Raw genomic sequence first — 144,179 nt, forward strand, 5'->3', positions numbered from 1 at the left:
CTAAAATGAAGTCCATACGTAGGAGAATCCAACAAAGCCTGGAAGGATTGTTCAGGGATGATATTTGGTTGTGCCATTATTGGAGATGCATATAACATGTGATGAAAGATGCCACCTATAGACAAAGATAAACCAAATATTAGAATACGATGGAAATGACTAAGTAAAAATAAATGACATTGATTACAACAGGTAAATTGCACAACACTTAATTAGGATTACTAAAAACTAAAAAAAAAATAGAAAATGACAAAGAACAAAAATTTTAACGAAAATTTAGAAAATTTAATTTGGGTCATAGACTAGGTAACGGCGAGGATCCTTCGGTGGGAGAAATCCATTTATAAGATTCTCAATGAAATCAATCCGTGCAATAGGGCATTCTGTGTCTGGTACATCTCGGATTGATTCTCCATTATGAGATTGTGATTTGCCAAGAACTGGTTGTGGCTGCGCAAGAATTGTGCTTGTTCCTCGTCTTGTATTGTCCGAAGGTCGTGAAATTCAAGAAAACTAGTGATGATGATGTTCTGACGTGTGTATACTATCATTAGTCCTTGGTGAATTAAATGAAGGCCTTCCATAGGATTAAATACGTTGTGTATTGCATTTTCAGTGAAGATGTTGACAGAGGAACAAGCTTCGCCAGTTTCTGCACCGGCATAGTTCTTTGCAACATCGGGAGTCCAAAAACAGTTCATGCAAGCGGAGTGAATGGTAAGAATGTTAGCTATTCTGAAGTAGGTAGTAGGAGCAGTAATAGGAAAACCCCAACGCACCATGATAAGTGTTACAATGGCTGGCAAAGGAGCTAACTTTTTCCTGGCACGTGCGATTGCGTTCCAAAGAAATTGAATTATGCAAAAATCATTGCTTTTAGTCTCTAGTACCCAGAGTAGATGGAGGAGGGGTTTTGTTATTTCGAAAGTTTTAGATGTGTTGAGCACATTATGGGCTAGCCATTGGATCACAGATAATTGGTTCCTTTGCAAGGATTGCTGATAAACAATGCGGTTTTTCCGGTTGTATTCGCCGTAAATGATAGTTGCAAACATTGGATGCCTTATATTGTCGAATGGTGAATCCTGAAGGTGTACCCACCCCAGGGTTCGTTATGGGAATTTGAAAGACCTCGGAGATGATTTCTGGAGTCAATTCGCGCTCGCATAAGTTTGCACGAACAAAGAATTGCCCGTTTTGAAAATAACCATGTTTATAGAAATGCATAACCAATTCTCTGGAATAAAGTGCATCCTTATGATGTAATAGAGGGAACCATCCTCGACATAAAATTTCAGTATCAAAATATGGTTGAAATAGACCGCTCTGAAAATTTTCCATAAAGTTTTGCTCGGGCACGAAAATTTGAATGAGGGCCATTAAAGATGGAAGGAATGGAGTGGTGAAGATAATTTAGTAAAAAAAGGAAGACTGGATTTGAGAGGTGTCTAGCCTTGCTATAAATAGGCACTGATAAGAGCCCAAAACTGTAGTTTTAACCCTGTAACAGACATACTTTTAGACCAATTATGTGAGTAATAATTAAGAGTTAGCACTGATTACGTGTTTTTATGCATTTCAGGTTACAAAGTCCGTTATGTGCAGAATTGTGCCACTTTAGCGAGGTAAAGGAGCAATGGTTGGTTGCTAAGGAGTTCTATGATTAAAGGCCAAGATTCAAGAAGACAAAGCCTTTCTAGAGCCCGGTCAAAGTTGAAAAGTCAAAGTCAACGCGGGCAGAAACATCACACATAGTCAGCAGAACTTCTGAAGGCAGTATCTTTGGACTCAGACCTCAGAATGGGGCCTACCTTATGTCAAAACGACCGGCTCGGAAAGAGCTTTCCAATGGTCTAAGCTTTGACCAAATCAGAGGAGCAGAAGTGGACAAAAAGTCTATGGAAGCCAACTGCAGCTGAAGAGGCCTTTTTGGACTGAAAGAATTGGGTTTTGGGCCTGATTCTCTGGCCCAAACCATGGCTCCAAGCCCATGCACGATTTTTGGATCTGGATGTATAAAAACAAAAGCTTAGCTCTTTGTTAATGGTAGATTTTTTAGTAGAGAATGGTAGTTAGTTAATAGTAGATAATTAGACCTAGAAATAGATTAGATTAGTAGCCTCCATTAATGGATTCTAGATCTAGTTTTTTTTCATATAGATTAATTAAGTTTAGTTCCATTTCAATTATTGTATTAAATTAAACCTTTGAATCTTGTTCTTCATTTTTGATTAGATCAATAAAGTAGTATTCTATCAACTTCGATTTTTGTCATTTCCATTTCTAGATCTAATTTCAATTCATGTCCTTATTTTAATTTAGTCATTAAATTAGATTTCATTATTGTTTAATTAAGTAAATTTCAATTCTTTATATCATGTTTAGTTTAAATTTAATCGGAAATGATTGCGTAATGATTCTCGGCTAAACCTCCATTAGAGGGGGTTGAGAAGCCTTGATGAAAGCTTGATTCCAATTATCGTAGATTTGTCGTAATTTCCTTTCCACTCTAGAAACGTTTAGCTCACCATGAGAATGGGTTTAATCGTTCACATGCTAGTTATGAATTGGTAGAAATGCCATGTGTAATTAGGGATTAGGAAGAACCAATTGTTCTCATGAAGCAGATTCAAGTCGGATTTGACGATTAAATGCCGCTAATAGGATTAAGTCGAGTTAAGGTGGAATCAATCCCCCTCTAACTCCTTATCATAGAATCAACGTAGCATTCCCTTAGTTATTCCCATAGTCGACTAGTTGCATTTTTTGGTGGGTAGTTGCATCGTAGTCCAGTTGCCTTTTTCGTAAACCTCTCATTGACTTTAACTAGAGTAATTAGACTAGAAAACAAGCATACGGAAGGACTAAGAGTGGAACAAATCACTCTACTCCACTATATCTCATAGGATTGAGAGTAGAAAAATCTTTGATAACATAGGAATATAAGATAGTTTTAATTTTACTTGCGTTTGGAGATTAATCGCTTTATTTCGTAGGTAAAACTATTCAATTTTATCATTTTATCAAATGGCACCGCTGCCATCTTAGATTCACTTTCGTATTGTTTTCGTAGTGTTAGTACTGTTCTTAAAGTCCCATTTCACCCACCCACCCTTGTTTGATTCATACTGTGGTTGTCCATTTCAGAGTTGAAAAATTCCGGGTAAAATTACCTTGGCATCTCCCTTGAGCTGGCGAATGCGACCCTACCCTCTCGGACATAGAAGAAGCGACCAGCTTATAAACACTGTAATTTGAAAATTACTCGGGCCTTGGCCTATTCTATTCTGCCTAGATACGTCGCGGTTAAAATTTTTCGATTTCGGCGGTTTGGACTCGAACTTTGCTCTTTCATATTTTTCAGTGTTCTAACCTACTATATACAACTGAACAAAGCGTAAACAAGACGCTATTCATAAAGCGAAGCAAGGGCCTAATCAGGTATTCCTTCCTTCCACACTTCGCGATCTCTGTTAGAGGTTTATACTAGTATATCGAATTGTTTGGAGTGTTAACGCGTTTAGCTAAGTTGGTCTTAGCCTTGTATGAGGTTAAGGTGCGGCGAACAAAACACCGAGCGTAAATACACAACAACATCAACAATCAAGTCTATCTAGTATACCACACACTACACCTCTAGCTACTATTTCACATACACCACGATATAATGGTGAAGAAAAGAGACTCCTCTCTCGACTTCTACAAAGCCTTGGCGATAGCCCCAAATCTTGCATCGTTCTAGCAGACCAGGGATTTCGAATCCCTCCAAATATTTTAATTTGTTACCCGTTTTTCATGGATTAGACCATGAAAAACCTTATCGGCTACATCGTAGGATTGAACAAGTCCTAACAACATTCCACCATCCTACGGTTGAGTGCGGAACAAATTAAATTAAGGGTATTCCCTTTCACCTTAGCCGATAAGGTGGCGTCTTGGTTAAGCGCCCAAACGCCTAATCTCGTGGACTCGTGGGCTAAACTTGTTCAACTGTTTATGGAACATTTTACCCACCCCTAAAACGGATGAGATGCTTTACAAGATTCATTTCTTTTCGACAAAATCCTCATGAAACATTTTCAGAGGCTTGGAATCGTTTCACCGATCTCCTTATAGAGTGTCCACATCATAACTTAGCGAAAGACACGTTAGTTCGGTTGCCTTTTCAAAGGACTTCTACACCACTATAAAGAAGTCCTAGACATAATGAATGGGGTAGTTTCTTAAGTAAAGGAGCCTCGGAGGCATATAAATTTTTGGAAGATCATACTAAAGCGTAATAATAATTGGGGTAGTGACGATTACTCCGCTCGCTAGTTCTTCTTGGCGATTAAGGCTACCAAGTATGTTTGAGGTTAAATCAGATCCCGAGCTTAAAACTCTAATTGAATCCCTCACAAAAAGGTAGAGGCCATTTACGTACAACAAAAGCCAATCCCGTCATGAATGTAAATTCAAATCCATGTAGTTTACATTTGGCCCCGAGCATCCCGACTTCCACTGTCCTATTGCCTATGAATAGGCTTGTTCCATTAATAGTGAACCTAACGCCCCTTGGAAACAAAATCCTAACTTCGGTTGGAGAAATAACCAACACGTCACACCTCCAGGGTACAATAATCAATATGTTAGGCCAACACAAAATTTTAACCAAGCCCCACTACGACAAGGATAGGGTCAGGGGAATTTTAATAATTATAACAACCAAGTGCAACCTCGACAAGGTCAGGCACAAGGTCAAAGTAGTTATAATAATTATAATGCTAATAGAGGTATCGTTCAGGTAAATAATAACTACCAAAATCCACCCATAAATAATTCACGTGAAATAGTTCCAGTCACACCACCCGTGACCACTACACCCACACAACCGGATCGTCTTGACACCTTCATACAAGTGAGCCAAAAACTTTTCCAAACCATGGCTCAATCCAACCAACAACTTCTACAATCCGTTAATAATTTAACCCAACAGTTGCCTCAAGATAAAGCTCAACCCAAAGGTGTGTTTCCAGGTAACGCAATACCTAATCTTAAAACACCAAATACAGCCTTTGAGGTAACCGATAATACTAGTAATGAATATGAAAATCAAGGTGAGCTAAAGGCCATCACCACTCTCCGTTCTGGTAGAATGGTTGATAACAAAGTAACTATGCCTATAGTTACCCCACCAGTAGCCCCTACACCTGCTATATTACTAGATACCGAAATAGAAACTGAAGAGCCTACCACTGTAGAGGTACCAGTTACAACACAACCTAAGAAACAGAAAGCCACGGTTAAATATCCAGGTGATACTATGGCTACATATAGACAGAAACCACCGTTTCCACAAAAATTAGCCATGTTAACTAGGGATACAAATTATGAGGAGATTAGGGATGTTTTCAAGAATCTAACTATAAACCTTCCCTTCCTCGAAGCTATAAAAAAACTACCACACCATGCTAAGTTTCTTAAGGAATTGTGTACTACTAGGCGTAAGACCAATATACCAAAAGACGCCTTCTTAACAGAACAATTCCCAACTCTATCTGAACATAATGGAATTGTTAAGTACAAGGACCACGGTCGCCCCATTGTCTGATGCACCTTAGGAGATTCCTATCTGACGACCGCATTATTAGACTTGGGGGCTAGTGTCAACTTACTCCCCGTTTTATTTGTATAGACACATAGGTCTAGGCGAGATGCAACCCACTAAAATGACGTTGCAATTAGCTGATCGATCTATTAAGTATCCTAAGGGTGTCGTCGAAAATGTCTTTGGTAAAATTCAGGATTTCTACTATCCCGGCTGATTTTGTCATCCTCGACCACGAAGTCGATTAGCGACTCTGTCCGATCATCTTAGGGCGTCTTTTTCGGCAACTGCCAACGCGCTCATTAATTGCCGCGATGGTTCAATGTCCATGTCTTTTGGCCATCTTCTTTGTTGAAGTCAATGTTTTTAAAACAAAGACCGCGATTACCCGATTCGTCTATGGATGGAGAGGTTAGCATGATCGAGAGCTTTGCTCGAGATTATTTCAACAACACGTTCCCTGATAATCATATGCCCAAATTTCTTTCCTTTGGAAGTTCAGACTCCAACATTTCCATCCCTACACTAGTCGATACACATATTACGGATGAGGATGAGATAGATGACTTTCTCAAAGATGTAGAGGACTATCATAGTAACGAGGATATGACCAATCTAGATGAGCAATTCGATGAGTTTCTTAGAGCAGGTGATAATTCACCCTATCAAGAACTACTTTGCACAACTTCCACCTCGACTCCCCTCCTTCCACCCTTTCAAAGGAATCCCGAGTTTGCACTCGACCCTGTTGTTTCTTCTGTGCTTTATAATTTTTTAAATCCACCTAGTAAACAAATACTTCAGAAGGACAAACCATTTGACACCTTCATTTTCAGACTTGAGACAGTCCCTACACACACAATGAACGAGTTTCGTGCTAAAACCACATCCTCATTGTTTACAGGCTGTCTTTCTACAACTTATCCATATCCACCATATTCTCAACAACCATTCACTTTTCCATACTTATTTACTAGAACACCCACTCATTCAAAAATGAAAAAGAAGGTGCATGCTAGGTTAAGTAATAGGGTTATCCGACCTCGCTTTCCGTTCACTAGGTTCCGTCATAAGAAATCTTGGTGCTTGATTATGTTTGGATATGTTTTCTATGATATTTATTTATGGAATGATCCACAACTATTTCGGTTGTTGATATATGACAAATTGCATGTTCACACATATGTTTAGATAAAGTCTCAAGTATCTGACTATAAACGACTCAACTTTTGTGTTTGGTGCATTTCCTGTCATTTCCACATATTGGTGAGTACACCATTAAGGTAACCGGGCCCTCCCTATGGAGTGTGTGGCTGTAAGTACCGGATCCGAAGTCCACGTTAGACATAATTCACGTTTTCCACTCTTGCATGTTTTCTCGGATTTTTGAGTCATGTTTCTCTATGGGGTAAATTATGTCTTTATTGTTTATTGTTTTTCTATTTAAAACTAAAAATAAATATATTTATATTAAAGATAAACATAGTAATATAAGAAGTCTAGGGAATCTGACTTTAAAAGACCCACTACTAAAAACAAATTTTCTAAGCTTCGTTGTAAAAAATTTGTTTGAGGGTGGGGTGTTCGTGTTTCCGTACTAAATATTTATGTCCCATTACAGTGCTTAGGCCGTTTTATTGTATTATGATTTGGGTTGACATAATCCATGAATTTGGATTTCTATTGTTCGCATAACGAACGTCATGCACGCACTTCGAGGCATTTTCCACTATCTTATATGTCATCCATGGTCGGAATGGAGTGTTTTATGGATCATTGGATTGGAAATTCCCTCCTGATCATTTCCATATCTCATTCGCAAAAATCGGACCGGTAACGAAGCGGGAATTTTGTTTTGAAGTTTCGCAAAAAATCGGAAAAAAAATCACAAATTTCGATTTTGGGCTTGGGCCCAACTCGTGCCCACCGACAGCGCGACCGCGCCCTTCACCTTTAGCAGCACTCGCGATCTTCTTCTCCATCCGCCATTAACGACCAAGCTCCAAAAACCTAAAAAACAAAATCAAAATAAAAAGAAAACTAAAATTAACCCACGCCCCAAATCAAATCCCAACCCAAATCGATTCCAAACACCACCGACCACCACCACTACCGATTCCATCACTAAAAACCACCGAAAATTCTAAATTTTTGTGCTGCCGCGCCACCACTCCACCACCACCACGGTTTGCATCAACCGGTCTATTAAAATCCGACCACCACATCACATTTAAACCCCCACTACATTCCAAACTTCCAATGGCTCAACAACGCAGAATTTTGCTGGAGCAAGCTTTTACCGCCGACCACTTCGCGCCGTTCTACGGTGACGAGATGATCAGTCGAGACTGGAATAGCTTGTGGTACTCGACTGAAGCCTATTACCATGAGGACTTAGTCCGACGGTTCTACGATACGAGGGAGTTGGAAGGGACTAGGATTTTTGTCGTTGTGGCGAAGAAGAGGAAGGAAGTGACGACTGGGTTGTTGGCTGAGATTCTAGGCATTCCGCCTAGAATCCATCTGGATGTCACCCTGCAGGAGTCCCAACATAATGGGGTAGAGCCATTGATGCACGAGACAGTTATTGGAGGGGACTACAATGCGAGATCGCATTGTGTTCGACAGGCTTCCCTTAGGACCAACCACCGGGCGGCTTTCGATGGATTGGTCGGAACGATCGAGGGAAGGGAAGGTCAGCGACATCGGCCTGACCTGCCTCCATATCTTATGGATACTCCAGGAGCGGAAGTATGACTTCTGCATCTTAGAGTTTTTACTGAGCATGATTAGGGGAGTAGGGAGAACTGTTGCCCCTCTCCCTGTGTTGATAACAAAGATCATGCTCAAGTTGAGAGCGGCTCAGGCGACTGATCGGACATACATCACTCTCCACCGTAACCCTCGCATCTATAAGGAGTGTGTCCAACGGGTTTGGAGATTGGCTGAGGATAGAGAAGAAGAAGAAGAAGAGGATGGAGGAGCTGAGAATGCCGAGGAGGCTGGGGGACATCAGGATGCCTCCGAGGATGAGGAGGACTTGACCTGTTTTGACGCGGATGCCTTGGAGAGGTGCTGGTCAGATGCAGAACGCATGGCTGTGATCCATCGAGGCATGCGTTCGCTTAACACTATCTATGAAGACCTCCGGACTCGACATGCAACGATGCATCATAATTTCGAGCTCCGTACCCAGAGAGAGGACGAGAGGTGGGAACTGATGAGGGCCGAGCTAGAAGCTCAGCGCCAGTTCCGGGACGAGATGCTTACTCGATTCCCACCTCACGGGGACTCTCCTTCTGAGGACACACCATCCAGGCACGAGCGTCGTCGCCGAAGGACAAATGGTGCTGGCTCTTCAGGAGTTCAGGAGCAGTCTCCGGAGCATGTTCCCTCCGCCACCAGTTCCGGAGTAGCTAGGGATAGTATAGTTTGATGTTTTATGTTTTATTCGTAATTTCTTTATTGTTATTTATTTTAATGCAAGTTTATTTCCGTAATTTGAATTTTGTAGTGTAATGTACTCCGAATGAAAATTTTAATATAAGGGTTTATTTTCAGTATGCGTGGTTATTTCATATTCATCCCACCTTCCCAACTTGTTTGGGGGTGGTTTTATCAATTCAAGCATTATTTTTATATAACCCTCGTATTAGAATTTATTGCGGAGTCAAGGTGAAAATATGGTTGTTTAGGCATATATATGATTAAGTATCATTGTAGGATGAAATCTAGAGTAAATAGGTACATTCTATCATAAAATCAACCTAAAAGATACTGGGTTTGAATTAGAATCAAGGATATGAGTTGTTTCCGTTTTCGGGTTTGGAAATTTTAGGATTTCCTGAAACTGTCGTAATTAGTTTTGGCAACTTCCCGATCCATTTTAGCAACTTTAAATCTATATAAACTTGATCCAATCTATCCTCACAACTCACACTACACCTAAACTTCATTACTCACCTTTCACTCCCGCGATTCCCTCGTTTCGGCTCATTTTCCGAGTTTCTGCAACTCCGAGCGCGCTCACGCCCTACAAGAGCGCACTCGCGCTCTGTATATATATATATATATTTTTTTTGAGTTTTTGTCGAGGCTTTCAGCGCCCTCTGAAGCGACGACCAGCTCAAACACGGAATTTCAATTTCTTGAGGCCGCCGCTATTCAGAGCGCTTTCACCGACTTCCGTGGACCAGAAATTTCCAGTTTTTCGCGCGTAGTATCCGGATCATTCGTAGCTATTCCAAAGCGTAATTTTGATATGACATCTCCAACATTGATACCAGAACAGTCTTTCGAAGATTTGTTCCAAAGCACTACTTATGGTGCTTGGTTTCGCGAGGCGATCACATTCGTTGGTTGGGAGCCGCTTATGGTAAGACCGGATACACTTTATTCTCCAACGCTAGCATCTTATTTTTACGATAACTGCATTTTCTTCGAAATACCAAATGGAGAACAAGTGTTCTCCATCAACATTGATAATGAACCAATGGAAATTACCAGGTTCTTGCTAGCATTTGTTCTTGGACTGGCTATGCCTGCTGAAATACAAGACCCATGGTGCTATTGGGTCGATAATATGTATGTCTACACTTACGAGTTTTTGCATGAGTCGTATGGCGCGGGCATTTTTTGTATTGAGGACCAAGGGGAATATAACGTCGCCTTTGGTAGCCTGTCCATGAACATAGGAACTGTTATGTTTTGGATTATGCTAAACATTTTAGGGGAATGGCGTTTTCTTCTATGAATGATGCCACCTTGCAGCGTCTTCCTTGCTTTAGCCACGGGACGTATGTGTCATGACCTTCCCCGAACCTTGATGTCTAGTTTAACCCGATCCCATAGCATGAGGCATAAGTACCTTCTTATGCCCGTTCTAGTTTCCCGTATTATGCTATGTTTCTTCCCTATTTTTTGTACACGCTTCACGGATTGGATTACGGTCGATTAATCGCACGACCCACCAATAGTATTATTCGATCTTTCCGTGCGTAATGACTTGGCAAGGGTGGAGGATACAACCTCATCGGGTTGCACCCTACACCCCGCCGCAACCAAGTGGCTCTTAATAGGTTAGCAATAATAGATGATAAATGGCGGGAAGCCGGTGGCAAATTATCATGGCATGGCGGATCTAAAGGAACCTCACTTCTTTATGGAAGAAGAGGATGAGTAAGATGATGAGTAATGCGGGAGATAAGGTAAGTTTTCATTCTAGTTAGTGTCTGCTTATGTCCCAAGCAATTTCATTCTTGTTAACCCCGTAATGGGTAGAACTCGTATAGAGTTGTGTCAGTTTATATTTCCTATATTAGTACGTTCTAACTTTGTTTTGCAGATATCCCTGAATTTCACGTGTTTCAATGGTATTTTTCCTACCCTCTTTATTTAAATGCTTTGAGGACAACGCATGCTTCTTGTTTGGGAGGAGCATAGAAACACGTGTTATTAAGGCATCTGTTAGGATATAGATAGATATAATATGCATTTGTTTTCTAGTTAAAATTTAAAAAAAAAAAAAATCAAAAATATAAATAAATAAGTTATGCTATACACTTAGGAATATGGGTATTGTTTTCTTTCTCCATGCTCTTAACAATCTAGAAGTCTCACGTAGTTTTTTCCATCAGAATAATTGTTAGAAACTTAGGTTAATATGTAGGTAATAATCTTTGCATCTATCTATAAATATATTACATGAGTATCTATGATTGTTAGCGATAAGTTTTGAAATCTAGGCTAGAGTACTTATTCTACAAATCCTGTGAGAATATAGCCTAAAGCCTTATATGAATAAAACATTTGAGAAATGACACAAGGGAGAAGTAAAATCCGGATAGAGATATCACACGTCCACTTGCTTGATCACTATGCCATATCCTAAGCGAGAATTTAGGCCCTCTTTGGATCGATATAGCCAGAAATTCAAACCTATGAATTATGTTCCGCTAGTCGCCCCTCTGAGCCTTTCTTTAGCCTTCCATAAACCACAATTCCTTTACCCTGTTACCAAAACAAAAACAAAATCAATAAAAAAAATAAAAAAAATAAAAATCAACCTACCCAATTTAGATAAGTCTGAGAATAGAATGAGGAAGAAAGAAGAAGAGAAAAACATTGCGGTAAACAAAAAGTTAGTTGATTGCTTGTAGAAAATAAAGAAAAGAAGTTTCCATCCAAAGAAAAGAAAAATAAAATAGAAATAAATAAAACTCCAAAAATAGAATAAAAGGAGTCAAAAGCCAAGGAAAAAAGAAAAGAAAAATATGGCTAAGGATGGAAACAAAGTATAGAAGCAAAAAGAAAATAACAAGGTTTTTCTAAGTTACATAATATAAAGACTCTATTATCTCGGACTTGTCCTTTTGAATATCCATTTCCTTCTTTCTTAAACCAGCTCCTAATCCCCGCAACACCTAATAAAGACCTCTAGCTCAATTAGGAATAGGTTAGTGTGATAGTAAGTGGCAGATGTGTTTGATCGACTCCGGCTTTCCTTGTTTGTCATTGAGATTGTAAGGTAAAGTGTGCCCACAAGACTAGAGTAATAAAACTTGAGTGGAAAAATCAGAGTGTTGTATCTTGACTATTATTGTGAGAACCTACTTAAGGACGCTATTCCGAGTTTCAGAAACGGACCTGCTAAACATTTCACAGTTTTACTCATTGTATATATATTTATTGTAGATGATTGATTATTATGCATATATTAGCTTAGGTTTTGACTTGTTTATTCTTGTTCATAGCTAGTGAGATGTATAGATAGTTTGGAGTATGAATAAGGAGACAATAGTTTTATTTCTCAGTCGTTGTAGTATAGATGAAGTTTGTGAGTACCTTCACTGGAAAACTCCCACGAGGCTATAACTCGTCCACTAGGGAATTCCTAGTGGTTTAAGGCCTTGTTGCATATGGTCAATGCAATCGCACTCAGCGAAACGAGAGTAGTTAGAACTCCATTTTTGGTCACTTATTCTAATTTCTCATCTTTGCTTGAGGACAAGCAAAATGCTGTTTGGGGGTGGTTTGATAAGAGCCCAAAACTGTAGTTTTAACCCCAGAATGACATACTTTTAGACCAATTATGTGAGTAATAATTAAGAGTTAGCAGACGATTACGTGTTTTATGCATTTCAAAGTTACAAAGTCCGTTTATGCGAGAATTGTGCCACTTTAGCGAGATAAAGGAGCAATGGTTGGTTGCTAAGGAGTTCTATGATTAAAGGCCAAGATTCAAGAAGACAAAGCCTTTCTAGAGCCCGGTCAAAGTTGAAAAGTCAAAGTCAACGCGCGGCGTAAAGACACATAGTAGTGTGAGAACTTCGAAGGCAATATCTTTGGACTCAGACCTCGGAATGGGGCCTACCTTATGTCAAAACGACCGGCTCGGAAAGAGCTTTCCAATGGTCCAAGATTTGACTAAATCAGAGGAGCAGAAGTGGACAAAAAGTCTATGGAAGCCAACTGCAGCTGAAGAGGCCTTTTTGGACTGAAAGAATTGGGTTTTGGGCCTGATTCTCTGGCCCAAACCATGGCTCCAAGCCCATGCACGATTTTTGGATCTGGATGTATAAAAACAAAATCTTAGATCTTTGTTAATGGTAGATTTTTTAGTAGAGAATGGTAGTTAGTTAATAGTAGATAATTAGACCTAGAAATAGATTAGATTAGTAGCCTCCATTAATGGATTCTAGATCTAGTTTTTTTTTCATATAGATTAATTAATTTTAGTTCCATTTCAATTATTGTATTAGATTAAACCTTTGAATCTTGTTCTTCATTTTTTATTAGATCAATAAAGTAGTATTCTATCAACTTCGATTTTTGTCATTTCCATTTCTAGATCTAATTTCAATTCATGTCCTTATTTTAATTTAGTCATTAAATTAGATTTCATTATTATTTAATTAAGTAAATTTTAATTCTTTATATCATGTTTAGTTTAAATTTAATCGGAAATGATTGCGTAATGATTCTCGGCTAAACCTCCATTAGAGGGGGTTGAGAAGCCTTGATGAAAGATTGATTCCAATTATCGTAGATTTGTCGTAATTTCCTTTCCACTCTAGAAACGTTTAGTTCACCATGAGAATGGGTTTAATCGTTCACATGCTAGTTATTAATTGGTAGAAATGCCATGTGTAATTAGGGATTAGGAAGAACCAATTGTTCTGCGAAGCAGTTCAAGTCGGATTACGACGATTCGTCGCTAATAGGATTAAGTCGAGTTAAGGTGGAATCAATCCCCCTCTAACTCCTTATCATAGAATCAACGTAGCATTCCCTTAGTTATTCCCATAGTCGACTAGTTGTATTTTTTGGTGGGTAGTTGCATCGTAGTCTAGTTGCCTTTTTCGTAAACCTCTCATTGACTTTAAGTAGAGTAATTAGACTAGAAAACAAGCATACGGAAGGACTAAGAGTGGAACGAATCACTCTACTCCACTATATCTCATAGGATTGAGAGTAGAAAAATCTTTGATAACATAGGAATATAAGATAGTTTTAGTTTTACTTGCGTTTGGAGATTAATCGCTTTATTTCATAGGTAAAACTAATCATATTTTCACTTTATCAGGCACCAATTCAAAAGTTAAGAAAATACGGATCGAGGTGTCACAGGGTAGTTAGACCACGTGTATCTTCTAAAATAATTCTATTGAGGTGCTTGCCCAAAAGATCATTTAAAGGCAAATCCCTGAGACTGTGAATCAAACGTGGGAAGAAATAGAATATACGAGAGAAGGTTTCACAGGGTAGTTTGACCAACTTGTATATTCATAAATCAATTTAACAAGGCGCAAAAGTGGATGTAGTGTGGAGGGAAAAGAATAGGGCATGCGACTACAAGGAGTGGCACACTCTTCCTAATATATATATTTATATATTCGAGCGCAAGTAGAAGAACCAGGAATACATAAACGTAATCTCACAATAAGTTGTAACAACATACAGGGATGTGAAAACACACCATAATGACAACGGGAAAACAAAATACAAATCTAGATATTAGATAGGACTATATGTCACATCAACAACATTACGATAATAAAACTAACGAGCATGAAGACTTGAGTAGCATATTCAATTTGTTGCTGCTTGAACTTTTATAGTGCATCCATGAAGCTGAAGAGTGGTAGGAACTTTAAAAAAAATGTTATTAGAATTAAAGAAAAAGTGTAGAGGGAAGAAGATGAAAGGAGTGAATATGAAGAATGTGGTGAACTTTCTATTTATAGAAAGGAAATGGAGCCATTTTCTGACCGTTGTGATGGCGGTTTTATGACCGTTTTCTGACCATTTTGGTGGCGGGTCTATGACCGTTTTCTGACCATTGCATATTGTTAGTTAACGGTAAAATTTGATGTTATGTGTAACGTCAACTGTTTTATATATATAACATAGATATTGGAGATATATAATACCAGGAAATATAAGACATACTTAGGTAGAAAATTAAAATGAAAATACGTAAATAAAATATCCGACATAAATAAAATACAAGGCCAGGAAAATAAAACGTCTATTGGGAATCCTTAGGGGCTGCTGAAGAAGAACTAGGAGTCCTGCGATGGCATGCAGTAGGAGCTCCCATGGAGGCTAACTGCTCCGGGATATCGCCTAGAGTATGCATCACCTTATCTTGAAAGTGGTGATGGTTCACCATGAGCATTCGCTAGAACTGATTCTAGCGAGTAGTCATATAATCCTGAAATGCATTCATGGAAGTGCACATTTCTTGCTTAAATTTTCCCATGCTGTCCATCAGTGAATCGTGGCGAGTGGTCATATCCTCCCTAAATTCGCCCATGTAACGTTCCATCAATACATGGCGAGTATACATGTCTTGCATGCCACTATTCATAGTACGGAGGGCATTTATAGGATGGCTCATCTGGCTCATAGCAGCTTCGTCAAAGAAGGGTGGAGGTTGTGGGGGAGGTGGAGCCACGTACGTTATCGTGTTCAGCTGACATGGTGCTGTGGGTTCCCATGGGGACAGTATGCACTTCTTGAAAACATTCATATTCTCATATGGCAGCATAGGAACTAATGGTATGGCAAACAGGAAACGTAAATTTATTATAACTTGTGTGACAAGAACGGCAAGAGGGGCTGACCTGAGTGTGGCATGAGTAATAGTGTCGAATAGAAATGTCGCTATGCAGAAGTTTCCCTTTGCTACTGGAGGACCCATAGTAGGTGGAGAAATGTCTTGTTAATGTCTGATGGCTTAGAGGTGCCAATGACATTCTGACCTAACAATTGAGTCACGGGCAGCTGGTTCCGGCGCAGAGAATGTTGATACGCGCATTTCCCATCCAGATTATAATCACCCTCGATTAGCTTGCCAAGCATGAGGTTGTAAGTCTGTGGATACATAGACACTACTGCTGAGTCAGCACATGGTCGACCAAAGGTATGCCCGTGATCCTGGATATCAAGGTGGGTGTGACTTAGCGGGGCACATCGTCGATAGTGACCCAATAATGGTCGTCATTAAAGCCACAATTGTTGTAGAACTTCAACACCAAATCTGACGAATAAAGACTCCCATCCTCTAGATTGAATTTCCATATCAAAAAATGGGGCAAACATCCCACTTTCAAATAGGGATCCAAAATTTCGTTATACTGAGATTCGCCTGTTTCCAGCCATTTGGTGATCCCAGGAAGAGGACGGGTATTGTTTTGAGATAAGGGGAAGAATTTGAAGTTGGTGGTGGAACAGAATTTGAATCGGAGCTGTGGTGGTCGCGCCGCGAGACTCGATTTTAATTAAGGGCTGTCTCGTGCGAGATTGGATTAGGAGGGGGCGAGATCTGGTTTTGTGGGAGAAGAAAGAGGGAATGGTGACACGTGATGAGGTGTGTCTCGAGTTATAAATGTGCCAAGAATCACGAGATTTGGTCGGGCCCAATTTTTTTCCCAAGCCCAAATCAAGCCTAAAGCCCAAATCAAACCTAAAAAATGTAAACGCACACACATGACTCATTTGGACTCCAAATTGGATAAATGAGCTACCGAAATGATCGGCACGAAAAATTCCATCCACTTATATGTGGAATGCTCAAAGGCCAAAAGAGTTTTTGAAAGGATGTTTTATTTATAAACAATGTTTTTTTTTTAATACAAGGGATATTAATGTGAACAACACTGGATGTCCAGAAGACTCACCATCTAAACGCTTAGGTAACTGTTATGTTGGCTATGGAGCGAACCCAATCTAGCCAGATTGTGGCTTCACCTTTATGTATTATGGGTCTAGGGGTAGATTATGGCTTCACCTTTATGTTTTATTATTAGACGCGCTACGGTCTAATAATATTACCCTTATTACATACGGCTATCCTCAAACCGCCCCAAAGGGAACTCAAAGTAACCAATTCTAGGGGTTGGCCTGGTGGAATCCATTGCACGTAAGTGTCCCAAGTAGGCAACATCCGAGGTTGAACACGAATCTCTTTGTGCACAACTTAATGCAAGGGGAATTTTAAAAGACAACAATATATACATATATACAAGGTGAGTCTTTTAACGTCAGATCCTCAAGACGAATCCCAACCTATGGGAGGAATGACCTGGCAAAGTTTATCTCGAGTTGCTGGTGTCAAACAAGTGTATACGTTATAATAAACACCTTCACCAAGCGGTTGAAGACCAGGATAGTTAGGGGTTTGACAATGCATACACCACCCCATTATGCGTGCACGTCATCGACGAGCAAAAGTACTGCGACCTTGTCCAATTCGAGAGGGGTGAGACTTTGCCCAAATGACGATTTGAATGTGGGCAGGAAGAGAGTAGAAAAGAGTGGAGAAAGAAGGAGGAGAAATATTTGGAACCCATCGTTTACCAGCAGTTCTGAAGTAGAGTTTTTGTGGACTATAGCTCCGGTGCTTGCAACCACACACTTCAAAGTACTTTTGAGATTATAAAATAGAAGATGGCTCGGCTACCAAGATGATGTACCCTTTACAGAGAAACAAGATTGAGTACGTCAAATGAAACATCTAGTCTATGTAGACCGGATCCTGAAAAAGAGTTTGTTCAATAGTTAGGGAGTGTTACTCGTGGTAATGTTTGAGGCGTTGGCTATTTACTTGAAATTCACTGTTATCTTGTAGATTAAGCAAAGAGATTGCCCCATAATGGGTCACAGCTGACACAGTGAAAGGACCAAACCATCTTGTTTTCAATTTACTAAGAAAAATGTGTAATCTGGAGTTGTAAAGTAAAACGTTTTGGCCAATTTTGAAATCTTTACGCAAAATGTGCTTGTTGTGCACTCTTTTCATATTAGCTTTGTAGGATTTCGAGAGATCATAAGCATCACTCCGAATCTCCTCAAGCTCATTTAATTGCAGTTTTCACTTCTCGCCTGTCGCATTGATATTATAATTGAGGCTTTTGATGGCCTGATATCCACTTTTACTATGTTAGAGATTGTCTCTCTAATTTGACAAAAGTGCAAATTCAAAGTTTCCTTACTCACAAAATTTTGTATTCATATAGTTGGAGTAAAGATTCGATCTAACCTAAAGTCTATGACAACTACAACTTGGTTTTTACTCTTAGGGAACTAGTGAGTAAGTTTAAATACTAATACTAGGTTTCTTATCTACACAAACATAAAAAAATTAAGTTTCAAGTGAATGCAACTAAAACACAATACGATTTACTAAAAGAAAATATGGAGAGTTAATCCTCCTCATGTGAAGTTAACTTTTGTTGTTGATTTTAATAAGTTTATTTTATTCTTCCTAGAACTCATAGATAAGTCTAATAGAAGAAAACTTGATCCCTAACATGTATGGCTCATCTCTAAGCTTATACATGCGAGCAGGTGGAACCAAAGCAATGACTTATCTCTAAGCTCATCACTTTGATCCCTAACTAGACACTACACCAACTATCATTTTGGGATAGGGTGTAGATCTAGTTGTTCTTCCTAAACAACCCACCAAACCAACAACAAAGATTTTTCCCTCACATTAGTTTGATTAACTCCCCAAGGGGAAGTTAGCTCATGATCCTTGGGATGAAAGATTACAAGTTAGAAAGTACAAAAAGAGAGAGAGAAAAAGAAAAAAGAAGACTAATTATCTAACTCACTTGCTTTTGATTTATTTTCAACTAGAAGAAAACCAAAGTTTCCTCCATTAAAACTATTACAAGCTTTTCTTACAAAACTAAAAACTAAATAATAAAAATGACTAAGGAACTAAAATAATACAAGGTAAGGAAAATAAGTCAAGGGAGTAAATGGAGTGTCCCCCCTTTGTTTTGTTTTCTTCTCCATTTGAGAGAAATCTCATTTTCTCCCATGTGAAACATCAAACCACATTTACTTTATTTTTATCCACCACATTAAAACAAAGTGACACCTTGCCTTTTTTTCACTATTAACACCTAATCTAATTAATTACATGCAAGGTGTCAACTTTGCACCAATAATTTGTCATTTTTGTCTTGACATGCTCCATGATTGATGACTCATCCAATCTTGCGGGCCTGCATAGTGGGTCCTATGTGCAGTCCAGTGGCGGTCTGGTCTTTGGGCAATTTTACAACTTCCCGCCTATGTGTAGAGTTCATCGCCCTGATTGTCTAAGCAGCTCACTTATCGCATTCAGAGTCCTGGTTCAAGAGGTAGGAGCTTCAGAAGTTTGATGCTTCTGTGCAGATTTGGAAGAATTCATATATATGTCGTTCCTCGTGCTTTATCGCAGGTTTAAATAATATTTCCATGTTTACTGCGAATACCTGCAAAAGTATGAAAACATATTTATTTCATGATTATTAAACACATAATTAACCAAATTTATATGTCTCAATGGGGTTTCATAATACATTTTTGGGTGCTTATCATGGCCCATAGGGCACGATGCTCAAGTTCAACCGGCAGATGACAAGGTTTTCCAAAAACGATGTGGTAAGGAGACAACCCTATAGGTGTCTTAAAGGTCGTTCAGTATGCCCACAAGGCATCCGATAAGCGGGGAGACCAGTCTTTCCTTGAGGGATTCACAGTTTTCTCCATAATGGACTTTATCTCTCTGTTGGAGACTTCCACTTGGCCACTCGTCTATGGGTGATATGGAGTAGCAACTTTGTGAGTAACTCCATATTTCTTCATTAAAAACCCAAAAATATTATTACAAAAATGTGTGCCGCCCATCACTGATGATACCTTTAGGAACACCAAATCGAGAGAAAATGTTTTCTTTTACAAATTTCACTACAGTCTTATGGTCATTTAAGCGACATGCGAGTGCCTCAATCCATTTGGACACATAGTCCACAACGACTAGAATGTTGAGAAAACCTTGAGAAATAGGGAAGGGTCCCATAAAATCAGTGTCCCAAACATAAAAAACTTCCACAATTAAAATGGGATTTAGGGGCATCATATTATGTTAGGTAATGTGACCCAGGTGCTGACAACGAATGCAAGCTTTGCAATGTTCGTATGCATTGCGAAAAAGGGTAGGCCAGTAAAAACCACATTGTGAAACCTTGGCTACAGTTTTCTTCCTACTGAAATGACTACCGCAAGATTGTTCATGAAAAAAAGATAACACGTCGGTGTGTTCCCAGTCGGGAATGCATCGACGAATGAGTTAGTCAGAACAATTCTTAAAGAGGTAGGGGTCATCCCAGAAATAATATTTTACAGTGGATAAGAACTTTTTACGATCAGGACGTGACCAAGAGAAAGGAACTTCCTCAGTAACTAGGTAATTAACGATATCCGCGTACCATGGAGAGGAGAAAATGGAGTACAAATGCTCGTCTGGGAAGGAATCACAGATGGCGTCAGAATCACTATCAGTGTCACCAATAAATGTCGACCACCACATTTTCAGTTCCTTTCTTGTCTTTGATTTCCAGGGTGAATTCATGCAAGAGAAGGATCCAGTGGAACAATCTCTGTTTTGCATCCTTTTTCGCGAGTAGGTACCGATCGAAGTGCGGCATGGTCAGTATATACGATGGTTGAAGATCCGACCAGGTAAAAGCAAAACTTATCCAAAACATAGACACTAGCTAGGAACTCTTTCTTAGTTGTCATGTAATTACGTTGAACGTCATTAATAGTTTTACTAGCGGAGTAAATGACAACGGGTTTGTCATCACATCGTTGGCCTAGTACAGTGCCAATAGCAAAATTGCTAGCGTCACACATCAGTTCGAATGGTTGAGACCAATAAGGGGGTTGAATGACAGGAACGGTAGTCAGGGTGATTTTTAGAGTTTCAAAAGCTTTTTTGCAATTGAAATTGAAGTCGAAGACTGCATCCTTAAGCACGAAGATTGGTTAAGGGTCGAGTAACTTTAAAGAAATCCTGAATAAATCGCCTGTAAAACCTAGCATGGCCTAAAAAGGCACAGATATCGCGAACTATTCGGGGGATAGGTAGAGAAGCAATTTTAACAATTTTAGCTTTATCAACCTCTATCCCGTCTTTTGAAACAACATAACCTAGAACAATTTCTTTGGTAACCATGAAATGACACTTCTCCCAATTAAGTACCATATTTTTCTCTTCACAAAGCGTTAACACTTTAGAAATGTTGGATTGGCAGTCATTAAAGGAGTTTCCATAAATGGAAAAGTCATCCATGAAGACTTCCATATAATGTTCCACCATATCACTGAAAATGTGAAGCATGCAGTGTTGGAAAATACCAGGGGCATTGCAAAGACCAAAAGACATTCGTTTGTATGCAAAGGTACCAAAGGGACATGTGAAAGTTGTCTTTTCTTGATCAGTGGGATCGAGGACAATTTGGAAGTAGCAGGAATAGCCGTCAAGAAAACAGTAGTAAGCATGACCAGCTAAACGTTCTAGCATCTGGTCAACGAATGGAAGAGGGAAGTGATATTTACTTGTTATGGCATTAAGTTTGCGATAGTCAATGCAAATTCTCCATTTTACCGGGACGCGAGTAGAGATGCATTCATCATTTTCATTTCACACAACTATAATGCTAGACTTCTTTGAAACAACGTGGATAAGACTAATCCAAACACTATCAGAGATAGGGTATATGATGCCCGCATCAAGTAAACGTAAAACTTCCTCCCTCACCACCTCCTTTATGGCAGGGTTAAGCCAACGTTGTAGTTCTTGCGATGTCTTTGTGCCGTCATCTAGATGTATGTGATGCGTGCATACAGTAGGGTGTATTCCTTTGAGATCATCTAAGGACCAACCGATAGCGGAGTAGTGTTCGCGAATGACATGAAGCAAACGCACTTTTTCGTCAGTAGTCAAGTGGGAAGAAATTATTATAAGGTGACTACCATCGGGATCAAGTGATAGGATTATATACTAAAAGCATTACTTTTGTATTAACTCTAATTCTTTATATTTTGAATGAGAATAATATGGGCAAATGTTATGCATATTATATATGTTATTAGTTATATGCATGCGTCTAATACTTTATGTTGTAGATGATATGGTGTGTGGTGACACACAAAAGATCATATCATCAGTACCTTCAAAAGTATAAGTAAGCGTTCACAACCTAGATGGATTTGGACAAACCATTGGTATGGTTGTAGTATAATCTGGTATTAGTATATCTTGACTACAGGATTACACTAGTACACTTTGTGTGTATTGAACAGGACCAAGTGAGGTTGTTTCTTTTTATACTGACTATATAAGAGAACAAACACCTATGTTATTATGGATGTTTGTCCGCTTAATTCGGATATAATAACGGACACTTACGTGTATTGTACATTGCTTTAAATTATCAATGAGTGAGATCCATTTGTGAATCAACAAACTCGATGGATTGGGTAATAACATTGTATATAAGCTGTGTTGTTGATTATAGAAGGAATCCGTGACCCGCAGGAAGTCGGGTTGATGATGTCCCCTTGAGGAGCTCATAAGGATTGTCATGTAAACCCTGCAGGTGGATTTAATCCGACATGACAATGAGGTTGAGTGGTACTACTCAAGGACATAAGAAGTTGATTAATGTAGTTGTCAGTAACTTGACTTAATCAATGGGCATTCAATATCTTAACACGGGGAGATCAACGAGCATATAATATGGAGCCCTTAACCGTAATACACATAATTTGGGATTAGGGTTGTAGTGCAACAATGGCCTTTAGTGGAATAAGTCATTTGTTGACGGACTTGGGCTGGGTGTTCTGGGCGAACATGGGAAGCCCAAGCCTGTCAGGAGACCTAACCTTAATTTCTCCTCATGGTCCCTATTGTAGCCTATATAAAGAAACCTTTTTTTCTCTTGACCAAAATATTCAATGATTGCTCAAGAGAGGCAAAGAGAAAAAGAAAGGGCTGGTAGATCGTTGCCCACACAACGTCCATTCCAAGGATAGGAATACAACAGAAGATCAAGAGGTTGCTGATTCGTAGAGCTTGGATTCTCAGAGATATCACAGTTGTTCAAAGGTATGATTCCTAACCAAAATCGTGAACACCCTTATTCCGCTGCGTATGGGTTTTCACGATTTGTAGTCGATGACATGCAACCATAACGGTTCCTACATTAAGATGCACGTACTTCAAATCAGAGGGTAGAGGTTTTAAATCCGGAGTTGGAGGATTAGGGATCAAGGATTCGTGAGGGGGCATCTCTTCAATGGAAAAGAGTGAGTCCGGTTTTTCTGAATCAGTAGGTAACGCAGCAGTAGGGTCAATTAGTGGTACTGACTCTAATAATGCGTGGACATCCTTAATGTACGAGTCATCGTCAAACTCAGGAGTATCAAAAGAAAGAAATTGGTGCACCTCATATGCGGGAAAAGAGTTTGTGAAATATTCCTATGCTAGACTATCAACCATGCTAATCTCACCCTCAATGTTAGGATCGAGAAGTTGTTTCATTAAGTTGAACACATTGACTTCTACATAAAGGTTCCTGAAAGACATATACATTGAACCATCTGATAGGGTTATATACTAAAAGCATTACTTTTGTATTAACTCTAATTCTTTATATTTTGAATGAGAATCATATGGGCAAATGTTATGCATATTATATATGTTATTAGTTATATGCATACGTCTAATACTTTATGTTGTAGATGATATGGTGTGTGGTGACACACAAAAGATCATATCATCAGTACCTTATAAGTATAAATAAACGTTCACAACCTAGATGGATTTGGAAAAATCATTGGTACGGTTGTAGTATAATCTGGTATTAGTCTATCTTGACTACATGATTACACTAGAATACTTTGTGTGTATTGAACAGGACCAAGTGAGGTTGTTTCTCTTTATACTAACTATACACGAGAACAAACACCTCTGTTATTATGGATGCTTGTCTTCTTAATCCGGATATAATAACGGGCACTTATGTGCATTGTACATTGCTTTAAATCATCAATGAGTGAGATTCATTTGTGAATCAACAAACTCGATGGATTTGGTAATGACATTGTATGTAAGGTGTGTTGTTGATTATAGAAGGAATCTGTGACCTGCAAGAAGTCGGCCTGATGATGTCCCCTTGAGGAGCTTATAAGGATTGTCATGTAAACCCTACAGGTGGATTTAATCCATCATGACAATGAGGTTGAGTGGTACTACTCAAGGTAATAAGAAGTTGATGTCAGTAACTTGACTTAATCATCGGGCATTTGATATCTTAAACACGGGGAGATCAACAAGCATATAATATGGAGCCCATAAACGTAACACGTAATTTGGGATTAGGGCAGTAGTGCAACAATGGCCTTTAGTGGAATAAGCCATTTGTTGATGGACTTGGGTCGTGTGTTATAGGCGAACATGGGAAGCCCAAGCTCGTCAGGAGGCCCAACCCTAATTTCTCCTCATGGTCCCTGTTGTAGCCTATAAATAGAAACCTTTCTTCTTGGCCGAAATTCACTATTCACTTGATTGGAAAAAGAGAGGCAAAGAGATCGAGCAATGGTTGGTAGATCGTTTCCCACACAACGTCCATTCTAAGGATAAGAATACAACAGAAGATCAAGAGGTTGCTGATTCATAGATCTTGGATAATCAGAGTTATCTTAGCCGATCTAAAGGTATGAATTCCTAAACCAAACTGTGAGAACCCTTTATTCCGCTGCGCATGGGTTTTCGCGGTTCGTAGTAAATCATTCGATGCAACCATAACGGTTCCTACACCATCCCGACAATTTATGAAAGCATTAGCAGTTGTAAGAAATGGACGTCCTAAAATGATAGGAATGGAGTCACATGCAACTTCGATATCTAGAATGACAAAATCAACAAGGTAGTAAAATCTTGGACCTTAACTAAGACGTTTTCTATTATGCCCTTTGGGTATTTGAAGGAGAGATCTGCGAGTTGCAAGGTCATGCCGGTAGGTTTTAATTCATGAAGACATAACTGCTTAAATAAGCAGTAGGGAAGTAAGCTAACACTCGTGCCTAGATCTAAAAGTACGGTAGCGGTATACTTGTCGCCTAATGTGCATGACACAGTTGGACAACCTGGGTCTTTGTATTTAACCACACCATTGGTAGCAGTAATGTAGGGAAACTGCTCAGTAAGGAACGCTTGTTGAGGAACATTCATTCGTCATTTGTTGGTGCACATGTGCTTCAAAACTTGGCATGGTAGGGCAAATACTTAAGTGCATCGAGAAAATGTAGGTTTATCGTTAAATTTTTGAAGGTTTCTCGGGTCTCATTGAAATGTTCGTCAAGTTTGTTCTTTGCCAAACGAGCAGGGAACGGAGCTTTTGGGCGAAATCACGCATATGGATCAGTGGCGTCTTTCCCCAAAGACGTGGCTACAAATTTGGAAGCAACAACTTCATCCGCTATAGGTTGCGAGGTAGGAGTTTGAAGGATGTCAACCGCGGCTTCCGTCGGTTGAATGTCTGATATACGTATGTGATTGTCGACAGTTTGGCCAGAACGAAGGGTGGTGATGGCATTCACCTCACCCTGGCAGGGATTACTAGATCCTAGTGGATTGGTGAGTTCAAAAGCAGTGTTTGTGGGCTTCGGGTTGGGAACTGCTTGGCTAGGAAACACGCCCTTTTGACTTTTATCCTGTGTTAATGATAAGAGCCCAAAACTATAGTTTTAACCCCTTTAATAATATCGCTTTTGACCAATTATGTGATTAATAAGTAAGAGTTAGTACTGCTATTGTATTCTTATATATTTCAGGCATTGGAGTCGAATATGTGCAGAAATGCGCCCCTTTTGCAAGATAAAGGAGCAAGGGTTGGTTGCTAAGAAGTTCTATAATTAAAGGCCAAGATTCAAGGAGAAAAAGCCTTTTTAAAGCTCGGTCAAAGCTGAAAAGTCAAAGTCAACGCGGGCAGAAACAGCACACAAAAGTCAACAGAACTTCCGAAGGTCGTATATTTGGACTCAGACCTCGGAATTGGGCCTACCTTATGTCAAAATGACCGGATCGGAAAGAGATTTCCAATGTTCTAAGTCTTGACCTAATCAGAGGAGCAGAAGTGGGCGAAAAGTCCATAGAAGTTAAATCCAACTGAGAAGGCCTTTGTGGACTGAAGAAATTGGGTTTTGGGCTCGATTTTCTGGCCCAAAACATGGCTCCTCAGCCCATGCACAAAAAAGTAGATTTGGTCTCCTACATTTGTATGGAGAAGACTTAGCTCTTAAGGATAGTTAGATCTAGATTAGAAAATTAATTTGACTCTATTAATTAGTTCCAATAGCTTGTTTTAGATCTAGTTTTTACCTTCAATTAATTAGGGTTAGAACAAAGTAGATTATTATTTAGAATCACAATTAGTTTTAGAATTGAAGTAATTAGTTCTATTACCTTGTTTTAATTTAGATTTAGCTTTGTAGCATCCATTAGAACCATTTAATAAAAGCTTAATTATTATTCAATTCAATTGTTTCTCTTTTTATTATGTATTATTTTCATTATTTTGTTCATGATAGTCCCATGAATCAAAGCTAAACTTCCATTAGAGGGTGCTGAATAAAGCTTTGAGACTTGATTTGTTAGTATAGATTTGTTGTTTAGGATTTTAAGTTTATGTTTTTCTTGACTTAAAGATAAGAAGAGTTTAACCTAAACTAGAGAATAGTGAGTTTGCAATGAGAATGGGAACAAGCTTTCTCTCATGCTAATTATTTTATGACTAGAGATAGTATAAAGTAATTAAAGATCATTAAAGGTCTAGTTTTTATATTTCAATCTTGTGTGAGAATATCTAGACTAGGGTTTTCTATACAAATCTATGCTAGCATGTGAAGAACTTAAAAAGTGGATTTCAATCTCTCTCTAGCTTTCTCCATATTTGATTCATCTATATTTTTATTAGTTTAGTTAATTTAGAGTTATTTGAATCCATAGTATAATCGTAGAATAGAAATTTCACAGCACACATTACTCTCACCATTGTTTCTTGTGTTTGTTCAATTGAATTTGTTTAAGTCTTGAGAGTTAAGAGTGGAACGAATCTGTACTCTATATATATTGCATGAATCTATATGTGAGAGTAGGAAATAAATAGTTGATACCGTAAGAATAAGGTTAGAGTAATCTAAGTGAGTTTTTACGGGTTATCAGCTAACAACTGAAGAAACTGTTGGATAGATGCTAGGATTTGAGACTGTTGATTCATGTAAGTCAGTAAAGTTTTAGCCGTTTTATCAGGAGAGGATTGTACCAGTGGGGTAGCAGGAACAAGTTCATGGTTATTGTTTATGGTTGATTTTGGTAGCCATAACCTGGATTAGCGGGGACAAGGCTGCGGTTGTTTTGGTACCCTATATTGGTAGTGTTAGGAAACTGACTTTTCCCTTGCGAGAATTATGGAGGATTCCCTTGACAGTAGGAATTGTAGTTCGTGGATGGCCGTACAGTAGGGTTATTGAAACCCAGAGGAGCTGGCTGTTAGGCAGGGGTACGCCAAGCCAAATTCAGATGTTGTCGCCAAGGTGCGTTAGAGATGTTGAAAGCACAAGCCTCTTCAGATGGTTGGGGAGGGCACTCGTATGCCAAAGGACAATAAGAATCGGAGTGTTCAGGACTTAAGCAAATAAGACATGGGGAAGCATTGGCGGCCATGACTTGTTTGGGTTTTTGATCATTCACTTGAACCGAAAGAGCATCGACCTTTTTGGTTAGTGACTCGATCAGAGTTTTTAATTTAGGATCGGGTTTGACCTCGAACATAGACGTAACTTTGGTAGGAGTGTCTTTAGAAGATTTGGTTGAATCAGTGTTACCCCAATGGTTGTTTTGTGAAGCATGTTTCTCGAGAAAAATGTATGCTTCAATAGCACCTTTGTCCATGAAATAGCCGCCGTTCATGATATCTAATGTTTTCTTTTGATAGTCAGAGAGACCATTAAAGAATGACCGGACTAAGACAGCAGTGTCTAGTTGATGATGGGGACATTTGGGAAGCAAATCAGTAAATCTGCTCTTTGCTTCCGTAAAGGATTCATGGGGTTGCTGGAGAAAGAACTGAATCTTCTGAAGCATCTCTGTAGTTTTCTTGGCCCATGTGTCAAGAGATTGCGGTGCTTCGCCCGTGAGCCAAACTGAAGCTTTATCAGCTAAGGTGAAGGGAAACAACCTAAGCAAGACTTGTTCATTGGTAACGGTTGGATGGTGGAAAGTGGTGGCCACTTGCTGAATCCGACGAAGGTGATTGTACGGTTTTTCATGGTCTAGACCATGGTAAACAGGTAACAAACTGAAAACGTTTGGTGGAATGCGAAAAATCACATGCAATCTCATCTAGTTTAATGCAGGAAGCAGGTCCTTCATGTAAGGCAGTATAGATGTCCATAAGGGGTTTCTCTACTGTGAGATTTTCGTGGGCCATAACTATAGGAGCTAATGGCAACTGAGATACTTGACGAGGTTGGTTTATGGAGGAAGAACTATGTTTAGTGGATAACTTATGCAGTTGTTTATCGTATTTTTTACGACGATATGTATGTTCTGATTCCTTATTAGTACCAGACCGTAGTCTCATGCAAGCACAAATTTCAATTCTAGGCTCATAAGGAATGAATTATGACATGAGGATTAGTAATTACGGAAGGAGTTAGGTGAACCACGTCCTCCTGAACTGTTGCTAACATGAGCAGGTAAGCTAAGATAATGTGTGAATATTCCAGCAGCCAGGTCACATTAGAGAATTGAGGGAAGTTGTTCATGCTAGTACGTTCCTTAATTAGGTAACCTCATTATTTCAAGTTTGCTAGACACTGATGGAATAAGATGATGATTGATGATGGTATATTATGTGATTATTATTAATATGATTATTAGGATTTATTATTATTATTATTATTATTAAGTTTATGTAATTAATGTATTATAGAGAAGTTGAAAAAACACAGGTAATATATTCACGCAACCGTATATGTAGCCTAAACATGTGATTATGAAACATGCAAATAAAGACTAGAGATGCCAAAATAGATGACTAATCATGCAATTAGCACATGCTAGTTTTATACAGGAAGTCTACACATGCAACTTTATATTACTTATACGTGAATAGAAACACATCCTACGCATGCAATAATATATAGCTATGCATACATAAAATAAAACCTACACGTGCAATTATATTCGAGCTAGAGGAATATCGAGAACGAACTCATGCAAAGTAATGTCGTGTACATGAATGGATGTAACATACACATACAAAAATAATCTAAGCATGTGGTTTGAAATCACGCAGACATCCAAATATATTCGAATCATATTAATCGTTTTAACGTCAATATGTAATGACAAACCACACATACTCAGAAAAAAAATTTTATATGCAATGAATTCTCATGCCAACATACAAATATGCGATGTAAAACAAGTTATAGCAATCAACCAAATAATTTGCTCGACAAAGTTTGAGGAGTTGAAGAATGCAAAACCTGGTGTCCCGCAACTTCACCTATTAGAATTAAACGATCGAATTAACTCCTGAGCTCGTGAATGTACTGTAAGTTAGTTGAACATGTCCAGAGATTCCAAAACAATACTGAGAATATAACTTATTTGGGCCTGAAAAATGGAGTGTTGATACTCCAGGTAAATCTCGCGCGCTACTCTGAAAAGTCTCGTCTGAGACTAGTTGAATAGTGCATTACTTCAACTTCTTACATCATTCTTAGAATGTGCTAAGGATGAGAATTCCGATCTGGTTCAAAAGTTCCTATAAGTAAAAAAATAAAAGTTGGGATGAACAGTTAAGAGAAATGTTAGAATCGCAAAATAAATGAAAATTGAAAAGATGAAGGGGTAGAAGAGGGGGGGGGGGGGGTTTGTCCAATGATGTATTCTAGTTGTTATGTTTAATGTTTGGAGTCCTTAGGCGTGCAGCGGTGTCATTTGATAAATAGTCCTTTAGGGTTTTGTCCTTTAAAGTCCGTAGTCCAAAGTCCAAAGTCCGTAAACGTCCAATTAGTCAAGTTACCTTACTCACGTGGGTTGGTAGCATAGGTTAAGTAAGGGATCATCCATACCTTAGGACTGGGCAAGGTTCACAACTGGATTTACAGCCTTTAGTGGAAGAATTTTAGTTTGTTGCTTAATTAAAACATGGAATGCAAGTAACGTAAAATAACAATGATTGATTTCTACGTAAACTAAATAGGGATAGAGATACAGGAAAAGGGTTAATCATAATCATGAAAAGTCAATTTCAAAAATTAAAGTACTATATCACTACAGCTCTAATCCGTCTTGAGTTTATAGATAAACCCGAAACGGCATCGAGTATCGATCCCTAGTAAAGATGCACTCATCTCTGAGATCATCTTACTAGCATGAGAAGTTGACTTAACAGTCCATCTCTGGAATATTACTTCAGCTCCTGGTTTGATTTTACATCAGCTGGACAAACCACAGGGCTAACGGCCACCATTGGGTCTCGCACGAGACTAGACCTAGTGTTAACTAGGTCTCGCGCGAGGCTGGTCTGGAGCATCAACACTCTAACTTTGGTCAGACTTAGTCATTTTGGGGTCGGATGCATAATCTAAACCTAATTCCTAAATAGTGATTATGGAACACTAAATTACAGCCTGATCCTCACATGAGCATCATTAACCCTCCTCTTATGAGGACTTTAGCTCATGATCCTTGGATGAATTGATTGTTCTTGCTGTATGCAATGAATAAGTAAAAAGAAGTGAATGAAAAATAGGAATTTAACTTGAAAAAAATATATTTTATTGAAGTGAATACTTACTGTACTAACCTAATACAAGCTTCAAAATAAAGGAAACTACTACTGTATGAAATGTAAGTACTGGAATGGAAAATGCAAAAATTAAGTCTCCCTTTTTTCCCCTTCTTTCATCTATCCCTCCTTGGAATCTCACGTGAAGCCTCCATATTTATTTGTTTTGTCCTTTTGCATTTCTAAAAATCCAAACTTTTTATTAATGAAGTTTGTCTTTTCCTTTTCTAAAAATCCAAACTTTTATTAACAAAGTTTGTCCTTTCTTTTTCACCAATCTAGTCATGTATTTATTGTTTTGTCTTTTCTTCATTTGCAAGGTGTCCAACAAGTGTCCATCACTTGCCACTTATCTATGCATGATGACTCATCATTTCTTATGGGCCCGTAGAGTGGGTCCACGTGATGTGTCCAATGGCGGCCCGGATTTTGGCGTTTTTACAACTTTTTGTCTTTGTGTAGAGCGCGTTGCCCTGATCATTCTGGCAGTTCACTTGTCGAAATCGGCGTCCAAGTTTGAAAGATGTGAACTTTGAAAGTTTGCTGCTTTTTTACACGTGGACCCGTTTTGCACTAGCTTTGTCCTTTCAGAATCTTCGGCTCTAGCCAGGCTTTGTTGGGCTTCACTGGGGCTAAGTGGGAAGACTTCAAGTATGTACAATATTCCCTTACTTTGATGCAAGTTTTATTATCATATTCAGGTTAACTGCAAAAACCTGCACAAGTATGAAAATATAATTATTTCATGATTATTAAACACATAATTAACCAAAATGTTATGTATCTACGGGGTTTAGTATTATAGTTTTGGGTGCTTATCATAGGTTAAGGGAGAAAAGTCTTCATAATTTGAGATAAGGGCCTCCATCTTTGGTCTTCTGATTTGAGGACTTTGACTGTTGACTTTGACTTTTTCAGCACTTTTCCATAGCAGCTATTGGTCTTCATAATAAGCGTGATTAAGGCTCCTTTTGGTGCTAAGACGCAACTTTTATGATAAGTGGTCTGAAATACTCCTTAACATAAAAAAAGCAATAAAAGCTATTAGTTGTCTTTTCGTTAAACGTAAGAGAGACTGTAATGCAGCAATATACGAGTAATAAAACGCACATTTGGGAGCTAACCAATAGCACGTAATGAACGGACTATAGCATTGGTCGTGTGCATTGTGTCAACCTTAACCCAATCAGTGAAACGTGTACAGAATTCCGGTAAAAAGAATCGCACTATGCGGCAAACCATAATAGGCATAAGAAGGTACTCATGCCTTATTGTATGGGATCGTGATAAACTAGACACTATGGTCTTGGGAATATCAAAATGCATACATCCCTTAGCTAAAACAAGAAAGACCTTACAAGTGGCGCTATTCACAGTTGAAAAACGTCATTCCCCTAATATATTGAGCATAATGAAAAACATAGTAGAGCATATATGTTAAAGGACATGCTTTTAAGGGATATGTTATGTTGGCCTTGGTCTTCTAAATGGAAAATGCCCACCCCATAAGTCTCATGGAAGTATGCTTAGTTGTAATAGAAGGCATTTTCCGACATGTAATCCCATGTGTCTTGGCCAAGAGGCATAGAAAGTCCTAGCGCCAATGCTAACAAATATTTGCTTAAATCCATTATTTCATTGTTCTTGGTGACAGAGAACACTTGTTCTCGATCTTTGTTATTAAAAAAATTACAATTATCATAAAAATAAGTAGTAAGTTGATATGAATAAGTATCACATGGACATACCAATAGAGGGTGCCAACCTAATTGGTTAATCATGTCGTCAAAGAAAAAGCCATAAGTGTCACTATCAAGCAAGTCATAAAAAGATTGTTCCGTTATAATTTTTAGAGTAGTCATAACAACCGAATAATGAATTAAAGTACTGGAAGTTAGAAAAGAAGACCTGGAAGTTCGAGCCTGCTATACGTGTTGCGGTGAGGGTGCGCGCGCTTGAGCTAGATATCCCTTCAGAGAGCGCGGTACGTGAGTAAGGATGTTGTTATCAAATTTAGACGAGAGCGGTATGCGCTTAGTTCGCTCTTGTAGAAGGCGTGTGCGCGCTCTGAGATGCAGCGATGTGTTTAGGGTTTTCAGTTATGAAACTACATGCTTAGAGATTGTTTTTATAGTGTTTGGTTGCTAAGTCTAATTAAAGCCGAATGGTTACTAAAATAAAAGATGTAAAAAAACATATTTTTAGAATAGTTTCCTACACATGAATTCTATTTCAGTTTTTGGAATTTCTATATATGATTAGCTTCTGAAATTTCCTGAAATTTTGACATTCCACGAAAGTTTTGGTTCCTAATTACATTATGGATCCTAATTGATGTAAACAAGGCCCATGGGTTGCATAAAATGGGTTTTATCTATTAGATTAGCTTCTGAAATTCCGCAAAACTTTGAAATTCCTTGAAATATCAGGTACCTAATTACATTGTGGATCCCAATTAAATTAAACAATGCCCAAGGGTTCGTATATTTTGGCCCAAAACTTATATAAATGTGATTAAGGCATGCAATTTCATACGTTCACATATATTAAAATATACCACCCCCAAACAATTTGAGAGGGGGGGGTGGGTCATGACATTGATCAATTAAATTTCCTAAACATGCTGAATATCAACAGAAAAACTATATGGTAAAATAAAAATATGCAATTAATCATGTATTAAATTTATCAATACGTACATGGACGAATAATCACATAAACAATGAAATAGTAACTACTTAACTAAAGAAAATACAATAAACAAATAATTAAACTAAAGTTACTGAAATTGAAACAAATACGAAAATTAGATTACAAAACAAAAATAAATTCAAATCAAATTCATCACAACAAATAAAAAAGAAAGCAGCTATCCCTAGGAAGAAGATGGTCCATAACCATCAGCAGGACGACAACAACGACGCTCACATCATCTAGAGTCAGAAGAAGAAGGCAAACCTCCTGGCTAGGGCAAACGTCTCAAGACCTCAGCTTGAAAAGCTGCCTGCGCCTCTTCCATATTCTCTATTGTGTTAAGCATGTCAGCATGATTGTCAACTATGGTTCGAATGTTCTACTCTAAGATGCGGTGATCACGTTGAATGGAACCCTGAGGCTTCTGTATAGATTCACAGAGCGTAGATAGGGTTTGCTAATGATCATAAAGCGTACGCATCCCGCTATGGAGTAGTGAAAAACGTGCAAAATCAGAAGAAGTACGATCTATAGCATTCTCAGCAAAAGAAATAGGATATTCATCCTCCTCCTCATCCTGATCTATCCCATCAGCTCTCTTTTCAGGCAATGTCCAATGCCTTTGAACACTGTCACTATACACCTTTGCATTTGAGTGAAGCTTAATATGAGTCCTAGGTAACTCAGGCACGTAACCCCAAGATAACATAATCTTAGTAACTAAAACAGGCAGGGGTGCAGTGCTCAGGCCTACAACCATAAGCTCTTCACGCAGAAAATCAATGAGGCAAAAGCCATACCTCCTATTTTGCAAAACCCAAAGGACGTGCAAGAATGACAAGCTAATGTCACTCGGCTTTAAAGGGCTACAGAGGCTCTTTCCTAGCCACTGTGTCACAGCCAGCTGGTTAACCCTAAGTGATTGATGCCTGGCACAATGAGAACGTTCATTGTATCAACCCTCGAGCAGCGTCTCTAGCATCAACTGATGCACACCCTCGAACTGGGATCTCTGTAAGGTCAGGGTGACCTATTTAGCGGGTATCCCAGTGATGGTAGCGAGCAAATCATGAGTCATATCCATGTGAACTCCATCAAAATCTACAAACATCCTCCCTTGAGGGAGTATCCTCTTATTCTGATAAATTTGCAACACCAAATCCTCATGGTAGTACTCCTCAGTAGAGTACCACATTCTATCCCACCCTCTAGCACGCATCTCCATACCGTAGAATGGCTAGAAAAGATCCGCATTAAATGCAAATTCTGACATGATTTTTGCTGGTCAGGCCATTGTATGGTTGGATTTTGAATATGGGTAGAGGTTTAAGTAGGGGATGATGGTGGGAAGGTGTTGTAAAAAATTGGTGAAGGTCTGTTTCGATGGAGGTGCAGGGAATGCTTGGACTTAGCGTTGGATAAGCGCAGTGTGTGCTTGGGTCGATTTAGGTTAGATTGATTTTGGTTGGGGAAGATGATGAAGTTGGGCCGGTGTTGGATTTTAAATGGGAAGTCGGTGGGGTGTAAATATTGTGGGTTGGGTAAAAAAATGAATTTTGGCCCAAGCCCAAATCGTTTCTAAAATACCTATCTTGTCCTACTACCTTGTAAACTTAAAACTAAGATACCCGATTCGTTAGCAGTCCGATTTTTGTGAATGGGCTATGAAAATGATCAGCATGAAAAATGCTATCTAATAATCTAGAAAAAAACTCAAATCTAACTGTGGGTGACATATGAAATGGTGGAAGAATGCCTCGAAATGTGTAAATGGTGTAAGTTGTGAGGGCGAAGGAAAATCTAGAAGACTAGATTGCATCACACGAATCTATACGACTACAAAGGTAGCATAAACAAAGATAGGAAATTGAGAGAACAAGGTGGGGTGATTACCTACCCCCAAACAAAATTTTGGAATAAGATGAATTTTTTTTTGTTGTGGTGAAAAAGAAGGTCTTTTAAAGTCAAATACCCTAGACTTTCTAATCTATCAAATATTTATGGGTTTTATATTTTCTAATTTTTATGAAATTGATTTTTGAAAAATACAAGAATAAAGCAAGTAAAAATATAAATCACTTCATAGAGAAACACTACTCAAAAGAAACGAGAAAAAGTACAAGAAAGGAATGCGTGAATTACATGAACGTTGACTAAGGATCTATCACTTACAACCACACACTCCGAAAAGGGGGGTCCGGTTACCTTAATGGAGTACTCCCGAAATGTGGAATTAATATAGGAAGTACACCAAAAATAGAGGTTCAGTCCTCATAAACAGGGTCTTGTAAAAGGGTTTTTTCTACAGCGGGCGAACGTAATTGGTGAAATTTTTTTAAGCGTTGGCCATTTACTTGAAAGGTACTGTTGTCTTTGGGATTTACCAAAGTAATTACCCCTTGAGGAGTGACATCAGTAACCGAAAAAGGTCCAGACCCCGCAAAATATGTTTATCATGAATACGTTTCATGTTAGCTTTGCAATCCTTCGCTAAATCGTAAGAATCGCTATGGATTTTTTCAAACTCATTTAATTGTAATTTGCGCTTGACACCAGTGGCGTTAATGTTGAAATTAAGACTTTTAATAGCCCACAGGGCATGGTATTCGAACTCAATAGGCAAGTGACATGGTTTACCAAAAACTAAGCGGTAAGGGGACATACCAATAGGTGTTTTAAAAGACGTTCTATATGCCCATAAAGCATCTGTTAGGCATCTAGACTAGTCTTTCCTATCAGGATTAACTATCATTTCTAAAATCTTTTTTATTTCTCTATTGGACACTTCTACTTGACCACTAGTTTGAAGATGATACGGAGTCATCACTCTATGGGTAATGACACTACCTCTTTTGTGTATGTAGATGGTATATGATCGTTGAACAAAAGAGAAGCGTATCAAAACCTAATTATCCCTCAATAAGTAAAGGATGAGTAGGGTATCATTCCCCTTTTAAGTGTATGTTTATATGAAGGACAGGACTGGAAAGGGGGTTTGAGGGATTAAAAACTATAATTGTAGAGATTTTAGATTCTAATGCTAAACTAAACTAAACTAACTAAACTCAACTAAACTAAACTAAACTAACTAACTAAACTTATACTAAAACTAAGAATTGGAAATAGGGAGAGAATATGAGAGAGATAGATTCAAGAGATTCAAATCCACCAATGCTTTTGATTCAATAACCTTTTGCTTCATGTTGTTCTCCAAGTAGACTACAATCGGGCAATCGAGCGAGTGCCGATGCCCTTTTGGATGAAACATCGTTTAAACAATTAACTCTACTTAAGGTTGTTCCTATGTTCATGTTACTAGTATCTTCTTTCCTTTTATGTGAGCTTGGGCAGCTATTCAATGAATCACCATCTAAGGCAAACACAAGGAATACTTCCCTTACTTTAAAACACTACACAACTAGAAGAAAAGTAGAGAATAATAGTATAATATTCAATTACAATAAATAAAACCCTATTCTAGCATTATATTCAATTGCAATAAATAAAAGCATGTTACTAGCATGATATTCAATTGCAATAAATAAAACCCTAAACTAGCATGATATTCAATTGTAATAAATAAAAACCTTAATCTATACTTCCATCCCCTGGTGTGGGCAATGGAACTAATAACTAAAAACATAAAGAACTAACCTGATTGAAGAACACCATAAACCAGAAGAATCATTAAACCTTAAGCACCGGCTTCATCTCCTCCCTTGAAGGAGAAGATTAGCCTTCCATAAAGAAGGAAGAACACGAAGAACGAGAAGAAGAAGAATTGAAGAACATAAGACTAGAAAGACTAATTTATTAAGACTCGACCTAGTTAAAAACCGATCTTTTATTATTAATCTCTCTCCTCAAGTTCGGAGACAAGAATATAAGTGAATTGGCAAATTACATGAGGCACTTAGGTCCTCTATTTATAGGGGTTACAATGAGCTCTAGAAGCATTCCAAACCGTCATTTGTTTCCTAATACAAATAGGTTTCTTTCAGAGTCCAACTTCATGTCCAAAACTGAGAAGGAATTGGCTACGATTAATCGATTCATGCGCCGGACGCATTATCCATCGCCCCGGACTCAATCAATGCGTCGGGACGCCGATCTATCGCGCCCCGGACTCAATCAATGCGTGCGGACGCTTCGATCCATCGCCCCCGGATGCATAAGCCGATTTTTCTCTTACGCTTCTATCATTCTATCCTCTTTTGCGGGCTTTGGTCCAAGCAACGAATCCTTTGGCCTTGGGCTTCCAAATAGACTTTAATATAGGTCCAAGTCGCATCTTTAACAGCTCCAATTCCTTGGCCTTCTCCATGATTGTCCACGGGCCTCCCATGTGATCCTTAATGCTCCGAATTGCTTCGTTTTACCCCATTTTCTCTAATATTCTACAAAAACTCTCTTTTTCACCTGTAGAGTCTTAAAACACAACTTATAAACACTATTAGTCCACTAAGATGGCTAAACAAGAGGCATAATCGAGGGTTAAATAGTACTTTTTGAGCACTTATCAGGTAACTCCATATTTCTTTACTAAAGCTTCAATAACTATATTACAAAAATGTTTTCCTCTATCAATAATGATGGCCTTAGGTACGCCGAAACCTGAGAACATATACTCCTTCATAAATAATACTACAGTTCTATGGTCATTATTACGACAAGCCATGGCTTCAATCCATTTAGAAACGTAGTCTACAACTACAATAATATAAATGAAACCATGTGAAATGGGAAACGAGCCCATGAAATCAATACCCCAGACATAAAAAATTTCCACTATAAGAATAGGATTTAAGGGCATCATATTACGTTGAGTAATACGCCCAAGTTGTTGACATCTAATACATACTTTACAATGTGCATGGGCATCTTGAAATAGGGTTGGCCAATAGAAACCGCATTGAAGTACTTTGGCGGTAATTTTCTTTCCACTAAAATGACCCCCGCATGATTGTTCATGGTAGAAGTATAAAACTTCATTGTGCTCCCACTGGAGAATGCAACGACGAATTATCTGATCAGCACAATACTTAAAAAAGTAGGGTTCATCCCAGTAGTAAAATTTAACTTTCGCCAGAAATCTCTTGCATTCATTTTTGGTCCATATATCATGAATGATCTCAGACACTAAAAAATTAACAATGTCTGCATACCAAGGTGCATAAAAAATAGAATAAAGATGCTCATCCTGAAAAGAATCAGATATCGATTCGGAATCACTGTCATCCTCATTAGTTAACCAAGATAGGTGACCTGCAACTATATTTTCAGCTCCTTTTTTATCCTTAATTTCGAAGATAAATTCAGTTAGGAGAAGAATCCAACGGATCAATCTCTGCTTAACATCCTTCTTCGCGAGAATGTACCTAAGAGCGGCATGGTCTGTATAGACGATGGTTGTGGAACCAACTAAGTAGGGATAGAACTTATCTAAGGCATTGACAACGGCTAGAAATTCCTTTTAAGTAGTAGTGTAATTACGTTGAGCATCATTTAAGGTTTTGCTAGCATAAAAAATAATGGTAGACTTATTATCTAACTTCTGTCCTAACACAACACCAACAGCATAATCACTAGCATCACATATAAGTTCAAAATGTTTAGACCAATCTGGTGGTTGTATGATAGGTGCAAAGGTTAAAGCGGCTTTTAAAGTTTTAAAAGCCTATTTGTAGTCATGATTAAAATAAAAATGACATCTTTTAAAAGCAATTGTGTTAAAGGCTTAGCCATTTTTGAAAAATCTTTTATGAAACGTCTATAGAAACCTGCATGGCCTAAGAAGGCCCTAATATCATGGACAATCCGTAGTATAAGCAGAGGCGCTATCTTATATAATTTAGCTTTGTCTACTTCTATTCTTTGTTTAGAGATTATGTGACCTAAAACTATGCCTTTAGTGACCATAAAATGAAATTTTTCCCAATTTAAAACTAAATTCTTTTCCTGACACCATTTCAAAAATTTAGAAAGATTTGAAAGACAATCTTCAAAGGAATGACCATGAATAGAAAAATCATCCATAAACACTTCCATGAATTTTTCCACCATGTCACTAAAAATATGTAACATATAATGCTGGAAAGTACCATGTGCATTACAAAAGCCAAAGGGCATTCTTTTATATGCATATGTACCAAAGGGACATGTGAATGTAGTCTTCTCTTGGTCATCAGGGTCAATAATAATCTGAAAATAGTTATAGTAACCATCTAAAAAATAATAGTAAGCATGGCCGGATGGACGTTCAAGCATTTGGTCAACAAAGGGTAAAGGAAAGTGATCCTTATGTGTTATAACATTAAGCTTTCTATAATCAATACAAATCTACCACATTATAGGAATTTGGGTGGAAACTAACTTTCCATCGGCATTACGAATGACTGTAACACCTGATATCTTAGGGACTACATGAACTGGGCTCACCCACTCACTATCTGAGATGGGGTATATAATGTCAGCATCGAGTAATCTTAAAACTTCTGCTCTAACTACCTCTTTCATAGCAGGGTTCAAACGACGTTGTGGCGCAAGGGAGGTTTTTGCGTTATCTTCCAAATGTATGCGATGTTTGCATACGCTAGGGTCAATACCCTTTATGTCGTCTAAAGACAAACCAATCACAAAATGATGTTTATGAATAACCCTAATCAAATTTGCCTCTTCAGTAGTAGATAACTGAGATGATATAATAATCGGATGAGTTTCATCTGGATCTAGATGACTATATTTTAACTCAGCGGGAAGAGGTTTAAGCTTAGGGGTGGGAGGAGTAGGAATGAGGGATTCAGGAGGGTCTTCCTCCTCTACAACTTAACGCAGATTTGTTCAGGAATGAGTTCTTCAAACTCAGAAGCTAGATCATGGATAAGAGTAGATTCTAAGAGGGCATGTACTTTTTGGATGTAAGAATCTTCAGTACTGCCAAAGGAAAGAAATTGGTGCATATGATTATCTGGAAAAGTTTTGTTAAAATAATCTTGAGCGAGACTTTCTATCATGTTAATTTCGCCATCTATAGTAGTGTTTGGTGTCTGTCGCATCATCTTAAAAACATTTACCTCAACAGCAAGGTTTCCAAACGAAATGGACATCGAACCATCGCGGCAATTAATGAGGGCATTGGCAGTTACCATGAAAGGACACCCTAAGATGATAGAAACAGAGTCATGGGCGACTTCTGTGTCTAGAATAACAAAATCGGCTGGATAATAGAAGTATTGTACTTTAACAAGAATATTTTCAACTACGCCCTTAGGATACTTAATCGAACGATCGGCTAACTGCAAAGTCATTTTAGTAGGTTTTAGATCGTGTATACCTAGTTGTTTATAAAGGTAAAATGGGAGTAAGTTACACTCGCCTCTAGATCTAGAAGAGCAGTTATTGTGAAAGTATCACCTAAAGTGCATTGTACAGTGGGACGACCAGGGTCCTTAAACTTAACGATTCCATTATGTTCAGATAAATAAGGAAATTGTTCTGTTAAGAAGGCTTCTTTAGGTATGTTTGTTTTTCTCTTTGTGGTGCACAAATCTTTAAGAAACTTAGCATGTTTTAGAAGATGTTTTATGGCATCGAGAAAGGGTAGGTTTATAGTCAAATTTTTTAAAACTTCCTTAATCTCGTCAAAATTATCGTTTTTCTTTAGCATAGCTAGTTGATAAGCACCCAAAAGTGTAGTTTAAACCCCTTAATAGTATTACATTTAGGCCAATTATGTTTATAATAAATAAGAGTTAGTAATGTTTACGTGTTTTTGTGTATTTCAGGTCTTGAAGCTATTTATGTACTTAAAGATGTCATTTTGCGTGGAAAACGAGTCAAGATGATTGCTAGAATAGTTCTATATTTAAAATGAAGAATCAAAAAGAAAAAGCATTTTCAAGCCCAGTCAAAGCTGGGAAGTCAAAGTCAATTAGGGTAGAAAAATAACAGAAAAGTCAATAGAACTTCAAATAGGCATATCTTTGGACTCGGGCCTTGGAATTGGGTCTACTTTATGTCAAAACGACCGACTTAGAATAAGATTTCCAATGGACCCGGCCTTGCCCCAATCAGAGCTGTAAAAGTGGATTAAAATGGCACTAAAATAATTTCTAGTAGTATCTTTGGACTCAAACCTCCGAATTGGGCCTATTTATGTCAAAACGACCGGCTTTGAATTAGCTTTCCAATGGACCTGACCTTGACCCAATTAGAGCTGTAAAAGTGGACAAAAAGAGCACAGAAGTAATTTCCAACAGTTGTGGCCTCTTTAGACTTAACCTAATGGACTTTGGGCTCACATTAGAAGCCCAAAGTCTCCTTTTTTGGCCCATGCACGAAAATATAACTCTAACCCTCTCCTATATAAAAAGGTTTAAGGCTAAACTTATTCTCTTCTTCCTCTCAATTAGTTTAGTTATAATTAGGGTTCTCTCTCTCTCCAACTTTAGTTTAGTTTAGGTTTAGTTAATTAATTAGTTGTAATATAGCCACCATTAATTCCCATCAATAAAAATCTTTTAATTGTTCAATTAAATTATTATCTTTTTAATTATGTCTCCTATTCAATCTTTAGTTAGTATGATTCCAATGAATCGTGGCTAAACCTCCATTAGAGGAGGTTTATGAAGTCATGTGAGGATGAGTAGCCATTAATATTTATTGTATTGCATAAAGAACTTCAAGTTCTTCGTTGTGAGCGTCTAGAGATATAGCTCATAATGGAGAACTAGAGTTTAGAGCCATTACCAAAGAGATTTATGGTGGAGCTAAACTCTCAATCTAGTGAAACCTTGATCCGAGACGACTTGGTGTCCACTAGGGATCAATAGGCAATTCAATAATCAACCTAATGGTCAATCGAATTGTGAGGCAGATTAATCTTCTCTATATCCTTCTCTCATCATTTAAATCTACTATTTTCACGTCACATATTACTCTCTCATTAGTTCAATAGTTAGCTAGTCTATATTCGTTACAAGTACGTGCAAACAAGAGTGGTTCGAACACGACTACTCCTCTATAACAATATGTTTAGAGAGTATTATAATAAGTTGATTAGAATGATTTTAGCATGTTAAACAACCTATTTTTACATCTACTTTAATTAAGTTGTCACTAGTCTCTGGGGAAACAGCGGTTTTTTTCTATATTTAGCATAAGGGTCAATGAGAATATTGTCCTTTTCTTTAGTTTTTGTCAATTTTCACTTAGATTGAGGTTTAACTGGTACTTCTACAGTTGTAGGATTTTCAATTTCAACTACAGAATCTAGTAAGTTTTCTTTATCTTTATTAGTTTATAGGAATCCTCAGCCATTATTACTTTGTTGTCAACCACTTTTCCTGAACGGAGAGTAGTTACGGATTTTAATTCTCATTATATTAAATTTTCATTACTAGTATTACTTGTTAATTCAAAAGCTGTGTTTGTTGATTTTGGATTAGGTACAGGTTGACCTGAAAACACGCCTTTTTGTTGGGTTTTTTCTTGGGATAATTGTTAGATGGATTGTTAGATTGCTAGTAATATTTGTTGTTGAGCTTGCATGTATGCATCAAATCTATCAGTTTGGGAAGGTTGAGTTGTCACGGGTTGTGTAATAGGAACTATCTCACGTTGATTATTAACAGGTGGATTTTAATAGTTGTTATTTACCGAGACTAAACTTCTATTAATATTATTATTATTATTATTATTATTATTATTATTATTATTATTATTATTATTATTATCTTGCCCTTGTCCTTGCCTAGGTTGATATTGATTATAGTTATCGGTGGACCTAATGTTTTGATTATTAAAACCTGGAGGTGCTCCTTGATAGTGATTATTACGCCAACTAAAATTAGGATTTGGTCTCCAAGGTGCGTTAGGTATATAATTAAAAGCACAGACATCTTCTGGCTATGGTTGCTGCTCATAGGCAAGAGGACAATAATGATCGGAATGCTTAAGACTAAAATAGAAATTATAGCGAGGAGAGTTATATTCATGACAGGAGTAGGTTTCTCTTCTTGTTTATTGATAAAAAGGGCATCTACGTACCTTACGAGTGAGGGATTCAATTAAAGTTCTAAGTTCAGGATCGTGTTTAACCTCAAACATACTGACTGTCTTAGTTGTAGAAGAAGAAGGAATGGAGCGAGAGTAATCGTTACCTCCACAGTTATTACTTTTCTTGGATTGATTATCTAGAAAGTTATATGCATCTGTGGCTCCTTTACCTAGGAAATTACCTTCGTTCATGATATCTAAAGAATCTTTATAGTGTTGGGATATACCTTTGAAGAAGGCACGAACTAGTGTCTTTACCAAGATTATGATGGGGACATTCTACTAGAAGATCAGTGAAACGATTCCAAGCCTCAGAAAAGGATTCTTGAGGCTTTTGGCGAAAGAAATGAATATGAGATAGCATTTCATCAGTCTTCTGTGGTGGGTAAAATTGTTTCATAAATAATTCTACTAGTTTTTCCCATGTATCGACAGAGTTCGGCTTTTGTACTGTTAGCCAAGTAGTTGCTTTGTCAGCTAGGGTGAAAGGAAACACCTTGAGCCTTATTTGTTCAAGTCTTACGTTAGGATGATGAAATGTAGTAAGAACTTGTTCTATCCTACATAAGTATTGATAAGGCTTCTTATGGTCTAAGCCATGGAAAACAGGTAGTAGATTAAATATATTAGGGGAGATTCTAAAATCTCCTGTAGTATCTGCAAGAATTATGCAGGACTCAGGTCCATCATTTAAAGCCTTATAAAAATTAGAGAAAGGACTCTCTGCTATTTCTTCACCCATTACTACAAATGTAGTTGTGGTAGGTGAAGGTGGTGTGGTGATTGGTGAATTTCTAGATAGGCGATTATTTCTGCGTCTACGATAAACTAATATAACAGGTTTATGAGTACCTGATAAGAGCCCAAAACTGTAGTTTTAACCCCTTAACAATAATACTTTTAGACCAATTATACGAGTAATAAATAAGAGTTAATGCTGATTACGTGTTTTTATGTATTTCAGGCATTGAAGTCAATTATGTGCAGAAATGTGCCACTTTGGCGAGATAAAGGAGCAAAGGTTGGTTGCTAAGAAGTTATGTGATTAAAGGCCAAGATTCAAGGAGAAAAAGCCTTTGTAAAGCCCGATCAAAAGCTGACAAGTCAAAGTTAATGCGGGCAGAAACAGCACACAAAAGTCAGCAGAACTTCCGAAGACCGTATCTTTGGACTTAGGCCTCGGAATTGGGCGTACCTTATGTCAAAACGACCGACTCAGAATGAGCTTTCCAATGGTTCAAACCTTGACTCAATCAGAGAAGTAAAAGTAGACTAAAAGTCTATTGAAGTCAAAGCTAGCTGAGAAGGGCTTTGTGGACTGAAGAAATTAGGCTTTGGGCTCGATTTTTCGGCCCAAAACATGGCTCCTCAGCCCATGCACGAAAATGTAGATCTGGTCTCCTCCATTTAAATACACAAGACTTAGCTCTTAAGAGATATTTAGTTTAGATAGAAGGTAGCCATTACAGAATAGTTTAGATCTAGATTTTTGGATTCAATTAAATTAATTATTTTTCATACCTTGTTTTAATTTATATTATTGAATCAATTGTTATTTATTCATTAGATTAATAAAGTAATTTAGTTCGTGATAATATAGTTTCATTTCATTAATCATTGTAATTTTGATTCCTAGATTTAGTTATTATCATTGTTAGTTTTAATCGATTCCTGCATAATTAAATTTCCATTTGAATTGAAATAAGTAAATTTACAATCTTTTATTGATGTCTTGTTTAATTTCATTGGGAAATGATAGTATAATGATTCTAGGCTAAACCTCCATTAGAGGGGATTAAAAAAGCCTTGATGAAGCTTGATTTGTGTTAACGTAGAATAGTCGTGATTTTCCATTCCATTCTAGAAAACGATTAGTTCACCATGAGAATGAGTTTGATTGTTTCACATGCTAGATGTTAGTTGGTAGAGATTACCATGAACAACTAGGGATTAGAATTACCATTTTGATATGGGAAAGCATTGAAATTTGGATCACGACGAATCTTTGTTAGATGATTAAGTCGAGTTAAGGTGGAATCAATCCCCCCTAATTCCTTATCATATAGTCAATTTAGCATTTCCATAGTTTGAATTAACGTATCTTGTTAGTTAAATTTTGCATCGTAGTATAAATTTCCACCATTACTCTCACTAACTTTGGATAGACTTGCAGTCGTAGAAAACATTGAATGCTAAAGAACTAGGAGTGGAACGAATCTTTTACTCTATTCTATTTCGATAGATTCGAGAGTATAATAAATCTTTGATAAATAGTCTTCGTAAAGTTTTAGTTTTACTTTCGTTTGAATTTCATCATTTATTCGTGAGTAGAATTATCATTTTAACATTTATCGAATGGTGCCACTGCCATCTTAGTTCCCTTTAGCATTGTACTCTTTAGAATTGTTAGTTTTCCAAAATCCCATAACCCACCCACCCTTGTTTGATTCTAACTGTGGTTGTCCATTTTAGCATTGAAATTTTCCTCGCAGAATTACACGGAGCGCGACCCACGCCCTAGGCAGGCTAAATTGGAGCGCCACCCACGTCCAAACGCTTGGAACTCCAGCTTTTAGCTGAGCGCGACCTGCGCCTTGCCAAGGAAAAACTCGAGCGCCCCCCGCACTGAAGCGCCTGGACCTTGAGTTTTCCATGAGCGCGACCCGCACCCTACCAAGGCTAAGTTCGCGCCCCCAAGACCGAAGCGCTGGATAGTTTGACCTGAGCGCAACCCGCGCCGTACCTAGGCCTATTCTGAGCGCGACCCGTGCCCTCTGCTAAAACTGCCCGATTTCCATAGGTTTGTTTTAAATTTCCATTTCTTCAAGGTTTTCAGTGTTCTAACTTGTTATATACACTGAGCACGCGTATACAAGACGTTATTCATAAGCGAAGCAAGGGGAGGCATTCAGGTACTCTTTTCTTCCACACCTCACATCTCCTGTTAGAGGTTCATACTAGTATATCAGGATTGTTTGTAGTGTTGCCGTGTTTAGGTAAGATTGGTCTTAGCCTTGCATGAGATTAAGGTCAGGGTGAAGAAAAATGCCTAACGTAATGAACTGGCAATGTCAACAAACACGGATTTCTAATATACCACTCACTACACCTCTAGCTAATATACCACACACCACACCTGAAATAATGGCTGAAGAAAGAGAGTCTCCTCTCTCTTACTTTTACAAAGCCTTGAACGATAGCCCTAAATCTTGCATCGCGTTATATCGGACCGATTGGGGATTTCGAATCCCCCAAATATATTTAATTTTTTACCCGTTTTTCATGGGTTAAACCATGAAAAACCTTATCAGCACATGCGTAGGATTGACCAAGTCCTTACTACATTCCGCCATCCTACGGTTGGTGCTGAACAAATTAAACTGAGGGTGTTTCCTTTCACTTTAGCCGACAAGGCGGCGTCTTGGTTAACTGCCCAAGTGCCTAATTATGTGGACTCGTGGGCTAAACTTATTTATTTATGGAACATTTTTACCCACCACTGAAGACCAATGAAATGCTTTCCAAGATTCATTTCTTTCGACAGAATCCTCATGAATTATTTTCAGAGGCTTGGAATCGTTTCACCGATCTTCTAATAGAGTGTCCACACCATAACCTTGAGAAAGACACGTTAGTTCGTGCCTTTTTTAAAGGACTTCTACACCACCATAAAGAAGTCCTTGACATAATGAATGGGGGTAGTTTCCTAAGTAAGGGAGCCTCAGAGGCTTATAAATTTTTAGAAGATCAAACTAAACGTAATAATAACTGGGGGGGTAGTGATGATATCTCCCGTTTTGCTAGTTCCTCTACAATAGTACAGGCAGCCGGTATGTTTGAGATGAAACACGATCCTGAACTTAAAAATTTAATCGAATCTCTCACTAACAAGGTAGAGGCTATTTCTGTTCAACAAACGCCTATCCCCGTCATGAATGTCAACTCCAATCCATGTAATTTCTGTTTGAGTCCTGAGCATCCAGACTCCTATTGTCCTCTCGCCTATGAATAACAACAATCACAACAAGATAATGTTTGTTCCATTAATAGCGAACCTAACACAGCTTGGTGACAAAACCCCAACTTCGGTTGGTGAAATAATCAACAACCTCAAAGGTTGTTTAACCTAAATGTTAGGCCAACAAACAATTACAACCAAGGTCCACCAAGGCAAGGACAAGGTCAGGGTAATTATAATTATAACAACCAAGCTCAACCACGACAAGGACAAGGTTAGGGTAATTATAATAATTATAACAATAATAATTATAATACTAATAGAGGTATCGTTCCAGTAAATAATAACTATCAAAATCCACCCATTAATAATCAACATGACATAGTTCCTGTCACACAACCTATAGCTAACACTCTTCCACAACCGGATCATTTCGATACCTTTATGCAATCTCAACAACAGATTTTACAAGCCATCCAACTTTCATTACAGCAGTTAGCTCAGGAGAAAGTACAACCCAAGGGTGTGTTTCCAGGTCAAGCAATAACTAATCCTAAAACAACAAACACAGCCTTTGAGGTAAACGGTAATACTAGTAATGAAAATAAAAACTTAGGTGAGCTAAATGACATCACCACTTTCCGTTCTGGGATAGTGGTTGATAACAACGAAACTATGCCTATAGTTACTCCACAAGTAGTCCCTACACTGGAGATTGAACTACATACCGAAATAGAAACTGAAGAGCCTACCCCTGTAAAGGTACCAATTAAACCACAACCTAAGAACATAAAGCAAAGGTTAGACACCCAATTGATCCATACGCTAAATATAGAGAGAAACCACTGTTTCCCCAAAAATTAGCTATGTTAAATAGGAATACAAACTTCGACAAGATTAGGGAAGTTTTCAAAAATCTAATGATAAACCTATCCTTTCTCGAAGCAATTAAAAAATTACCTCACCACAATGGAATCGTTAAGTACAAGGACCTTGGTGTAGGAACCATTATTTTCAGAACGAATATTTCTACAAACCGCGAGAACTCACGCGCAGTGGAATTAATGGGTTCTCATGATTTTGGATTAGAAAACATACCTTTTAGAATCAGCTAAAATGTAATCTCTGAGAATCAAAGCTTTATCAAATCCGAAATCAACCCCTTGATCTTCTGTTGTATTCCTTTAGAACAGATTGGACGTTGTGTGGGCAACGATCTACCAATCCCCTTCTTTCTCAAAAAGCTAGATCCAATTTTGGATCTATCTTGCCTTGTCTCTTTTTCTAATCCAGTGAATAGTGAATTTCAGCCAAAGAGAGAGTATTCTATTTATAGGCTACAACAGGGACGATGAGGAGAAATTAGGGTTGGCCCTCCTAACGGGCTTGGGCTTCCCATGTTCGCCCAGAACACACGGCCCAAATCCGTCAACAAATGGCTTATTCCACTAAAGGCCATTGTTGTACTACCACCCTAATCCCAAATTACGTGTCAGCGTTTATGGGCTCCATATTATATGCTCATTGATCTCCCCGTGTTTATGATATCGAATGTCCGTTGATTAAGTCAAGTTACTGACAACTACATTAATCAACTTCTTATGTCCTTGAGTAGTACCACTTAACCTCATTGTCATGTCGGAATAAATCCACCTGCAGGGTTTACATGACAATCTTTTGAGCTTCTCAAGGGGGACATCGCCAACCCTTCTTCGGGTGGTCATTTAATTCCTTCTATAATCAACAGCACACCTAACATACAATGTCATTACTCAATCCATCAAGTTTGTTGATTCACAAATGAATCTCACTTATTGATGATTTAAAGTAATGTATAATGCACGTAAGTGCCCGTTATTATATCCGGATTAAGAGGACAAGCATCCATAATAATAGAGGCATTTTCTTCTCTTACATAGTCAGTATAAAGAGAAACAACCTCACTTAGTCTTGTTCGATTAACTTACTCCCTTATTATTTTTATAAACAAATAGGTCTACAAGAAATGCAACCTACAACAATGACGTTGCAATTAGCTGATAGGTCTATCAAGTATCCTAAGGGTGTAGTAGAAAATGTGCTGGTTAAGGTTCAGGATTTCTACTATCCTGTGGATTTTGTTATCCTCGATAAAGAAGTCGCTAACGATTTTGTTCTGATCATATTAGGGTGCCCTTTCTTGGCAACTGCCAATGCGCTTATAAACTGCCACGATGGTTCGATGTCCTTGTCCTTTGGCCATCTTTCCGTTAAGGTCAATGTTGTTAAAACAATCAAACAGTTTCCTGATACAAATATTGATGGAGAGGTTAGCATGATTGAGAGCTTAGCTCATGATTATTTCAAAACCACGTTTTCGGATGACCAAATGCACAAATTTCTTTCCTTTGGAAGTTTCAACTTCAACAAGGACTCCTTGGATGTAGATGAAATTGAGGAAGATTTCCTTCAACACTTTTGCAACTCTTCCCTGCCACCTCGCGAGTCCCACCCTACTAACATTCATTTATCCCTTGACGCTATGACGGAAGATGAATTTTTCACCCTCTATCCCAGTGATTCTTTTGACCCACCTATTGAGGAATGTCTGGCATATCTCATGGCTTCTAATGATCTAGACATGAGAGCTCTAGCTGACACTCATTCATCTTCCATCACCAATGTTCCCCACCTTCCACCTTTTCAACGGAACCTGGAGTTTGCGTTTGACCCTCTTGTTTCTTCTATGCTTAATGATTTTCTAAATCCTCTTAATACAGAAATAATTCCCAAGGGAAAGGCACTTGACACCTTCATTTTCAGAATTGAGACAGTACCCACATTCTCATTTTTTCCATTCCTTCCTTCTAAACCTTATCCATATCCAACATATCTTCCACAAACATCCATTTTCTCATGATCATTCACTTGGACACGCTCTCATTCAAAGATGAAGAAGAAGGTGCATGCTCGAGTACGTTCTAGATCTATCAGACTTCACTTTCATTTCAATAAGTTGCGTCGTAGAAAATCTTGGTGCTTGATTCTGTTTGGGGGTGCATTCCATGTTATTTATTTATGAAAAGACCCACAACTCTTTAGGTTGTTGATATATGGAAAACTGCAGTATATATATATATATATATATATATATATATATATATATATATATATATATATATATATATATTCTTCCTTACAATTCTATATATTGGTAAGTGTACCATTCAGGTAACCAGGCCCTCCCTATGGAGTGTGTGGTTGTAAGTACCGGATCCTAAGTCCATGTTTAATAATTCACGTTTTCCACTCTTGCATATTTTCTTGGTTTTTGAGTCATGTTCTTCTATGGTGTAAATTATGTATTTATTGTTTTTTCATTTTTCTTATATTAAATCTTATTCATAAAAAGTAAAAAATTCTAAATCATAAAAATAGTAATCTAGGAAGTCTCGGGAATCGTTAAAGTCTCGAGTATCTGACTATAAATGGCTCATTTTGTTGTTTGGTGTACTTCCTTACAATTCCATATATTAGTAAGTGTACCATTCAGGTAACCGGGCCCTCCCTATGGAGTGTGTGGCTGTAAGTACCGGATCCTAAGTCCACGTTTAACATAATTCACGTTTTCCACTCTTACATGTTTTCTTGGTTTTTGAGTCATGTTCTTCTATGGTGTGAATTATGTATTTATTGTTTTTTTGTTTTTCTTATATTAAATCTTATTCATAAAAAGTAAAAAAAATTCTAAATCATAAAAATAGTAATCTAAGAAGTCTCGGGAATCTGACCTTAAAAGACCCACGTTAAAACAAATTTTCAAACTTCATTGCCAAAAATTTGTTTGGGGATGGGGTGTTCGTTTTTCCGTACTGGATTGTTCAACTTTCCATTTGTGTTGCTTAGGCCGTTTAATCGTATTTCGATTCGGGTTGACATTATCTATGAATTTAGATTTCATTCGTTCGCATAACTTACGTCATGCACACACTTTGAGATGTTTTCCATCTTCTTATATGTCACCCTAACTTATAATAGAGTATTTTATGAATCATTGGATTGGAAATTCTCTGCTGATCATTTCCATAGCTCATTTGCAAAAATCGGATCGGTAACGAAGCGGCAAATTTAGTTTGAAGTTGCGCAAAAAATTGAAAAAAAAAATCGAAAAATCAAATTGAGCTTTGGCCCAAACTCGCGCACACATGCCACGCACGTGCATCTCCATCCTTCAAACCAACAGTTCGCAATTTCTTCCCCTTTCTGCCATTAACAACGTTCAAACACTAACATAAAAAAAAAAAAAAAAAAAAAACCCCAAGCCCACAATACAAGCCCACCCCAAATATTCTCCAAACCATTCCCACCACCATCCCCACCAATTTCCAGCACCAAAAATTATGAAAATTCAAAAAAAATTGAACTGTCGAGCAACCACCGCGCCACCACCATCATTTTTTAAGTAAGGTTGGTTCACATTGCTTCCTACACCTTCTACAAACCCTCAAATCAGTTCAAACTTCCAATGGCTCAAAGACGGAGGATTTTGCCGGAGCAAGCATTTACGGCCGACCACTTTGCGCCGTTTTACAGTGATGAGATGGTTAGGAGAGATTGGAGTAGGTTGTGGTACTCGACAGACGATTTTTCCCACGAAGATTTGGTCCGACAATTTTATAGGACGAAGGAGTTGGATGGGAATATAATTTTTGTTAAGGTGGCCAAGAGGAGGAGAGAAGTATCTACGGGGTTATTGGCTGAGATTTTAGGCATTCCGCCTAGACGCCATCTCAATGTCACATTACAGGAATCCCAGTTTACTGGGATCAAACATTTGATGAATGCGACTGTTTTGGAAGGGAACTACAATGCGAGCTCGCATTGTGTTCGCCAGTCGTCTCTGCGAACCAACCAGCTGGCTGTAGCTCAGTGGATTGGTAGGAATGTCATCGGGAAGGAGAAGGTCAGTGACATCAGTCTGAACTGCCTTCATGTTCTATGGATACTCCAGGAGCAGAAGTATGAATTCTATATTCTGGAGTTTTTGAGTAATATGATTAGGGGAGTTGGGAAGAGTATTGCACCTCTCCCTGTTTTGATAACGAAGATCATGATGACCTTGAGAGCGACTCCGACGTTCGATAAGATTTGGCTGAAAGAGAACAGAAATCCTACTATTTATACGAAGTGTATCCAAAAGACGTGGAGGTTGTCTGAAAAGAGGGTAGTTGAGGAGGATGAGGAGGACACGGCATGTCTTGATGTCGTAGCCTTGGAGAGGTGTCGCTTGGATGCAGAACGCATGTCGGTGCTTCATCGTGGCATGCGTTCCCTCAATACTATTTGTGAAGATCTCCGGACTCGGCAGGCTACCATGCCTCATAACTTCGAGACTCGTGCCCAGCGCAAAGATGAGCACTGAGAGGAGATAAAGGTCGAGATCGAAGCTCAGCGCAAGTTTCGAGAAGATATGCTTGCACACTTCCCACCCCACAGAGGTTCTTCTGAGGAGGAGGCGTCTGTGAGGCACGAGCGTCGTCACCACAGGATGGATGGCTCTGGCCCATCGGGAGCTCAGGAGTCATCTCCTTCCCATGTGCCATCCACTACCAGCAGCGCGTTCTTTAGGGATATTATGCGATGATGTTATTTTGTTTTATTTGTTTTTATTAGTTCAGAAATTAAGTTTTTTTTTTAATTCAGTTGTTAGATTTGTATTCGGTAGTTAATTGTTGTTTGAATTTCAATTTTAATATAATATGGTTCTTTTCAAATTGTGCATTGTTTTTATTGTTAATCCCACCTTCCCAAATTGTTTGGGGGTGGTATTATTTACTCTAGCATGATTTGTTATATGATCCTCCATTTTAGAAGTTGTTTTGGAGTGATGGTTGAGAATATTGCCGATATGGGCATGGCTATGAGTAGATATTGTGGTAAGATGAAATTTCAATGAGTTAGGCAATAACTATCCTAAATTTAACCTAAAAGATATTGGGTTTGTTTTGGAATAGAGAATATGGGTTGTTTCCGTTTTCGGTTTCGGAAATATTTTGTTTCTGGCAATTGCCTTAACACTTTTTGACAACTTGCCGATTTGTTTTGGAAGCTCACAACCTATATAAACTTCCTACATTCTACACTCACAACCCACACTACACCTCATATTCATCTCTCACCCTTCACTCCCAACTTTTCCTTCTTTTCCTTCTCACTTCTGCAGTTCAGCACTTCGGAGCGCACCTACACCCTAGTGGAGCGCCACCTGCGCCCTAGGCACTGTCAGTCAAAATTTCTTCAGAGCGCGACCCGTGCCCTACCAAGCCCAAACCTGAGTGCGACCTATGCCCAAAACACTGGAATTCTAGTTTTCATCCTGAGCGCGACCCGCGCCCTACCAAGACTACAAGTGACACGCCCCACGCCCATCCCAGGCTAAAAGTGAGCGCGTCCTGTGCCCAAGTGCCTAGAACTCGAAATTCACCAAGGCGCACCCTGCGCCCTACCCAGGTATAGGTTGAGCGCATCCCGCGCCCTGACCCCTGTGGGCACGAAAAATTCCATTTTTTTGTGGGTTGTTCCAGGATCGTTGCAGCTGTTCTAGAGAGTAGTTTTGTGATGACTTCTCCTATAGTGATACTCGAGCAGTCTTTCGAACACTTGTTGGGAAGCGAGACTTATGGACATTGGTTCCGCGAAAGGATCTTGCAGTTAGGATGGAGGCATCTACTGGTAAGTGAAGACGACTCGTATTCACCTAAGCTTACTGAATGTTTTTACAATAATGTTAAGTTCTATTGTAACCAAGATGGAGAACAAGAATTCTCCGTCACGGTTGATGACACGCCACTAGAATTCAATAAGTATGTGGTAGCGTTAGTTTCGGGAATACCAATACCTGATCCTATTCACACGTGGGGATATATGACCGATAATGCATACCTCTATGACTATATATATTTCCATGAGTATTATGGGGGAGGGGTATTTCGTATAATGGACCAAGGGCATTACAACATAGCCCTTGGTAGCCTATCCCTAAATGTAGGCACCACGATGTTATTCATCCTAATGAATATTTTAGGGGATTGGCAGTTTACCTCTGCAAATAGTACCGCTGGTGACGTTTTCCTTGCTTTAGCTGAGGTACGTCGTTGATATGACATTCCCCGAGTATTAGTGGCTAGTCTTAAGAGAGCCCAAAGCATGAGGCATAAGTATCTTCTTATGCCTGTTTTGGTTTGTCGCATCATGCTCAGGTGTCTACCTGAATTCTATACCCAGTTCACGGATTAGAAAAGGGTTGAAGTCATGAGACCCACCAATTGGGTGGTTTGCTCATTTCGAGTAATAACTTGGCTAGGATGGCAGGTGCAACCTCATTTGGTTGCCCCTTACACCCCATCAGACATAGTAACACTCGACAGGTTAGCACAAGTTGATGACACACGGCTACGGGCTTGGCAAGTTATCATGGCATGGCAGGATGCGAAGGAACCTCATCTCTTTGAAGAGGAGGATGACGCTTAAATGGGAGTTAAGGTTAGTTTTTATTTCAGTTAGTGTCTGCTTATGTCCCAAGCAATTTGATTCTTGTTAACCCCATAACGAGTGGAACTCATATCGAGTTGCGTCAGTTTTCATTTTCTATATTAGTATGTTTTAACCTTGTTTTGCAGATGTTCCAAAATTTCACGCGTTTCCATGGTATTTCTCTACCCTATTTATTTAAATACTTTGAGGACAAAGCATGCTTCTTGTTTTTGGGGTATAGAAACACGTGTAATTAAGACATCTGTTAGGATATAGATATGTATAATGTGCACTTGTTTTCTAGTGAAAAATTCAAAAAATTTAAAAATATTAATAAAAAGTTTATGTTGTACACTTAGGAATATTAGTATTGTTTTCCTTCTCTAAGCCCTTGATAATCTAGAAATCTCATGTAGCTTTTGCATTAGAATAGTTTTTAGAAACTTAAGTTAATATGTAGGTAATAAGTCTTGCATCTATCTATAAATATGTTACATGAGTATCTATGATTGTTGGCAGTAAGTTTTTGAAATCTAGGCTAGAGTATTTATTCTACAAATCCTGTGAGAATATAGCCTAAAGCCTTATATGAGTGAACATTTGAGAAATGACACAAGGGAGAAGTAAAATCCGGATAGAGAAATCACACGTCCACTTGCTTGATCACTATACCATATCCTAAGCGAGAATTTAGGCCCTCTTTGGATCGATATAGCCAGAAATTCAAACCTATGAATTATTTTCCGCTAGTCGCCCCTCTGAGCCTTTCTTTAGCCTTTCATAAATTGCAAATCCTTTACCCAGTTACAAAACAAAACAAAATAAAAAAAAATCAACCTACCCAATTCTTTGAATAAGTCTGAGAATAGAGATGAAGAATAGAAAAGAGAAAGACCTTTGAAATCAAGAATTTGCTAGTCGCTTCAGATGAGAAAAGTAAGTTTCCATCCAAATAAAAGAAAAAGAAAATAAAGAGTTAGAACTCCAAAAATAGAATCAAAGGAGTCAAAAGCCAAAGAAAAAGAAAAATATGGCTAAGGATGGAAACAAAGTGTAGAAGCAAAAGTAAAGAACGAGGTTTTCTCTAGTTACATAATATGAAGCCTCTATTATCTCAGACTTGTCTTTTTTGAATATCCATTTCCTTCCTTCTTAAACCATCTCTTAATCCCCGCAACACCTAATAAAGATCTCTAGCTCAATTAGTAATAGGTTAGTGTGATAGTAAGTGGCAGATGCGTTTGATCGACTCCGGCTTCCTTGTGTGTCATTGAGATTGTAAAGTAAAGTGTGCCCACTACATAATCGGAGTAGCTTAAACTTGAGCGGAAAAAATCGAGTGGTTTTTTTGTCTTGACATTTATGTGAGGACCTACTTAAGGACGTTATTCCGAGTTTTCATAAACGGACCTGCTAGTGCATTTCATAATATTACTCATTGTATATATGTTTATTCGTAGATGATTGATTATTATGCATATATTAGTTTAGGTTTCGACTTGACTATTCTGTATTCATTGCTAGTGAGATATATAGATAATTGGGAGCATAAATAAGGAAACAATAGTTTTATTTCTTAGTCGTTGTAATATAGATGAAGTTTGTGAGTATCTTCACTAGAAAACTCTCATGAGGCTATAACTCGTCCACTAGGGAATTCCTAGTGGTTGAAGGCCTTGTTGCATATGGTTAATGCAATCGCACTCGGCGAAATGAGATTAGTTAGAACTCCATTTTTGGTCACTTATGATAATTTCTCATATTTGCTTGAGGACAAGCAAAATGCTATTTGATGGTGGTTTGATAAGAGCCCAAAACTGTAGTTTTAACCCCTTAACAATAATACTTTTAGACCAATTATGCGAGTAATAAATAAGAGTTAATGCCGATTACGTGTTTTTATGTATTTCAGGCATTGAAGTCAATTATGTGCAGAACTGTGCCACTTTGGCGAGATAAAGGAGCAAGGGTTGGTTGCTAAGAAGTTATGTGATTAAAGGCCAAGGTTCAAGGAGAAAAAGCTTTGTAAAGCCCGGTCAAAAGCTGAAAAGTCAAAGTCAATGCGGGCAGAAACAGCACACAAAAGTCAGCAGAACTTCCGAAGACCGTATCTTTAGACTTAGGCCTCGAAATTGGGCGTACCTTATGTCGAAACGATCGGATCGGAAAGCGCTTTCCAATGGTCTAAACCTTGACTCAATCAAAGGACTAGAAGTGGACGAAAAGTCTATTGAAGTCAAAGCCAGCTGAAAAGAGCTCTATAGACTGAAGAAATTGGGCTTTGGGCTCGATTTTCCGGCCCAAAACATAGCTCCTCAGCCTATGCACGAAAATGTGGATCTGGTCTCCTCCATTTACATACACAAGACTTAGCTCTTAAGAGATACTTAGTTTAGATAGAAAGTAGCCATTACAGAATAGTTTAGATCTAGATTTTTGGATTCAATTAAATTAATTAATTTTCATACCTTGTTTTAATTTAGATTACTGAATCAATTGTTATTTATTCATTAGATTAATAAAGTAATTTAGTTCTTGATAATATAGTTTCATTTCATTAATCATTGTAATTTCGATTCCTAGATTTAGTTATTATCATTGTTAGTTTCAATCGATTCCTGCATAATTAGATTTTCATTTGAATTGAAATAAGTAAATTTACAATCTTTTATTGATGTCTTGTTTAATTTCATTGGGAAATGATAGCATAATGATTCTAGGCTAAACCTCCATTAGAGAGGATTGAAGAAGCCTTGATGAAGTTTGATTTGTGTTAACGTAGAATAGTTATGATTTTCCATTCCATTCTAGAAAACGATTAGTTCACCATGAGAATGGGTTTGATTGTTTCACATGCTAGATGTTAGTTGGTAGAGATTACCATGAACAACTAGGGATTAGAATTACCATTTTGATATGTGAAAGCATTGAAATTTGGATCACGACAAATCTTTGTTAGATGATTAAGTCGAGTTAAGGTGGAATCAATCCCCCCTAATTCCTTATTATATAGTCAATTTAGCATTTTCGTAGTTTGAATTAGCATATCTTGTTAGTTAAATTTTGCATCGTAGTATAAATTCCCACCATTACTCTCATTAACTTTGGATAGACTCGCAGTTGTAGAAAACATTGAATGCTAAAGAACTAGGAGTGGAACGAATCTTTTACTCCACTCTATTTCGATAGATTCGATAATATAATAAATCTTTGATAAATAGTCTTTGTAAAGTTTTAGTTTTACTTTCATTTGAATTTCATCATTTATTCGTGAGTAGAATTATCATTTTTACATTTATCAGTACCATATCTTAATCTCATGCAAGTTTTAAGTCTAATTGGCAAGTCCTAACAAGCATGCAAAAATAGCCTGATTATTTCTATAAATAGAATTCTCTGAAAGTTAATTCGAAGATGTATAGAGATGTTACCTAGAGCGTATAAATAGCAACTTCAACAGCCTTGAAGCACGCTTATGTTACTTAAACAATTATACGAGTATTGGTCCTGGTACCCGGTGTGGATTGTGAAGCCCAATAAAAAGATTAACCTTATTAATGTTAACGTTTAAGAATAAGGTTTAAGGTACTATGCGCTTCGTGTCCAGCCTGGATGTCAGGCTTGTGAAACAGGTAGTGAGTGGGCTTACTAATTTAACTAAAATTAATTAATTTTTTTGTATTTTTGAATCAAACCAATAGCCAGGTCACTTAAGAATTTGAGGGAGGTTGTTCGTGCGTGCACGTTCCTTAATTAGAGAACCCCAAATTCTTTCAGCTTGCTAGACACCGTTTAGAATGAAGAAAAATAATTTTTAAAATTTTATAATTTTTAACATACGAGTACTGTAATGTACTCTTGAGATAATATTGCAAATAATATTAAAAATTTTGAGTTATTGTATTTAACCTAGAGTGCGTGCGCGCTTAGAAATAGGGCAAATTGGGCGTGGTGCGCGAGTTAAAGAAAGGTGTGGGTCGCGCTCAGCGAAGGCAAAAATGAGGCGTGCACACGCTCTTAAGTAGAAATAGTAAGGTGAAATTTTTTGGGTCAGGTCACGGGAGTGTAGAGAGTTGGTTGAACAACTCGTATGCTCCCTTACAGTAGCAGAAAAATTCGAAGAAATTGCGATCAGTGAATTACAGTATTTTTTCTTGAATAGTAAAAACAATTTTCAACCTAAACATGCATAATGTAAATGAACTAGATGGCAAGCGGCACCATTGATAATATATAATTTAAATAGATTGGTGAACAGTAGATTAGAGATGCGTGAACAATAGATATATGATGGAAAAACAGTAAATATAATACCCTCAATATCGTAGAAATAATGAGGAGTAGTCGTGTTCGTACCACTCTAGTTGCTACTTGGATGTAAGTTTAGATTGGAAATATGCTTTACTAGTGAGAGTCAAAATAGTATATTTAAGGGTGAAAACAGTGAATTTAAATGACAAGAGAAGATATTAGAAAGGCTTTAATCCGCCATGCAATTCGATTAATTATTAGTTAGTATCGAATCGCTTGTGTTAATCCCTAGTGAAGACCAAGTCCTCTCGGATCGAGATTTCACTAGCATGAGAGTGTAGCTCCACCACAAATCTCTTTGGTACTCTAGTTCTCCGTTATGAGCTCTATCTCTAGTTACTCATAACAAAGAACTTGAATTCTTTTATGCAAAACAATAAAAACTAATAGCTACTCATCCTCACATGGCTTCATAAACCTCCCCTAATGGAGGTTTAGCCTTGTGTCATAGGAATCATTATACTAAAGCAATAATAAGAAGACATAATTGAAAAGACAATTGAATTGAAAAACAAGGCTTTTTATTGATGGGAATTAATGGTGGCTACAAACTAACATTATTCTAAACTAAAGAAAAGTAAACCTAGTTAAAACTAAACTAAACTAATTATTAACTAAAGGGTTGAGAAAAGAAAAGATGTAAGAGAGATGTTTAAGTTTAGCCTTAACCCTCTTTATATAGGAGATGGTTAGGGTTACATTTTCGTGCAAGGGACAAAAAGGGAGATATTGGGCCTCTAATGTGAGCCCAAAGTTCATTAGGTCAAGTCTAAAGAGGCCACAATTGTTAGAAATTACTTTCGTACCCTTTTCATCCAGTTTTACAGCTCTAATTGGGTCAAGGTCGGATCTATTGGAAAGCTGATTCCGAGCCAGTCATTTGGACATAAATAGGCCCAATTCGGAGGTTCGAGTCCAAAGATATGGCCTGTTGAAGTTCTATTGACTTTTCTGTTCTCTTTCTACCCATATTGACTTTGACTTTCCAGCTTGGACTGGGTTTGAAAAAGGCTTTTCTCCATGATTCTTGGGCTTTAAAAATAGAACTTTCTCAACAATCATCTTGACTCGTTTTCCATGCAAAAGTGGTGTTTTTAGTCACATAATTAACTTCAAGTCCTAAAATGCACAAAAACACGTAAACAGTACTAACTCTCATTTATTATAAACATAATTGGCCTAAGTAAAATATTATTAAGGGGTTTAAAATACACTTTTGGGTGCTTATCAGTACACAAACATTCTCTTATTATTCTGCATATATCTTACCATTTTGCATCTTACTCTCCAACTACATCATTTCATTCTGTTTGTGGGTAAATGCTTTCATGTGTTTTTCTATAAAGATTCCCAACTATTTAGACTATTAGTGTATAGTTAACAGCATATCATCCGTCTTATGCATAGTCTTAGAGAATCTGACTTAAAACGACCCCACATATAGTCTTAACTATAAAAGACACATTATGTTTTCTCGATGCACTCCATGCATCATTAAGGTAATCGGGCCCTCCTCTTGGAGTGTGTACGTGGTTGTAAGTGTCGAAACCTTAGTCCACGTATATCTCGCATATTCTTTGTAAAATACTTTTTACTCGTCATTTGAGTAAGTGTAATCCTATGGAGCGAGTATACAATATTCTTTTTCTTTATTTTACATTTCTTTCTCAAAATAGTTGTTTTTCTCCGTTCTTATAATAGATGATTCCTGATACATCAATGGTGATGTGATTTTCCAAAAAAATAAAATGGGCAATGGATTCCACATAGACCAACCCTTAGAAGTACGCAATCTCCATTTTTCTAAAGGCGGTTTGAGGATCAATTATATGTTACTAAAGGTTGCCAATATCACCATGCACTTTCTGCCTCAGCTTAAACCATATAGATACCAATTGTCCCTTGCTCACTAACATATCATCACATCAACCATCAAATACATTCAGACAAAGATAAGGTACCTACAACAATCAGAACAGAGCATTGGTTCCATCCTATTTTAACTAGAACTACCAAAATCCACCAAAGAGACCTAGTTCCACCACCCACTAGTGTCCAATCAACTAAATCATTCCATTATGTCTTGCGCAGTAAATACCCCAACACAGATAACTGAAGCCACAGTATGAGTGGATTGGATTCAATAAAGAGCCGACACGAAAGTTGCCTGAGATCACCAGTTATGGTTTGCTTTAAAAAACTATCATTAAAAATCACAGCTTTTTGAGTATGACTATCTTAAAACATCTCTCCATAGTTTTCAAAACTAGAGGATATAAAAATGAAAAAAAAAATGCATAGATGGGTAACAAACTATACCCTTAATCAAACATTGGGGTTTAAACTTTCTTTTTAGCAAGTTTGGGTATCCATGTCTGTAGTGGCAGGATGCAACACCGGGATATCAATAGTGAGATGTGCCGGGTCAACATAACGCAAAAGTCCGCGATCCACCGGATCGGGGTGACAGTGTGTGGTCGCGGTACGGAAACCCTACACATGGAGCTAAGAGGACCGCAAGATGGAGGGCCATGATGGGTGGAAAGAAAGATATAAAGAGAAATAGTGGGGGAGAGAGAAAAGGAGGAGGAATTCATTAATCCAGAGAAGGAAAACCTAGAGAAAAGGGGAGCGAAGAAGAGAAAGAAAGGGGAGTGAGTAGGGCGGAGAAGGAGAATAGTGCCTAAGAGCTAGGGAATAGTGCCTGTAATAGAAACAGGGTTGTAACATTTGGCGCCATCTGTGGGGAAAACAAAGTAGAAATGGCACCAAAGAAGGCGGTGGGTAGGCCCCGAAAGATAAGGGTCCCGAGCAACGGATGAGGAAGGCGGGTGGTAGAAGAAGGGGAAGGACGAGAGGAGGAAAGAGCAGAAGAAGAAGCGTGGCTTATGCGGGAAGAGATTGGAAGGCTAAGGGAGGAAAATGAGGAGCTGAGACGAGAGAGGGAGAGGATGGAGGAGGAGACCGGGGAAGAAACAAGGGAGGAAGCGGAGAATGAAAAAGTGGAGGACGAAGAGGAACAGGGACCGACCCTAGTAGACAATCCGGTGACCGAGTTAACGGTTGAACAAGTCCAACAAATGATTAACAGTGACCGAGTGGCGAATCTTCAAGAAACAAGGGTCCAAACGGGCACGGCCAGTCAAGTGGTGGCGGGGCTGAATCGCAACCCGCTTGCAGATGCGATATGGACTTCGTTGGTACCAAAACGCTTCAATCAGCCGAGATTCGAGAGATATGACAGAACGGGTGACCCGACAGATCACATCCATCACTTTAGACAGCAGATGCCTCTCTGGCAAGAGGCGAGGTATGATGGTCTGCGGTGCATGATGTTCCCGGCCAGTCTTAAGGGTGGGGCTTCCAACTGGTACTATCGGCTGCCTTCAAAGAGCATAACCAATTTCCAAGAGTTAGAGCAGGCATTTGTTGACCACTTTATACATCAGAAGAGGAGGGTTGTGGACATCGCGGCTTTATTTAACGATAGACAGAGATCTGCAGAATCGGTCAAAGAGTATCTATGTCGCTTCAAGGCAGAGACCCTAAAGGTAGAGAATTTGGATGAGAGGACAGCGGTAATAGCATTCGAAAGGGGGCTGCGACCTGGAACAACGGTCCATCAGTCCATGGCGAAGAACGAGATTGCGACATTGCACGAGTTATATCCGCGGGTAAAGAAGTATATTAGATATGAAGACACCATGCAGAAGGAGTTGAAGAAAGGAGCCAAGACAGTATCGGCGGTAGAGAAAGGGGGTGAACGCAAAAAGACAGAGGGAAGTGACCGAGAAGGGGGAGGGTACATGGGACGATCCTCAAGGCCGGAAAGAGGAAGGGAGATAGCGCGGAGAGAGCAAAGGGAGCGGAAGCCATACCGCGAGGTGGAACATGCCCCGTTGGCGAGACCGTTGAGTGAGATACTGCCACTGATTAAAAATGTGCAGGGATATGAAGGGCGCGAACCATTCCGGCCGAAATGCCCAACAAGCCATACTGTGAGTATCACCAGGTGCGCAATCACGAAATCAATGATTGTTATGCCTTGAAATGGTTAGTCCAGAGGTTAATAGAAAGGGATCGAGGGAATTCGTAGGGGAAACTCGGTGGGATCGAGCCGGGCCGCCAGCGAGAGGCGAATATTGGGAACCATAAATGTGATTTTCAGCGGGGAAGCGTTGAGTCACAATGCCCACCAGGATAAGGTCAGGAGGACGGTGAGTATTCAGCAGGTCAACGAATCCCACAGAAGGCAGAGATGTAGAGCAGAGTTAATGAGCGGGGAGGAGAAAATTACATTCTCTAAGGCAGACCTCCGAGGTGTAGATACGCCACACGAGGATGCGTTGGTTATTACAGTAGCAATGGGCAATTATGTGGTCAAAAGGGTCCTGATAGACTGTGGTAGCACCGTGGATTTGCTATTCAGAGGAGCTCTGGAGGAGATGGGGATCAACCCGGGGCAACTGAGACCTCCGCGGACAAGTTTGTATGGATTCAATGGAAGTGTTACAGAGCCTATGGGGGAACTTCTGCTGCCAGTAACAACGGGGCCCGTGACAGTGTTCTCAAGGTTCATGGTGGTCGACTCCAACTCCCAATACAACGCGATCCTGGGGAGGAGATGGATACATGAGATGAGGGCGGTGCCGTCGACTTACTATCAAGTTATCCGATTCCCTACCCCAACGGGAACATATGAGGTCCACGAAGATCAGGTGACATCCAAGAACAGTCACCAGAATACAATCAAAAGGATGTCCCGCAGACCAGAAGAGGAGTCGACGAGCTCTAGGAAGAGGCCGGCATAGCAACTACAGTGTGGGGCCGTGGAGGAGGGGGAGGAGGTCGCGACGGCTCCAAAAACTTTAGACGAGATAGAAATAATAAACTTAGGAGAGGGCGAAGAGGAGAAGTTCACATCGATAGGGTCGAGTCTTACAGAAGAATGGAAGGGTAAGTTGGTGCAATGCTTGGTGAAGAACAAAGACGTCTTTGCATGGGGGATAGAGGATGTCACTGGTTTAGATCCGGAGTTTGCATGTCATCGCCTGCACATGAGGGAGGACGCGAAGCCATTGAGACAGAAGATGAGAGGCATGAGACCCAAATATGCAGAAGGAATCCGAGAAGAGGTTGCAAGGCTAAAGGGTGCGGGGATAATAAGAGAGGTGGAATTCACAGACTGGTTGTCCAACGTGGTCGCGGTCCCGAAGAAAAATGGAAAGGTTCGGATGTGTGTGGACTTCACGGACGTAAATCTAGAGTGTCCGAAGGACAGTTATCCGATGCCGCGAGTGGATGAGTTGGTGGACAGGACTGCGGGGTTCAGCATGTTCTCATTTATGGATGCGTCTATGGGGTACAATCAGGTGGCAATGTATGGACCGGATTAGGAAAAAACCTCCTTCGTAGTGGAAGGGGGCACATACTGCTATACTAGAATGCCATTTGGATTAAAAAATGCAGGAGCCACATTCCAGCGCTTGGGAGAGAAGATGTTCAAGGGCAAAATCCGAAAAGGCATTGAGATATACATCGATGATATGGGGAGAAGAGTATGTCGAAACGGGGAGCACTTGGAAGGGTTGGAGGAGACATTTGATAATCGCGAACACACAATTTGAAACTCAATCCCGAGAAGTGCACATTTGGAGTTACCACAGGGAAATTTATGGGGTATATTGTGACACAGCGAGGAATAGAGGCCAACCCAGAGCAGATAAGATCATTGGTGGAGATGCCATCACCAAAGACAGTGAAGGAGGTGCAGCGGTTGGCTGGAAGGGTCGCAGCTCTCAACAGGTTCATCTCGAAATCATCGGACAAATGTTGGCCGCTGTACAGACTATTGAGAAACACCACAGATTTCACATGAAAGGCAGAATGTGAATAGGCATTCCAGGGGCTTAAAAGGTATTTAGAGGGTACACCGTTGTTGTCGCGACCCGAAGAGGAAGAAAAGTTGTATTTGTACCTGGGGTTCACAGATTATGCAATCAGCTCGGTCCTCGTTCGAGTAATGGATAAGATAAAAAGACCAGTGTACTTTCAGAGTAAGACGTTGATGGATGCAGAAACCAGATACAGTCGGGTGGAGAAGTACGCCCTCGCCTTGATATTTTCTGCTCTGAAGCTGAAGCCCTATTTTGAAGCCCACGCAGTGATCGTGGTCACGAACTTGCCTCTTAAGCAGGCTTTGAGAGCAGAGAAGTCAGGAAGAATGTTGAAATGGGTCGTGATGCTAAGTTCGTATGAGATCCAATATCAGGTTAGGACGGCAGAGAAGGCTCAGGCAGTGGCGGAGTTCTTGGCGGAGTTCCCCGCAAAGGACCCTACATGGGGGGAGGAGATGGTTTTGGAACCGGAGAGGGAAGAGGAACTGGATAGCTTGAACCCATGGGACTAAAGAAACGGTTGGAGAAGTGTTTTTTGATGGTCGCAAGAACGGATCGGGCAAATGAATTGGTGTAGTATTGGTCACGCCACAACAACAAAGCTAGAGTCGACAATGAAATTGGGTTTCGCAGCATCCAACAACGAAACGGAGTATGAGGCGGTAATCGCCGGCATGAGAATGGCAGAAGGCCTGGGGGTGAAGGAACTCACTATATACGCCGACTCCAATTTGGTAGTGTGCCAGGCAAATGGGGGGCTCGCGGCGAGATGTCCCAGGATGGCAAGATATTTGGGAGTCCTGCGAAGCTGGGCATCGAAGTTCGCGCAAATCCGCTTTGTACATTTGAACCGAGGGGAGAATCGCCACGCAGATGCTCTGGCTTATGTAGCCGCTGCCATGCCAGGGACCGAAGAAAGGACCCTCGAAGTGAGGAAGTTGGACAAGCCAAGTACCGAGGAAGCATTAGGAGTGATGAATACCGCGGAGGGTGAAGAAGGATGGGTGGTGCCTATCAAGCGGTTTTGGGGGGAGGGATTTGTCGCAGAAAGGCGGAGGTTGGAGCGGACATCTCGAAGGTACACGCCTGGTGGGAGGAATTATTATATCGGAGGAATTTCAATGGGCCTTTGTTAAGATGCTTGGGTTTAAACCGGCTCAAGAGGTGCTCAATGAGTTGCACAAAGGGGATTGTGGGAGCCACTTTGGCCAGGCGGGACAACAAGATACGAGGTTATACGGCCTCACATGAAAAAAGAGATGCCGTGGAATTTGCCAAAAATGTGAGAAGTGTCGAGGTTTTCTCGGTTGATATTGGCCCGGCAGAGCCGCGGCCGCGACAAGGTGTCTAGCCCGTGGCCATTCGCGATGTGGGCCCTTGACATAGTGGGACCACGCCCATGGCCCGCGGTAAAAGGAGATTCTTATTGGCGCGATGGACTATTTTACAAAGTGGATCGGCCGTACCATTGCAGCGAGTGAAAGAGGTGCAAGTGATCAAGTTCTTGTGGGGAAAACATCATATGCCGTTTCGGTTTGCCCTATTCTATCATTACGGATAATGGAACCCGGTTCCACGGGATCAAGGGTTAGGAGTTTTCGCAAGCGTATCACATCAAACAGGATTCTCGGCCCCATACAACCCCGAGGGAAATGGACAGGCGGAGTCCTCTAACAAAACCATACTTAACAATCTCAAGAGGAAACTGGAGGGCAAGAAGGGGTCCTGGGCCGATGAGCTAAATCGGGTGCTTTGGGCCTATCGGACAACCCCACGAACCTCGACCAAGGAGACCCCTTTTTCATTGGCGTATGGAGTAGAGGCCGTGATACCGACAGAAATGGTGGCGGCAACCACTAGGACCTCGGCTGTGCAGGATGGGTCAAACTGGGGCATTCTGGCCAGAGACATGAACCTAGCAGAAGAAAGGAGAGACACAGCGTGCATCAAGCTAGAAGAATATCACCACCGCCTGCAAAGGCAGTACAACAAGAAGCTGAGAGTGAGGAGATTTAAGGTGGGAGACAAGGTTCTTCGGCGGGTGACCCCCAGCACCAAGAAAGCAAGCGAGGGGAAGTTGGGTCTGACATGGGAGGGGCCTTACGTGGTGGTCGAGGTGGGGGTAACAGGCACCTGCAGGTTACAAACTGTGGAGGGCACAGCGGTGGATGGGCCGTGGAATGTAAGGTTGCTGAAAAAATTTCACGAGTAAATGTAATGAGAGAAACTGAAAATGGCATGAGCTATTTGTACATATATAAAACCGTAGCACTTTTGAATTAGGTATTATTGCATGAGTTTTCATTGCCCCTCAGAGTGAAGGGAAGGGAGGGGGTGAGCCCTCCAAGGACGAGAGGTCCAAACTTTAGTAGGGCAAAAAGAGTTGCCACACGAAGATGAGGTCTCACAAGGCCGGGGTGAGAGGAGTTGCCCCGGACCTATGTGGGATAGGGGCAAACGGAAGCGAAGAGGCTTCCACGCGCCGCAGGCAGAGTGCCTGCCAGAGGTAGAGAGAGTGGCGGAGGCCTGGTCTGGGCGTGGGGCAAGCAAATCAAATATTCCCAACCAATGGGGGTGAATACACTAATAAGGACCAGTTATTGCTGAATCCATATACGAGTAAGAGGGTCGACAGAAACAATCAGGGCAAACAAGCAAAACATAATATGAACATCCCAACTGGTGGGGGTGAAAATATGACAAAATGTAGCATAAAGAGTATGACAAAGTAGCATCAAAAGAAGCCTAGCCAAGACATAAACAAGCTATTTTCAAGACACAATACTTTCGCGGATCACGGACTCGGCGGCTTCTTCTAGGACTTCATCCGCAGCCGCGTCTATCGCCTCGGCTACCAACTTAGAGGCCTCTTTCCCGTCAGAGGTGGAGTCCTGAATTGGCACAGCGACCTCAGATATAGGAGCAGCGACAGGGGCTTCAAGAAGGAGATGGCCTTCTTTGGTGAGCCGGTCAAACTCCTCCTTGACCTTCTTGGCCACCCTCTTCTCGGCTTGGGCCCGAAAGCTGTCCCGGAGCTCGTCCATATCGGCCTCATGTTGTTTAAGGAGAGCTGATACATCCTCCTGATGCTTCTGAGAGAGGGAGTCCAGAGCGGCGGCGTGCTTCTCTTGAAGGGTCTCGCGCTGGTTACTCAAGCGGTCATTAACCTTGTCCATATAAGCAAGGTGGGCGGCCTCTGTAGTTTTAAGCTCGTTTTGGGCCCTGAGCTTGTCTAGTTCCGCGGCCGCATTCTTCTGTTCTAGATGGGCGACTTCCTTATCCAGCTCATCGATCCGTGCCCTGGCCCCAAATAGGCCGCAAATCATGAAGGAGATATCCAAACTCATCTGGAAGAAGGAACAGAAGTTAGAATACTCAGAGAGATGGAAGAAAGATACTTGAATGCAAAGAAAAGGTTACCTTCTCCCAGCCGGAGTAGAATGAAGTCCGGTGAGACTCAAAGGAGCCCCCCTCAGCGTACGCCATATCTTTGGGGAGATGAGACCCGAATAACAGGGAGGAAGGCACTGCCGGATTTTCCAGGTTGTTTTGTTTGGTTTTGGATCAAGGTTTTATGTGCTATGAGAATGGTAGACCTAGTAATGAAACTATTGTTAACTCTTAAACTGTTATATGTGAATTATTTTATTTTAATACAGATTAAAATAAAATATTTTAAAATTATTTGCTGATGGAAATTTTTGTGTTCAAGCAGCGGCAAAACTAGCAAATGACATTTGCCAACATTTGCTAGTTGACGCAAATTGTGCAAACAAGCAACGACAAAATAAAATTTTCCCACTAGATATTTGTCCGGCAAATTTTTAAGTGGGAAATTATTTGCAATTAATTTATTTTCCCAGCAAATGGGAATTTTTATCAAGCAGGCCCTAGGCTGTGTTTGTTTAGCGGCAAATGTGGTTGGCAAACACTATTTTCCACTAGAAGGTTGCCATTTTTAAGGGCACTTGGGCACTTGGGAAACCCAAAACACATTTGCCGGCAAATAGAAGGAAAATACAAATCCACCTTTCCCCCTAAACTTATTTGCTCTCTCTCTCTCTCTCACACACAGTGGATTCTCATTGGTTATCTATTTCTCTCTAGCAATCAGGTACGAAATTTAGAGCCCCAATTTCTGTTAATACTAGTGTTAATAAATGTATTGTTACTGTGATTTCAGTTTGGTAGTTTCATGATTTTTTTTTTTCAATTTAAGGATTAATTTTAGTTCTTTGAATAATTGTTCGCTCGGTGCTTGCAGTTGTTTATGTATTCCTGATTTGAATAATTTTGTTCCTGATTTGAATAATTGAATGGAATTATGTTTATTGAATTTGAATTGAATTATGTTTACTGAATTGTTAGAGTGCAATTTTTCCGAAATTGCATCGAATAATGTTTACTGAATTTGCATCGAATAATGTTTACTGAATTTGAATCGAATTTATGTTTACTGAATTCTTATCTTAGAGTGTAATTTTTCTTTTATCAAATTGAATTTATGTTTACTGAATTCTTATCTTAGTGAGTGGTGGTAGTGTGGTGTGTGTATGTTAGTGTGGTGGCAGATAGTGTAGTGTAGTGGTGCTGGTGTCTACTACTTAGTAATACTAATTGTAGCAAGTAATGTGTTGGTGGTGATGAGAAACATGGAACATTATGAGCTATAAATACTAGTTATTAGAAAAATATGCTTGAAATAGCAAGGCAACTTATTATTAGCAAAGAACTTGCAAGTTGAGTCGTGCAAACATTCAGGTAGTGATTGTAACAGGCTATCAGCTAAGGCATTGAGGCAGTGCCTCAAGTTTTAAATTTATGGTAGACTCATGAAATAGCCGTATGTATGCATTTCCTCTGTGACTCCTGATTGTTATATGTATTTGTTATTTAATTTTAGACCACTTTTTTTTTATAAGTAATTTTAGACCACTTGTGTCTACTGTAATAATTCAGAAAATGAGGATTAGCCAGTGCAAAATCCAACCATATTAGTCCATGGAATTTTGATTTGTATATCGATTTGGCATCGTGTGTTTAGGTGGTGTGTGTGTGCAGGTGGCAGTGTTTCGGATGGTGCTAATGCTGTAGGGGTGTGTGTGTGTGTGTGCTGGTAGTGTGTTATCTCCTTTTTCATTCTGGTGCAGGTAGTGTGTGTGTGTGTGTGTGTGTGTGTGTGTGTGTGTGCTGGTGCTGCTGGTATGTAGGTGCAGGTGGGTAGTGTGTGTGCTGTTGGTGCAGTGGTGTGCAGTGTGTGGACTGGTGCATAATGGTGCTGCTGGTAGTGGTGCAGGTGTATGTGAGTGTGGGTGTGCTGCTGGTAGTGATCAGGTGTATGTTAGGATGCTAGTATGAGTGTGTGTTGGTGCTGCTGGTAGGTGTGAGTGTGGTGGGGTGGTTTGAGTGTGAGCAGGTAGTCTACATATTTTTTGCAATAACCATCGGAATCTACCTTTTCTCATTCTGAACATGGTGAATCTGAATTCTTTGATAGCTTCACTAACGGCAATATAGGTAAGTTTATTTGCGGTCTTTGTAATATTTTAAGCGTTTATGCTTAGCTTAGTTGTGAATGTAATAGTTGAGATTCTTTGGTTTTGTTAGTTACATATCTTGTAACTCATCTGATTAAATTTAGTGTGTGGGTCTAGCAGGAAGCTAGGTTCAACTCACTTGTATTGTGATTGAATCAGGGATTTTCATCCATGATCCATCAAGGAATGTCATACCAGGAGTTAGGTTGAACCATGTTCGACGGTTAACGTTCATAATAGGTCTAGAAAGGTTAGTATAAGCATGTTTAAGTAAAACTAACACCCAATGGATCTTTAGCTCAAATGGTAGAGCACTTGGGAGATTGCGTCTTCATGTATCCCAATGCAGTGGTGGTTCAAATCCACCAAGATCCTTCGTTCATTGGTCTTTTCTTATGTAAAGGTGGTGTTAATGGATAAAACTATATGGTTGAATTTTCCACATGAGCTTAAAATCTCCTATTGAATAGGACAAGTCAACAAGTTAACATGTTCAATAATAAAATTAAAAAATATTTAAACCTGTGCAGTTAAATAGCTACTCGGTCGCTACTCATTTGAAGAGCGAGTAGGTGTAATCGGTCGGGGATTAATCGACATTAATCTGGCAATTTTTCATAACACTATATTTCTTTACAAATATTTATTAAATATATTTAACTTTAAAATACCAACATAATGGAGCCAATTAAAAACCCAATCAATCAATAAACAATTAAAACATTCAATCAACTAAAAAAAATATGATTAAAGTGTAGAACTTTACGGAATCGAGGATTAATCGAATAGGCGAAATGTCGAGTTTTATGTTAACATTGAAATAGTTGAAATAGTGAACACAATTACTCGACTAATCTTGGCTAATCGGCCGAGTACTCGGGGAATTTTTGAACCCGATTGTGATTGGGGATTAAATTGTTAGTCTGGTCGGCTAAGCAACGAGTAGTGATTACTCGGCAAGTACTCAATGATTTAATAGCCCAGACTTAAACACCAATGGTACACAAGCTCATTTCATGCCTCAAAACTCAGATAAAAAAACACTATAGCACTGTTGTTGAACTTGAACTATAAACGTCTCTGCAACAAAAATTCCTAGTCTGTGGGCTATAAGAGACTCGGCCCTGTGCTTAGAAGCCCCAGTGAAAATTGAATGAACAAGTGAATATGGTCAAGACTCCAGAGAGAGAAACTTGACATTTCCTCTATCTAGCTGAGAATCATATAGGGGATAAGCTTACTGCCACTTGTGTGCAAAAATTCTAGCCAATGACCACTCTTTGAATGCTAAAGAAGAAAACTTTTATGTAACATTAGGATCAACTTATCAGGAAACAACAATGGCAATTGCTTCATCGATCACAACAAAGCTTCCTCACCAATGCCATCATTTCAATCCTCAGAGTACATGAACGTAGATGCTTCAACAATAATTTTCTGTCAATCCTAATTGTTTCAACATATATAGTCCTGTACTCCTGTACGTAATTTTAAGTTCGATTCCCAAATTGTTTCCAAATTCATTGACAAGTTTATTTTTACTTGCAGTAATAGTAAAAGAGAATTGCAGTTAGCGAAATTGGCCATGGTCACATTGGCTGCCGGTGTGCTGACGCAAGGATCAGTTGATGGAGCAGCCAAATCAGGTGGTAGAATTAGTGGTCAGGCTTTCGATCATTGGCTCCTCGGTCATCTGATCTTAGCAATTCAAGGCTTTTAAATTGAAATTAAGTTATAGAAGAACTACTATGTGGAATAACTGTACGTGGATGAAGTGACAAGTTTTAGACTACGCTAATAAATTACTTCATACCAATTAACTGGAATAGTATAGCTGTGATAATAAAGCAATTACTTTTAAGAATAAGTACAACTTAAACGTATCTTCGGAAGACCCTGATGAGCTGAAGAGTTCAAGAATGTGGTTACTGGGTGTTTCAGTTATTCAGACCCTGATGAGTTTAAGAGTTGATCACTTTAAGAAGAATATGAGAGAATTGATAGTGGAATTATGTGCTGAAGACCAGAGGATGTGTTTTAGGTGTGGATGCCATTTGGCAAACAGCTTGTGTCATCTTTAGGCTTTTTAATTTTCAGTATTTAAGCGAAGGAGCGAAAACCCGAGATTAAATTGGAGGTGATACCGGAATTGCAGACGGAAATTACGCTCATTCTTGCATATATCATATATATATATATATATGGGGTGGGGTGGGATAGAGGCACAGTTACTGTAGCCACATTATGGGCACAGTGAATCCAAACCATTAATCTGTAGCAAATCCTATGGACATAGTCTACTCTATATTACCAAATCGAAATAAACGAAATTTCAGAAAAACAAAATTTTGCGAAACAAAAAACACGAAATAAACAAAAAATCGTGTTTACCTTCTTCTCCAAAATTAGATCGAGAATAGATGTTTGCCTCTATCCCACCCCATATACTACACACTTTGCGTAATAGATGTTTGCTGTTGCTTTGCTGATTTGAGGTTTCAGAGTTCGGTTGTTGCTGCTTTGCAAGAAGCTGCTGAAGCTCTAACATATGATAACATTCTTCCTGGGTGAGCAAGTGTGTTTGCAATAATTGATAGTTTATGGAAAAGCAGTGGTAATGTTTTATTAGGATGTTTATTGCTTGGAAATCTAAGATAATGTTCTTCACGTTCGCCATTTTCCCATCATCAACGTCATTCTGTTATCTATGGAACTGCTAAGGACTGATCTCATTGTTAATGTTGTCGATAGTTGAGTTTTTGCTTACAGTTTTTAGTGTTCTGTTCCTTGACCTTCATTTCTGATTTTCTAAAACCAGTATCTATTTATTAGGGTCTGTTGATTTTGTTCCCCTTGGACTTTACGTGATTGCCATACTTCAGTTTGCCAATGGAGTATTCACTGCTTCATAGAAGGATACTCTGTGTTCCGAAGCTCTTGTTTATTGTCAGTCTCAAGCAGAAGTGTGGAACAGTAAACATGATATGATTTTTAAGAGTAGGATAGAGTTTCTACAAATTGCCATCTTACTTCAATTTCACATTGTTGCAGAATCATTAAATACATGTAACTGAAATTCACTACATATTCTGACTTATTTTGTTTAGTTGGGCCACAAATGATGACTGACTACCAAGTCATCAATATATCAGATGTTTTGTCCCCTTAATCAGCTATTCTGTCCTCTTTGATTACAATGAGTCTGAGTGATCTATTAATACCCATTCCATACAGTAGTTCTTATCGTGCTCATTCTGATAATTGAACCATACTATTGATGCATCAGTCTGTAATGCTAATAATAATCCTGTAACGACTGCATGTGGTGCCAAGTAGAAAGAGGCGTTCCTCTTAGTGAAGCTTTACTGATGCATGATAAGTGGTTGGAAGACAAGGGAATTAAGCACACAAATTTTGCTGTTGTTACATGGTCTAACTGGGATTGTCGTGTGATGTTAGAATCAGAGTGTCGTTTTAAGAGGATCCGGAAACCTCCCTACTTCAACAGGTAATTCTAATGAATTCTTTAATCCCATCTATATTTGAATCATTGTGTCTGTATTTTTCAAGTTGTATTTTGAATTGTTAACCTCTATAATAACCTTTCTGCAGAAATACAGCATTTCATTATCAAGAAAGTGCAAGAGATCCAATTACAACTTTTGACAAAGACAGTGATTTTTCAATTAAATTGAAATACTGTTGTAAACATAAATGATTTATCATACACTAGGTTACAAGGTATTCTTTTGGTCATGACCTTAGTGAGAAAGGGTTGACAAGACAATTTCAGCATACTATTGATATGTACAGATCATCACATAGCCATTGATGTTATGACTTTTTTGAGGACGGTATCCCTAGGTATTGGCGCCACTCGTTAGGCAAACCTTTTCTTTTTCTCAGGGTCTTTAAAGCTGCAGCTGTCAGTGGTACGGCAACTATGTCTGAGTCCTTTGGGGCCTGCAAGATTAACAACTATTAGCCTAGTTCTTATCAGGACCAACAACGTAATCCATTCCCATTAGACAATATGGGTAAACAAAGATCAAGATGGAAACTACCTTCGGAACCTGAATTAGCTTCATATTTGCTTCCTCCAAAGTTTTCTGACCTTTTCTTGAATTGCATTTTGCACATGCTGTGATCTACAAGGACACACAAATGTATAGAAAGAAAGGTTATTGGAAAATGTTAAGAACGTAAAGCAAAATGTAAACAAAGTAAGAGTGTGAAGAATCCCTCTTGAGCGTGGACATTAAAAAAAGCACTTGCATGCTTCCTCCCACATACTACTGAACAAGTAATGAAACAGAAATCTACTTGACATGCTTGCTTTGTTTACATCATTACAGCATACATCTTGTGTGATTTAGAAATCATAGTCACAAATGAAAGATTAAAGTAGTGTTTCAACCTGTAGGAAAGTTACTGATGTTTTACTTAGGTTGAAACAGCAGAAACTAAGCCATGAAACCCACACAGGAGCAGCAACTTTCTGTTAGAAATCCACCATCAAAAGAATTTACTCAAAATGCAACATATGAGGTTTTTACCAGATTTTCCCATTCCCATTCCCATTCTCCACCACGTGAAATTGGCAGAACATGGTCAACAGTCAGGCTCTTGCGTGAGGAACAATATCTGTTGAAGTAGCGCAGCGAAAAATAAAAAAACGGGCTGATTACAGTTTAAATTCTTAAACCTAAAATTTACAATCCATATTTACTTAGAAGTAATCATAGTGAGAGAGCACAATCAAATGAAATTTTGAAACCTTCGTATCACTAGTGATTGCAATCAAACCCTACACCAGTCTACAATTCAATTATTTCACTAAATAATCAAGAGATTTAACATGCTTAATTGGTTTATTTACTGACAAATGAAAGCATCCCGGAAAAATATATTCTTTCGACTGAGGTGTTGTCTTATTCTTCTTCTCTTGACAACCTGTAGCAGATTTGGTACCTGAAAGTAGGAGAGATTGAACTCCAAAGTAAGTTAAACTGAATTGATTGGAATAAGGTAAGCAACACCAGAAACATATAACTAAGAAAATATAAAATAGATGCCGGGGGAAGTAATAACACATATAGTAATATAGAAGAACAAAATAAGATTGACCTATAACCCATGAGCACTTTTCATACAATGTAGGAGGAACCACTGGGTGAGTTTACATACCCTCAAGACAGCTGGAATATTGAAGGAACCACTGGGCGAGTTTACAGTCTGATCGTAATATTCTAAAACATCAGCCTGGCAGGTAATATGATCATGAACCCAATCAAAAAGTGGAAATAAAAGAGTGAAACCAAAAGACAAGTAGAAGTAAAAGTGATGAATTGTTGAGATCTTTAGACCAAAAGCATCTGTATCACAGTATTGCATTTTTAGGCTGTGCTCGTAGTGAGTAGTGTATCGACAAACAAACCAATGCTAAATATTGGTCTTGGAGAAGATTAAGGTCTGGTCAGATCTTGGAAGGAATCTTGGAAATCAAGGCATTATTTAAACTGGCAGTTGATAAATTGTCGTTCAGCTAGGACAGCATCAGGGTCGCCAGAGAAAGAAGAACAACTGACACAAACTTCATTCTTATGTGGCAGCAGAAGGCTGTTAGCAACTCTTTATAAGAGAACTTGTGGAAATTTCAATGAAGTTCCCGAAAAAGAATGAAGTACTGATGCTTTTCATGACCTGTATATTGTATACAATAGGACGATAGAACCACTGTCGCAGAGGCAGAGTGCCGGCCCATGCTAAAATGGCCTCTGAACGAATTTTATTAATAGAATTTTTCATACATTTGTTTTTAAACACATATATATACACTCCAGTCTACTCCATGCCGCCTTTCTGGCTTTTAAAAGCCTGTCCACGCACACAAACCAAGCTTGCTTGAATCCCCCCATATATTACAAATGAAGAAGGGAAATCGTGCAGGAAAATTTCAAACTTGAGTTTGTCAAAACATTGCAACACAGAAGAAAAGAAGCATAGTGATTGGAGGAGATGAAGTGGAGTTCGAAGTTGGAAAGCCTTGGTTTGTGTTGGGTCCCTAAGCATGTAAAGTAAAATGGTGGTATCTGGTTGTTTTTGAGAGTGAGACTGACAAGGGCTGGATTGTGAATACTCAAATCAGTATTTGTCTCAATTGTGTAGTGAAGTAGATTGTCACCTTGGACTTTGACCACCTCAGTAACCATTACCAAGCAAAGCAAAAAAACTTCGAGAAATGACCTTTAGCTTCACTTATGGTTGCTAGGTGGTCGCTCCTTGCTCTATTACAAATCAAACTGAATCTAGTAAGCTTCATTTATCAACACACCTTGTCTATGAATTCCAAGCAAATAGCACGCTTCCAGCAGACAACATTGATAGGCCTAGCACAAGATGAACACCATCAGACACGTTTTTCTTGGCAATACATTGGAAAATAAACTAATTTAGGATCAAACTATAACTCTGTAAGCACTTATATATGGAATCTAAAAATTATATCTTGTATTGCAAGTCAACTTTATCATACAAAATCCACACTCAATTGAAAGAGGGGAAACACCACTTAATTTCTAACAATGTCAGATAGCAAATATCATTTAAATAAAGGAGAAAAATAGTAAACAGCGTCAGCTTATGAGCATACAATACAATTCAACACTTCCAATATATTCACTGCAACTTAGAACAGAAGGCAGCAAAAAAAAAAACAAAACAAAACAAAAGCTAAGAAACCTCCTGGCCAAAAGGAAACTAAGCAGTAAAAGAGATATATTGGGGGTAAGCCTGCAGAGTAGGTTGTCTAAAACACAGTCAATGCAAACATCTTTGGCAGCTAAAGTGCAGTATAATTTAACCATCATCTCAATCAGCAAAAGGAAAAAGGGTACTTAAAACCTATACGTGAAAAGCCCACAAGCAATTTCCTTGATCTACTGGTTCTTTAAACAGCGCATTAACTGTTTACAACCTGAGGAATATACCACAACCAACAAGAAATCAGAAATCGGATGTAACTGGCTAAATTGAAAAGACTTAATCAACCTCCTCAATCTTGGAATTCTGGAGAGAAGAGGGTAGAAAAATTTTCGATCTAATTTTGGAGAAGAAGAAAAACACGATTTTTTGTTTCGCAAAATTTTGTTTTTCTGAAATTTCGTTTATTTCGATTTGGTAATATAGAGTAGACTATGTCCATAGGATTTGCTACAGATCAATGGTTTGGATTCACTGTGCCCATAATGTGGCTACAGTAACTGTGCCTCTATCCCACCCCGGATATATATATATATATATATATATATATATACTTAGCTTTAGGCAGGCAGCATACGCAGAAATTTCTTTTGAAAACATTTAGATTTTTTTTCTAACCAGTTGACTACCGTTTTAGTCGCTAACCCGTTTTAATTTTTTAACAAATTGTTTTAAATGAAATTTTAAAAACCTGTTTTTTCAATTAGAAAATAGATTTTGTTTTATTAGGAGAAGAACTTCCGCTTTAATTAGAAGTGTTATAATTTGTTTTCATAGGATAAGAATTCTCGTTATAATAGAAGAGGAATTTCCATTTTTCAAATAGGAGAGAAATTTTCGTTTTAATAGGAGATAATGTGGAATTTTGTGGAAGCTCGAAAAATACCCCTTGTGGGAGCTTTAATATTAAGATATATATATATATATATACTAGTAGCACGTGCTTTGCACTTGAATTATCTTTGCTTATTTTTTTTTATTATTTTTTTTTTCTATTCACTTTTTTTTGTAGTAGAGCCCAACAACAAAACTGCCAACCCCAATTTGTGTTGGGCGGACTCAAAAAAAAAACAATTATTACAAGTATGCCATTGGTTTCAAAAAATCTAAAAAAAAAACAATTATTACAAGTATGTCATTGGTCCCCAAAAAATTGAATTCAAACGACGCGATTGGCCAGTCGTCGTGGACTAAGTCCCAAACGACTTGGCCACACCGTTTGAGACTTAGTCCAAACCAAGGCCCAAAATATCGATATCGATTAATATATCGGTGTACTCAAAAACCGATATATATCGGATATATCGGATATATCTATTTTTTTGGTGACCATTCCAAACTATTTAAAATATCGGAAATATCGGATATATCGGACATATAATATCGGAAATATCGGAAATATATCAGAAATATATTAGGAATATCGAATTTATATTAAAAACTGGTCAAAAAGTCAACCGATATATATTGTAAATATCGGATATATCGATTATATTGGCGATATAAAGTTGTATATCGGAAATTCCGATATATATCGGAAAAAAAAGAGTTCTATATTCGGTGGATATATGTCGGAAATATCGATATCGGTGTACTAAAATACCGATATATATCGGCAATATATCGGATATATCAGCGATATTTTGGTCCATGGTCCAAACGACCTGGCCACACCGGTCAAGAGCCCAAAAAACAGAACTTTGAATTTTTTTTCAAAGTTCAAATCCCAAACGACATAGCCACATCATTTTGAACTAAGTCCAAACGATGTGACCATATCGTTGGAGACTTAGTCCAAACGGTGTGGCCATATCGTTGGGGATTTTTCTAAGTCCAGCGGTGTGGCCATTTTTATAAGTCAAATAAAAACGACATGGCCACATCGTTTTGGACTCGACCCGACGGTGTGGCCATGTCGTTTGGGATTTAAACTTGAAAAAAAATTCAAAGTTTCATTTTTTCTTGACCGGCCAGGTGTCGGGTCGTTTGACTAATTCCCCAAACGGTGTGGTTGTCGTTTGGGACTTAGTCCAAACCACTGGCCGGGTCGTTTGGACTAATTCCCAACGGTGTGGCCAAGTCGTTGGGACTTAATCCAAACCACCTGGCGGTCGGTCGTTTAAGTTTGGGGTTTCAATTCAATTTTTGGGAATCAAATGGCATACTTGTAATAATTGTTTTTTTTTTGGATTTTTTGAAACCAATGGCACACTTGTAATAATCGTTTTTTTTTGGAGTCTGCCCAACACAAATTGGGTCCGGCAGTAACAAATACCAAAATAAATAGTGAACAAACAGACAGAATTCAGAGACAGAACTGAACAAACATTTTTGTCTCAGAGAACAAATAAAAAAAAAATATTTAGAACTGATACACGTGTCCATAAAGCAGCAGTTGGCAGAACAGAGTTACAGCTTAAATAGCTGACTCGCCTTGGCCACTTATCAAAGACCATGAATACTGAGTAGTTGAGAATGCTCCCAGTGGCCTAAGTTAGCTCCATTTTTTTCTCTGAGACTGACACATCAGATTTTACACTAATTCGGCATAAAAAAAAGAGTTATACGCCCTTTTTTACCGATTTCAATTGTTCGTAACCCAAAATAGATAAAAACCTATTTCCATACTCTCTTTTCAACTCTACAAAACACTCTCAACTCTGCAAAAAAAAATTCATCTCTTCAAACCCTCTCTTATTACTCTCTTCTTCCAAAATTAAACTAAGAAATTGAGAATGCTGACGAAGTTAAGTCTATGGACGAAGTTAAAAAGGATAATAGAGTGATGTCAAAATTACAGAAGATGCTGTTCTTCAGAATGATGAAAAGTCTCCTGCAGATAGCTGTCAAGAAAGTGAAGAGATTGAAAGAAGAAAGAGAGCACAACTCAAAAGTTTTTCAAACATACACAGTGACAAGGCTCCAGGAGGGGATGGGTTTACTTCTTTTTTTTCAAGCAAATATTTTCTATTTTGTGAAGGCAATTAAGAATTTCTTCATGAGACATGTTCTTGATAATCCTTCATAGTACGGTAATTCATCTATCTCTGTCTACACGTACTCATGATCATATATACTTTTATACTACAGTGTTTGAAGTTTATTAATATGGTCATATATATATAGGATAATGGGAACTGTGGGAACTGGTGTGCATGTGAGTAGCTCTTTTAGCATAGAATGTTTGGCTGATACATTTCAAATTTTCTACTATATCTATTAGGATTCAAGTATTCACACACTGGGTGTTGCGACTGTATAGTAATATGTTTACTTGGGAATTTGGTGTCCTGATCGATCTCAATATGTGTTATGGGATGATTTCCACCCTACGGATGTAGCAAATGAAATCTTGGCCAAGCAAGCGTACAAAGGTACTATACAGACTACTTATCCCATGAATGTGAAGCAACTTCTTCAACTATCAATTCTTTGGCGCTAAATGTGAGTATGTGACACATCCACTTCTGGGTCCTGACTCCTAACGTACTGCTCATTGGTCATTTTGTGGTTATTGTGTATACAGCTAACTATGTACACAAACTCTTGGTACTTACAAAGTTTTCTTGAAAATTTCTTTTAACATTCAGACAAGCACGCACCCAGTTAAAGCATCCAACCCCAATTTCAGGTCCCTCAAATATCACCTCATCCTTATCTCAATTTAGTATGCTTCCTAATTCCTCAAGGACAGACTTCGCTTCAGGGTACAACCTCTTACTGACAACATGCTAATTCTAAATATAAAATGAGCATTTCCAGTATGTTATTCAAACCCGGAAGTAAGTCTAATTGTTGTGTGCTTTTTGCAGGGTTTTGTTATCTCGGACTGGCAGGGTGTAGACAGGATTATCGACCCACCTCATGCAAACTATTCAGACTCATCCTTATGTGAAGAATCCATTGGCAGGGTGAAGAATCCATTGGCTTTGAGGTGAGGTTCCATTGATTTCATCTTTATGTTCGGTACGGTGTTACGTTAGTACCCAATATTTTGGGATATGATGCTTCCGATTTATATTCATTGCCATTGCACGATATCTCTAATTTTTTGAGTTGGGTTCATTCCTTTTTTTGCTTGAAACTTTCGATCACAATGTTGCCATGGCATTAAAGTGGCTAAATGGATTATACGTTGTTGAGGATAATTTTTGAATCCTTAATCACAAATCCAATCCAGTCGGGCATTTCGTCTATTGCCTGGAGCAATCCAAGCGTTAATTTGAGATATTGGTATGCTCCCTAATGATATGTGTGTCTTCCTTTTTTGCAGTAAATGAGATGAAATCCAACAGATGTCCTTGCATGGAATGTATAGTATTTGGCTGCGTGTCAACTGTCGAGGTAAGTTTCTCACCAAATGCTCGATTCTATATTAAGTACAAATATGGCTGAGCAAGAAAATGAGGACTTCCTTATTGTTACATGAAAAGATTAAAGTATAGTATCATTTGCTCATTTGACTTCCTTATTTTTTAAGGAAGTGGGATATTTTTGTGGGGGCTGCTTTCCTATTATACTTGACTTGAATCCATCCTGCAATACTACAATGATATATCAACAGTCCCTATTGAAGCTCGATTCATTTATGGCTCGCAAGAATATATTAAAAGGCGACCGGAGCCTTAACTTATTTTTCATCCCTTTTGAAAAAAAAACTCCAGCTTGAACATAGTTTTGTTTTTAGATCATAGAACATAGTTACTCTATAGTACGAATCCTAGAGTTCTTTTTAAAGTATAGTATCATTTGCTCATTTGACTTCCTCATTTTTTAAGGAAGTGAGATATTTTTGTGGGGGCTGCTTTCCTATTATACTTGACTTGAATCCATCCTGCAATACTACAATAATATATCAACAGTCCCTACTGAAGCTCGATTCATGTATGGCTCGCAAGAATGTATTAAAAGACGACCGGAGCCTTAACTTATTTTTCATCCATTTTGAAAAAAACGACTCCATAGTTGAGAATGCTCCTAAGAAGCCACGTCACCACCCCTTTTTTCTCTAATGTGGACACATTAGCCCCCTTTTTACTCTAACGTGGACACATCAGTTTTTTTTAGATTCGGCAGGAAAAAAAGGATTTCCACGCCCTATTTCTGCATTTTCAATTGTTTGCCCCTATTCTAGACCTATAAAACCTATTCTAAACCCAGACTTTTCCCCCCTAAAAAATATAGCCGAATGGTCTTCTTCCTCTCATAAAAAAAACATCATTCCTACGGATTGAGATTAAGAATTAAGTATTCAACTCCAGATTTACATTCTCTCTATTCTTCATCCAAAATTCAAAAAATTCATCCTCGACAAAAAATGGTGTATAAAAGTTCATTCTTTCAAAAAAAAGAGAGAGAGAGAGAAACCTATTTCGATGGATTATTTGTGCTATGTCTCGATTGATCCAGAAATCTTCAAATCCGTCGAAAGACTTTTATTTCTAGCTTAGGTTGAGCTTATTTTCTAAAATATACAAGGTTTGTCTTCTAATTCAAACTTTTTCTTTAATCTTCAATAGTGTTAACTAATGAGCTAATTTTAGTATATGGGGCTGTGCAAGTTTTTGAACTTTGGTGGTTTTATGTTGATTTCCAATTAATTTATGAGGCCTTTTTTTTTAAATTTTATTTATTGTGATTTTCACTTCATTCCTTAGCTTTATGTGATTTGTTGTAGCTCATTATAATTGAGTGATGCAGGTTAACTCAAATGCATAAACAGCCCACATTTGATCGTTTTTAATACAGTCTTCCTATCATTGTCAAAAACATAAAACTCTGTATCAAGCACTTCAATGCTGGCATTTGACTTACATGTGTCATCGATTTTGGATTCTTCATCGTTTTCCGAACTCACAATTTCTTCTCTGCTGCTCTTACATGGTTCAACTTTGGCATACCCATTACGAGAGATTTGTTCCAAAGTTTCTGAAACTGCTCTTTTGGTTTCTTCAATTTCCTTTCCTTTTTGAAATCAACTGGAAAACCATCTGGCTTCACAGTTTCTGACCCCTCTTCTTTCGAAGTTGCTTCACTCTGATTTTCTACAACCATTGATGGTTTAGTGTGCTTCTGAGAACCCACAAGGTCATTATCACTATCTTCATTATATATAACCTGGCGCTTCTGACGAGCAGACCTCCGAGTGTTGAGGTCTTTAGGGATTCCACAATTTTGGTCCACAGGCTCACTGCCTTCTACATCATCGGGAACTTCAATATCATCACTGCTGCTGCTACTTGAAGTATCACAACTTTCACTTGATTCTGATTCTGACTTACTCCTCTTACTGCCCGTATTGCATACTTCTGCTTCAAACTTGCGCCTTCCATTTTTTCTTCCATATTCGCATCCCTATCTTCTTTGCCTTTGGTTTTAATACACCATTAACATTGGATGTGCCTGCTTTATGCCATTGAAATCCCATGTTGGGAGGAAAATCCTGAACAGTACTTTGTGATCGCACTTTATGACCATCCTGCCCAACCACATTCTGTTGGGGAGCTGCGGGCTGAGTGCAGGGAGCTCCTGATGATACTCCTCCTGGCACACCTTGAACATTCAAATTATAAGCTATAAAAGGCTTGAAGCAATTTTGACATCGAAGAGCTCTGTTCAGTATATCATTGTAATACTGACATCTTATAGTACAGAAAGGACAGGCAGTCCAGAAAGTTGGTTGCTCCTTTGCTGGTTGGGTCGGTTGCGGCGGTTGCAGCTGAAGGTTAACTTTTGCATATTGTGTTCTACCCCTATTCCCATAACTGTTACCTACCACAGGTTGCTTACGAACAGGACATGGCCGTTGCTGGGGCACTTGCGATCTTCCTTTAAAGGCCTTATATTTCATGTCAAAGAGTGACTGTTTCGCTCGATCTGTAAGCACTCTATGTGCTTCTCCAATTAACTTAAAAGCAGCTTATGCACCATGCAAACTGTTTTTATCAGGATGGAGCAGGAGGGCAAGCTTCCCGTACTACTTCTTAATGGATGCCTCATCTGACGTTACTTCAACTTGAAGGATACCATACCAATCCATATCATTACCCGCAACCTTTTGTTCAGCAGAACAGTGTACATCACAAACTGTCATTATTTGGGAGATGCCATCTAAATACACCCCCCTTGCTTAGAATAAGAGCGTTTAGTAATCCCTCAAGATTTATTATGACTTCAGGTACCTCATGTTGTTTCTCAAGTCCTAATATGTAACCTTTTCCCGATCCTTTTCCCATATAATGTTTCCATATAGCCATGAGTGTTGATATTCCCCTTTTGATGTTCCATTGTTTTACTTATACCCACCCACTAACCATGTGTTGCTATAGGTTGTGCCAAGTAATGTTCATGTGACGTGATACGAAATGTGGGTATGTAGTCTTTGACATATATTTAGTAATGAAAATAAGCTTGGTTAGTATACAGTCCCAAAGCTATTGATCTAATGCAATGTGTTTAATCACTATGTTTAGTTTGACATGTATTTCGTACATCTAATCTAAAGGTGAGGATATTAACATTTTATTTTTAGTAGGAGAACACCTCATAGCTCTTATGAAAAAGTTAGTTATGCGGATATGTTTGAAAGTCAATAGACTGAGGAAGGCTAATTGAATTTATGTTCGTAACTCGCAACTGTGTTATAGATGAACGATGTCGCAACTCGCAACTGAGGCTGATCAAGGTAAAATTTGTAGTTTATAGGCTCATTTTTATATGTTTTCAGAATATAGGATTTTATGCAAAGACGTTTGAAGAATGATCTAAGTGGAGAATAATCTAATAAAGTGGATGGTGGTCTAATTCAAAAGGGTGAACACCACTAAGTGTGATAGTAAAATTTTCTTTTTGCCTATTTTTTGATGCGTAGACCAATCAGATTAAAATTTTAATATTTTTTATCCTTACTATGCAAATTTTGGGGAGCAATGATTTTCCAATTAAGACCTGGAGAGGAAAACTGAACATGCAAGCCCAATAGAAAGTTATTTTTTTTTTAAGTTTCTATTTGGAATCAACAGTTAATATCAACCTGAAAACAAATTGGAACCTAGAGGAAATTTGGGGAATGGTAGTTTGGTCAAAAAGTTTGATTATTTCACTGAACGAACCTTCTAATTCAATTAAGGCTGTTTATGTTTACCTGGATATCTTTCCATGTAAACTTGAACTATAACAGAGGATGTTTAAGTTGTTGATTGGTGGTTCCCCCACTAAAACACAACAAAAAACTCTTACTGCCACTTCACAACTGATGATACGACACTTCTACTGCTATTTGCTTCTTTTGGGAGGAATATGCCTACCAATTCCTTGGCAAAATCCCTATTCCAGTTAAACATCATCCCCTGTTATAGCTAAATTTAGATGGAAATACTTACAAACAAACAAGCACATTCTAAACCTGTTCTTTAGGGCACACCATAAGCTGATGACTTCAGTTAGCATAACTTATCATTGCTATATGGTATTTCTTTATATGATAATAAATTAATAATACTACAAACCACATTCACAATTAATTAAAATCATCAAAGCACGGAAGGAATTCTAATAGCGATTACTAAGCTATGTTCACATTAAAAAAAAAAACATTTGCAAAAATTGATATTCTAATATATCCGAACCAAGATAATCTGAAACTAGGGCAAACTTTTATTACTCGGTTAGCTGAATTTTTTTTTAGCCATCTATCACTTTAGTTAGGTTCTTTTATTGAACGCGATTTACTGCAATTGCGTTCAATTTGCACATAGGAAGCATGTCAAACTTATCCTCCAAATGAGGATGAACCATAGTTTATCATCTGACTACATTTTCACCCTAAGTTGAGGCACACTACTGCAAATATTTCACCCTAGGGCTGAATTTTATTCTCCAGTTATGACTTTTAATCTTTTGCAGGAATCACTTTGTGCTAAGCAATATAGCCCCAAAGACATAAGTTTTCCAGATTGAATTACGAGTTCCCTGTGGTAGCGTACCATCAAATGAGAGGACCAAAGAAACAGGAGAAGGGCCTTATTTTAATTATTTGTTCAAAGGTGGGATGTGAAAATTCAGCGGGTATGTTGGTCAGACTGAGAAGGAACAAAAAAAGGTCAGATCAAATTCCTAATTAAGATTATTGGTTTGGTTTCTAACTTGATTCTAAGCAATGATGTTGAGTGTAGGTGTGGCTATACAGACCTGACATTCAGAATGTTCGTATTGGAGGGGAACTGCTTTAATATTAAGAGACGGTGTGTTGTAAACAGGCACAGGCAAGTCCATGCGAAAGATGTTTTTTTCTTTCAAGTTTCTAATTAGAATAGTGTTTTTTGACATAGATATGTCAATACCTTGGTTAGAGAACAAGACCAAACTTCTAAATCATTCAACCTATTTTTTTTGTGTTCCCTAGCACAATGTGCTTTGGCATTTCAGTTAGCATTTTTCTTTTGAATGGATTCTGCTATTCAAAAGTTCATTGAAGTGCAATTGTGCTCAATTGACACTTTGGAAACCCATCAGACCGATCTCGGTCTAGATGATGGGCCATAATTTACCATCAGTATGCCTGCTAGATATATGCTGAAAACACTAGCAATCTTATATTAAATAACAACTAACATTCTAAAATACCAAAAGCAAGCCAACCCGTGCCTAGGTTTTAATTTCTGAAGAAATATATATATATATATATATACTTAAAATCAATATACGGTGTATGCCATCCAAGCAATGATATTTTGTATTGGTTGGGAATTTAGAATTGTTGATTGGTTTTCATTGTACTTTGTGTGGTAGAAACTGGATTGTGGAATATACTGATCAACTTAGATAACTACAAGAAATGATATTTGTGGCCTCTACTATTTACCTCCCTTCAAAACCTTATTAGGCTTAATTTACTTAATTTTCATGAAGTAATGCTCAACTATGAATTACTTAGAAACTCTATGTCTTTAGGCGGTCTCATCCGCTCTATGTCTAAGAGGTTTAAACAAATGTGTTTGCAATATTTTTCAATTCCTATTTTCAACCAATTATGCAATACGAACGTGAAAGATGAAATGAAATTAAAAAATACAAAAATCTAAAAATAGATTGTAAAAAACATATAGAGATGAGATGCAAGTATTTGACTATTTTATAAAATTGTTGTCAAAATTACAAATAAGTAAACAATCGCTGATGAAAAGGAAGAGGAAAAAACAAACAAATAGCCTGGAAAAAAAACTACTTAAGGGTGTGATGGAAGATATACTATATCAACTTACGATGGAAGAAAGAAAAAAAGGTGCAACTATTAAACTTATCGGTTTTGAACCACCTTGCAATATCAAAATATTGTTCTTTAGGTGTAGCAATGTACTTACACCTTGACTTCTAATTAATCTTTTATTAAATTGAGAAACTGTATGTAAACTAAGACATCACCAAAAATCAGTGGATAAATGAAGCCACATGTATAAGAAACTTTACATCTCAATAGCAAACTTGGAAAACAAAAGAAATGCTGAGAAGAGGAGAAGTGTATAAACAATTGGAGTGAACTTAGACAATAATCAGTCAAAATGACAGTAACAAAGCCATTTAATTCGTAAGCAATAAGTGACAAAAACACCTCGATAAATTAGCATTTTCTAGAAAACTTTCAAATGTTTATCATAGTGAAAATGGTTTAATAAACAGGCATTCTGAATGTAAAAGAAGATGACTCAGTGTGTATATCAGCAAAACGCCTTGGCAACAACATGTGAAGAGATGAAAAACAACAACACTAACTCTTATTCCAATGATCGAAGAGATTGTGTTGTTTGTCCTAAACCTTGAAGACTTGGTGTTTTGAATCATTCCATGAACAATCCAATTAGAACTCTAAGATGACAACTCAGGTAAATATCCACACTTTTATGTTTTTTTTGGATGAATATGAAATTTTATAATTAAATTGTCTACTTCTTTTTTTGTGAAACAGTCACCAAGTTGAGCTTAACGAATCAAAAGCAAGAATGGATCTCATGGAGCTTATTCTCTCTAAAGTAAGTTTTTCCCTCCATTCTTCCAGAATAAAATGGCAACAAAACCATTCGTCAAACCTTATAACCAAAAAAGAAAAAAAAAACAATCAATTCTGTTTTGTGATGACGAATATCAATTAAAAGAAGAAACAATTATAAGGTTTTTTAGCACAGGCCATGGATGCTATTGTTGATCATTAACGGTGATAATAATTAGTACAAAGTGTTTTATTTATTTATTTTTTGATATTAAGCAACAAAAACTTAGTTGGAAATGGTCGGTTTGATCATGTTTGGGTGTCTTAGTGTTGGGCTGTTGCGGCTCAAAAAAGGCTAAAGAATGGAAACTACTATGATGAGCTCCAATATCGGATTGAAGTTCAAATGCTCAGCATAGCTTCCGATTGATCTTCTCAGGCTCATTTGGTGTAGCATATATGCTAAATATCAAAAGGCTTTTGGTTCAGCCCTACGTGTCCAATGGTAGCATTGCTTCCCGTATTAACGGTAAAGAGCCATTAGAAATTACGACTATATTGTATGTAATATTGTTAAGTTTTTCTTATAGGATCCATTAATGTTATTCCTCTTACAAGAGAGTTAGACTTTGTAACCTCAGCAAGTACTTCATCATTGGTTAGAGTCTTCTTCTTTTTTTTTTTTTTTTTTTTTTTTATTACCACTTCTCTTTTCATGTGTTCTAAGTATCATTGACACCAAATTTATCTCCTTCATTCTACAAAAATTATAAGTGGCCAGTGGATTGTGAAATATCTTAGTGGGTTATTTCTCAATAGCCATATCAATATAGATGCTATAATTATTTTAGAAGTGTGTTAGCCACGGCAAATCAAGCAGAAGAAAGGTTCTGCAATACAACGACACAGCCGATGAGCTTGATTCCACAAACTTTATTTATGCTTGAGTTGATTATTGAACCCAGCTATTTCCGGCTTTGGATATAGGATAAAGCTGAAGAAACAAACTTAAGAACCATTGTCACAAGTAGTTCGCGGATGGGTTCGGATATTGAAGCCCAATCTGTAACTGTAACTCAGTTAAAGGAGATGCATACGACATAAGGTGAAAATGCACCTAAGGTATTACATTTTCCATGTCCTAGCTATTCAAGTACGACATAAGTAGTCATTTAATAAACATTCTAGATATTTGTTAAGTAACATTTCATTCTATGTTTTCTGTTTGAGTAGGCAAGGAAGACATACACAATATCTAAACAGCGAGAAAGATGGACAAAGGAAGAGCATAAGAAGTTTCTCGAAGCTCTGAAACTATATGGTCGAGCTTGGCATCAAATAGAAGGTAACATTTGATATGAGCTGATAATCTCTGGAAGCTTTGTTCCGCATCCATACCATATCTCTAAATTGTTTTTCTTGACTTTGCAGAGCACGTGGGTACCAAAACTGCTATTTAGATTCAAAGTCATGCCAAAAAAATTATCTCTAAGATTTATTTCCCCTTCTTACTGTACATGTTTCTACCATAGATATTTTAAGTAAGCCGATATGATGTTTATGACCCATGAACATTTTTATATTAGGCAGATATTTATGGGTGGTATATATGAGTTCTCATTGCTCAGTTTGATGTTATTGATCCAGGTGGTCAGAGAATATGACGTCACACATTTCTTTTTCTATGTAAATCTTGAGTGGAGATTATTAATGATTTCATTAAAATGTATAATTGGTACAAGTTTAATTTATAGCATCAATGTCTTCCATTCTAAATTCAAGGTATCCCAAGTCTTTTTTATGCGTCTATCTCACCAGCTCTACGTCTTTATATGAGCAACACATGCATCTGACTTTTTAACTGAGACTGAACAATGTGCTAGAAGACTCTCATTTGTCCAAGTTGCACTACTTCGATACTGTATTGAAGAAGACTTTCAGGTTGCATCCTGTAGTGCCTCTTTTGGTTCCTCAGAGCCCAAGTAAACAGTGTGCAGTTGGCGGTTATACTGTCCCTAAGGGTGCAAGAGTATTTTTTTCAACGTATATGGATGCATGAGAGACCCCAAGCTTAGGAGAACCCCTTAGTGTTTGATCTTGAGAGATTCCTAGATGTTAGTAAAGGATGTAACTACAAGGGAAATGATTTTCATTATCTCCCATTTGGTTCTGGGAGAAGGATATGTACAGGGATTCTCTTAGCTGAAAGAATGTTAATATCTATATTGGCTTCACTCTTGCACTCATTTAATTGGAAGTTGCCAGAAGGGATTAAGCTGGATTTATCAGAGAAGTTTGGGATTGTTTTAAAGAAAAGAATACCATTGGTTTTGCTAACCCTGTGACATCTGTGTCTTGCAAAATTCTTTCTAGGAGAATGTCTATCATAGAAAAGAGTTTTGGGTATCCTGCAGTAAATATTTCTTTGACAAAACTTGATGCAGTGAAAGCAGACTTCATTTGGTTAGCAAAAGATTTCACAATTGCTTCCCAAACACGTTCAGTTAACATCAAATCACCTTCCTACACCAGAACACCTGAATTTCGTAAAACCACGAAACCACCCTGAAGCAGAATTTTGGAGGGTACATTGGATTTAATAATATCATACAGGAGATCATAGAGTAAAATGGCACTGTCGTGAAGCTGTGATAAAAAACACAGGCGTTGATTTTGAGTAGGAAAAATAGTGAATTCTATAAACTGCCCACAGCTCAAACTAACTTCGGGTATTGTGAACTCATCTTAATACCATAGTGGCATAGTGTCATAATCAAGAAAATCGGTCAATTCTCCAGCAACATGACCATAATCGACATGGATGTGTTGCAATCTTTCATATCATAATCTCTATGATAATCAAGAGTTAGGAATTCAAGGTAGCAGAATCTTAATTTCATAACCTATGTCGGAATCTTCAATTCTTCACCAACATAACTATATGGATGTTGCCAATAAAAAAAAAAAAAAACTATATGGATGTTCTTGAAAATAGTTGGTTCAGTACTGATAAGCAAGCAATCCTGGTATACATCCAACTATGGTAGTTATATGTAATAGCTGAACACAAATATTTCAATGACTTGAGTATCATTTGAAAAAAGTGTCAATATAGACATACATCCAAGTTAAATGAAACTATCGAATATCATATCCCACCCATCTTGCAACTTGGATCCTATCGAAACTCTCTATTCCATTATAGAATTCAGTTGGGTGAGATTTCTAATTACGTGTGACCTTTGGGATCTTGGCTTAAGGTCCCTCTCTATGGAGACATTATTTGTATTTTCTAAGATGAAAAAAACCTAAAAATACAAGGTAACACCGTAATTGAAAATTACTTGATTAATGGTTTAATTGAACATTACAATATTAAACCTTTAATGGGTAAATTGAACGTAACCGTACTTGACTGTTAGACACAACATTTAAGTTCTTACTGATATTAGAGAAATGCATTTAGGGATACAAATGCTCAATTTCTTTTGATTATTGGTTTTTGATTAACTAGCGAAGAATGTACATATATTAGATATTCAAGTAGACTTTCAGCTATTGAATTGTTAGCTATCAATGTAGCAGGCCTGACCAACAAAATCCTAATCTCCAATTTACATATAATTTGGAATCAAGGTTTATTTAAGTATTCTTCACTTTCTTCACTTTCTTTGGTATTGACTATATATTAGCATATCAAGTTGGGGTTAGAATATCATTATAGTGTATCTTTTTTAATATTTTATTTTTCAATAATTAATTGAATATTTAAATTTAATATCAATTGCACCTATGACTCTTGAAGCAAACAACCACATTGGTAGATTTATAGGTTCAAGCTATCTAACATATTTTTCACTTTTGTAATTTCGTAAATATTAACTTATAATCATTACGTGTTATGGAATTATTATGTGCAATGAATATAATTCGGTTATCGCTTAAACATATGGTATGTTTTGAGTACGTGTTCTATTATTTGATTGTTGCGTTATATTTTGATATTGTTTATATAGGTGAGGATGATAAGCATTGTTATATATCTTGGACAATAATAACCCAAAAATAGAAATTAACATAAACCCTTCAAACAAAGAAAGCAATGAATCATTAGCTATCAATATATATATATTACTAGAAAGTAGACACGTGCATACGCACCGGCTATTTTAAAAATTTGCTCAACAATCATAACAAATTGTGATTCATGTTTTCGTCGCTAACCTATTTTAATTTCCTAACAAATTGTTTTAATCAAGTCTTAAAAACTCGTTTTAATTTCTTAATAGATTGTTTTAATTATGTTTTAAAAACCTGTGTTTTTTAATTGGGGGAGGGATACCATTTTAATTTGGAAATAAAGAGTTTTTATGCTACTGTTTGAGTTTTGGTTTTAAAAGAAAAGGAGATTCCCGTTTGAAGTTGTATTCTAAAAGAAAAAGAGTTTTCCATTTTAAGTTAACTATTAAGTTGATGACGTGGAATTTTAATAGAGTTCTAAAAATACCCCTTGTGAGAGCTTTAATATTAAGACTAGCTTGTAGGCCTGTGCATACGCACCGACACTTTTGAAAACATTTAGATTTTTTTTAGAAAAATAGGACTACTGTTTTAATCGCTAACCCGTTTTAATTTTATGACAAATTGTTTTTAATTAAATTTTAATTAAGTTTTAAAAACCCATTTTTTCAATTGAGAGAGAGATTCTGTTTTAATAGGAGAAGAATTTCCGTTTTAATTAGAAGTGTTAGAATTTGTTTGAATTATTCCCGTTATAATAGGAGAGGAATTTCCGTTGTAAAAAAGGATTTTCGTTTTTCAAATATGAGAGCTCTCTACTACAGTAATAGGAGATGTCGTGGAATTTTAATAGAGCTCGAAAAATACTCCTTGTGGGAGCTTTAATATTAAGATATAGATTTATTCAAATGGACTTTAGGCTTTTGAGTCATTGACTATCTATGTAGCAAATCCGGCCATTGGCCAGGCCAAATGGCTAGTAAGTAGTACTATAGTAGAGATAGAGATATATATATGCCCATATTACTTTCTTTTAATATATATATTTTGATAAGCTTATGTTAGAACGGCCAAATCGGAACCTAAATAGAAGTGACGAATTTGTTACATCGATTGTATATTTGTATTGTAATGCAACACAAAGTTCCAGAAACAAAAAAGTTAAGGCCCAGGCCCATATCGTTATACTAGTCGACTTATTATATATCTAATATAACAAGGGAGGGAAGTTTTATGACCTACGGCTGGGATTCAATATGAGCGGGTATAAATCGAGGGACACCGTTCCACCACGTGTTGGAGTTTGATAGTAATTAAGACTTCCCATTAATTTACCAAATCAAATAATAGTAATTAAGACTTCTATTTATTAAATCAATAAATAATGATAGTTAAAATTTGTTATTAATTAAGGAAATCAATAAATAATTGTTTAATTGGTAATTAAAACTTTTTATTAATTTATTAAATCAATAAGTAATGATAGTTAAATTTTTTTTATTAATTTTGCAAATCAATAAATAATGGTTTAATTAGGTAATTAAAAAAATAATTTTCCAATAATATCAAATTAATTAATGCTTTTAGCAATATTTTAAAAATTAAAATAAAGAACTCAGTTAAATCAAAAATTTTATTTTTTTTTTATTATCAAAGTTGATATTTAAGGAATCAAAAATCCTACACATCGATTGTTCCCACATAGTCACCACAGTGTGAGGTTTTTTGACACCGACAACAAGTTTTCAGGAGGCCACCCATCCTATGACTACTCCTACATGAGCAAACTTCACTACATAGTTTCCATGAATCCATAAATCCGGAAAAAAAAATCTCTATGTTGGGATTTGGCGGATGAATTACTTATGTCTCAGATCTCAAACAACTTCATAGATGCTAGAATTCATACATGAGGCGACCCTTGCCCCCCCACGGCTACGACCTTCCAAGTACTGTTTCAACCTCGCTTCACGGGCTAGGCGATCCAATATATTCCCACACGGGCCGGGGTATTACACTATATGCCAAAGATTTAGACTATCTAAAATACTAAAATAAAATTAGCAAATTATTTAAGGTTTCTACTATTTTTCCAAAAGCAATTTATTAAAAGACAAGTCTACGAAAAATTAAAATAAAAAATAACAAGTTTATTGACAAGTTCTTATAGAGATGATCAACAGTTCAATGAGGCTTTTTCATGGGTATTTTAATTTCTTAATTGATAGCTTACAAGAATTTAAAAACGGATCGGAAAGTTATGACAAGTATGAATTGGATATTACTCTGAGAGTTAACTGGTTAAAATATAGGATGAGACATACTCTAAAATAGTTGGATTTCAATCTCGATCAATAACATGCGAGGCGTTAAAATATGAAGACGACAAAACCATTATGCAACACTTTAAAATGGATAGTTGGTTTACATCGTCTCGATGATGAGCGATTGGAATTATAGAAAAACTATGAGTTAACGAAAATGAAATAAACAAAAACAATTCAAAACCATAAAATGAAATCAATTTATGAAATTTAGGAAAAGTAATGCATTACCTCAAAGTGCATGTAGTACGTTTATATATATATATATATATATATATATATATATATATATATATATATATATATATATATATATATATATATATATATATATATATATGAATTAAGTTTCTTTTGAACTACAAAATTTCATGTTCAATCTGTTGAAGTATGTTCAAAATAATTTTTGTAGAGTGGATTTGACACAAATCTTTTTCTATTTTTTATTTCATGTCTTATACTTTACCGGTTACGCTGAAGTAAGAGATGAGTCAGGTGTGCCGTCATGAGTCGAACAAGAGCAAATTAACATTTGTTGATATACCTTACAACTTGCAAAGGATTGCTCAAAGTGTAGTTAACTGTTGCAGTGAATATTCTGAATTGTATAGTATGGTTCAATTACCTGCCCGGTAACTTTGGTATATTTGTAATTTGCATAGGTTTTTTGTTTACATTTTTAATGTCAACAGTGGTTGTGTTGCTTCAATATCCCAAAGTAACAAACACAAAAAAGATTTTACCAAAATTCTTTGCGACATGGTGTTCATAGACGTGTAGAGATAGCACCAAAGATAAAAGACGACAACATAATTTGTGCCTTCATGGCTAGCTGGAGCGTATATATATATATATTTATTATTATTATTTTTTGTAGTTTATTTTATTTTATTTTATTTTTTAATATCAGAAACTAAATCATTAGGAGGGTGTATATACATGCTAGGGATACATATTGCCAAAACATGTGTGATGTATAAAGTTTGTGGACAAGCACGTTTAATGTATCATATTAATTAGTCAAAATTGTTTCGGTCGGATGAATTTTTCCCAAGTACTTTTTGTTTTTGTTTTATTTCTTGAAATTATGAAAAATACATGAATTAAAATATATATGTTCAAGACAAAAAACTGTACCAAAATCATAAAATAATGAATCAATAATTATTATTTAAATAAGAGACGAACATAGAGATGATGTTTGTTAAAACTGTGGCTAGGAGAAAATATTAGTGAATCTAAACAAGAAAAAATAATAATAAATAAATAAATAATATTAAAAAAATCAATGCAAATCAAGAAATTCAAAAACAATCCGTGCCAAAGGCACGGGCATTACCTAGCTATTGACTTTATGAGGTCAAAAGAAAATTTAGCTGATCCTTTAACTAAAGGCCTGGCTAGAGAGCTGGTTTTTAGTACATCGAGGGGGATGGGGCTAAAGTCTATTAAAGACTAATTGCCTATTTAATTAAATCACCGATAACTGACACCCAACCTTGGTGAATGGAGATCCCAGGATCAAGGTTCAATGGGGAAACAAGTTATCTGCGTGATTTGTGGGGGTACTACACCTAGAGTGAAAACTATGTACCCATCCCTATGATGTAGTAGTACCTTCTGTATCTTTTAAAGGATGAGTGAATACTCTTAATGCTTTCTATAGCTGGTTTTTCCAGTGGGGTGTAATGATACAGTACACTCCTGATAGAGGCACCTATATGAGTGAGGAAGTAAAAGCCGCTTCCTATGAGAACTTATAGGCTTGTTCTCTAGAGCATTCATGAAACCTGGGAAGCTCATGGCTATACGAGCACAACTGAGGGAACTCTATGATGATTTTTGAAGTTATGTGTGTTACCTGTTGACTTGGCTTACATATATGTTGAACAGTTCAAGACTAAGGTCACTGGTCAACTAGTAATCCCGACAGACAAACACCAAGCGAAGGTTCAAGTCGTATGACACCTTCAGCCCATTCATAACTTCTTCATACTCCAGACATTCTTGTTTTGTTTTTTCTTATCTTCTGTTTCTTAATAATTCCATTCATGTGGGGGATTGTTGGAAATGTGAATGAATTTGTGTCCTCATGGGTTTGAACCTATGACCTTTTGTATCTACTACACTCTAATGTGGGGGGCTTTAGTCCCACATTGGTTACTAATAATAAGACTCTTAAGTTTATATTGGTTGTGTCCTTATGGAGGGATAGTGTAGAGAGATATAAGGAGGTGCTCGCGCGCACACAAGGCCTCCTTGGTTTGGGGGCTCTCAGGAGGTGGGAGCTCCGAAAACCTTAGCGCTTGGCGTGTGCCCACACACGCCGCAAGGGGGGGCAAAAATCCAATTGGGCTTCGCGTGGGTGCGAGTACTGGACTTGTTTTTGCGGAATCTTTTGGTCTTCTTTCCAAAACAAAAACTGTAACCGTTTCAAAATCTTTCTTTACTGATTCGAGTCAACACGTTTTTTGCTCGCACATTAAAAACTGGAGTCGTGACTCTCGCCTTGAGTGGCGAGTGGCAGATCTATAAAACCAAACTCTCTCTTGTTTATCAAACAGGTTGTACACAGCTTATTGTTCTTAAAATAAAAAACCGAGTCTGGAGTATGCTGAGAGTTTCTACTGAGCAGGTCATTGGCTGGTGACACGCTCATCCATTGTTGTATCCTGGGAGACGTACGCTTGAGGTGGCAAAGAACCATACGGGCGTTTTCGTCTTAAGGAAATTGTGCCGAGCACAATCCTCAGTGATAAGTTTTACTTGCTTTATTATTACTGTTTTTCGATACTATTTGATTATAATCTTAAATATAACAAGGGAGGGAAGTTTTATGACCTACGGCTGGGATTCAATATGGGCGGGTATAAATCGAGGGACACCGTTCCGCCACGTGTTGGAGTTTGATGGTAATTAAGACTTCCCATTAATTTACCAAATCAAATAATAGTAATTAAGACTTCTATTTATTAAATCAATAAATAATGATAGTTAAAATTTGTTATTAATTAAGCAAATCAATAAATAATGGTTTAATTGGTAATTAAAACTTTTCATTAATTTATTAAATCAATAAATAATGATAGTTAAATTTTTTTTATTAATTTTGCAAATCAATAAATAATGGTTTAATTAGGTAATTAAAAAATAATTTTCCAATAATATCAAATTAATTAATGCTTTTAGCAATATTTCAAAAATTAAAATAAAGAACTCAGTTCAATCAAAATTTTCATTTTTTTTTTTTTATTATCAAAGTTGATATTTAAGGAATCAAAAATCCTACACATCGATTGTTCCCACATAGTCACCACAGTGTGAGGTTTTTTGACATCGACAACAAGTTTTCAGGAGGCCACCCATCCTATGACTACTCCTACATAAGCAAACTTCACTACATAGTTTCCATGAATCCATAAATCCGGAAAAAAAAATCTCTATGTTGGGATTTGGCGGATGAATTACTTATGTCTCAGATCTCAAACAACTTCATAGATGCTAGAATTCATACATGAGGCGACCCTTGCCCCACGGGCTACGCACCTTTCCAAGTACCTGTTTCAATCTCGCTTCACGGGCTAGGCGATGCAGTATATTCCCACACGGGCCGGGGTATTACACTATATGCCAAAGATTTAGACTATCTAAAATACTAAAATAAAATTAGCAAATTATTTAAGGTTTCTACTATTTTTCCAAAAGCAATTTATTAAAAGACAAGTCTACGAAAAAATCAAAATAAAAAATAACAAGTTTATTGAGAAGTTCTTATAGAGATGATCAACAGTTCAATGAGGCTTTTTCATGGGTATTTTAATTTCTTAATTGATAGCTTACAAGAATTTAAAAACGGATCGGAAAGTTATGACAAGTATGAATTGGATATTACTACAGAGTTAACTGGTTAAAATATAGGATGAGACATACTCTAAAATAGTTGGATTTCAATCTCAGTCAATAACATGCGAGACGTTAAAATATGAGGACGACAAAATCATTATGCAACACTTTAAAATGGATAGTTGGTTTACATCGTCTCGATGAACAGTTGGAATTATAGAAAAACTATGAGTTAACGAAAATGAAATAAACAAAAAACAATTCAAAACCATAAAATGAAATCAATTTATGAAATTTAGGAAACGTACATACCTCCAGTGCATGTAGCCACCGTTTTTATATATATATATGAATTAAGTTTCTTTTGAACTACAAAATTTCATGTTCAGTTCGTTGAAGTATGTTCAAAATAATTTTTGTAGAGTGAATTTGACACAAATCTTTTTCTATTTTTTATTTCATGTCTTATACTTTACCGGTTACGCTAAAGTAAGAGATGAGTCAGGTGTGCCGTCATGAGTTGAACAAGAGCAAATTAACATTTGTTGATATACCTTACAATGTGCAAAGGATTGCTCAAAGTGTAGTTAACTGTTGCAGTGAATATTCTCAATTGTATAGTATGGTTCAATTACCTGCCCGGTAACTTTGGTATATTTGCAATTTGCATAGGTTTTTTGTTTATATTTTCAATGTCAACAGTGGTTGTGTTGCTTCAATATCCCAAAGTAACAAACACAAAAAAGGTTTTGCCAAAATTCTTTGCTACATGGTGTTCATAGACGTCTAGAGATAGCACCAAAGATAAAAGACGACAACATAATTTGTGCCTTCATGGCTAGCTGGAGCGTATATCATATTCATATTTTCTAATCATATATATATATCATATTCATGGCAATATTATTATTTTTTGTAGTTTATTTTATTTTATTTTATTTTTTAATATCGGAAACTAAATCATTAGGAGGGTGTATATACATGCTAGGGATACATATTGCCAAAACATGTGTGATGTATAAAGTTTGTGGACAAGCACGTTTAATGTATCATATTAGTCAAAATTGTTTCGGTCAGATGAATTTTTCACAAGTACTTTTTGTTTTTGTTTTATTTCTTGAAATTATGAAAAATACATGAATTAAAATATATATGTTCAAGACAAAAAAACTGTACCAAAATCATAAAATAATGAATCAATAATTATTATTTAAATAAGAGACGAACATAGAGATGATGTTTGTTAAAACTGTGGCTAGGAGAAAATATTAGTGAATCTAAACAAGAAAAAATAATAATAAATAAATAAATAATATTAAAAAAATTAATGCAAATCAAGAAATTCAAAAACAATCCATGCCAAATGCACGGGCATTACCTTGTATATATATATATACCGGGTCTGATTACTTGGAAACCACTCAACTTTCCAAAACGTACACTAATCCATATTTCAGTGGAGTCATAAAAGAATCTTCCACGATCACCACACTAATTCTAATGGATCGCATTACAGTTCTTCTCCAATTAGGTTTGTTCGTTTTCTTGCACTTGTATGATTCTTTAATTTATTGAGTTGAGTTTTTTTTTTTTTTTGCTGATAGTTTGTAATATATGCAGGTTTATTCATTGTATTTTTATGTCTTACTACACATAGTGTTACTGCGTTAAGATTTGTCGAAGTTGAGTTCCCGTTTCCACCTGATGGACATTTTGATTATGAAAGGTTTGTTATACACTCTTTATCCATTTGATTGCATATGTGTTGATAGAAAAACCTTTTTACTTAGTTAATTAATTGATTGTTCATCTGTAAGTAATAATCTTGGTGTCACATTATATTGATAGAGGTTTAATTACTCATTCAACTTTGTTTGCAAATAAGCTTGGAGTGATTTGAAAGCCTAGGGGGTATGTTGGATTAGAAAAAGGGAGGGGGGGAGGATTTTTTCAATATTTTGACTTTTCGGGATTAAATTATTCATCTGTTGGAATTCAAGAATTTTATGCCGACCCGATTTTGGAAGATTTCATTGAGCGTGGTGTTAAACTTAGAACCGTAGTAAATATGTTGGTATCAAATAATGAGGATTGTGTTGGTTACTGCTTTTTCCATTTTGGTGAATTGTTGAATTCCTTTGATTTCGATACCACGGACATGGGGAAAAAAGTTTTGCCCACAAACTGAATAAATTGAGCTTTTGCTGAAAATTAAAGTTACTTCCGTTTATATGTGGCTCATACACACATACCTACATACTGAAATCTTATACTGCATGTCGTAATCTATCTACTTTTGCTGTTATTCTCATTATTGCATTTTGTAATACTTTGAAATTTCATTTGGTTTTATACTTTCGTTAATGCAAAAAATTTACCTCCGGTGTAGAAATTCCAATAGTAGAAAGCTTCTCAGTACAGATTCCACGGAGCTGGACGAAGTCTTCGGTGAACAGAGGTAACAATGATTATTATAATCAGCATGTGGATTTCCTTAAGAGTATCTTATTAATATTATGTAAATACGGAGATCTGTACTTCTAGACATTGTTTATTCTCATATAAAGCATGAAGATGTGTACAGAGTGTTCTCTGTAAATAAATGCGTGGCGCTTTCCTTAAAAAAGGTGGCCCTTCTGTTAAATTATCTTGCTTTCATGAAAAGAGAATTTATGGTGAAGTGGTTGTGGAAATATGGAGAGAAAGAGGAGCATTGGTGATGTAGGGTGGTGGTAGTCAAATGCATATAATTCCTTGTAAAACCCAATTTTGGGTCCGCCTGGTTACTTGGGAATTGGGATCCCTATTTGGGATACCTAGGTATCATGCCCTATCATATATGTGTAACAACGATGTTTTTTATGTTTTAATAGTAAACACACAAACACGCATAAGGGATCTGAAAGTTTTGCGCTTAAAATTGTGGTCTCATATTACAATTGTTAGGTACATTATATTCACTTATTTAGAAGATTTGCATGCGTATCTCGATGTATAATCAATTTGAAATGTTCATTTTCAAAACACAAACTTAAACAGTGTATACATGGTCCAGTCATGTCGTATTTAGTTCATTGGATATTGGAACACCTCCTCTACGAGTCTCTACATCTACCTTAGAGTATACTTTAGATATAAAACCTTATAGATTGGTTATCTTGTAATCTCTCAATTTGCAAGACTTCACTCTTGTTTTTCATCTGTTATTTCCTTATAATTTTCATATCTAGTTTGTGATTTGTGTTTTCTATTTTTAGGTAATTTTCTACTTTTGCATTTTATTGTGTAACCAGTTAGTTTTCTGACTTAACGAATCAGGGAAAATACAGATCTCATTGTTGATCTTAATGGCACTGTCTACTTGATCTACGGGGAAGAAAATCAAGTGGTGTGGTCATTCGATTCTGGTGGATCTATCTATGCTTACAATGAAGAAGTGTCTGTCACTGATGGAAGTAACACATCACATTCTGTTGAGAAGGACAAAAGCCGCAACATAATTTTCAAGAGTGTGGAAGTAAGCTTTTTGTCCTCATTTTTTATTTTTTTTTCCAAATTATTGAGACTATTTTTAGCAATATTATTAAAACGAAATTTCGTACTCCATCTTATGGTCATGGTCCCTTTGCTATACAATATCTGATTCTCTCGAATATTTGGCATCTGGAGTAAAGTTGTCATTAGCAAGATTACTTTTGGGTGTTAATTTACATATATTTACTTGTCTGTTTTGCTGATATTATAGGTGTGTTCTTTGCCTCCAATGTTTTAAGCATTCAAATGATTTAAAAATTTCCAAATTCTTTAAGCCTATGAGAAGCATCGGTCGGTCTTAATGTGTGTGTATTTGCTGCCTCCAACTTTCAATCAATCATTTGAATGCATTTAAATTTTTGCCTCATTAAGGACATCCCATTTTGCTTGGTACTTTACAAGAACAATTTTCAGGTGCTTCCCCTTCTTGTTAGGTGAGGCCGTGAGGATCACATTAGTAATAACTTGCTCAAACTGACCTTCCTTCTTTTCCACTGGGTCCATAGAGAGTCGCCAACTCCATAGAAGATACATTCACATGTGTCTTTTCTTTTTTGCTTTAAATTATAAGACATGCCCACCCATGACTATATTGGAACAAGGGATGCCCCCTCAAACCCAAGATCCAACGGTAAAGCTACTTCAAGCAAACAAAAAAATTCACCTTGTAGCCGTTTTATATTGGAAATACAACAATATACAACACTTTTTGATGTGGGTATCAAGTTCGAGACAAGCCTATGGGCTGTATTAGGTTCCCTTTTTTTTAGTTGGTCTAGTCTTATTTAGTTACTTGCCATGTGGCATGTTTTAATTGGTTTTGCTTTTGTATTAGTTAGTATAAATAAGGGTTTGTAAGTTAGGGTTTTTAGTAGTTGTAGTTGATGTTTACGAGTTTATGAGATTCAATAAAAAGAGAGATTTTAGGTTTTCTTTAATTTGTTTTTAAGTAAAGTGTGCATTTTGATAAACAATGACAGTTTAAATCTACATTATTTAGTATCGGAGCATGAATCGCTCCTTTGGGAAAAGAAGAAAAGATCCAATTTTTATTTTTTTAGGTCAAAGATTTAAGATTTATTTTTATTTTTTATAGCCTCTCTCTCTCTAGGTTCTGTTTACCACACTTTTTATACCATGGTTTATACCCCCCCCCTCCTCCTCCTATAAGATGAGTTAAGTGCTAATAATTTGTGGATATGATATACTGACCATAGATAGCATCTCTACAAAAATTCATATCATTTGGAAATCTATAACATAGTTAAAAATCGTTGTCGACTTTGAATATTTTTTAACGACTAAGATTTTTTGATTTTGCAATCATCTCTTTTTGGTTAGTTGAACACATCTGCAAAAAATTAGGTTATAATTCACCTTATCTTATAAGTAAAGTTATGGGGCATGTTATAAACCTGGTATAAAAAGTGTGGTAAACGGAACCTACTCTTCTCTCTCTATATATTTGTTTGTGTGTGTTAAAATTTTGGATATGTATACTTTTAATAGTTTTTAGATCCACATAATCATAGTCCTGCATATTATGGGTTCATTTTTTAACCAATTTTTGTTGAATCCCTAGATTATCAAATTGTTTTTTGACTTTTTTCATTTATTTCTATCCGGTTTTCGAAAATCTAGTACCATGAGATGTTTTAGCATATGTTGTGCTGATGTGGCTGTACATTTTACTTGACTATGTTTATTCTCACTTGTAATCATGGTATTACTTGTGTTTTATTTGTCACTAGGGTTTTTGCTCGCGCGCGTCGGCCGCCGCATTTAATACAGATCTGGGCTTCGCGCATGAAGGTGTCGTTAAGCACCAAAACATATCAACACCAAGCTGTAGCCACCACTCAAAAACAATTGAAATTATTTTTATCTGCGGTCAGATCCATTAACAAAAAATCATATAGAATTTGACGTTGAGGAAAATATATGTATTTGTTGGTTTCTGTATTTGGGCATAGGCTACCTGCTTTTCTTGACTTTTGAATCCTGTCGTAAACCTGCAGAACTCCAAAAATACGCACAATAAAAGGAAAAATGAAATAGAAACATTAAAAAACACAAAAAGGGACTGTAAAGGTCTCATTCATAATCTGTGTATTGCCATGAAAAGAGTTAAATAGTAACAGACAAAGTTAAGCCACAGTTAATTACATAGAAAATTGCAGCAACATTCTTTTTTAAAAAACAATACATTCCTGTCACATAAATAGATAACTTGCAGTACCAAACTTTCAAACAATAGTACATTATTGATTATTTGACATAGAAAGCAACAACACTGATTTACAATGAGACAAACGGAAGGATCTTCATCATAATTGAGATTGTCGTAAAGACCTTTTCCATTTTCCAAGCGTCTCTATTCCCTGCAAAGATTAAGAAGCTTGATAAGTGTTTAGAACTTGGTGACCATCAACTAATGGAAAAGTATAGCTCTCAAAAGGGGCAACCTATAGAATATTTCCCATACATACGAGAAGAAATTATGTTCATCTAACAAATTACTCCTCTTGTTTTGCGATTTAGAACCATTTGTTTAAGCTTTGAGTGGGTCATACTATATGAGTAAGCAGTACGCCATAATATGAAACAAGCCCAACTAAATACCGAGTAAACCTTGTGTCCTGCTACAGCTAGTTCATTATCTTTGACACATACTGCTTTAAAGCCCATGGGATGCAAAACTTCTTCATAACTGCAAAATGATGGAACGTGTTAATAAAAACTACACAGATCCCTAAACTTATAACAAAACTTGACTGTAGAGAGTTACTCATGCAAAACCCATGCGATCATCAACCTGACATCCAGAAAAGAAAGCTTTTGGATTGAACTAAAATTTTCCCAAAAAAAAACGTTAGAAAATGATTTACTGGAAATTTGTGTAATGAGTTCTCCATCTGGTTTCAAGAGATCATGGATTCTACTTGCCCAGGCTTGTCTCATAGAGGGTTCAATTGCACAGAAGAATCTGCAATTCCGTACCATGTCAGCATCAGGATAAGGAGAGGGAGAAAGAATAGACATGCTAATAAGCAATACCTTCTAAGTAGAATTTACATGGGTTGGCTGGCACCAGGCAATTTTTAAAAGAAATCATATTAATAATAATAATAGTAATCACTTTGTAGGCGAAAAAGTGAAAAACTAACCTATTTACATTGAAAACTTACGTATAATCGGCAATAATGAGACCAAACAAACCAGTTGGATTCCAAGTGAAGAAGTCCTCCTTTACAAGAGTGTTTCATGGTTTGTCTTAGTTTGTTTGATGATACTCCTTTGTCTTCTACTCTTTAGTTTGTTTCCTCGGTTAGGTGAAATGTATTAAAATAAAAGAAAGCTATAGAATTGTGTGGGCGTCTGTAAGGATTAAACATATAGAGTATAAAAGTATTTGCATGTTTGCAAATTACGAAAATATTAAATAAACGTTGGTTAGGGTTGGTCAGTTTGGATGCTATATACATAATCCAAAATAAATAGAGAAGCAAAAATATAAATCATGAGACCAGTAAGAAATAAGTACCATGTGGATTAATGAACCAATGCAACAGAAACTGCAAGATTACCTGGAAGCCAAGAGGTGGTTGAAGGTTCAACCTATCTGTAGGAATCAAATATTTAATTTTCTTGTTTGAAGGATCATGCGATGGGTCCATTGGTCGTTTTCCCTTGTCCACCATCAAGTTCAATCCTTCATAGAAATTGCATGCTCAAAATTTAAAACGGAGAAAAGAGAAGGAATGGTAATTAGCTATAAGAAACATTGATTTATGATAGTTAAGAGTGCAATCCTTAGAAGATGCAGTAAGATGCCACATAATGAATACATGTCCAACAAGGATACATGTCTACGTAACATAGCTATAATTACATTATGCGAAAGCTAGAATGAGGATAATTATTCATATAATGCATGAGTATAAAAAAAAATCAATGTTTTTGTTATTAATTTGGTTATATACTATTGAAACTACAAATACATCGAATAATAAATGGACGTCATTGTGATTTTCTGTTATTATTTTTGTTATTTACTATAGGAACTACAAATACACGTTGCCTCAACATAGAACATTCTTATGTTATTATTTTTGTTATTTACTATAGAAACTACAAATACACGTTGCCTCAATATAGAACTTTTTTATATAAATGAAAACGCACAACTGTAATATAAGGAATAAGGCATTAGAAACTTTAAATCTATATATAAAAGAGAAAAAGGGTCCATCGGTAGAGAAACTTAAAGAATATAAAGGATAAAGGGGGTCGTTGCCGATTATGAAAAGGGAAGTTAGTGTCACCAATAATTTATAGGCGTGAACTAACTTATCCAAACTTTTGATTGTGTCTGGTTGAGGAGTGTCAATGAGAAGTCAAGGTTTGGATGATTGGGGTAATTGGGTTACATTATGCTGCTGTATTATTAACTTGCTAATGTTTAGCTAAAAGGTAATATCTTAGTATAGTGCATACTATTTGCCAGGAAGCATTTTCTTTTTTATATATAGTAGTCGAATTTTTTGCTTACCTTGTTTCCTTGCGCTCCGCCCTTTTTGTCTTCTGCGCAATGCTGAAAACTATGCCACAGCTCTATGAAGATTATCGTTTATTTCTTTCAATCTCAGTCAAGGCGCACGCCGCAAAACATTATTACACTGATGTTAGTTAGCATTCTTTGCTTGGACTGGGAGAGAAACAATTACAGTTGTCAGCCATTGGAAGAGACATCACAACAATCAAACAGTTGAACCACCAAAGCAAATATTAGTTTTCACCAAATAGTTACCTTTCAATTTAATTCTGACCTTTCCAAAACCAATTTAAATTCCAGAAAATCAGAGTAAACTAAACATCAATTCAAACCCACTATTACAAAAGAAACGACAATAGTAATTCTTATATGGATGAGGAATAGAAATTTGGAGGGTTCCACAAAAAAAAAAAGAAATTTGGAGTGATGAGGGCGGTAGGGATGAGACTGATCGTTGGTTTGTTTGGAGAAAAGAAAAGAGGCGTTGGTTTGTTTGGAGAAAAATGCGATACAATGGGCTGGTTTGCGTTAACTAAAGAAACTGTAGATTCTGTTTTTATAATACTATAGTAATACTAACATCGGTAGACTGTAGAGGGAGACTGTAGGGGTGGGAGTGGGAGGGACTGATGCGGCGGTTAGGGCAGATGTTGGAAGAGAGATTAGAAAAGAAGATCTGATCTCATGGATCTAGACGCTATGGATAAAAGTAGCATACTAGGTGGGAGTCGTTCTTTTTGCCATGTCACAACTTACTAAAAGACAATGATAACCACTGGATGGAGACTTTGTGGGCCCCACACCATTGCTTTTTGTTAGATAGATATTGTGTTGTGTGGTTGAGGAATGCGAAAGAAGTAGCCTATAAGGGTGAAAGCAGAAAGATACCCCTTCTAAAAGATGATGTGGAAATTGTGGATTTCATATTCCTTGAAGTTCCCCCTTGAAAGTTCATTTCCCAAGCGTTCCTCTTATGTGGTTAATTGCTACAAAATGTTATGTTGTTATTTTAATATTTTCGAGATCTTTCTGGTCAATTTCATAATATTTCAAATTGAGCAGATTTTGCCATGAACACTGAAATTTCAACAAAGAAAAAATCTCCTTCGTTCAAGATTCTATACATAGAATCACGGACATAAGCCTCCGATGATTATGGCTTTCCTTTTTATGTTTTTGCAAATCTAAGCCCACTCCCTACTTGAACTTTCTTGTCAGTCATAACTCATAACCATACAAAATGTGGCACCTCTTTCGTTACAGTTATGGAGTAACGACAATCAAAAGAGAAGTTTCCCAATCACAAATTTTAAGATGGATTTTGTTACGAAGTCGTAAGCAATTAAAGCCTATCTGAAAAGATGTGGAGTATGGAAGTATGATACTATAATCTTAACAAAGTCTTTAGATGACAAGAGGAAGAATAAGATGTGCATTCCTTTTTTACATTGTTTCTTGTTGGATACATAATTGGTGTTTCACATGTTTTCTATTCTTTTGCAGGGGATTCCCAACATTGTTGAAGAGTTTCATCCTGACGATAATGATATTGGATGTGGAGTAATACTCAAGACTGTCTACATAGAAGAGTTTCATGTCGATTTAAGATCAGGAAGAGTTATTTTTAAAGGGAGGTTTGATGCTAAACAAAAAGTTGAAGATGTAATGTTCACTAGTAGTGGAGAGGACCAATTATATGTCTTTAAGACTAATCGTGATGTCAGATGTTTGGATTGGAGATCCAACTTGGTTTGGTCTCTACACTACTCTACATTTCAAGCTCTGGCATTCTGCGAGCATGAGTTTCTTGTGTTAGAGAATGTGGTGATAAAATGCTACAGTGACTTGACAGTGCATCATATATTTGATGATGATCTATCACAAGCTATTGATAGGCAGAAGGATAGCATTCCATTTCTTTTGTCTTCTGACGAGGGGCTATCACAGTTGACTCGGGGTGGGAACTCGTTTTATCTGGAAGCTTTTTTCTCAATCTTGGTGTGTTTAGTAGGTGGTCTCATTTATGTATTTACAAGGTTTTCATTCAAAAAGAATCCTTCTGCAATTCTGGTGGACTATGAACAAAGTCGATTACCTGTTGAGTTAAAGGTGGAGCAACCCAAAGTTTCAAAGGAAAACAAGGGAAAGAAGAAGAAAAGGGAAATGCAAACTGTGTTGTTTTTTGAGATCGATAAACCTGATGGCATTACAGAAATTGGCAATATTCAGAGAGAAAAAGAAAAAATATGTTCATGGAAAAATGTTGATCTTTATCATGGAAGTGTAACTACTCTTTCGGATAGATCGTGCATAGTGAAAAGAATTCAAAGGACTAAGAGATTCACCAGAAATCATATCCTCCTTTATAAGCTAAGACAACTTGATCATAAAAGGGTGATGCATTATCTCTCAGTTCAGCAGAGCCAGCAGTTCGTCTACTTTGCCACAGATAAAGCTTTCAGCAATTTGCACAAAGTCATATATCATTTCTCAGGTCTGGTTAACGAAAAATCGTTGGATAATCTTGACATCTCACTATGGGAAAGCAATGGATATCCATCGCCAATTTTGATTAACTTAATGAGGTTAGTTTACTACTTCTTTTCTTGAATACAATAACATCATCTTCCCCTGAAACGTTTCCTTTTGTGAATCACAATCTGACTGCTTGGTTGAATTTTATGGTGTTAATGTGAGTTAATACCAGATTTGCGAAGTCACTATTAAATGCAAATGACTAGTGCAGTTTTAATGTCATCTGTTGTGGATGCTCTTTTTGATTTAAAAAGTAATTGGTTTGTTGGGTTTGTGTTGGGGTCAGTTAACACCAGATTTACAAATCACTTTTAAAAAAAAAAACAAAATTAGAGTATCAAATGAAAGGATAGAGTGATAGAGGAAATCACTCAAACCAAGATTACAGAGAGATAAATGGAAGGATAGCCTTAGCAAATGTGTATTCTAAAAAGAGGTGCTGGATGAATTGTTTTCCCCTCATTCACATGACAAAATGACGTGGCATATTTTTGCCCCTTTTCTCCAAATTATGCATTGTTGATATTCTACCCCTAATCAACAAACGACAGAAAGAGTTTACTTTGGAAGCTTCCAACTTGTTCCATGAATAGGAGTATAATGTAGATTGTGGCATTGGTTTAATATGTCAAACTTAAGACTTACATAATAAGTTTTTCCTTTTCTGCAAGTTATTTATTGACAAAATCCTACCCCAAAACAACGACCAAACAAAGCGTTACTTTTGTAAGTACCAATCTGCTCTGTACCATAGGAGTATCATGTACATTCTGACATTGTACGTGAGACGGGTCATTTTGTATGAAATTACTCTAACTTAAACATTTTCAGAGGTCATATTTCTTTCTACTAATTAACACTAAAAAATTCCTGTATCTTAGATCCGTATCCCATTTCTGAACACATCAATGTTTTTCTGGCCTGTAGAGGCCTCTATCTCATCAAAACGCCTAGATGTTTGGATCATTTGTATATTCATGTCAACTGATCATTCTTAATGTAAACTTTTGTTGTAGTTTATTTTAAACGTCTTTTACCTCTTTGACTATGCAGTGAAATTTGTAGTGGGCTTGCTTATGTGCATCAGCATGATGTTGTTCATGGAAATCTAACACCCCAAAACATTTTGATCTACTCAAAAGAAGATGGATTGCATGCAAAAGTTGCAGACATAAGTATGAACCAGTTTCTCCCAGCAAACCATTATGATGATGGTTAGCATCATAGTTTGAATATATAAAATCTCAAGTCTACTTAGAGTATATTGTAGTATGCTTACAGGCTCTCTGTTTTTTATTTTTTTGTTGTTTTAGGAGATGGAATATCTTATTGGCAGACTTGGAGAAGGTTTCATAAAATAAATGATAACACAGCTGATTGTTTTGCTCTTGGTATTGTTTTATACTTTTGCATCTCCAAAGGCAAAGACGTATGTGACAAGCAACTTGTTAAGAAACTTGATATGAAACAGAACACCTCGTCCACTCCATACATTAGTATGCAGGCTGAACATCTCTGCCAAATGTTATTACAATGGAGGTAAGAATAGCTTTATGTAATTCTTAGTAGAGTTAATATATTTTAGGTGAAGATGATGCAAGTGAGGCAAGAATAGCCTCTAGACTTCCATTCCCCACCCCCCACCCTCTCTCTCCTAATTATTTTATGTACCTTTTTCAGGTTATCGGCAACAGATGCACTGAAGCATCCCTTCTTTTGGGATCCAGAGAAGCACTTTAACTATTTCTTTGACTTGAGCGAATTCTGTAAGGAAAACTGTGAATTAACTAAACTTTTAGAATCGAAGAGAGGGATCTTTTGGATAATAAATCATGGCTTGATGCTTTTTGAGGATGATGTAAAGAAGGAATTCATGAAAAAACAAAAGCAGTATAACTTTAGGTCCGTTGTATCTTTAGTAAGGGTGTTGAGAAATGTCAACAACCACAATGAAATTATGGCTGCTTTCAAGGTTAGCTACTACTTGATCTATAAAACTTTGATATTCTTACATTTTGACAGTATGTTTTTAATACTAGCTTGTTAATATTGCAGGCTCATATTGACAGACCATTTATGCGAAATTGGTATGCATACTTCGAGGCGAAGTTCTCAACATTCTTCACACTACTATATTATTTCGTGAAAGAGAAATGCTACAGGGTTCCTAGTTTAAAGAAATACTATTGAGAAGGTATCATTGACTGTTTGATTCTTATTTGTAAAGCATGCCACCTTTTGGTCTAATAAAGTTTCATTTGCAGTTTCTTGTTGTTCCACCTCGTATGCAAGGTTTTCATTTTTCAAGAATCCAAATGTTAGTTTGCTCCACCACTTGAGAGATCTTTCAATTTTTTTATGTTTTTGAGTGAAAATGAAAACCGGGTTCCCAAGAAGTGTTCAAAGTGTGTGTACGTTTGGGAACTCTTTTGGATATCACTTTTATAGTTTTATAACTTTTATTGATGGCTTGGAATTAGAAATAATTGGATTCTAATTACAAATCCATTTCCTTATTTGTACTCTTGAGAGGACCCTGTTAATTAATTCGACCGAATTCATTTCTTTATTTCCTTATTTGCATTTTAATTAGAAAGAAAGAATCCATTTGGCTTATAAAAGAAAGAAATAACTAAATTGAGGATTTAATATGACAACCAAACACAAAAAATTAAGTAGGAATTGCAATCTAATGATTTGTGAAAGTTTGCCAAACATACATTTTGTAAATTGGAATCGAATTCTATTCAAATGGATTCCATTCCAAGGTTTCCAACTCTATTCTATTCCTAATTAGTTTCCAGTTTGAGTTGCCAAACTCACTTTAGTGTCATTTTATTGAAATGGTGGATGCAATTTGGCAGGCCAGGAACAAAGGGTGGTCTGGAAAAAAATCTTCTGTACGTATTCCTCACTCTGAAAGGCTAAGCGATTGTATATTTGTATTCCTCACTCTTCATTTTGAAGTTCTGTCCTCCACTCCAGCACTGATTTCTCCACCACCAGGTAAATATTTTACTCTCCATCCTCTTCTTCTCCAGCACTCTGGACATCCCGCTTCTAAGTTCTAACCATTGACTCATGAAAGCTATGCAAGGTGTGGATGAATCCCTATGCAATTTACTTATTTTTTAAATGTATATATGTACTATATTACTTGAAGAATATATTTTTAAGGTTTTAGAAACTGCAAGAAATGTTCGTTTTTAGGTCAAACTGCATGTTGACTGGTCTGGTCACCAGTGATAGTTTTCATCACACTTAATTGGTATATCAACTATTGACAAGGTCATAAGAATGTCATGTTTTTAAGATTGATAGCATCACAAGCATTTGGTTCTTCAAACTAGAGTCTGGCTTGTTATGATAGGAATGTGTTCTAGGATTAATGTCGTGACAACCATTTCATAACAAGACAGATCGACAGGTTTCTCAGGGGTGTATGTGTCTTCAAGTTTGAATCTACCAAGATTGATATGTTTTAGAAGGGAAAGAAAGTAAGTAATGCCCTTACGTGCAAATAGAGACGTGAATTCAAAGCGGTAGAATCATGAACTAGTTGTCGCTATTAAGGTTGTTGTGCGCGAGAACTAGACTGGTAAAGGAAATGACTAGTTCTAGGATTAATGTCGTGACAACCATTTCATAACAAGACAGATCGACAGGTTTCTCAGGGGTGTATGTGTCTTCAAGTTTGAATCTACCAAGATTGATATGTTTTAGAAGGAAAGAAAGTAAGTAATGCCCCTTACGTGCAAATAGAGACGTGAATTCAAAGCGGTAGAATCATGAACTAGTTGTCGCTATTAAGGTTGTTGTGCGCGAGAACTAGACTGGTAAAGGAAATTACTAGTTCTCCTTGTTAACACACAAAACTTTAAGCCACAAAGTTTTGAACAGGAAACTGTATAAGACCTACTTTTTGTACTTATAAATAGCCTAAAAAGATTTCCATTGTGTTCTAGAACTTGATGAAAGTGTAAGTCTTGTGCTCCTCTTCTTCTGAGACTGCTTTGCCTGATATATTTCCATTTTGTGTAGAAATTGATGATTTTTCTACTGTTTGTAATGTTGATTTTGCCATATGTTCGACCAAATTGTTGATATGGCGTCCATGAGACATTGGATTTGTAGGATTTTATGAAGTGTCATTTTGATATGAAGGCAGATTAAGCTTCAGAGTCCTCGGTGGCCGAGAATATGGATCCTGCCGATTTGAACCCTTGACATTAGCTATGTAATTTGTTGTGAATTGCGGCTTTCACCCCCACCAACTTCTGTAAAAGCTGTAGCTAGGTAATGTTAATGAAAAGACTGTACTGCATTCTCAATGTTTTGTATTTGATCATGAGATTCCAATTACTTTGGAAGGGAAATGCGGGATGAGTTGCTTAGTGAAGATTAAACTCCAGAACCCTTTCTAAAGAAAGGAAAAAGATTGTAAATTGCATTCTCATTGTGGATAGGCAGGATGTAAAGTTTTGGTAGTTAAATTCTCATCATTGACCTTTCCCGTCTCACCAAAAGTGTACACATCAGATATACAGAGTTCAAACCTTAATGAATTGAGTTGATAATTATTGTGTTTTGAGACTTGGGTGTCTTTGATTTGGTTGTTTTATGTAGTTAATTGAAATGGGTGTTTGATTGTTTGGCTAGTTAGAAGATTGTTCGAGTGGTAATGATCATTTTGTTAATTTGGGGCTTGAATAGATTTGATTCTAGATTTCTTTAATGAAAGTAGATTCACTATGGAAGAACTAGTTCGTGTTTGTGTGCTCGGTATAAGCTTTGAGAAAAATAAATCCTCTCTCTCCAGAAAGCTTGGCTGGTGTGTCATATTCCACTATTCTTCCTGCAAATTGATCAATGAATATAAATATGAATTTCTCTGTCATATTTATTTGTTTTATTAGTTTGATTACTTATTTACTTGTTAAATTTTAAGTTTGATTAGTTTCACATATGTTGAAAACTTAGCAGTTGATCGATCTTCTGTTCTTTCTTATTACCTGATCACCTTCACCTACTTTGGTACTACTACTGGTGCTAGCGCAGTTAAAAAACTAGTAGTAGTATTGCTGACCTGCAGATTGAAGCCTAGCTTAGAGTAGTAGTAGTAGTAGTAGTAGTAGTAGTAGTGCTAGTATTACTGTTTTGGTGTGTGTCGGTGTATAAAACTAATTGATTACGGTCTAGCTAAGATTAATGTAAATGTTGCTATGTATTTTTGAGTGTTCTGATTGTACATGATACTGGATGCAGGTCCTTTATTCTACAAGGGTTGGTATCATTTTTTTCTGCCAATTCAACCCAAATGCTGCAGTATGGGGCGACATCATATGGGGTCACTCTTATCGAAAGACCTGATCAAGTGGTGGTGATGTTGTGTGTGGTGTAGGTGGTGGGATATGTGTGGTGTGTTAGTGTACGTGGTGTGCCGTGTTGGTGGTGCAGATGTGTAATGCAGGTTGTGTAGGTGGTTGTGCTGGTGGTGTGTGGTAATGTGTGCGTGTGTGGTTTAATTTGGTGTTGGTAGTAGAGTGGTGTGTGGGAGAGTTTTTGGTAGGGGTATAAGAGAGAGGATAAAGAGATGCAGTGAATAATAATAATGGACTGGTGTGCATTGAGTGGATGGGTGTTGGTTCTGTAATTGGTTCCAGGTGCTGTTGATGCTGCCAAGTGTTGTTACTGGCATGTGGGGGTTATGTTGTTGCTGCAAGGTGTTGTAGGTGGTATTTTGTCTACTAGGCGATAGTGTGTTGTGTGGTGCAGGTGGTGTGTGCTGATGTCTGTTGCAGGTGGTGCGCTGTGTGTGGTGTGTGACTATGTGGGCTGCTGATGTGCATGAGTACACATTTCCAGTCAACAGTTCATATGTGAGAATCATAAACATTGGATCATCGTGTCTCAAATCTGACATTCATTCAAGGATCCACATCAATGTGCATTTCGGAATTTATTGTTCTTGACAAGGGAGATGGAGTTAGTTTACCAATCAGAAATAATTGTAATGTGAAAATAGTTTACTAATCTAGCGTTATGTAGAACAAAGTGAGGAAAATTGTCATTCTTTCTATGGTAAATATATCATTCAGTGTATACTTAAGATGGGCTTGAAATGTTAGCAACAGGACTCGTATCAGAAATCTTGCAATTCTTTTCTTATTCAGATTAATAGTCCGTTTCCAATATATATCTTTTAGCTTCCCTGCAAACAGACCAACTTAATCAGTTCAACTTATTCTACAACAGGGGAAGGGCTCTGTGAAAGGTCGTTTTATTTCGGATAAAAGACGGAGTCATTCAGTAAACAGTAATGTATATCACTTCCCATTCTCTCCTCACACATTCTCACAGCAATCACTGACATAATTACAACAAAAAATAATAAAACAAAATATGTCATCAGCTGAAAACTTTTAGAATAAACTCTTTTAAACCAGTTTGTTGAGCAATCTTCTGTTGAATTTGAAACCGACGAGTTATTAGTAGTAGTTGGCCTCGATCCAAATTGGATGTTCCCCAAACAAGCGAGGCTATTGAAGTGAAAGATAAAATAAGTACCTCTACTGCATAACACCTTGTCTTCTAATCCGTCAAAAACCCAACCACTAATCTTAATATAATCAGAGCCAGAGCAATCACAAGAATCATGCATCACATATTTTTTCTGATGAAGCTTAGCCCATTTGTGTTTCTTCCAATCTTCTAATACCCAAATAATATAACAATGCATATCAGAAGCATTATAAACAAGATACAAAGATCCTTCGACCTCCACTACCTTTAACATCCAATCCTTACCCAGGCATAACTTGCAATGGTTTGGCATTTTAATTTCTTCTATTTCTTCACTTGCGATGTCCATTGAGAGAACTATATATCTTTTCTCACTCCTAATAGAAGAAACCCAATAAATTTTTCCATTTAAAACTTCTGGATATTCCAAAGCTTTTTCACAACTTTTCGGAAGACTCAGCGGTTTCCAAAATGGTTCGTTCCGGCAGCCAGTAGTTAGTGTCAACACTGAGATACTACCGTAATCACATTTATCGTTTACATCCCAAACCACAAGTTTATATTGGCGTGTGGTATCGTCAAACACCAGTCGGCAATACTCTCTATTCTCAAACAACAGTCGGCAATACTCCCAATTGTGAGAGGGTGGAGGAGGAAGCCTGATCTGATAGCAAGTAACCGGATTGACAATGTAGAAACAATGGTTGTACTTGAGAGTAACTGGATCCTCGTCATAAGCACGGACAACAACTAAACCATCAGTTGAGGTAACAAGGCCCACGAAACCAGAAATTATGTCATCTAATTTCGTGTCGAACGTCTCTTCAGTGATATAGTTTGTGAAGCGAAGGTGCCTCGTATGGATAATGCCATCATCTGGTGGTAGAGATCTGGATCGAAGGACGTGAGCATTCACAAACCATGTATTAGAAATTGATGTGTTCCAATGCTTACACACACACTTGAATCTGGGAAGAGTTTTCGCAGAGACACGGATGAGTATCTCCTGAAAGATTATGTCATGTGGTAAGCTTACTATATCTTCTTCTTCAACTTCCGGCGGAGAAACTTTATCGAAGAAGACGACGGGTTCCATCAAGGAGAGTTGCACAGAATCGTCAAAGTTGTAACTTCAAATATTTTCATGGCCCATTCGTCAATTTATATATGACCAAGTAAACGCGTTTCAAAATCGGAAAACAACTTGAAATTTCTTAACTTATTAGTTTTCGATTTAGACTGATGTTCGTTTTCCGCACGATCTCGTAATTCGAGTGAAATTCCTTATATGCATCTTCTTTTTAAGTTAGTCTATGTCACTCTATGTGACACTCTAATATGAGAGTTAGTCTTTTCTGTATTCTATGACACTCTAATATAAAAAATAGTATTTTATAATAGTCTACATGGGACCATGGAAACCAATTGGAGAGTTTAAATGTATTTCCAATTCTTATATATTTGATCAAATAAAAAAAAATTGCTAAAAAAGTAGGTGATTTGTATAAAGTAATTTCCTATTACGAATCAAACACTTTTAGTGTTCAAATTCTTATTTATTTGATCAAATAAAAAAAAATGCTAAAATATAGGTGATTTGTAGAAACTAATTCTCTATTATAAATCATTCAATTTTAGTGTCTATGATAAAACACCAACTTATTTCGAATATATCCTTAACACGGCCTCAAAACATAGTTAAAAACAATTATACAAAAAATAACATCATAAAATATATAATATAAAATAAAAAATAACGGCAAAACAATAATGACAAATGTTTTAAAATATGTATAGTACTGAATGAAACTAACGTTAAAAAACAATTAATGGGGAACCAAAAATTGGATGCAAATGTATCAAACTAACCTCAAATAATATTTAACAGGAAATCGGAAACTGAATGCAAATGCAAGCATTAAACTAATCTTAAAAAATAATTAATAGAAAATCGGAATATGGATATAACTGCATTAAACTAACCTCAAAGAATAATTAACGGAAAATCAAAACTTGGATGCAAATACATCAAACTAACATAAAAAAAAATGTTGGAAAATCGAAAACTGGATGCAAATACATTGAGCTAACCATCAAAGATTAAATTAACGGGAAATCAGAAACTTGATGCAACTGCATTGAACTAACCTCAAAGAAAAATTAATTATAAATTGGAAACATAATGCAAATGCGTGGAACTAATCTTAAAAAATAATTAACGGAAAATCGGAAACCGGATACAACTGCACTGAACTAATCTCAAAAAATACACTGGATGCAAAACCTCAAGAAGTAATTAACGGAAAATCGAAAATTGGTTGCAAATTAATTGAACTAACCTCAAACAATAATTTGCAATTCTTGAATTTGGATTAATACAATAATTAACTTGATGCAAATGCATTGAACTGACCTCGAAGAACAATTAATAGAAAATTGGAAATTGGATGCAAATGTATTGAACTAATCGAAAAGAATAATTAACGAGAAATCATAAATTTGATGCAACTGTATTGAACCGATCTAAAAAAATAAATAACGGGAATTGGAAATTGGATGCAACTGCATTGAACTAACATCAAAATATAAATAACGGAAAATCAGAAACTGGATACAAATGCATTGAACTAACTTCAAAACATAGTTGGGTTATATGTTGTGGGAATGTCTCGATAAATATAGTTTTGCATTTAAAATGGTGTTTATCTTATCTCTTTCCGTATGATTAGGATCTCCTTGCAATTCAAGTAGTTTCAATATATATGAACTTCGCCTTATTAGGTAATCTCACAAAACTTCAATCAAACTTCTATTATTAAACAACAAAATAAAGTTGAATGGTTTTATCAAAGGTGAGTTTTTTTTTAATGGAGAGTGAGGTTTTCACGTTTTAAGAAATTTGGCTGAGTGGTCAATATAATATTAATAAATAATAGTTCTGCATATTTGCAAATATTTTTCAAAATAATTAATATAACAACACCCGTTCGTAGATAATCTTTGAAGATTCCACATAGTGAGTCATGCATAATTTAAAGAATAATTAACGAAAAATCGGGAACTGGATAATCTTCGATGATCCCACATAGTAAATTAAACATAATTTAATTTTTATGTCATGTTTGCAAGAACACTACAGATGGATTAGTAGAAGTTGGCATTACACACTACATTGGATAATTATAAGGAAATCGGAAACTGGATTCAAATACATAACTGAGCTCAAAGAGTAATTAACGGGAAATCGGAAACTTTATGCAAATGCAATAAACTAAACTAAAAAAGTAATTAACTAGAAATAAAAAACTGGATGCAATTGCATTAAACTAACGTCAGATAATAACTAACAGGAAATTAGAAATTGGATGCAAATTCTTGAAAAATATTTAACGGGAAATCGGAAACGGTATACAAATACATCAAACAAACCTCAAATAATAATTAATGGGAAACCGGAAATTGGATACAAATGCATTGAACTTAACTCAAAAAATAATTAACAGAAAATTAAAAATGGAATGCAACTGCATTGAACTAACTTCATAGAATAATTAGTGGGAAATCAGAAACTAAATACAAATGCATTGAAATAACCTCAAAGAATAGTTAACGGGAAATCAGAAACCGGATATAATTGTATTGAACTAACCTCAAAGCATAAATAATTAGAAATTAGATGCAGATGTATTGAACTAACCTTAAAAAGTTATTAACGGGAAATCGGAAACTGGATCCAAATGTAATGAACTAATTACAAAAACTAATTAACGAAACATTGAAGAATGGATGAAACTGCACTAAACTAACCTAAATGAATAATTAACGGGAAACTATAATTTGATGTAACTGCATTGAACAACCTAATCTCAAAAAATAATTAACGGGAAATCGAAAACTTGATACAAATGCATTAAACTAACCTCAAAGAACAATTAACATAAAATCGAAAATTGGATGCAACTGAATTGAACTAACCTCAAAGAATAATTAACGGAAAACCAAAAACTGGATGCAATCAGATTAAACTAAAATCAAAGATTAACTAACGGAAAATCAGAAATTGGATGCAAATGCATTGAAATAACCTCAAAAAATACTTAACTAGAAATCGGAAGTCGGATGTAACTGCATCGCACTTACCTCAAAGCATAAATGTCCACTTTTTTAGCCTTCTCACATGAGTAATTACGAGTAATTAGGAACCCAAAATGAAAGTGAGTTTATAAAAACAGACTCTTACATATATGCAAACTGTATAGAAATTGTACACTATCGAACTAACCTAGAAAAACAATTAACGAGAAATCAGAAACTGGATGCAGATGTATTGAATTAGCCTCAAAAAGTAATTAACGGGAGATTGGAATCTGGATGCAAATGCAATAAACTAATCTCAAAGACTAACTAATGAAGTATCGAAAACTGGATGCAACTGTACTGAATTAACCTTAATGAATAATTAATGGGAAATGATAAAGTGGATGCAGTTGCGCTGAACTAGCCTCAAATAATAATTAACGGGAAATCAGAAACTTATGCAACTGCATTGAACTAACCTCAAAGAATAATTAATGAGAAATTAGAAACTGGATGCAACGTACTACATTAAACTAACCTCAAAGAATAATTAATTGAAATTCAGAAACTTGATGCAAATGCATTGAAGTAATAACCCTAAAACATATTTGTATTATATGTTGGGGGATAAATGTCTTGACAAATATAGTTTTGCATTTTAAATAGTATTTATTATAATTTTTTTATTGTGATTGGGAATGCCTTGCTATTCAAATAGTTTCAATATTATCTTCGCCACATTGGGTATTCTCACAAAACTTCAATCAAACTTCTATTATTAAACCTAACAATAAAAAGAACTCGATGAGTTTTATCAAGGTGTGGTGCTTCCTTTTTATAGAGAGTGGTGCAAGAAATTTAAATGAGTAATTAATAAAATTTTCATATCTCATAGTTATGCATAGTTGCTAATATTCTTTAGAATAATTTAATATAATAATTCGTAGGACACGTTTATGTGATAAATCTTTTCAAGTGGGAGTAGTGTATTCTTTGAGGATATGGAAACAATCAATCTGTTTTAGTGATTTGTACACATTAGTACGTAAGGCAAACATTGATGATTTACCGCTAAATCATCATAAATCTAATAAAACTATTATACAAGCTAGATCGAGTTTAAGATAATTCTATTTGAAAATTACGGATTAATATCCCAAACCACAAAGTGAATATGCTATCTCAATTTGATCCCTTAGTTTCCAAGTACTTATGCACCATAATCGTTGGTCATTAACATATTTCGGTTTATTTTCAATAAAAATATATTCTGATTCGAAAATTTGTGTGAGACATTTTATATAGCCTTTTCAGCATACAAAATATTTAATAGATCCTAAGTATGCCCGGTCCAAAATCTAGTATATATAATAGCAAAGTCCCTTTTGGAGTGCTGTGAGGGTGTCCACATCTGCAAAGGGATTAAGAAAAAATAGGAGAAAAAAACTGCCCGAACCAAGAGTCCCAATTAATTATGTTTCCTTTATATACTAAATCTATTTTCAAGAGTCCTAATTAATGTGCATATCCATGTAATTAAGCAAACAGAGAAAACTAATAAACACTGTCAATGCTTGTAGACTCATACGAAACGAAATGATTATATATCTTACCGACTCTAGTACTAGCTTTACCCAGACCAAATGTATCCTTACAAAACTCAACACTTTGATCGTAGGAAGCGAGCATGCCCATATTTAATGTCATTGCCCTCACTACAGTAGGCCATGCACCTTTCCATAGGGATAGAACCCCTTCATCTGCAACAATACGATATAGAGCATGGACCACATTTTTGTAGTGCCTTATTTGTTCAAGAGGTAAGGTGGCATCAGCTTGCATTCGAATGAGTGGTACATCTGTTGGACTGCCAACGCTAGATCCAATTGCTCCAGCTGTCAACCCACAAAGAGCCTTCTGATAGAGAGGTAGTGGCTTCCCATCATTAGCCTCAATTGCCTTATTAGTCAATGTCCCGATTTAAATTTCATAAGCCCAAAAAAGTCGGAACCTATCTTGCCTCCATCGATGAAGTGATGAATTCTTAATATAATTGCATCTCTAATCTTTTTAGGGGTTAAGATCATCCACCGATAAGCTCATAAGCATGTGTAAAATAACAACACTGTGATCAATCATAAATGTAAAGGAATCATTCCTTTAACGAACTTAAGTAGAAAGAGCGGATTGTTATAGCAACAAAAGTGCACACTACAGTGGACTCCATTTCATTCATAAGATAAGGGTATAACATCGAAGTGAGTGACTAGGTGTGCAATAGAACTTGGTTAAGAAAAATATTGAAGACATGTCCATTAGAGACAATCTGATGTGGCTGAAAACAAGAGCTGAAAAAAGTATCAACTTATAAACAAAAATCTTGCTTGGTATATATATAGACAACATTGGAGAGCAATCCATGGTGGGTTTTATACTAAGCAGGAATTCAAAAGAAATTTTTTATTTGTGTTGTTACAAAACCCTGCTATGAAATACTGTGGCTTCAGTTACATTTGTCATAATTTTACACTACTTAAAGTTAAAGACTTACAGTGATGTATATCGTCCTTTTCTTTAATTAGTAAATACATATGTGAGTAAGCAAGTAACTGATAAAGATGTGTATAGTCATCACCTGAATGATCCGAGCCTTGCAGTTATGTATGTAGCTTGTCTCAGCAATCCAGCTGACAAAGAAGCTCGATCTGGGTGGTTCCGGCAACACAAAGAAGCTAGCGATTAGAGTGTTGCACCGCCAACGAGTACGTATCAAATGCATTGAGATGGCTTATTTAAAGGTTGGGAAAATTTGTAGATTTATACGTAAATTATATAGAAACTTCGCAAGTACGAACAAAATATACAGAGGGAAATGGAGTAGCAACAGACCAAATAACCTTTCAATCATGCTCTTAGAGCTCTATCATCTTATCTCTAATCATCCCCTTTCAAACACCTTCAAATCGGCCTATAAATAAATTACATGCCCTGTGTACCCTTTCAAGTATAATCTACAAGTACAACAATCCCTTCCTCAAGAAGAGAACAACTTCCACCCACAACACTAACGAAAAATTAACAAGATTACAAACAAATTATATAACAAATTATAGTTGAACAACTTCAAAAAATTTTAAAGACTTATTACTAATGGATGAATTGACCTCATCAAAAAGCGTTTAACTTTTGAAAATTTTGTTAACAACACCTGAAGTAGTGATAATTTACACTACCCCACAGGGTTAGACAGTAGTGTTCCCTACCCATTTTTCAGGTTCCCAAAGAACAATAGAACTTCTATGCATCGATTTTCAATCCTATGTTAACGCAAACCTGGTGACCGCAACCGGATCTGATGCAAGAAAAACCTGCACATCAAATGATGATATAGCAGTAGTGACAGGTAACAACAAGGTCCTTTTTTAACAACATTCTTACCTTCTAAGATAGCTTCTGCACATACCAAAGAACAACCATCCTAGTGCTTGCTACTTGCCCTGTTGCCACCTGCAATGAACATTGATTCATTTTTATTAGTATACAGTTCACTTAGACCCCAATCAAAAAAGATTACCTCATTAACAAGATGCTAAAAAAGGCACTCCCAAAAGAAAGATTATAGAGTAATGGTAGCCTTCACAAAGGCAATAGTAACTGAAAAAAGATTGTCTCTGAGTATGATGACTGGAGCACTTTCAGTGCGTAAAAGAGCATTAGATAAATGATTGATTGTGATATAAGTGGGTGGGGATGGGGAAGGAGATGGAGAGAACATAGGAGTTGGACAGAATTCATCAAAACTTATATTCTTATTAGCCAAAGCTACATCATAGGAGTATAAATTCACAGGTACATTGTGTGAATTTATACAAGTTGGGGTTGATAACTTCTATAGTTATCTGTTTCTAATCAGATGGAAACATTTGGAAATGGTGCGAGAGAGAAGATGAAAGATAAGTGTATACAAACTGAAACACGTAATAATTCAACTCAATTGGTGAACCACCATCCTGTCTTTTTCCACCGCAGCTAGCTCCTTGCCTTTCCTGGACATTGGTATATCCATATCGTGAATACTTCCATGAAACCTATCGACACATCGGCTTTTCTCTGTCTCATATCCCTTCCTTTATTATCATATAATCTCCTCCTAATCGGGGCATCCATGACCTTATGAAAAAACATAGGTAGATCGCTCAAATCCCTATCTTCACAACCAAACAATAAATCACCTTACCTTCTAAAAACAGTTTTGAACAGATTAGAATACCCAAGACATTCTTATACCATCTTCCATTTTCATATAGAAGAGGGGAAGGCCACTATTTATATCCATGTTCATTTGCTTTAATCAACCAGTTGGATCAAACTGAGATACTATTAGAATCAATAAAATAGGATATAAGGACCAACTTGCTAGCAAACTTTTGCTCTCCCCGAACCACCATGCCCATCACAGATTCCGAAGAGTCCAAACTGCAATGTGGATATAATTAACGCAAACCAAATGGGGACAATCCATAGAAACTTCAAGACAAAACTTCAAAAATCAAAACCTGTTCATTCCTGGAAGAGGCCATTGGTAATAGCAAACATCCTCCATTGGAAGTTTTTTGCCTCCTCTGCGCAAACCCATCAGATCAGAAGCAATACCCACTCCAAAAGGAATTTGGTCTTCGACGTGAGTAATCTAAACCTCATAAGTAAGGTGGAATGAAAAATCACAAACTAAAGATTGAAACATGATACACATTGTGGTATTTTAAAATATGGTGCAAACATCAACTATTACAAAGTAACATATGTACTTTGCTTTACACGTGATGATGGTATATATAAATGCCTTAAATTGCCTCCTAAGAATGAAATAAGATCAGAGGTATGGGAACCTAACAATGAAATATATGTTTGTGTGGCAAAAGACTGGTAACATGGGCATAAATAGGTGCTCTACTTTAAGTAACAAGGACAGTTAATTCTCCTATTTCATTTCTTATTCTTGATTATTTTCTGTTATTAAAAGAATTTTATCCTGACCAACTCAAAATGTTTGAGAGCCATTACGTACATGATGACGATGATGATAATCACTTTTTCCTCTATAATTGACGAAAGGAATTCTGCATAGCATGACAATGACAATAATCATCTTTTTCTATGATTGACAGAAGGAATTCTAGACAGGATAATGACGATGATTATCGTCTCTACCAATTTTTATTTTTTTTTTTAGGGGGAGGCATCAAACTTTGCATCACTAGTACCAACTCATGACAATATTGCACACAAACACCTGATAGCCCCTATATCATACAAACATGACTTTCAAACTGCCATATTTACAAGTTAAATATTACAATCGACATAGAACATGCTAACTACATAAAACCAACATAAAGGAACTAGAGGACCTACATTGTGACATAAATATCGCTATCATAAAAAGCATCTTCTACCAAGGCTGGCAAAGAGCACACCAGAGACAGTGGAATATATCCATACCCCTATAGAAAATAATTACCTAATTCCAATAGATAGATAAAACCAAGGGTCTAGAGTATAAATTGCATGACGAGCTTACTTTTTAGTTCAATACAACCAATAGAACTTCAACTCACAAATATATTTGAAGTTGTGCCAAGTGTAATTATGTCCCCACTGGTCAGCTCAATGGGTTCACTCCAATGTCTACTTCCCTTTGTCGAGGGATTGTGAACCGTCAAAGAGTTCAAAAGTGTCCCATTTAGGCTCCCCATGTCCACCAATTCCCATTTCAGTTTGCGTCAACAAAACATTAGAAATTTAGAATACTCAATACCATCTCGAAGAACCTCAAGAGTTGGAAAGATGCAACACGAAGCACATGCAAATGAAAACGCTTACATTTAAGTTCCAATTAATCATAACATGCTTTCCAGAAATCTCTGAATCCTTCAGCAATAGATCACTTGGAGAAACTCTTCCAAATGTCAGTGGAAGTTGAGAGGTATCTTTAACTAACAGTTCAGATGTTATCTACTGCTCTCGAGCAGCTTTTGGTCACCACTGGCTCCAGGACCCTAACTCACTCAAGGAGCTCTAAATTTCCTTACCATGTCAGGAACCAAAGAGAGGACAAGACTAAGAGTCTTCAGCTGAATGTCACAAATCTTTTAAACAGAAAAAAAGAAATTAATAAAAACAATAGTATTATTGGAGCCTTCAACAAGATGTCCCCTATCTGGACCAACTATGTGCAACAAAACATTTAGAAATTTACATAAGTGCAAAGAATTCATAACGGTAATAAGACAAAAAAATATATGTAGCAAGCCCTTATTCAAATATCTATTTCTAATAAAGAGTTTGTTTCTAATACAACTTCTACTAACCGTACAACACCAAAAGAGGCAAATAGAGTTAGTATTCTAATTGTATAGGACTTCTAACACAAAAAACTATATATATATATATATATATATATATATATATATATATATATATATATATATATAAATATATATATATATATATATATATATATATTCAGATCACATAAAACATAATTCTTTCCCCACGTAAGGAAGCAAAATGAAAGCAGTTGATAGCAAAAGCTTAAAATAAAAAAGTCAAACTCTTGCATCTTTAGTTTTTTTTTCTCCTAAATTTTGTTTCTTCGACTTTTGTTTATGTAACTTCTATGTAACTTTTTTATTTGGGATAGGATATGTAACTTATTTTAAATTTTTAATAGATCTAAATGATTTTATATATATATATTTTTTATTGCCCTCTATAGTTTTTCCTCTCCTTTTATGTTTTGACAACATGAAAAACAATTTCAAAAGCATATTACCTTAGAAGAAAACAATGCAAAGTTCATCTAGATATTGCCTCTTTATTCTAGCGTACAAAGTCAGTCACTACAGTACCACATATCTGCTGGTGTGTGACAAGGGCAGTGAAGCTCCTTTAGAGCGCCCAATTGTTCCAGCTGATTTAGATTGTTGGCTTTCAGCACGTAATTCTTCCATCTACAAAGAATGAAAGTTCTATAATGCCAAATTCCAATAATATAAACAGAATGATTCAATAGACATTCAGAGACAACATCAGGATAAGGAGAGGGAGAAAGAATAGACATGCTAATAAGCAATACCTTCTAAGTAGAATTTACATGGGTTGACTGGCACCAGGCAATTTTTAAAAGAAATCATATTAATAATAATAATAGTAATCACTTTGTAGGCGAAAAAGTGAAAAACTAACCTATTTACATTGAAAACTTACGTATAATCGGCAATAATGAGACCAAACAAACCAGTTGGATTCCAAGTGAAGAAGTCCTCCTTTACAAGAGTGTTTCATGGTTTGTCTTAGTTTGTTTGATGATACTCCTTTGTCTTTGTAGTTACACAAATTATGCTAGGACCTCTCCCACTCACACTTCCTCTCTTATTTTCTTTCAGTCCTCTCTTTCCTCCTTTTCTTCCCTTCTTCTTTTCCCTATCCTCCCCTTTTTATATCCCTTCCTCTCTCATCTTATCCGTCCATCTGTCCCCCATCCAACCATCCCTCTTTCTGCCGTACCCCTGCCACGTCCGCGCTCTAGGGTTTCCCGGCTATGATCCCCTGCCACTCGATGGTCTCTCCCAGGGTACTCCCCCCATCTGATGTCCCGCTGACCTGGTCTTACCCTAGGTTCGATTCCAATGCTCCCGTCCTGTCTCCGTTCCCTGACTCCTCCAGGAGATCCGCTGACTTGACAGCCTTTTTCTCCAATGGCCCCCTACAAATGCCCCTTCTTGACTCCGCGGTCCTACTTATGGGCCGTGAGTCAAGAACCCTTTCTCCTCGTTACTCACGCATCTTTGCGCGTGCCCCTCGGTTTTCGTGTTAGGATGATTGCCTTCATCACGCGCGTTTTTCGCCGACTCTCGTGCTCCGTGTTACCACGTGTCTCCTTTAGACTGGCTGACTGTCTTGTCGCCTCGGTTTCCTCCCTCCCTGCAATTACCTTCCTGCCCCCAGCGTTTCGAATTCTTTACTCTCCCAAAAGACATCTTTGCCCTTCCTCTATATAAGCCTCTTCACTTCCTCTTCTTCCCTCATTTCACTTTCCTTCTGTCTCTCCAAACTGCTCCTTCCCTTTCTTCTTGCTGCTCTCTTCGTCCACTCTATCCAAGCCTCCGCTACTGGTCACCTTTTCCCTCCTTCTCCAGAGAACCTCTTCTTTCTCGCGCATTCCACTCAGGCTGTTCACTCCCTCGGTAAGTCTCTTTGCGCTCGAATTTTTACTTTCTGTTTTTGTTTGAAATTTTCCTCTTCTAGATCTTGTCGTATTTCTTCGATGTCGGGCCCTGAGTCTTCCGACTCCTCCTCATCCCAATCTGACGGGGTGGCATCTCCGTCCCCCGTTGTTTCGGCCGCGGTCCCTTCCACCTCCGGCCGTCCAGCCTCTTTACTGCCACCCCCTTCTCGATATCGTAGACCTAATTTGGCCGCAATTAGGGCGGCCTATGGTATCCCGGCCGACATAATTTTAGAACACATACCTACCACCACCCATTACCCCCACCTGGTTCCTCGACGTCCGGGGTGCCTGGTTGTCACGGTAGGCCAAATTGTGGCCGGCTTGCGACTACCTCTCACCTTGTTAGATGTCGAGGTATGTAACCATTTCAATATTCCCCCCTACCAAGGCATAGGCAATTTTTGGAGGATTTTGTATGCCGCGAACTCCTACAATCAGACCGGGGGGACCCTAAAAAATCCACGAGCAGCGACATCTTCTCCCAAGACTACCTTAAAAAGAGCACCAAAGATGCTCTGGTCGGTACCATCCATTCTCAGGTAAGCGCCCTCAAAAGAAGAATTTCTTGCTTCACATCACCTCATCGATAAAGTATGGCACCACTACCCCATGCGTGACGCGGTCGTCCCTTCCTATCCGCGGATCTCCCCGATGATCTGACTCTTAACCACCTCGCCTTCAAATCCCGTGGTGAGTATCTCGGCTCTCCCTTCCTCTTCCAACGTACTCTTTCATTCTTTCCTAACCATGATTTTTCTTCCGTGTACAGGGTGGCGGCCGGATTCCAAGTCTCAGATATACTCCGGCATTTCCTGTCCTATCTTCCAGCGACTCCGCGACCTGGGACCTAACCAAGCTGCCCATCTAGGTATTCACCCTACTACTGCGACTCCACTTCTGCAAGTTCCTGCACTCCAACACTTTGGTGAGTTTTCTGCCCCCTTTTACCGCCCTCCCCCTCCCAAAGAGCGCAAACCCCGAGCCTCCCCCAAGAAAAGGTCCCGCTCCCGCGCCTCCCACCGCAACCGCGAACACCCCCCTCGCCCTCCCCGGAAGGCATCCACTCCTATCGCTCCATCTCTGACTGGGCTGACCAATACCACAACTCCCCCACCGACAACATGGATGTTCATACGCAGAAGTTGTTCGACAGCGATTCTGACGACGAGGGGGTTATAGAGGTTCCCTCTGCCGAGACCCGCACTTCTGAAGAACAACCGCCCTCCAAGAAACCGCGGACATCGAGTTCTGGCGGGCCTGAGCTCCCCATACCACATGACTCCGATCCTAGGGACCCCACCCCCCTCGTTGCTACCCCATCCACTGCCGCACCATCACTCCCGCCTCACCGGGCTGGCAAGGAACCGGCTTCGGTGCCCATGCCCACTGATGTCCCGGCACCTTCCCTCGTCGCCGAAGAAGAGTTCCGCCCAGTCTTCAAGGTGCGCAACCGCAGAGTGAATACCTCTGACTTGGCTTTGGACAATGCCGCGGTTGCCTCCTCTTTATTTTATAACTCCCATTTGCCCCGCGATATCGCGTATGCCGACGGTGGTACGTTCGATTCACACCGCACGTCGTTGTACACTAACTGGGAGAGGGTACGTTCTCTCACTTTTCTCTCTCTCTCTCTCTTTTTTTTTTTTTCACCCTCTCCCTTGTGTCTCCGTGTCACCGATATCTCCTACATGATCCGCGGGCTTTCGATTAACCAAACAAACTGTCTACGGAGAGAAGGAGCTGGAAGGACCCTGGGCGGTCGAGAGCCCCCCATGCTAGCCTGCAATCCGAATTGGCGGCCGCCAACCTGGCCAAGCTGCAGGCCCAGGATGAGCTCCAGACTGCTGAGTGCGCTCACCAAAAGTATATGGATCAAGTCAATGGTCGCCTAAGCCAGCAAAGGGACTCCCTTCTCCAGCACCATCAGCTCGCCTTGGACTCCGCGGCCCAAAAGCATCAAGAGGAGCTAGAGGCCCTTAAACAGAAGTACGAAGAGGCCAGCGCCACCGAGTCCCAAAAGAACCTGGCGGACATGAACATACTCCGCGACCGCTTCAAGCTTCTGGCTGAGAAGAGGGTGGCCAAAAAAGTTCAAGAAACAATGGACAGACTCCTCCACGAGGGCCGCCTCCTCCCTGAAGGGCCGGTCGCTCCCACGAGCGGCACTCCCGATGTTGCTGTTGACGCCCGTCGGACCGAAGTCCGCCCCGGCACCCTCCCGGGGATTGCGCCGGTCTTTGGGGTGCCCGCCGAGGAGCCCGCCTCTAATGTTAACTAGTGACCTTTATTTTGTTATAAGATGTTTTCACTTTCCTGGCCCCGCAGTTGGCTATGCCTTCCATGTACCAAGATGTTTGGATTTTATATGTTTTATTATTGTCTCTCCCCCCTTCGAAGTAGCTTGTGATTCTCATGCATGTTTTTACTTAACTCTTCTTTGTTATTCCAACTCCTCTTTGCGCTATCATCCATTCCTGCATCACCCAAGAGGCTCGAACAAGTCGGGACCCCTAACTTCGCACCCGCGTTGTTGACATATATGATCCGCGATGGGCTCACCTCACCCCGCGGATCGTTCCGACTCACACACTAGCCGGGAACACTCCATTGCCCCGGCTCGCTCAGGCTCTCGCCTATAGGGGCTCACTCATTGTCCCATGTATCTCTAGCATCTCGGACCTGCGGAGGGCTCATCCCCCTCCGCGGTCTCGACCGGGTTATTGCCGGTTGGGGCTCTCTTATTGCCCCATGTATCTCTAGCATCTCGGACCTGCGGAGGGCTCATCCCACCCCGCAGGCTAGACCGGGTTGTCACCGGTTGAGGCTCTCTCATTGCCCCATGTATCTCTAGCATCTCTGATCCGCGGAGGGCTCATCCCACTCCGCGGGCTCGACCGGGTTGTCGCCGGTTAGGGCTCTCTCATTGCCCCATGTATCTCTAGCATCTCTGATCTGCGGAGGGCTCATTCCCCTCCGCAGGCTCGACCGGGTTGTCGCCGGTCGGGGCTCTCTCATTGCCCCATGTATCCCTAGCATCTCGGACCTGCGGAGGGCTCATCCCACTCCGCGGGCTAGACCGGTTTGTCACCGGTTGAGGCTCTCTCATTGCCCCATGTATCTCTAACATCTCTAATCCGCAGAGGGCTCATCCCACTCCGCGGGCTCCGCCGGGTTGTCGCCGGGTAGGGCTCTCTCATTGCCCCATGTATCTCTAGCATCTCTGATCTGCGGAGGGCTCATTCCACTCCGCAGGCTCGACCGGATTGTCGCCGGTCGGGGCTCTCTCATTGCCCCATGTATCTCTGGCATCTCCGACCCGCGGAGGGCTCATCCCGCCAGCAGTGTCGCCGATCTTACGCCGGTGCCGCCTCCCTTGCTCCCCCCGTGTTGTTGAATTCTGGGTCCGCGAGGGGCTCATCCCCCCCGTGGCTCGCCTGGGGCCTCATACCCTTTGTCAATTTCTATTGCCCCGTGTTGCTGAATTCTGGGTCCGCGAGGGGCTCATCCCCCGCTGCTCGCCCGATCCTCTTACCCCTTGCGGGCGCTCTTCTATTGCCCCCGCGGCGTTGAATTTTAGGGTCCTCGGGGGGCTCATTCCCCCCGTGGCTCAGCCCTACTCTCATACTCAAGGGGTGCCTTCTATTTGTCCCTGTCCGCTGGTTCCTGGATAGTGCTATTCTCTATGACATTGCCTATAACCAACGCCATTTCATTCCCAAAAGTGCTGTGGTTTTATATATTTACATTCAGCTGTCGGTCTCTATGTTGGACCTCCTTACATCGTTTAAGCTTTTTCTACTTTCAACTATGAAACTTCTTCAACATTCTTACATTCCACGGTTTTTCTATCAATTTGCCCTTCACGGTTTGCAACTTGTAGGTCCCTGACCCTCCTGCCTCCACCACGGTGTACGGCCCCTCCCATGTTGGCCCCAGTTTCCCATCCTTCTCTTCCTTTGTGGTTGGAGTCACTCGCCGCAGCACCATCTCCCCAATCTGGAAATGTCGCGGCTTGACCCTTTGATTGTATTGTCTCTGCAATCTTCGGTGGTATTCTTCCAGACGGATGCGTGCCGCGTCTCTTTTCTCTTCTACTAGGTTTAAGTCCCCCGCCAAAATGCGCCAATTCGACCCATCCTTCACCACCTTTGTTCTCATTGTACTCACGATCATCTCTGAGGGAATCACGGCTTCAACCCCGTATGCCATGGCAAATGGAGTCTCTTTGGTGCTAGTTCTCGGTGTGGTCCAGTAGGCCCATAGAACATGGTTCAATCGCCGCCCAGCGCCTTTTTGTCTTCTAACTTCCTCTTCAGGTTGTTCATTATCGTCTTGTTGGAAGATTCAGCCTGCCCGTTCCCCTCGGGGTTGTAAGGGGCTGAGAATCCTTGTTTCACCCGATATGATCGTAGAAACGCCGCTACTTTTGTTCCCGTGAACTGTGTCCCGTTATCTGCGATGACTGCATACGGCAATCCGAATCTACATATGATGTTTTCCCACAAAAACTTAATCACCTGTGTCTCTTTGACTTGCTGCAAAGGGACAACCTCTATCCATTTTGTGAAATAATCGGTGGCCGCCAACATGTATCGCCTCTTGCCGCTGGCCATGGGCAATGGCCCCACGACATCCATCGCCCACATGGAAAACGGCCACGGACTTGACACATTATGCAGGGGTTCGGCGGGAGCGAATATCCGCTGTGCAAACCTCTGACATTTGTCACACTTCTTGGCGAAGTCCGCCGCATCTCTCCTCATGTGGGGCCAAAAGTAACCCTGCGTCAACAGCCGGTCAAGCGATGGTCCTTTCCCAGAATCGGCTCCTACGCCGCCCTCATGCAGCTCCCTTAACACCTCGTTAGCTGACCGCGGGCTTAAACATTTCAACAAGGGCCCGTTGAAATTTTTCCGGTACAACTCCCCCTCCACTATGACGTACCTTTGGGAGGTCTGTTCCAATCTTCTCTTTTCTTTCTTGTCGGTCACCTCTTTTCCTCCTAAGAAATCGACGATGGGATTCATCCAGCATTCTTCCTCCTCCATCACTTGACAAGTCTGTGCCCCTTCTTCTGTGCTGGGTCGGTCCACTCTGCCTACCCGTATCACCCTATCCTCTGACCCCGGCATAGCTGCTGCCACATATGCTAATGCATCTGCGTGCCTGTTCTCTCCGCGACCCAGGTGCACGAATTGAATCTCTGCGAATCTGCGGGCCCTCTCTTGCACCACCTTCAGATATTTTGCCATTCTCGGGCACCGCGCTGCAAATTCCCCATTAACTTGGCAAATCACAAGATTCGAATCCGAGTACACTATCAGCTCTCTGACCCCCGCATCCTCGGCCATCCTTAGTCCCGCTATCACTGCCTCATACTCCGCTTCATTGCTAGATGATGCGAACCCCAATCTTGCAGTCAACTCTATGCGGTTGTTCTCGGGTGTAACTAACACTACTCCTATGCCGCTGCTTTCATCAGTGGCTGATCCGTCCGCGAATATCCTCCACCCATTTCTTTCATCCCACGGATTCAGTACATTGGGCTCCCCGTCTCTCTCTGGTTCCATAACCATCTCTTCTCCCCAATTGGGGGATCTTCGTCTGGGAACTCCACTAGAAATTCTGCTATTGCTTGTGCTTTCTCCGCGGTCCTACTCTGATATTGTATCTCATAAGCACTAAGCATCACCGCCCACTTCAACATCCTCCCGGAACTTTCTGTCTTTAGTGCCTGCTTGAGTGGTAGATTGGTGACCACTACCACGGGATGAGACTCGAAGTAGGGCCTCAGCTTCAGAGTCGAGAAGATTAGGGCCAGGGCATACCTCTCGATTCTGCTATATCTAGTCTCTGCATCAAGTAACGTTTTACTCTGAAAATATACCGGCTTCTCCACCCTGCCTACCAAGCGGACCAAAACTGAACTCACCGCATAATCGGATGCTCCCAGGTACAAGTACAACTTCTCCCCTTCTTCCGGCCGTGACAATAAAGGCGCTTTGGCCAAATACCCTTTCAATTCTTGAAATGCCTCTTCGCATTCGGCTGTCCACAAGAAATCTGGATTACTTCTCAACAGTCTATACAGCGGCCGGCATTTGTCGGATGACTTGGAAATAAACCTGTTTAATGCCGCCACTCTCCCTGCCAACCGCTGTACCTCCTTCATATTCTGCGGAGATGGCATTTCTATCAAGGCCCTTATCTGCTCAGGGTTGGCCTCTATACCTCGATGTGTCACGATGTATCCCAGGAACTTGCCCGTGGTCACTCCAAAGGTACACTTATCCGGATTCAATTTTAAGTTGTGCCTCCGCAATTTACTGAAGGTCTCCCGCAATCCCTCCAGGTGTTCTTCCTCCGACATACTCTTCTCCACCATGTCGTCTATATAAATTTCGATCCCCTTCCGAATCTTGCTTTCAAACATCTTCTCCCCCAACCTTTGGAAGGTGGCTCCCGCGTTCTTCAGTCCGAAAGGCATCCTTGTATAGCAATAGGTGCCGCCTTCCACCACAAATGCTGTCTTGTCCTGATCAGGCTCATACATCGCTACCTGATTATATCCCATAGACGCGTCCATGAACAAGAACACCTTGTATCCCGCGGTCCTGTCCACCAGTTCATCTACCCGCGGCATGGGGTAACTATCTTTCGGACATTCCTTGTTCACGTCTGTGAAGTCGACGCACATCCGCACTTTGCCATTCTTTTTAGGTACGGCGACCACATTAGACAACCACTCGGTGAACTCGGTCTCCCGTATTATGCCAGCTCCCTTCAACCGTGATACCTCTTCGCGGATACTCTCTGCATATTTGGGCCTAATACTCGCGATCTTCGCCTTCACCGCTTGGCTTCTTCCTTCATGTGCAACCTATGGCACGCAAACTCCGGGTCTAATCCCGTAACGTCCTCGATATCCCAAGCGAACACATCCCTATTTTCCGACAAGAACTGCACCATTTTATTCTTCCAATCATCCGATAGACTGGACCCTACCGATGTGAATCTTTCTTCCTCTCCATCCCCTATATTTACCACTTCGATTTCATCTATCGTCTTCGAACCCTCCGCCAGCTTCTCCTTACTATCTGCGGAGGCGATCTGTAATTGCTATGCCTGCCTCTTCCTGGTGTGGGAGCTTCCATCTTCCGTTTCATGCATCAATCTCTTCACTGTCCCTCTGTGACTGTTTTTGGCGATCACCTGATCACCGCGGACCTCATATGTGCCCGTCGGAGTTGGGAACCTTATCACTTGATAATAGGTGGACGGGACTGCCTTCATCTCATGAATCCACCTCCTCCCTAAGATGGCGTTGTATTGGGATGCGGAGTCCACCACCATAAAACGTGCAATCACCGTCACTGGGCCCGTGGTTACCGGCAGCAAGAGTTCCCCCATTGGCTCGGCCCCGCTTCCATTGAATCCGCATAAATTGGTGTGGGGAGGCCTCAACCGCCTTGGCTCCATTCCCATTTCCTCCAAAGCTCCCTTGAACAACAGATCTACAGCACTACCACAATCCACCAACACTCTCTTTACCCGGTAATTGCCCATTGTCACCGTGATCACCAGCGCGTCCTCATGTGGAGAGTCTACTCCCCGCAAATCCGCCTTGCTGAAGACGATCATGTTTCTGTCTTCGGCTGATCCCCCCCTTGGTCGCGGTGCTTCAGTCCTTTCCTCGACCTGCTGGATGCTCGCCGTCCTTCTCACCTAATCTCTATGCGCATTACGACTTAGCACCTCCCCGCTAAAAATCACATGTATGGTACCCAACAACTGGTCCGGTCGCGCCACGCGCTCATCATTCTGTGCTTCCTTCACAAACTCCTTCATCTTGCCTTTCTCTACTAATCTCTGCACCATCCACCTCAAAGCATAGCAGTCATCTGTCTCATGGTTTCGCATCTGATGGTATGCGCAGTACGGTTTATCTGGCAGCTCTATGGGTTTATTCCGCGGACCCTCATACCCCTGCAGGTTTTTAATCAGAGGCAATATTTCACTCAGCGGTCTGTTCAGCGGCGTCACCTCTATATCTCGGTACGGCTTCCTCTCCCTATTCTCCCGCCGAGCTCCCTCCCGTACTCTCTCGACCCTCGGTGTGTAACCGCGGTATCCCCAGCTTCCCTTGTCCGATGCCTTCTCTCTGTGATACTCCCTATCCCTATCCAAAGAAAACACAGCTCTCCCTGATTTCTTAGACTCCCTTGGTAGAGTATCCTCGTACCTGATGTACTTCTCTACCCGCGGATATAACTCATCGTCGGCCGCAATTTCATCTTTTTGCGACCGACGGTGTACTCCGCCCCCGGACTTAATCCTCGCTTCAAAGGCAATAACCGCAGTTTCGCCCAAATTTCGACCTTAAAACCTCACCCTTTGAACCGACATAGGTACTCCCTTACTGTCTCTAGTGACTTCTGTCTCACATTGAATAGGGCCGCGATGTCCACCGCCCTTTTCTTCTGGTGTATGAAATGATTCACGAAGGCTTGCTCCAATTCTTGGAAATTCTTAATGCTTCCCGCCGGCAGACGGTAGTACCAATCCGACGCCCCTCCTTTCAAACTGGCGGGGAACATCATGCATCGCAATCCATCGTACCGTGCTTCCTGCCATAGCGGCATCTGTTGTCTGAAGTGATGGATATGGTCCGCCGGGTCCCCTTTCCCGTCGTACCTCTCGAACCGAGGTTGGTTAAAACGCTTTGGGACCTCCGACGCCCAAATGTCGTCCGCCAACGGATTGCGGTTTAGCCCTGCCACCACCTGATTGGCCGCTCCTCCACGACTTTTCTCCTTCTGCTGGTTCGCTTCCCTATCTCTATCTATCATTTCCTGCACCTGCTCCATAGTCAGACCGGTCACCGGATTTTCCACCAAATTGGGTTCCTCTCCTTCCTCCCCCAAGCTATCATCCTCCTCTTCGTCCAGTCCTTCCTCTTCTCGTTCCCTCTCTCTCCTCAAACCATCGTTCTCTTCCCTTAGTCTTCCGATCTCCTCCCTCATAAGCCTCATCTCCTCCGCCCCCAGATCTGCTCTTCCGACTCCTTCTTCCTCTACTCCCGCCTCTGGCGTCATTTCCCGCACTGGTACTTTCTTTGGTCTACCTACTCGTTTCTTCGGAGCCATCTCTATTCTGCTTCGGATCCCCACAGACGGCGCCAAATGTAGTTACACAAATTATGCTAGGACCTCTCCCACTCACACTTCCTCTCTTCTTTTCTTTCTGTCCTCTCTTTCCTCCTTTTCTTCCCTTCTTCTTTTCCCTATCCTCCCCTTTTTATATCCCTTCCTCTCTCATCTTATCCGTCCATCTGTCCCCCATCCAACCATCCCTCTTTCTGCCGTACCCCTGCCACGTCCGCGCTCTAGGGTTTCCCGGCTATGATCCCCTGCCACTCGATGGTCTCTCCCAGGGTACTCCCCCCATCTGATGTCCCGCTGACCTGGTCTTACCCTAGGTTCGATTCCAATGCTCCCGTCCTGTCTCCGTTCCCTGACTCCTCCAGGAGATCCGCTGACTTGACAGCCTTTTTCTCCAATGGCCCCCTACAGTCTTCTACTCTTTAGTTTGTTTCCTCGGTTAGGTGAAATGTATTAAAATAAAAGAAAGCTATAGAATTGTGTGGGCGTCTGTAAGGATTAAACATATAGAGTATAAAAGTATTTGCACGTTTGCAAATTGCGAAAATATTAAATAAACGTTGGTTAGGGTGTCAGTTTGGATGCTATATACATAATCCAAAATAAATAGAGAAGCAAAAATATAAATCATGAGACCAGTAAGAAATAAGTACCATGTGGATTAATGAACCAATGCAATAGAAACTGCAAGATTACCTGGAAGCCAAGAGGTGGTTGAAGGTTCAACCTATCTGTAGGAATCAAATATTTAATTTTCTTGTTTGAAGGATCATGCGATGGGTCCATTGGTCGTTTTCCCTTGTCCACCATCAAGTTCAATCCTTCATAGAAATTGCATGCTCAAAATTTAAAACGGAGAAAAGAGAAGGAATGGTAATTAGCTATAAGAAACATTGATTTATGATAGTTAAGAGTGCAATCCTTAGAAGATGCAGTAAGATGCCACAGAATGAATACATGTCCAACAAGGATACATGTCTACGTAACATAGCTATAATTACATTATGCGAAAGCTAGAATGAGGATAATTATTCATATAATGCATGAGTATAAAAAAAAATCAATGTTTTTGTTATTAATTTGGTTATATACTATTGAAACTACAAATACATCGAATAATAAATGGACGTCATTGTGATTTTTGTTATTATTTTTTTGTTATTTACTATAGGAACTACAAATACACGTTGCCTCAACATAGAACATTCTTATGTTATTATTTTTGTTATTTACTATAGAAACTACAAATACACGTTGCCTCAATATAGAACTTTTTTATATAAATGAAAACGCACAACTGTAATATAAGGAATAAGGCATTAGAAACTTTAAATCTATATATAAAAGAGAAAAAGGGTCCATCGGTAGAGAAACTTAAAGAATATAAAGGATAAAGGGGGTCGTTGCCGATTATAAAAAGGGAAGTTAGTGTCACCAATAATTTATAGGCGTGAACTAACTTATCCAAACTTTTGATTGTGTCTGGTTGAGGAGTGTCAATGAGAAGTCAAGGTTTGGATGATTGGGGTAATTTGGTTACATTATGCTGCTGTATTATTAACTTGCTAATGTTTAGCTAAAAGGTAATATCTTAGTATAGTGCATACTATTTGCCAGGAAGCATTTTCTTTTTTATATATAGTAGTCGAATTTTTGCTTACCTTGTTTTTCTTTCGCTCCGCCCTTTTTGTCTTCTCAGCAAGAATGCTGAAAACTATGCCACGCTCTATGAAGATTATCGTTTATTTCTTTCAATCTCACCAAGGCGACGCGACAAACATTATTACACCGATGTTAGTTAGCATTCATTGCTTGGATTTGGGAGAGAAACAATTCTGATTGTCGACCCGACCATTGGAAGAGACATCACAACAATCAAACAGTTGAACCACCAAAGCAAATATTAGTTTTCACCAAATAGTTACCTTTCAATTTAATTCGACCTTTCCAAAACCAATTTAAATTCCAGTAAAAATCGAGTAAACTAAACATCAATTCAAACCCACTATTACAAAAGAAACGACAATAGTAATTCTTATATGGATGAGGAATAGAAATTTGGAGGGTTCCACAAAAAAAAAAGAAATTTGGAGTGATGAGGGCGGTAGGGATGAGGACCTGATCGTTGGTTTGTTTGGAGAAAAGAAAAGAGGCGTTGGTTTGTTTGGAGAAAAATGCGATACAATGGGCGGTTTATGTTAACTAAAGAAACTGTAGATTCTGTTTTATAATACTATAGTAATACTAACATCGGTAGACCTGTAGAGGGAGACTGTAGGGGTGGGAGTGGGAGGGACTGATGCTGGTTAGTTAGGCATGAGATGTTGGAAGAGAGATTAGAAAAGAAGATCGATCTCATGGATCTAGACGCTATGGATAAAAGTAGCATACTAAGGTGGAGTCGTTCTTTTTGCCATGTCACAACTTACTAAAAAAGATAAATGATAACCACCTGGATGGAGACTTTGTGGGCCCCACACCATTTCTTTTGTTAGATAGATATTGTGTTGTGTGGTTGAGGAATGCGAAAAAAGAAGCCTATAAGGGTGAAAGCAGAAAGATACCCCTTCTAAAAGATGATGTGGAAATTGTGGATTTCATATTCCTTGAAGTTCCCCCTTGAAAGTTCATTTCCCAAGCGTTCCTCTTATGTGGTTAATTGCTACAAAATGTTATGTTGTTATTTTAATATTTTCGAGATCTTTCTGGTCAATTTCATAATATTTCAAATTGAGCAGATTTTGCCATGAACACTGAAATTTCAACAAAGAAAAAATCTCCTTCGTTCAAGATTCTATACATAGAATCACGGACATAAGCCTCCGATGATTATGGCTTTCCTTTTTATGTTTTTGCAAATCTAAGCCCACTCCCTACTTGAACTTTCTTGTCAGTCATAACTCATAACCATACAAAATGTGGCACCTCTTTCGTTACAGTTATGGAGTAACGACAATCAAAAGAGAAGTTTCCCAATCACAAATTTTAAGATGGATTTTGTTACGAAGTCGTAAGCAATTAAAGCCTATCTGAAAAGATGTGGAGTATGGAAGTATGATACTATAATCTTAACAAAGTCTTTAGATGACAAGAGGAAGAATAAGATGTGCATTCCTTTTTTACATTGTTTCTTGTTGGATACATAATTGGTGTTTCACATGTTTTCTATTCTTTTGCAGGGGATTCCCAACATTGTTGAAGAGTTTCATCCTGACGATAATGATATTGGATGTGGAGTAATACTCAAGACTGTCTACATAGAAGAGTTTCATGTCGATTTAAGATCAGGAAGAGTTATTTTTTAAAGGGAGGTTTGATGCTAAACAAAAGTTGAAGATGTAATGTTCACTAGTAGTGGAGAGGACCAATTATATGTCTTTAAGACTAATCGTGATGTCAGATGTTTGGATTGGAGATCCAACTTGGTTTGGTCTCTACACTACTCTACATTTCAAGCTCTGGCATTCTGCGAGCATGAGTTTCTTGTGTTAGAGAATGTGGTGATAAAATGCTACAGTGACTTGACAGTGCATCATATATTTGATGATGATCTATCACAAGCTATTGATAGGCAGAAGGATAGCATTCCATTTCTTTTGTCTTCTGACGAGGGGCTATCACAGTTGACTCGGGGTGGGAACTCGTTTTATCTGGAAGCTTTTTTCTCAATCTTGGTGTGTTTAGTAGGTGGTCTCATTTATGTATTTACAAGGTTTTCATTCAAAAAGAATCCTTCTGCAATTCTGGTGGACTATGAACAAAGTCGATTACCTGTTGAGTTAAAGGTGGAGCAACCCAAAGTTTCAAAGGAAAACAAGGGAAAGAAGAAGAAAAGGGAAATGCAAACTGTGTTGTTTTTTGAGATCGATAAACCTGATGGCATTACAGAAATTGGCAATATTCAGAGAGAAAAAGAAAAAATATGTTCATGGAAAAATGTTGATCTTTATCATGGAAGTGTAACTACTCTTTCGGATAGATCGTGCATAGTGAAAAGAATTCAAAGGACTAAGAGATTCACCAGAAATCATATCCTCCTTTATAAGCTAAGACAACTTGATCATAAAAGGGTGATGCATTATCTCTCAGTTCAGCAGAGCCAGCAGTTCGTCTACTTTGCCACAGATAAAGCTTTCAGCAATTTGCACAAAGTCATATATCATTTCTCAGGTCTGGTTAACGAAAAATCGTTGGATAATCTTGACATCTCACTATGGGAAAGCAATGGATATCCATCGCCAATTTTGATTAACTTAATGAGGTTAGTTTACTACTTCTTTTCTTGAATACAATAACATCATCTTCCCCTGAAACGTTTCCTTTTGTGAATCACAATCTGACTGCTTGGTTGAATTTTATGGTGTTAATGTGAGTTAATACCAGATTTGCGAAGTCACTATTAAATGCAAATGACTAGTGCAGTTTTAATGTCATCTGTTGTGGATGCTCTTTTTGATTTAAAAAGTAATTGGTTTGTTGGGTTTGTGTTGGGGTCAGTTAACACCAGATTTACAAATCACTTTAAAAAAAAAAAACAAAATTAGAGTATCAAATGAAAGGATAGAGTGATAGAGGAAATCACTCAAACCAAGATTACAGAGAGATAAATGGAAGGATAGCCTTAGCAAATGTGTATTCTAAAAAGAGGTGCTGGATGAATTGTTTTCCCCTCATTCACATGACAAAATGACGTGGCATATTTTTGCCCCTTTTCTCCAAATTATGCATTGTTGATATTCTACCCCTAATCAACAAACGACAGAAAGAGTTTACTTTGGAAGCTTCCAACTTGTTCCATGAATAGGAGTATAATGTAGATTGTGGCATTGGTTTAATATGTCAAACTTAAGACTTACATAATAAGTTTTTCCTTTTCTGCAAGTTATTTATTGACAAAATCCTACCCCAAAACAACGACCAAACAAAGCGTTACTTTTGTAAGTACCAATCTGCTCTGTACCATAGGAGTATCATGTACATTCTGACATTGTACGTGAGACGGGTCATTTTGTATGAAATTACTCTAACTTAAACATTTTCAGAGGTCATATTTCTTTCTACTAATTAACACTAAAAAATTCCTGTATCTTAGATCCCAGATCCCATTTCTGAACACATCAATGTTTTTCTGGCCTGTAGAGGCCTCTATCTCATCAAAAGCGCCTAGATGTTTGGATCATTTGTATATTCATGTCAACTGATCATTCTTAATGTAAACTTTTGTTGTAGTTTATTTTAAACGTCTTTTACCTCTTTGACTATGCAGTGAAATTTGTAGTGGGCTTGCTTATGTGCATCAGCATGATGTTGTTCATGGAAATCTAACACCCCAAAACATTTTGATCTACTCAAAAGAAGATGGATTGCATGCAAAAGTTGCAGACATAAGTATGAACCAGTTTCTCCCAGCAAACCATTATGATGATGGTTAGCATCATAGTTTGAATATATAAAATCTCAAGTCTACTTAGAGTATATTGTAGTATGCTTACAGGCTCTCTGTTTTTTAATTTTTTGTTGTTTTAGGAGATGGAATATCTTATTGGCAGACTTGGAGAAGGTTTCATAAAATAAATGATAACACAGCTGATTGTTTTGCTCTTGGTATTGTTTTATACTTTTGCATCTCCAAAGGCAAAGACGTATGTGACAAGCAACTTGTTAAGAAACTTGATATGAAACAGAACACCTCGTCCACTCCATACATTAGTATGCAGGCTGAACATCTCTGCCAAATGTTATTACAATGGAGGTAAGAATAGCTTTATGTAATTCTTAGTAGAGTTAATATATTTTAGGTGAAGATGATGCAAGTGAGGCAAGAATAGCCTCTAGACTTCCATTCCCCACCCCCCACCCTCTCTCTCCTAATTATTTTATGTACCTTTTTTCAGGTTATCGGCAACAGATGCACTGAAGCATCCCTTCTTTTGGGATCCAGAGAAGCACTTTAACTATTTCTTTGACTTGAGCGAATTCTGTAAGGAAAACTGTGAATTAACGAAACTTTTAGAATCGAAGAGAGGGGATCTTTTGGATAATAAATCATGGCTTGATGCTTTTGAGGATGATGTAAAGAAGGAATTCATGAAAAAACAAAAGCAGTATAACTTTAGGTCCGTTGTATCTTTAGTAAGGGTGTTGAGAAATGTCAACAACCACAATGAAATTATGGCTGCTTTCAAGGTTAGCTACTACTTGATCTATAAAACTTTGATATTCTTACATTTTGACAGTATGTTTTTAATACTAGCTTGTTAATATTGCAGGCTCATATTGACAGACCATTTATGCGAAATTGGTATGCATACTTCGAGGCGAAGTTCTCAACATTCTTCACACTACTATATTATTTCGTGAAAGAGAAATGCTACAGGGTTCCTAGTTTAAAGAAATACTATTGAGAAGGTATCATTGACTGTTTGATTCTTATTTGTAAAGCATGCCACCTTTTGGTCTAATAAAGTTTCATTTGCAGTTTCTTGTTGTTCCACCTCATTATGCAAGGTTTTCATTTTTCAAGAATCCAAATGTTAGTTTGCTCCACCACTTGAGAGATCTTTCAATTTTTTTATGTTTTTGAGTGAAAATGAAAACCGGGTTCCCAAGAAGTGTTCAAAGTGTGTGTACGTTTGGGAACTCTTTTGGATATCACTTTTATAGTTTTATAACTTTTATTGATGGCTTGGAATTAGAAATAATTGGATTCTAATTACAAATCCATTTCCTTATTTGTACTCTTGAGAGGACCCTGTTAATTAATTCGACCGAATTCATTTCTTTATTTCCTTATTTGCATTTTAATT

The 144,179-nt window shown here is 38.1% G+C and overlaps 4 protein-coding genes, 2 long non-coding RNA genes, 1 other non-coding gene and 1 pseudogene across 36 annotated transcripts in view; 4 read left to right on the forward strand and 4 right to left on the reverse strand.

Annotated features, from left to right (window-relative positions):
* Nucleotides 1–4,030: 4,030 nt before the first annotated feature.
* On the reverse strand, nucleotides 4,031–4,135 carry LOC147508881 (small nucleolar RNA R71). The gene has a single exon (XR_015219617.1). It is a non-coding gene; the product is annotated as a small nucleolar RNA R71 (small nucleolar RNA).
* Nucleotides 4,136–68,688: 64,553 nt separating this feature from the next.
* LOC147508882 (uncharacterized) lies at nucleotides 68,689–72,589 on the forward strand. Its single transcript, XR_015216455.1, has 3 exons — nucleotides 68,689–70,743; nucleotides 70,884–71,013; nucleotides 72,312–72,589. It is a non-coding gene; the product is annotated as an uncharacterized LOC147508882 (long non-coding RNA).
* Nucleotides 72,590–74,366: 1,777 nt separating this feature from the next.
* On the reverse strand, nucleotides 74,367–79,981 carry LOC147508883 (uncharacterized). The gene is made up of 8 exons (XM_086597647.1): nucleotides 79,959–79,981; nucleotides 77,660–77,710; nucleotides 77,098–77,152; nucleotides 75,951–76,025; nucleotides 75,643–75,734; nucleotides 75,320–75,407; nucleotides 74,828–74,911; nucleotides 74,367–74,726 (listed from the first exon to the last, which is right to left on the reverse strand). Exons 1-8 carry the CDS (start codon nucleotides 79,979–79,981, stop codon nucleotides 74,598–74,600), a joined length of 597 nt encoding a protein of 198 aa, XP_086453773.1. The 3' UTR covers nucleotides 74,367–74,597.
* Nucleotides 79,982–80,167: 186 nt separating this feature from the next.
* Nucleotides 80,168–90,285, forward strand: LOC147508884 (uncharacterized). Of its 7 annotated transcripts, XR_015218283.1 has the most exons (14): nucleotides 80,322–80,557; nucleotides 80,749–80,969; nucleotides 81,116–81,232; nucleotides 81,338–81,459; nucleotides 81,799–81,869; nucleotides 85,057–85,209; nucleotides 86,430–86,625; nucleotides 86,699–86,788; nucleotides 88,203–88,405; nucleotides 88,489–88,552; nucleotides 88,838–89,038; nucleotides 89,497–89,631; nucleotides 89,743–89,854; nucleotides 89,941–90,285. It is a non-coding gene; the product is annotated as an uncharacterized LOC147508884 (long non-coding RNA). The 7 variants fall into 7 exon arrangements; XR_015218281.1 differs by lacking the exon at nucleotides 88,838–89,038 and having other exon boundaries at nucleotides 80,168–80,557; nucleotides 80,749–80,899; XR_015218286.1 differs by lacking the exon at nucleotides 88,838–89,038 and having other exon boundaries at nucleotides 80,168–80,557; nucleotides 80,749–80,899; nucleotides 85,172–85,209.
* On the reverse strand, nucleotides 83,228–84,812 carry LOC147508885 (uncharacterized; annotated as a pseudogene).
* Nucleotides 90,286–99,954: 9,669 nt separating the features above from the next.
* On the forward strand, nucleotides 99,955–115,469 carry LOC147508886 (serine/threonine-protein kinase/endoribonuclease IRE1a-like). 16 transcript variants are annotated; one of them, XM_086601253.1, is made up of 14 exons: nucleotides 99,955–100,227; nucleotides 100,317–100,422; nucleotides 101,086–101,154; nucleotides 102,015–102,213; nucleotides 108,289–109,370; nucleotides 110,374–110,495; nucleotides 110,634–110,859; nucleotides 111,001–111,292; nucleotides 111,376–111,514; nucleotides 111,585–111,637; nucleotides 112,185–112,220; nucleotides 112,327–112,417; nucleotides 113,455–113,616; nucleotides 114,586–115,469. In XM_086601253.1, exons 1-9 carry the CDS (start codon nucleotides 100,053–100,055, stop codon nucleotides 111,508–111,510), a joined length of 2,406 nt encoding a protein of 801 aa, XP_086457379.1. In that variant the 5' UTR covers nucleotides 99,955–100,052; the 3' UTR covers nucleotides 111,511–111,514; nucleotides 111,585–111,637; nucleotides 112,185–112,220; nucleotides 112,327–112,417; nucleotides 113,455–113,616; nucleotides 114,586–115,469. The 16 variants fall into 16 exon arrangements, with proteins under 16 accessions (XP_086457379.1, XP_086457380.1, XP_086457368.1 ...); XM_086601242.1 differs by having other exon boundaries at nucleotides 99,956–100,227; nucleotides 110,374–110,534; XM_086601254.1 differs by lacking the exon at nucleotides 111,585–111,637 and having other exon boundaries at nucleotides 113,485–113,616.
* Nucleotides 115,470–135,331: 19,862 nt separating this feature from the next.
* Nucleotides 135,332–135,853, reverse strand: LOC147508887 (uncharacterized). Its single transcript, XM_086597648.1, has one exon. The coding sequence runs from the start codon at nucleotides 135,851–135,853 to the stop codon at nucleotides 135,332–135,334; it is 522 nt and encodes a 173-aa protein (XP_086453774.1).
* A 4,084-nt stretch (nucleotides 135,854–139,937) lies between these two features.
* LOC147508888 (serine/threonine-protein kinase/endoribonuclease IRE1-like) overlaps nucleotides 139,938–144,179 on the forward strand; it is a 7,773-nt gene continuing 3,531 nt past the window's right edge. For 7 of the 9 annotated variants that reach the window (XR_015218290.1, XR_015218292.1, XR_015218287.1 and 4 more), the window contains exons 1-6: nucleotides 139,938–140,425; nucleotides 140,553–141,634; nucleotides 142,640–142,800; nucleotides 142,900–143,125; nucleotides 143,268–143,559; nucleotides 143,643–143,781. Coding sequence is in view for 3 of the 9 variants with exons in the window: in XM_086601235.1 (XP_086457361.1) it covers nucleotides 140,715–141,634; nucleotides 142,640–142,800; nucleotides 142,900–143,125; nucleotides 143,268–143,559; nucleotides 143,643–143,777 (1,734 nt within the window). In the remaining 6 variants the exon portion in view is untranslated. Of the gene's footprint in view, nucleotides 140,426–140,552; nucleotides 141,635–142,639; nucleotides 142,801–142,899; nucleotides 143,126–143,267; nucleotides 143,560–143,642; nucleotides 143,855–144,179 lie in introns of those variants that run through there. The other 2 variants (XM_086601238.1, XM_086601237.1) reach the window with 2 other exon arrangements.

The sequence above is a fragment of the Coptis chinensis genome, chromosome 3 (assembly GCF_015680905.1).
Source record: "Coptis chinensis isolate HL-2020 chromosome 3, ASM1568090v1, whole genome shotgun sequence".
NCBI lineage: Eukaryota > Viridiplantae > Streptophyta > Magnoliopsida > Ranunculales > Ranunculaceae > Coptis > Coptis chinensis.

What these genes read in the sequence shown, in the direction of transcription:
- LOC147508886 (XM_086601241.1), top strand. Translation starts at nt 100,053, where the DNA reads ATGCCAAATGCACGGGCATTACCTTGTATATATATATATACCGGGTCT. An exon ending in TACAGTTCTTCTCCAATTAG is followed by an intron (nt 100,228 to 100,316) that starts GTTTGTTCGTTT and finishes TAATATATGCAG; the next exon opens with GTTTATTCATTGTATTTTTA. An exon ending in GGACATTTTGATTATGAAAG is followed by an intron (nt 100,423 to 101,085) that starts GTTTGTTATACA and finishes CCTCCGGTGTAG; the next exon opens with AAATTCCAATAGTAGAAAGC.
- LOC147508887 (XM_086597648.1), bottom strand. Translation starts at nt 135,853, where the DNA reads ATGATCGTCTTCAGCAAGGCGGATTTGCGGGGAGTAGACTCTCCACAT.
- LOC147508883 (XM_086597647.1), bottom strand. Translation starts at nt 79,981, where the DNA reads ATGGTCTTTGATAAGTGGCCAAG. An exon ending in CGGGATGCTTTCATTTGTCA is followed by an intron (nt 75,408 to 75,642) that starts GTAAATAAACCA and finishes CTACTTCAACAG; the next exon opens with ATATTGTTCCTCACGCAAGA. An exon ending in AATGGGAATGGGAAAATCTG is followed by an intron (nt 74,912 to 75,319) that starts GTAAAAACCTCA and finishes GTGTCCTTGTAG; the next exon opens with ATCACAGCATGTGCAAAATG.